We start from the raw sequence: 144,179 nt of genomic DNA, 5'->3' as shown, positions 1-144,179 counted from the left end.
AAGACATCACAGAAGACTGACTCAGCTATAATCAGGACCAGAGACCGCTGGTACAGAAATGGCAGAATCCAGACAAATTGCCGCACATACCTGTTGCAACCGCCACCGCCGCACGTGGAACCTGGGCCACCCACCCTGCCATCTCTATGATGGCAGAGTTCCTGAGCAACTTTCATTGGCTCCTGGCCCTGTCTTTCAATGTAAGCCAATGGGATTTGCTTACACTGAAAGACAGGGCCAGGAGCTACCCCCCTCCCCCTGAGCATGGAGAGTGTGGCAGAGGAAGCAGCATACATTACCTGTCAACACATCGAGTAAAACGTCCTCTTCACTCCTCTCTTCAGCCACAGGTGTAGCTCCCTTTCAGCTCTTGTCTCTACATGTCCCTGCATGTCATGTGACAAGCAACAGGCACCACAAGAAATTACACTTCCACTGCTGTGCCCTGCATCTGGGTCCCCCTAGCTCCCGGGCCCCCTGCGACAGCTGGGGTTGCAGGGCCTATTGTTAAGCCTATGAACAGCACTAATACATGTTTATGCCATTTTTTTAGCGAGTTGATTGTCACTTTATGATGGCTAGCAACGGCAGCATCCACATGCCTGTCACTTTATCAAGTCACTTTAATATATCCGAGAAATGACCTTGTCTCACAGAATGGTGCACAATGTTCCAACGACACAAACAACAACTGAGGATTATAATTATGGCAACATTTTAACTTTTCATTAATGGGAACCCGCTTATCAGAAGGAGTTCTAGGAAGTAAACAAAAGAGGATTATAATAAGAAATTCCCAGTGTAAAAAAAAAAAAGACAGAAAAACATCTGCTGGTCAGGAAGCAAAATTGTGAAATGTTTATTTTCAGCCAGATTCCATTTTTCCCAGGAAGTCCTTTGTGATTAAGCGATTATCATCAGAATCAAAGCTGTATTCTTGGCATTGGAATGGGAATTATGTTCTGACCATGTCCAGTGGCCAGGTCAAGCTGGAGATGCTGCGTGTAATGTCGCTATTCAGGTATTTAAAGAGGAGCTGTCAGACAGCCATATTATCTCAGAAAAAAACCACATATATAAGTAGATAAATACTTGCTCTACTTACATAACACATATATTGCACTGCCCACGTTTTGATTTTAGTGATTTTTCTACAGTAAAAAAAGAGAAAATCCTTCTTAGCATTTCCCATTTTAACTGTGGCTATTTTGAAGGCAATCCTGATGTCATTTCCTCCCTTACTCTCCTCTGCCTGATTGTAAATGCACTGCCCGCCCTCCACTATGGAAAGTGCATTGTCTCAGTTTGAGAAACAGGAACAGAGGTGTGAGAGGGGAAAACAGGAGGGAAAGTGGCTTCAGCCAATCAGGCTGCATTAGTTAAGTCTGAGGGGAAGAAAGGAAAGGAAACCAGGACAACCCAGCATGCCCTGCAACTTCCTTTTTGCGTACCAAATTTTGTGTGTAAAAACTCTCCAAATTAGAGTCAGATAAACTGGGGAATGATCATTTATCAACAAGAAAAGTAATAGTGATTTTAACTTTTGGATTGCCTGGTTAGCATCCATATTACTTGTTTACCAGATAAAAACAAAGAATTGATTTTATGTCTGACAGTTACTCTTTAAAGAAAACCTGAAGTGAGAGGTATATGGAGGCTGCCATATTAATTTACCTCTAAACAGTATCTGTTGCCTTGCTGCAGAGCTGGATTAAGAACAAATAGGGGCCTAGGCACAGTTATAATTAGGCCTCCCTGCTCTGGTCACCAGGTAGATTGATTTTATATGGACAACTTAGAGGGAGTTCAACATGGCCGTATGAACGCTCTCAGGGCCGTGCAGAGGGTCCTTAAGTGGGGGGTGCTCAAATTTAAAAAGGGGGCCTGGCAATGCCTTCCCCCGCATGCCCCCCCCCTTCCTCATTTCTGGCTAGGGGGGTATTGATCGTCATGCTGCTGAATGCAGATGATGGGTGCCATGTGGGTTCTGGGTGTAAGTACTGAGTGTCATGTGGGTTCTGGCTATGGTAGGGTATCGAGTGTCATGCAGGTGTTGATTGCAAGAACTTAGTGCCATGTAAGATCTGGGTGCATGTACTGGATGTCATGTGGGTGCTGGATGCAGGTACCGGGTGTGACATGGGTGCGAATACTTGGTGCCATGCCTGTACTGGGTGCTGGCTATGGGTGGGCTTTGGGCATCACATGGGTTTTGAATGCAGGTACTTTAGGTGCGGTTACGGGTTAAGTGGATACTTGGTGCAGATAGTGGGTGCCATGTGGAAGCTGTGTGCAGGTGTGAGTACTGGGTGCAATTTTAGGCCTGGGTGCAGATACTTGGTGTCATGTGAGTGTGAGTACTGGGTGCCAGCTATGAGGGGAAGGGGTGGCTGATGGGAAAAGTAGAGGTCAGTGTGGGTGCTGCAGGAATGGGCAGGGCCATGCAGAGGAAACTCAAGGGTGTGGTGCTCAAATTTGAAATCGATAAATCGTGCTAAATTGTGTATGTAATACCCCCTCTCCATAAAGCATAAGGCAGTCTTATCCCCTCCCCCCCCAACACACACATACACACACCTTTATAGCAGTATCAGGCAGACTGTGTGTCTCCTTCCAACTCTTGGTGCTACCACCCTCAAATCAGCAGTGATAGGTGCCCACTGTTAGTGGGTTAGAGTGGGCACAGTGGAGCCCACTGTAGAGGCACATACTCACCTTTCATTACTGGGACCTCTGTCCCTCTTGATCAGCACCCAAGCCTCTTTTCAGGCAAAGAAGTGGTTACCAATATGCAGTGGTTGCTAAGCATTAGTAGATGCAAAACTGCAGTAAGTGCCAAGGTGCAGCGGGTGCCCAGATGCAGTGGATGGCAAGACGCAAAGGTTCACTTTGTGGTAAGTTGCAGTGGGTGCCGAGATGCCAATGTAAAGTCTGTGTCAAGCTGCTTTGGGTACCAAGGTCCAGTTTGTATTGGGTGTTTATTTGCAGTGGGTGCTATGCAGTATTGGGTGCTGAATGAGTAGCAGATGGTGATAAACAATAGTGGGTACCATGTGAGTGCTAATTGGTACAGGGAGCCATGTGAGTGTTGGACATGAGTGAGTAGGGAGTGCCATGCGTGGTCTGGATGTGTGCCATGGGAGAGTACTGTGTCTCATATGGGTTCGGACCAAGGATGAGTACTGGGTGCTATTTGGGTGCTGGCCATGGACGGGTACTAGGTTCATATAATGACTTTGGAACTTGGTGACGCGTGAGTACTGTGCCATGTGGGTGTGGATTATGGGGGTATGTGGGTCTTAGGTGCAAATACTGAGTGCCAAGTGGGTACTGGGAGTGAGTACATGGTGACATATGGGTGATGGGTGCTGGCTAGTGGGATATTTGTTGTCATGTGGGTGCTAAAGGCAGATGCTGGGTGCCATGTGGGTTCTGGGTGCTGGCACAGGGTGTCATGTGGATTCTGGCTGTATGGGTGTGTATCAACCATCATGTAGGTGTTGATTGCATGTACTCAGTAGCTTTTGAGTTCTGGGTGCAAGTACTGGATGTCATATGTGAGTGCTTGGTGTGGGTGCTGGGCACCAAGTGGAGGCTTAGTGCAACTGGAACTACTGCAGATGAAACATGTGGGTGTTGGGTGCAGGTACTGGGTATCACATAGGTGCAAATACTTGGTGCCATGCCTGCACTGGGTGCTAGCTCTGGGTGGGTGTTGTGTGTCACGTGGGTTCTGAGTGCAGGTACATCGGGTGCTAGTACTGGTTATGTGAGTGGGTGCCATGTGGAGGCTGTGTGCAGGTGTGAGTAGTGAGTGACATGTCAGAGCTGGGTGCAAGTACTGTGCCATGTAGGTGTGAGTACTGGGTGCCAGCTATAGGGTGAAGGGGTGCAGGGATTGGGTGTCATGTGGCTGCTTGATGCAAGTACTAAGTGCCATATTGAGGCCAGATGTGAGTATTGGGTGCAGGGTGCTTGGTGCAAGTACTATAGTGGGGGTTACTGGTTGAGTGTAATGTGGGTGCTGAATATTGGTGGGATTGCTGTGGGTGCAGGGGGTGGGAGGTCACTATGGGTGCTGCTATGAATGGCATAGTTGCTGCTAAGATAGGTAGAGGTCAGTGTGGGTGCTGGGGGAAGGGTAGGCCACTGTGGGTGCTAGGAGAAGTCAGTGTGGTTACTGGAGGAGGGAGCGGATGCTGGGTGTTGGGAGAAGCCACTGTGGGCACTGGCAATGGGAGAGGTCACTGTAGGTGCTGCTTTTGGGATGGGAGGTCCCTGTGGGTGCTGTAGGGGACAGGAGGGTAGCCACTGGGGAAGGGAAAAATCACTGTGGGTGCTGGGGGAGGGATAGGTCAGTGTGGGTGCTGGGGTAGGCAGGATCACTGCTAGAGCTGGGGAGGGAGAGGTCACTGTGGGTGCTAGGTGGAGGGAGAGGTCACTGTGGGTGCTAGATGGAGGAAGAGGTCACTGTGGGTGCTGGGTAAGAGAGAGGTCACTGTGGGTGCTAGGTGGAGGGAGAGGTCGCTGTGGGTGCTAGGTGGAGGGAGAGGTCACTGTGGGTGCTGGGGGAGGGAGAGGTCACTGTGGGTTCTGGGGGAGGGAGAGGTCAGTATGGGTCCTAGGTGGAGGGAGAGGTCACTGTGAGTGCTAGGTGGAGGGAGATGTCACTGTGGGTGCTAGGTGGAGGGAGAGGTCGCTGTGGGTGCTAGGTGGAGGGAGAGGTCACTGTGGGTGCTGGGGGAGGGAGAGGTCACTGTGGGTGCTGGGGGAGGGAGAGGTCACTGTGGGTACTGGGGGAGGGAGAGGTCAGGGAGAGGTCAGTATGGGTCCTAGGTGGAGGGAGAGGTCACTGTGAGTGCTAGGGGAGGGAGTGGTCACTGGGTACTAGGTGGAGGGAGAGGTCACTATGGGTGCTGGGGGAGGTAGAGGTCAGTATGGGTCCTAGGTGGAGGGAGAGGTCAGTATGCCACACTAGGATTCCTGTCTGGGCCTCTTCACTTGAAAGTTTCCCAGGTGGGGGCGGAGCTTCCCGCGGATGGGCGGAGCTTATCTGTAATAACTGCAAATTTGCATTAGAATGGACAGATAATGTAAATCAATGGGCTCGTTTACATCTACTGCACCCGCCATCATGAGAGAGCGAAGCTTGGGGTCCTGCAGAAAGGAGGGGGGACAGGGGCTGGGTGTCCTGTAATAGAGTGACCAGATTTTTGTAGGCTCAACCTGGGACGGGGTGAATTGGGGGGGGGGGGGATGCCGAAAAACAGGGGGTGCGCGCCGAAAAATTTGGTGTCTGCAGCGCGTGCGAAAAATGGGCGTGGTCATGACATTCTATGGGCGGAGCTAACAGAATGATGCAACAGCAAGGCATAAGAAAGCAGTGTTTACGCCGTGATGTGGTCAAACGTGGATTCACATCATAGGTGTGCAGAAACTGTGTGATGCTATTTAATAGTATGCCATAACCCCAAAGCAGCAAACACAGCCAACTATGACCATTAAATAATAAATGCAGCAACAGTTACCCCAGACACCACAAAATAAACGCAATGGGCAACATTTCAGCACAAAATAATCGCATTGCGGGCAACATGTCAGCATAAAATAAACGCAATGAGGGCAAACATGTCAGTACAAAATAAACGCAATGGGGGCAAACATGTCAGTACAAAATGAACGCACTGCGGGCAAACATGTCAGTACAAAATAAACGCACTGCGGGCAAACATGTCAGTACAAAATAAACGCACTGCGGGCAAACATGTCAGTACAAGATAAACGCACTGCGGGCAAACATGTCAGTACAAGATAAACGCACTGCGGGCAAACATGTCAGTACAAGATAAACGCATTGCGGGCAAACATGTCAGTACAAGATAAACGCACTGCGAGCAAACATGTCAGTACAAGATAAACGCACTGCGGGCAAACATGTCAGTACAAGATAAACGCACTGCGGGCAAACATGTCAGTACAAGATAAACGCACTGCGGGCAAACATGTCAGTACAAGATAAACGCACTGCGGGCAAACATGTCAGTACAAAATACACGCAATGCGGCCAAACATGTCAGTACAAGATAAACGCACTGCGGGCAAACATGTCAGTACAAAATACACGCAATGCGACCAAACATGTCAGTACAAGATAAACGCACTGCAGGCAAACATGTCAGTACAAGATAAACGCACTGCGGGCAAACATGTCAGTACAAGATAAACGCACTGCGGGCAAACATGTCAGTACAAAATACACGCAATGCGACCAAACATGTCAGTACAAGATAAACGCACTGCAGGCAAACATGTCAGTACAAGATAAACGCACTGCGGGCAAACATGTCAGTACAAGATAAACGCACTGCGGGCAAACATGTCAGTACAAAATACACGCAATGCGGCCAAACATGTCAGTACAAGATAAATGCACTGCGGGCAAACATGTCAGTACAAAATACACGCAATGCGGCCAAACATGTCAGTACAAGATAAACGCACTGCGGGCAAACATGTCAGTACAAAATACACGCAATGCGGCCAAACACTTCACCTGCAAGAAAAAGCATTTACTCACCTGGCAGAAGACGTCCCCTCACGCAGCCGGCCTCTGGTGCCTCAGGTGCAGCTCCCCCTGGCCTGGATGATGTTCAATCTCCCGCTCAGCCTCTCACAGGCATAGCAGGGCTACGGCAAGATGGCGTCCGGAGGCGGAGCCCTGTACTGGAGACAAATAGTCTCCAATACAGGGCTCCGCCTCCAGACGCCATCTTCCCGTAGCCCTGCTCTGCCTGTGCCTGCCGGAGGAGAAGGAGAACATTGCAGGCTGGAGCGGGGCTGCGGGGAATGAACTAGCGCAGCGTCTAGTAGATGCTGCGGCTAGTTCATTGTACGGTGGCCAGAGTCCCGAGGCCGGGACGTCCCGCTGCTAAAAGCGGGACGTTTCCCGGGACCTCATGCAGCCTGGGACAGCGCCCCCCGAAGGCGGGACGCGTCCCGGGTAAAGCGGGATTTATGGTCACCGTACTTGTAAAGCAGCGGGGGGGGGGGGGGGAAGCAGGAGCTGGGGGGACCTTCAGAGCATTGGGGGGGGTGACAGCTAAGGGGTCCTGCAGAGCCACAGAGGGGGGTGAGTGGAGTGGGTCAAGTTAGGCAGCAGGGGTGGAGTGGTTAAGGTTAGGCAGCAAGGGTGGAGTGGTTAAGGTTAAGCAACAGTGGTGGTGCAGTGGTTAAGGTTAGGCAGTGGGGGAGAGTAGTTAAGGTAAGGCACAGGGGTGGAGTGGTTAAGGTTAGGCAACAGTGGTGGTGCAGTGGTTAAGGTTAGGCAGTGGGGGGGGGGAGTAGTTAAGGTTAGGCACAGGGGTGGAGTGGTTAAAGTTAGGCAACAGTGGTGGTGCAGTGGTTAAGGTTAGGCAGTGGGGGGGGGGGGGAGTAGTTAGGGTTAGGCACAGGGGTGGAGTGGTTAAAAATGAGGAACCAGGTGGGGTCTTAAGGTTAGGCATAGGTGGAGGGAAATTGTAGTGCGAGAGTAGTAGGCAGGGGCTTTATTATACATTACATGGGGCTACTCCTCCACTTCCAGATAAGTTTGCAGGTGTTCTGCAGCCAGCCAATCACCATGGAGCTTCAGTCTCCGCATCGTGATTGGCTGACTGAAGGACAGCCAATCACCATGCAGGGCACCTGCCTAAGTTGCCTGGTGGATGAACCTGCTCTGCCCTCAGGAATACACGTACCACTTGTTGAGAAGCTAAGATACAGATCACTGCTGTATTTTGTGTTTCTTTTCGTGAAGGGTCTGGCTGGGAGGTGGTCTTGTCACGATACTGATGTGCGTGTAGTCTGGCCGATATAATGCTCATTGTTGTTCACAGGCAGCAGAAAGCATTTCTGAGTCTCGGGTCTCACTCTGAGGTAATGCTGAAAATCGGTGTACATTGCAGATTATCCACACCGCTGATGTGAACTCTTAAACCCATCCATATATAATGTATTTATGGATGTTCTTTGGTATTCTTAAATCAAACTGACATCGTGTTATTACAAAGGTTCAAACATTTATAAATGGATCTCGATGCGTGAGAGCAAAGGCGCCGTGACAATGAGCTTACAGCATAGGCTATGATACTGTATACACTGAGACACCTGGTGACACCGAGATGAGAAGCAGTTATTAATGTACAGTGAAGCACTCCTGCACTGGGTCTCAGTAAATCAAGCTGGTGATAAAGTCATATGCTAGGTAAGCATAGTGTACACCCAGGACCGGATTTCTGAAAAGGCCGCAAAGGTCCGGGCCGTGGGCGGCTGCAGGACAAGGGCGCACCTGGACATGAAAGAGAGGTTGCTACATATGAAAGAGGAGGGTGAAAATGTGGAGCAACACATGAAAAAGGAAACTGATGCTGAAGGGAGCTGTACATGAAATAAAGGAGCACAAGGAAGTGGGGGCTGCACAGGGAATGTTAGGGGTGCTGCGCATAGGCAAACGTAGGGCAAACGTAGGGGGAGGGGGGGGATTACAGCTGCCCAGAATCCCCTCTCAGACCAGGGCAGTTTTTGGAGGATAGGCACGAGTTGAAGCACCAGAATATCTGCAGGCATCCTGCAGCACATAGCACTGCCACCTTTCTTTCCCAGGGTTTAAGGTTAGTGCCTAACCACCAGGGAAGGGCCGGTTCAAGTAACAATTGGGCCCTAGAGCAAAATTAGCCTGGGGCCCCCCAATAGGCACCCCCCCCCCAACCAAAAAGCGTCATTAGGAGCCCTTTGTTGCAGCCAAATTTCCCTCCTGGGCCCCTGAGCTGGCTGCTGACCCTCCCCCAATCACCTCCCAACTGTGCTCGCTAGGACCTCTGTAGTATCTTTGCCAGTGTAGTGTCTCACCTGCCCACCAGCACAGATGAGATGCTAATCTGCCAAACACTCTGCAGAGTTCCTGGGGAGCAACAGTTAAGATGGGGGAGGGACACCTACAGGCTCTGGGGCCCTGGGACAATTGCCCATTTTTTCCTATGGTAGCTCCGGCCCTGCACCAGGGGAGGGTTCTGTGTGGGAGTATGGAGAGGTTAGGTTATAGTAAAATATCTGTAAATGTTACCGCTATTTTACTATATGAATGAAATGAAATAAAGTAATGAAATATCAGTAAATGTACAGATATTCTACTACCGCTATCCTGTGCCATTTTAACCACTTGAGGACCCAGCCTTTACTCCCCCTTAAAGGACCAGCGTGTTTTTTTATGATCTGTGCTGGGTGGGCTCTGCAGCCCCCAGCACAGATCAGGGTGCAGGCAGAGCGATCAGATCACCCCCCTTTTTTCCCCCCTATGGGGATGGTGTGCAGGGGGGGTCTGATCGCTCCTGCCTGCCTGGGTGTTGCGGGGGGGGGGGGGGCACCTCGAAGCTCCCCTCCGCAGCAAAATTCCCCCCCCTCCCTCTCCTACCTCCCTTCCCCTGGTGATCGGGGCTGCACAGGACGCTATCCGTCCTGTGCAGCCTGTGACAGGATGTCCTCTGTCACATGGCGGCGATCCCCGGCCGCTGATTTGCCGGGGATCGCCGCTCTTCCTTACGGCGCTGCTGTAGCAGCAGCGCCGTTCAATGTAAACAAAGGAGACAAACGTCTCCTGCGTTTACATTTAGTCTGCGAGCCACTATCAGCGGCTCACAGGCTATTCACGGAGACCCGCTCCGTGATCTAACAGGAAACAGGCGCTCGCGCGAGCAGCTTTTCCTGATTAATTAGGGAGGCACCTGGCGACGCAGATCTGCGTCGCTGGTCCTCCAGCTACCACTTTGCCGCCGCACGGTATGAGTGTGTGGTCGGCAAGTGGTTAAACAGGTGCCTTTATCAAATGTACGCTCTGTGAGGTGGCAAAACCTTCATTTTGAACTAACTAGGTGATCACTTTGAAGGGCCTTATTTTATCCCATTTAGTTAAAGTGGAATATAACTGTAGTCACACCTTAAAATTCCAAATTGTGTGTGTGTGAGATCATGTATGTCACGTGTAATACTGGACCTTCTGTGCGGCATCACGTCATGTGATATTATCCATTACGTGTTATATTGCCCCCTACGGGCGGCTGAAACATACTGGCACACACTGCACCCTCTGCATTACCTCAGTCATGGTAGTAGTTAAAGGAAATTAAGCACAATTTATTTTGGGTGTGCTGATGCTTCTCGAACATGTCTGTGTGCAGTAATGAGATCTGGGATTTCACATCTATGCACTCTTTACAATGATTCACCACCGCAAAAAGTCATTCCTTATAACATTACCATATCATCAACCTGTTTATATAAGAGCTTCTACGCCCTCTGCAACCACACTGGTAGCAATTAGCAATATTTAGAGGGCAGATGTTCTCTAGTCAGCGTACACTAGGAAATGGCTATGAAAGTCATGTTATTAATGATTACATTTCTGGGACATGATATATACAGTATATCATGTTCTATGGAGAGGGCCTGTTTCCACTAGAAATTAAAATTTGCACAGCAATGGATTGCTAGAGGCCTGTAACCAGGGCCGAGGCAGAGGCAAGAGAGGCTCCAGCCTCAGGGCGCAGTGTAGGAGGGGGCGCACAACTCACTCAGCTATCATTCCCTTATTGCTATTGAAGCAGAGAGAAATACGAAAAGGGGATACATGGCAGTGACTGCAAGCCAGATAACTAGAGAGTAAGGTGTTGGGGAGGTTGGGGGCCCTGGGGCACCTCTTAGTCTAATAGCAATCAGTGTGTGACGGCTGGGTTGGAGGGATGGAGGGGCGCACTTTGGTGTCTCAGCCTTAAGTGCTGGAGGACCTTGTCCCTGCTCTGACTGTAACCATCAGATGCAAAAATTGCATCCAGAAAAAAACCTGACAACCACAAGGCCGTTTTTTTCAGACGTCACTTGCAGGCAAATCGAATGCGATATGATTTTTGCGTACGTGATCAATAATAGTACATATGCTATTTCGCATCTGCATACGATTTTAGCGTCCATAAATTAACATGCAGTTTGCATGTGTGTTTTCTCCTTTAGGTTTTATTGTTTTTTTACCGATAAAAAACTGTTGATTTGCAAAAGAAGGCAAGGTACACTTTAAGGCTGGGTGCACACATAGCAGAAACGCCAGCATTGCGTAAAACACTGCATTTTATGCAGCAATGTTAGTCAATGGGACACATTATATAATATTCAGGAACTCTACCAAAACGCACATAATGAAAGTCAATGGAAACGCAATGGTATGCCTTTTTCATGCGTTTTCCGTAGTTTTTATATGCATTTTTAAAAAAATAAATAATTCTGTTGTGCTGTATTTTCGCTTCCTGTTGTCTTCCAAGTGATTTGCATAAATGGAAATAAAAAACACATGGAAAACGCATACAAAACGCATATGCGTTTTGTAAATGTGAACCGCAAACGCATTAAAATGCACGCAAAACACACCAAAAACGCATCGCAAACACATATATACGAGTGTGCTACCCCTTTGGTTGGGTCCAGTATAGTATGAACAGAGCCTTAGCTGTTACAGATTTGAGAATTAAATAGCTACAGACATGTTACAAGTGAGCAAATTTAACAGGTTGAACATGAAATATCTTACTTAGCAAAACGCACATTACAAAACACTGTATTTTCTTCAAAGGCATAACTGTCAACGGCGACCTTGGTTCCCATATCCTGGCAGTCGACATTCTTACTAACGGCAGTTAGGGCCCGTTCACACTGCACGCGTTTCCAGCCACGTTTTGGAAGCGCGTTCAGGAGGCCGACACGCACGACATCAGACAGTGCATAGAGTGCACTGCCTGATGTTCACACTGCATGCGTTCCGGACCAGTGCGGTCCGGGAACGCATGCTGCACGCGGTTTTTGCAAAAACGCGCGGCTGTCCCATTCACTTTTCAGTGATGGGATCAGCCACGCAACGCATACAAATGCGGATGGCGTGCGTTCGCATGCGTTGCGTTCCACATGCGTGGCCGTCCGCGTTTGTAATGTGAACGGCCCCTGACAGTTTATGAAGCTGCTTCCAGTGACCATCCCAGTTTCCCAGCAGGCTTATTGAAGGTCATCGATTTTATGAACTCATTTTCCCATAGTACACCAGGAGACAAAGGTTCCATGTTGTTTTAGTATCCAAAGATTAGAAATGATGGAAGATAAATCCAGAATGGTTTGTCTTTTCTACATTCTTGCATTGACGAAGGTCCAGACTGAAAGACATCAGGTTGGTTGGGCTATATGACTGTAAAATGTAAAGGCTATAGGTGTGCAGTACACCAGTGGTTTGTGATGTATACAGAGACAAATGAATAACTGTGCCCATGTATCCACTGCCCTTGACGTACACTGAACTGGGGGATATGGAGGCTGCCATATTTATTTACTTTTAAACAATGCAAATTGCCTGGCAGCCCTGCTGAGCCTCTGCTTCTAATACTTTTTAGGCATAGACCATGAAGAAGAATGCATATGAGATGTTTCTGACTGAAGTCTGACTGGATTAGTTACATGTTTGTTTCAGGTGTGTGATTCAGACGTCCCTGCCAGCCAAAAGATCAGCAGGACTGCCAGGTAACTGTTATTGTTTAAAAGGAAATAAATATGACAGCCTCCATATCTCTCTCGCATCAGGTGTCCTTTTATTGTGGATCTGAGATAAGCTTTTACTCATTGCAGAATTGTGTTCCTTTCATATAGTTTATAGGGCATTCCTCAAGCCAAATACTTTTTTTTTGTGCTTAAATACTCTAATTCCCTATAAACTAAACAAGCCTCGCCCACAGCTTCTCCAGAGTGCATTGGCACTTTAAGCCTTAGTAGCAAGGGCTTATGGGAGCTCAGTCTGGGCAGGAGGAGGAGGGGGTTACTAGCCAGAGATTTCAGAGGCAGAGGGGAGGAGGGAGGAGGAGAGGGGAGTGAAGTTTTCACAGGCTAAGGGCTTGAGATGCTATCAGCTTGCCTGTGTGTAATGTAACAAACAGAACATGGCCGCTCTCATTGTATCACAGGAATAAACTGGAATAAACAGGAATAAATCATAAACTGTTGAAGCTGTTTGCAGCTAGATTTGCTGTGTAAACTATCTAAACTTTATATAAGAATTGGAAATTGATTCTATCGAGTCAGCAAATCGATTGGTTTGCGGACGATTTCGATCGATTTGCTGCTGATTTGATCTATTTGACGGGGTGAAATCTAGGTCGATCTGCTGCTGGCATTGGATCTAATCATCCAATAATGCATTTAGATAGATTTCCAATAGATTTCATTCTGAAATCTATTGGAAATCTGTTCCTAGTGTGTGACACACATCAGATAGATTCCTGTCAGATTCGACTTGACAGGCATCTGACAGAAACCTATCTGATGGTTGAATCTGCTGCAAATCTATAAGTGTATGGCCACCTTTACTTGTTATAGTTAGTTTTTCATCTCGCATCTGCTTTAACTTGAATTTAGTTCTGCTAAAAAAATAAAAACTACAATGCATTCTGTCCAGTAGATGGCACTCATGCTCAGCTCAGCAAAGCAACAGACAGTAACATCATGGTAACATAATAGTAGTTATAATGGCCCTGATTTGACCAAGGCTCCTCTGACTGAAGAACATAGCAAATACAGCAAACCTGGCCTGGGATTATTAGTCATCTTCTCTTATTAGGTTGGCAAAATTTGGAACTTACATCCAGTTTCCCTAAGAGAATAGCGGTAACATCAGTGAATCAGCATTTGTCATGCGTACATATATTGATAATAAATAATCTGGCATAATGTAAATCTAGATTTATTGGTGAGTTTTGTGTGAGATTTTCTTGCAGGAATTTTCATTCACTCACAAGCTGATGTAAACCTGTGACTCAAAACTGCACCAGGACTCTGCTGGCTGCCACTGCAATGTACAGCTAGGCATACACAGGTTGATTACAGCCTGATCCGCTAAGTCCATGAATACCTCTCTGATCAGAAATTGATTGGACAGTGACAGATTCCTACAGCACACTGCATGCTTTGCATTGATAGATTTCAGCTAAAAAAAAAAATAAAAAAAATAAAAACAACCTACAGAGCATCTCTCTGTCGTCAAACTAAAATACAAAGTGGGCCGAAATTTAACACCAGGAAAAAGTCGCGCCCGACTTCAATGTCTAGTGCCACCTTCCCCCCCCCCCCTTATAAAGTTCCCTGGTGTGTAATGGCCTCCCCTTTACAGCTCCCTGGTGTCCAATGCATCCTCCCTCCCTTATACAGCTCCCTGGTGTCTAGTGGCCCCCTCCCTTCCCATACAGTTCCCTTGTGTCTAATGCATCCTCCCTCCCTTATACATCGCCCTGGTGTCTAGTGGCCTCCTCCTTCCCCTAAACAGTTCCCTGTTGTGTACTGGTTCAACCTTGCATCCCTAAAAAGTTCCCTGGCGACCCCCCTCCCCTATACAAGTCCCTTGTGTCTAGGATTTCCCCCCATCAACAATATGGCTTCCCTGGTGTTGTAGGGCTACACCCCCAAAATAGCTTTCCTGGTGGTCTAGAGTGGGCCAAACATAATGGAAAGTGGGGAAACCACTTGGGGAGCAAATATGATGGCTCTGAGGGCCCAATTTGGCCCGCGGGCCAGAGTTTGACATGATCTAACACATCACACTTTTGGACAATAAACTCAATCTATTGATAGTGAGGTGACTGGATATGTTTGGGGCAATAGATGTCTGTCAAATTCAATCTATGTGATCGAGTCAGCCTGAAAAATCAATATATGTATGCCCAGCTTGCAGTGAACCTGAAACAGGACAAACAAAAGTTAGATACATACCTATGTAGAGGGAAGGCTCTGTATAGCATAGAGCCCTCCCAGCCCTTGCTCCATCCTGTTGTTACAGCGCCATTCCCCACTGAAACTATTCAACCTGCTAGGTCAGACTCTTCGGCCCTCCTTGGGCGGCCTTTGGAAGTACTCATGTCGCGAGTACTTCAGAGGATGAGCGCATCCGTACTGCGCACACGTGAGCGTGGGCTCGCGCATGCGTAGTATGGATACATCAGTCTTCAGATGATCATGAATTTTGTGAGATAACAATAGGGGTTGCAGAGGTTGCGACCGCATCGGGGCCCTTGGACCAGAGGGGCCCCGAAGGGCCATGCCTCAACTACAGTATTAGCTCTCTATTGGGCCTGTGCTGGTAATAATCACTTCTGTAGATACTTTGAATAGTGATAATCATTAACAAACTGCTCCCCATCCCCTTCTTGCACCTCTGACACTGTAGTTGCCATTGGCAGGTTTTGGTGTGCCGTATCAATTGTTATGTATAGAGTGCTTGGGGGGCCCCATTGTAAAACTTGCATCGGGGCCCACAGCTCCTTAGCTACGCCACTGGATATTACCAGATGCCTATCTATTGTATATACTGTATTTTTTGGACTATAAGACTCACTTTTTCTCCCCCAAAAGTGGGGGGAAAAGTCACTGCATCTTATAGTCCAAATGCAGGGAGTTCCTGACTTGTGAACGCCCGCCAATATGAACTTCCCACCCGCTGCAATGCCGGGGACTCCCTGTACTGTGCCCATGCAGAGGAGGACACAGGGGGGCAAATGGAGGATACAGGGGGGCACAAAGGGGCACACAGAAGGATACAAGGAGGACAGAGGAGGACACAGGGAGACACAAGAGGGCATGAGGTACAAAGGGGGCATAATCCACAAGATGCCTCTTCACCATGGATGCACCAGGTTTAGTATACACTTTTTTCCCCTGGTTTTTGTCCTCTCAACCCAGGTGCGTCTTACGGTCAGGAGCGTCTTATAGTCTGAAAAATCCAGTAGTCAACATCTCACATCCTGAAAACAGATAAGGCAACTGGTTACCTCTAAAATTGGCCTTTGACACAGACTATGACTATGGGATTAGATTGTGAGCTTCTCTGAGGACATGACTATATACTCTGTAAATAGCTGCAGACATACTCAACACTATATACATGCATAATAATATTAGCACATCATTCACCTGGTCAAATCAGTTATATACATCTCCGTGAAATTCCTTCAAGGAGAATGTACACAGAATAAACCGACAATCTCTAGTATTCAGTCGTTTGCCCCATCCTGAAGCACAGCCCATATTCCAAACCTCTCTCTCAGAGCACCACTGCCTGACTGCACTAGCCTTGGCCATTGCTATGCCCATCTGAATGCTATTTAGTAACACAACCCTTTTAGTATGTAAACAATGCCAAGAGAATGTCGCGCTGCTAACAGTCGGTGAGACATGCAAGAGTTTTAAAAAAATGAATGGGTATGAGACCACAGCCTCTCCTCTTCACGTCATACCTGAGTAGTTCTGGTCCAAGTCCTGTTCCCTTGATCCAGATACAGCTATGGTAAGCTTAAAGAGGAACTTTAAACCAGGTTTGAACTTCATCCCAATCAGTAGCTGATACCCCCTTTCCCACGAGAAATCGTTACCTTTTCTCGAGTAGATCATCGGGGGGGGGGGGGGGGGGTCTGTGTGGCTGATATTGTGGTGGAACCCCTCCCACAGTGTGATTTCATGACCATGGTCCTGACAGTTTGCTGTTTGAGACCTTGTTGCATTGTGGGAAATACCGGCTGTTTCCAACTGCCAATCAACCAGTATCTCCCTCTGTGCATAGAACTCTCAGTAGCAAACATTCCTTACAGATCACCTGGTAGAACTAAAGATGCCGCCACCAGTGATTCATTATTTTCACTACAGTTCCTCTGTAAAGGGAACCCAAGGTGAGAGACCTATGGAGGCTGACATATTTATTTCCTTTTAAACAATACCAGTTGCCTGGCAGTCCTGCTGATCCTCTGCCTCTAATACTTTTCCCCATAAACCCTAAACAAGCATTCAGATCAGATGTCTCTGACTGGAGTCTGACTGGATTAGCTGCCTGTTTGTTTCAGGTGTGTGATTCAGACACTACTGACCAGAAAGATTAGCAGGACTGCCAGGCAACTGGTATTGTTAAAACAAAAATGGCAGCCAGGCTCCTTATGACTCTCACCCGGGTTACTTTGAGTATTCAGCTGGGGTAGGGGGTGCACCGGCTCAACATTTTCTGGGCATTGTGTCATGAAGTATACTTTAGCTGTCCTGCAAAACTGTTAACAGGACATATTCCATGATTACAGAAAAACTATTTTCTCCCCAGAGCAGATTTCTTACAAGTCTGTGTAGACAATGATTTTGTATCCTTCTTCATCTGCTGCCCCCTAATGGTGGATCTCAATTAGTGTTGGGCGAACATCTAGATGTTCGGGTTCGGGCCGAACAGGCCGAACATGGCCGCGATGTTCGGGTGTTCGACCCGAACTCCGAACATAATGGAAGTCAATGGGGACCCGAACTTTTGTGGTTTGTAAAGCCTCCTTACATGCTACATACCCCAAATTTGCAGGGTATGTGCACCTTGGGAGTGGGTACAAGAGGAAAAAAAAATTAGCAAAAAGAGCTTATAGTTTTTGAGAAAATCGATTTTAAAGTTTCAAAGGGAAAACTGTCTTTTAAATGCGGGAAATGTCTGTTTTCTTTGCACAGGTAACATGTTTTTTGTCGGCATGCAGTCATAAATGTAATACATATAAGAGGTTCCAGGAAAAGGGACCGGTAACGCTAACCCAGCAGCAGCACACGTGATGGAACAGGAGGAGGGTGGCGCAGGAGGAGAAGAAGGCCACGCTTTGTGAGACACAACAACCCCGGCCTTGCATGAGGGCAAGAAGCGTGCGGATAGCAGGCTTTGTACCGCCATGCAGTCATAAATGTAATAAAGATAAGTGGTTCAATAAACAGGGACCACGCGGCAACGCTAACCCAGCAGCAGCAGACGTGATGGAACAGGAGGAGGCGCAGGAGGAGAAGGCCACGCTTTGTGAGACACAACAACCCAGGCCTTGCATGAGGGCAAGAAGCGTGCGGATAGCATGCTTTGTACCGCCATGCAGTCATAAATGTAATAAAGATAAGTGGTTCAATAAACAGGGACCACGCGGCAACGCTAACCCAGCAGCAGCAGACGTGATGGAACAGGAGCAGGCGCAGGAGGAGAAGGCCACGCTTTGTGAGACACAACAACCCAGGCCTTGCATGAGGGCAAGAAGCGTGCGGATAGCAGGCTTTGTACCGCCATGCAGTCATAAATGTAATAAAGATAAGTGGTTCAATAAACAGGGACCACGCGGCAACGCTAACCCAGCAGCAGCAGACGTGATGGAACAGGAGCAGGCGCAGGAGGAGAAGGCCACGCTTTGTGAGACACAACAACCCAGGCCTTGCATGAGGGCAAGAAGCGTGCGGATAGCAGGCTTTGTACCGCCATGCAGTCATAAATGTAATAAAGATAAGTGGTTCAATAAACAGGGACCACGCGGCAACGCTAACCCAGCAGCAGCAGACGTGATGGAACAGGAGCAGGCGCAGGAGGAGAAGGCCACGCTTTGTGAGACACAACAACCCAGGCCTTGCATGAGGGCAAGAAGCGTGCGGATAGCAGGCTTTGTACCGCCATGCAGTCATAAATGTAATAAAGATAAGTGGTTCAATAAACAGGGACCACGCGGCAACGCTAACCCAGCAGCAGCAGACGTGATGGAACAGGAGCAGGCGCAGGAGGAGAAGGCCACGCTTTGTGAGACACAACAACCCAGGCCTTGCATGTGGACAAAAAGCGTGCGGATATAGCAGCAATGCTTTTTGCCGCCATGCAGTCATAAATGTAATACAGATGAGAGGTTCAATAAACAGGGCCCGGAAACGCAACACCATCCCAGATGTTCATTGGTCATGTTACTTGGTTGGGGTCCTGGAGTGTTGCGTAGTCATTTCCAATCCAGGATTGATTCATTTTAATTTGAGTCAGACGGTCTGCATTTTCTGTAGAGAGGCGGATACGCCGATCTGTGACGATGCCTCCGGCAGCACTGAAACAGCGTTCCGACATAACGCTGGCTGCCGGGCAAGCCAGCACCTCTATTGCGTACATTGCCAGTTCGTGCCAGGTGTCTAGCTTCGATACCCAATAGTTGAAGGGTGCAGATGGATGGTTCGACACAGCTACGCCATCTGACATGTAGTCCTTGACCATCTTCTCCAGGCGATCGGTGTTGGAGGTGGATCTGCACGCTTGCTGTTCAGTGGGCTGCGGCTGCATGGGTGTCAGAAAATTTTCCCACTCCAAGGACACTGCCGATACCATTCCCTTTTGGGTACTAGCTGCGGCTTGCGTTGTTTGCTGCCCTCCTGGTCGTCCTGGGTTTGCGGAAGTCAGTCTGTCTGCGTACAACTGGCTAGAGGAGGGGGAGGATGTCAATCTCCTCTCTAAAGTCTCCACAAGGGCCTGCTGGTATTCTTCCATTTTGACCTGTCTGACTCTTTCTTCAAGCAGTTTTGGAACATTGTGTTTGTACCGTGGATCCAGAAGGGTATAAACCCAGTAATTGGTGTTGTCCAGAATGCGCACAATGCGTGGGTCACGTTCAATGCAGTCTAGCATGAATTGAGCCATGTGTGCCAGAGTCCTACCAGAATCCTCATCATCCTCTTGTGAGCGTTGTGATAGTTGTTGTGATGCATCATAGTCGTCACCTTCCTCCTGGTCTGCTTCTGCTGACCATTCGCGTTGAATTGTGGAAGTCCAACGTGCACCGCTCTGGCCCTCGTCAGTGGTGGCATGAAATTCCTGCTCCAACTCCAGCTGTTCCTCCTCCTCTTCTTCGTCATAGCTGCTGGGGCCAGCGTTCCCTGAGGCGGATGGCCTGATGTTGGTACCATCACGCTGATCGTTTTCTCCTTCAGATTCCCCCAGTTGCATCATGACAGCTGTTTCCTTGATTTTTAACATCGACCTCTTCAGTAAACACAGCAGTGGTATGGTAATGCTGACTGAAGAGTTGTCACTGCTCACAAGCAACGTGGATTGCTCAAAATTTTGGAGGACTTGGCAGAGGTCCAACATGTTGGCCCAATCGGATCCACAGAAGCTTGGCAGCTGGCCGGATGCGCCTCGGTACTGCGCCGTCATGTACTGGACCACTGCACTCTTCTGCTCGCAAAAGCGGGCTAGCATGTGCAGCGTAGAATTCCAGCGCGTAGGGACATCACACAGCAAGCGATGGTGGGGGAGATTGAAGCGCTCCTGCATCTTGGCGAGTGCCCCCGAAGCAGTACTGGAATTTCTACAATGTTTGGACACTCGACGCACCTTCAACAGCAGATCGGGCACGCCTGGGTATGTCCTCAGGAACCGCTGAACTACTAGGTTCATCACGTGCGCCAGGCAAGGGATGTGTGTCAGCTTAGCCAACCTTAAAGCGCGAATGAGATTACTCCCATTATCACACACAACCATGCCCGGTTTCAGGTCCAGCGGTGCCAGCCACAAATCCGTCTGTTCCTTTATTCCCCTCCAAATTTCCTCCCCTGTGTGCTGCTTATCCCCAAGGCAGATTAGCTTCAGCAACGCTTGCTGACGCATGCCAACAGCTGTGCTGCACTGCTTCCACGATCCTACTGCTGCTGGGTTAGCGTTTCCGGATGAGGTACAGCTTTGAGATGCGTTGGAGGAGAAGGAGTCAGAGAGGTAGGTGCTGCTGTTATCCAGTGGGAGGGACGGCGGTGCAGCTGTTTGTGGCGTGGGCAACACCCGTGCCGTAGCAGGTGAGGAATCGCTGCCAGGCTCCACAAGGTTCACCCAGTGCGCGGTAAGGGAGATGTATCGACCCTGGCCGAACGCACTCGTCCAGGTGTCAGTGGTGAGGTGAACCTTGCAGGCAACGGCATTCTTCAAGCTTCGGGTTATTTTGCTGACCACGTGCTCATGCAACTCAGGCACTGCAGAGCGTGCAAAGTGGTAGCGGCTGGGAACCACGTAACGTGGGATGGCCACTGACATCATGCCCTTGAAGCTGTTTGTCTCCACCAATCGATATGGCAGCATTTCGCAGGCCAGAAGCTTGGCTATGCTGGCTGTTACTGCCACGGCCCGGGGGTCATTTGCTGGCAATTTCCTCTTGCGCTCAAACATCTCCGACACAGACAACTGAACCGTAGCGCTGCACACGGAAGGGCTGTTGGTTGTTGTGTTTGATGAACACTGGGAGACCTCAAGAGCACTACTCCGGAAAGTGACAGTGTCAGCGTCGTCTGATGTTTGTGAATGTTGTGAACCACGCAATGGCTGGGCTACTGCTGCTGCTGAGGCGGGTCTGGTGAACCCAAGGGAGGCAGTGTTGTTTCTGGTACCCTGTCCTGACGCGTTTGCCCAAAGAGTGGGATGTTTGGATAGCATGTGACGGCTCATGCTGGTGGTGGAGAGGTTGTTAATATTTTTCCCCCTGCTCAGGCGGGTCTTGCACACCTTGCAAATCGCCATGGTAACATCCTCAGTGCAGTCTTCAAAGAAAGCCCAGACTTTGGAGCACCTGCCTCCTTGCTGGCGATTTCTGTTTGCTCCTCTTTTGCCTCTCACTTGAACTTCCACGCTTGTGGTGCCTGAAATTGCGCGCCGCCTACCTTGTGGCACAAGGCGAACTCGTGCAGCAGTGTGTTCTTCAACAGACTCATCTGTGCTGCTGCTACGACGGCGATGTTCTCGTTCACAAACAAAATCTGGGTCTCTGTCCACATTGTCCATACCCTCCTCTTCCATCTCCTCAAACTCGTCATATGTCATTGTGGGCCACCGCCGTGGAGTAGAGCTCCCCACAACAACCTCTGCGCAGCACACTCCAACGTCGTCTTCCAGATCTTGTCGGCCGACCTCCTGCAATTGCAACCCCTCCTGCCCAAATTGCTCTGGGATTTGGGTTTCCGAGTCCTCTTCGGACTCGCCTCGTATTTCAGTGCGCGGTGCATTTCCCACAGTTAACGGTTGTGAATCCAGGCACAACATTTCTGGCTGTTCCTCCATTGACCTTTGAAAGGTGGAAGTTTGTTGGGCTGGGAATAGCTCCTGCGAATACCCCATTGTGTCCTGAGGTAATTCATCGGACTGGTTATCTGGCAGTTGTGTGCGTGGTGTCGCTGCCGGTTGTGTCAGCTTTGTGCCCACTGGCTCCTTGTAACTGGCTGAGGACTCGGACCTCGTGCGTGATGTGCTGGTGCTGCTTAACCCACTGCTGGACGCTTGAGAGGTCATCCAAGTAATTATCTGGTCCTGTTCTTTTGGATTTGTGAGGGTTGTTGTCCTGGACAACATGGGCGGTATTGAGTGGGTTTTCTTGGGTGCTCCCCTGTGGCCTGTACGTGAACCGTCAGGGGAAACACCTCTTCCCTTGCCCCTCCCTCTTTCACCGGATTTCTTCCTCATTTCACTTATCCTTACAGTACACGCTGACTGGCAGCAGTACAGTGGCAGTACAGAAATGCTATACAGTACCACTATTCCCAGCAGCGACACAGAGCACAATGCTATACAGTGACGGGTGAGCGGTGTACCACTATTCCCAGCAGACACAGAACAGTACACAGAATGCTATATAGTGTGGCTGAACGAGCGGTGTACCACTGTTCCCAGCAGACACAGAACAGTACACAGAATGCTATATAGTGTGGCTGAACGAGCGGTGTACCACTGTTCCCAGCAGACACAGAACAGTACACAGAATGCTATATAGTGTGGCTGAACGAGCGGTGTACTACTGTTCCCAGCAGACACAGAACAGTACACAGAATGCTATATAGTGTGGCTGAACGAGCGGTGTACTACTGTTCCCAGCAGACACAGAACAGTACACAGAATGCTATATAGTGTGGCTGAACGAGCGGTGTACTACTGTTCCCAGCAGACACAGAACAGTACACAGAATGCTATATAGTGTGGCTGAACGAGCGGTGTACTACTGTTCCCAGCAGACACAGAACAGTACACAGAATGCTATATAGTGTGGCTGAACGAGCGGTGTACTACTGTTCCCAGCAGACACAGAACAGTACACAGAATGCTATATAGTGTGGCTGAACGAGCGGTGTACTACTGTTCCCAGCAGACACAGAACAGTACACAGAATGCTATATAGTGTGGCTGAACGAGCGGTGTACTACTGTTCCCAGCAGACACAGAACAGTACACAGAATGCTATATAGTGTGGCTGAACGAGCGGTGTACTACTGTTCCCAGCAGACACAGAACAGTACACAGAATGCTATATAGTGTGGCTGAACGAGCGGTGTACTACTGTTCCCAGCAGACACAGAACAGTACACAGAATGCTATATAGTGTGGCTGAACGAGCGGTGTACTACTGTTCCCAGCAGACACAGAACAGTACACAGAATGCTATATAGTGTGGCTGAACGAGCGGTGTACTACTGTTCCCAGCAGACACAGAACAGTACACAGAATGCTATATAGTGTGGCTGAACGAGCGGTGTACTACTGTTCCCAGCAGACACAGAACAGTACACAGAATGCTATATAGTGTGGCTGAACGAGCGGTGTACTACTGTTCCCAGCAGACACAGAACAGTACACAGAATGCTATATAGTGTGGCTGAACGAGCGGTGTACTACTGTTCCCAGCAGACACAGAACAGTACACAGAATGCTATATAGTGTGGCTGAACGAGCGGTGTACTACTGTTCCCAGCAGACACAGAACAGTACACAGAATGCTATATAGTGTGGCTGAACGAGCGGTGTACTACTGTTCCCAGCAGACACAGAACAGTACACAGAATGCTATATAGTGTGGCTGAACGAGCGGTGTACTACTGTTCCCAGCAGACACAGAACAGTACACAGAATGCTATATAGTGTGGCTGAACGAGCGGTGTACTACTGTTCCCAGCAGACACAGAACAGTACACAGAATGCTATATAGTGTGGCTGAACGAGCGGTGTACTACTGTTCCCAGCAGACACAGAACAGTACACAGAATGCTATATAGTGTGGCTGAACGAGCGGTGTACTACTGTTCCCAGCAGACACAGAACAGTACACAGAATGCTATATAGTGTGGCTGAACGAGCGGTGTACTACTGTTCCCAGCAGACACAGAACAGTACACAGAATGCTATATAGTGTGGCTGAACGAGCGGTGTACTACTGTTCCCAGCAGACACAGAACAGTACACAGAATGCTATATAGTGTGGCTGAACGAGCGGTGTACTACTGTTCCCAGCAGACACAGAACAGTACACAGAATGCTATATAGTGTGGCTGAACGAGCGGTGTACTACTGTTCCCAGCAGACACAGAACAGTACACAGAATGCTATATAGTGTGGCTGAACGAGCGGTGTACTACTGTTCCCAGCAGACACAGAACAGTACACAGAATGCTATATAGTGTGGCTGAACGAGCGGTGTACTACTGTTCCCAGCAGACACAGAACAGTACACAGAATGCTATATAGTGTGGCTGAACGAGCGGTGTACTACTGTTCCCAGCAGCGACACACAATGACTGGGGGGGACCCTGGCTAGCGTGGCTGGAGCGCGAACTACCCTGCCTGCCTACCCAAAGCTAAACCCACAGACAAATGGCGGAGATATGACGTGGTTCGGGTATTTATTTACCCGAACCACGTGACAGTTCGGCCAATCAGAGCGCGTTCGGGTCCGAACCACGTGACCCGTTCGGCCAATCACAGCGCTAGCCGAACGTTCGGGGAACGTTCGGCCATGCGCTCTTAGTTCGGCCATATGGCCGAACGGTTTGGCCGAGCACCGTCAGGTGTTCGGCCGAACTCGAACATCACCCGAACAGGGTGATGTTCTGCAGAACCCGAACAGTGGCGAACACTGTTCGCCCAACACTAATCTCAATGCACATTTTTGCATGGATGCCAAACTCTATCATTCAGCACTTTCAAATCAAAACAGTGCAAAGCCGCCTCCCATTCAGGAGTTCAGTCGTCTCCTTTGCAAAGCAGCGCCTCGGCCTCAGACACCATCTTGGGCAGGCGACACTCTACTGAACCTCGCTCCTCTTCCTGTCCACAGCCTCACCTGGGAATACAAGTCTCTGAATAGCTGGCCTTGGCATTTCTCAATCAGGATGTTTCCCTGTGTTTTACGTGTAAATAGTTTTGGCACTCGTTACTATAGAAACCGTTGGCTGCAAACTCACTGCTGCAAAATGCAATGTTCATTCCCAACAACAATAAACCTGTTGCAAACGTTCATTTGTAATCACTGGAGTCTCTGCACTGAACCAGGGAAGTCTTACATGCCTGTGAGTCTCTTACTCCTGTTATTTAATTGCGTTATCATTGCAAACCTATGATGGGTGTCAAGTAGAAAGACCCTTATAAGGGTGTCTGTCTGATGAGATACCTGAGTTTAGTGCTAGTGAGAAATCTCAGGGGCGACTCATAGGCAAACGTAGGGGGGATCACAGCTGCCTCAGACCAGGGCCGGTGCAGTGTCTGGGGACAGGCACAAGTTGAGACACCAGAATAGCTGCAGGTATCCTGCAGCTCACAGCACCGCATCCTTTCTTTCCCTGCTACAGTTGACTTTGGATGGAACAGCAGTGTGTGTACAGAGCATGGAGCAGCTCTCTGGAACTAAATAGAGCACAGAGTCAGGAATGAGCACAGCCCTGTGCCCTGCTGTGTGAATGCTTCACTTTCCCCTTCATCAGCAATGTCGGCTGTCCTCATTATTATCTGTATCCAAACTGCTCCTGATCGATCCCATTGTCGGTCGGTCAGACAGGAAATCACATTATGTGTACCCAGCATGATGCCCTACCATATTATTTTACTATATTGTGCGTGGCTGAGAGAGACCTTTTAGGAATCCCCCCTTGAAAATCCTGGGTTTGCCTCTCAGGGGCGTAACTATAAATCGTGGGGCCCCCCAGCAAAACTTCGATGGGGTGGCTTGGAGCCCCACAATGTTCATCACACCCTTTCCCATACCTCCCAACTTTTTCAGATGAGAAATAGGGACACTTAAGCCACGCCCCTGCCACACCCCTGATCACGCCCCCATCACACCCCTAGTCTCGCATACTATAAAGATTTCATAAGAAAATATGTTGTTTTATAATTCAAACCACTCTGGCCCTTTCTATCCTGGTTCATTTTCCTACATATTAACATTTTAAAATTAGTAATATATCAATTTAAAGGATGGGAATAAAGTTTAGAGTCAATCAAACACATTTTTAGTAGAGAAATATATATATTTACATAGAAAGAGGGACAAAGTCCTGAAAGAGGGACAAATGAGGAGGAAAGAGGGACAGGGCTCCCAAAGAGGGACTGTCCCTCCAAAAGAGGGACAGTTGGGAGCTATGCCTTTCCCTTGCCAACAAATTGTGAACTTCACAGCCATCTTTCAAGGGCCATAAAGCAAGCGTGCAAATCAAGATCTTCACACCCATAACAAGTGTAGCCACAATAACACCTGATCTAGAGTATGGACCCCTTTATCAAAGGGAGTGATGTAGTTAGGGCCCCTTTAAATCTCTGGGACCCCTGTGGTTTCAGGGGATGCTCCCCTGTAGTTCAGCCCCTGGCAGTCCTTAGCTTCTTCTGCTCATAACACCTTTTAAAAAGTCCTAAAAATCTATTTAATCAAAATGTTTTTTTTTTCTTTAGTTGAGCCTTTCTTGATGTTATATGTAAGGACGCTCATCACGAGCTCATGATCACAGCTAGCCCGTGATCACAAGCCAATTTGTGCGATCACGAGGTCAAAATTGGCATCCGTGATTTAGGTTCGGTTCACTTTGCGTTTATGAGCCAAAAGGATCCGGTGAGCGGATCCGGACTCCGCTTCACCGGATCTGGATGGCTCTGTCCGTGGCCTGGTTCACATAGTGAAAACAGATCTGATCAATGATTGATTGGATCCGTTTTCACTCGGCAATACATACCTAATCTTCCATAGCAGCCGGCGGTAGAGGCTTCCTCTTCTTCTGCTATGACTACACACTAGTCACATGACGCGGAAGAAGACGGAAGCCTCTACCGCCGGCTGCTACGGAAGATTAGGTATATATAAACCCTTCCTAGCCCAGCCGCCTGGCTGCTGCACCCTCCCTCACCCTCCCGTCTCTCAGGTTTGCGTCGGCCCATGCCCCCATCCCCCATGGAACGGTCCGTTTCTTCACTAGTGTGAAGAAACGTTCCGTTTTACATTGCCCCAATGCTGCTGCATTTTTTTTCCGGATCCGTTCCTCTGGGCGGAACCGTCTGGAAAATTAGGGCTTGTAGCAATTTTTAGGTCCGGGTATCCGTACTGTGAGCACCCTTACATGCTAGAAACACCAAATTTGCAGGATATGTTAAGAAGAACGGTGAGAACAAGATAATTTTTTTTCAAAAAGACCTTACATACCGAAGCTGCATATGGAGCTGGAGGAAGCCCCAAGTATGTATAAAAAGTTTTCTTTAGAAATGCTCTGGTACATTTTAAATGACAGCAATAAGTTTCTTATTTTTAAATGTTACTGATGAGACAGGACCAGCATGGTTTAAATGATAAAATGACATCGTATACGTTTGAATTCTTTTTGTGATATGTGTGACTAGGGGTGTAGCTGGCATGGCTAGAGGTGTAGCAAGGGCATGTCTTAAAGAGACCCCGAGCGCAACATAAAAAATGTGGACGTACCTGGGGCTTCCTCCAGACCCCTTCAGCAAGCGAGGTCCACCGGAAACCTCCTGGTCCCTTTTGCGGTACCAGATCCGGTAATCTTGCAACATCGGCTGAAGTGGCCCCTGCATGCCTCCCCCCCCCCTCTGCGTCATTATGCCAGCCGGCATAAGAGTCCCGCACACGCACGATTCTCTAACACTGATGCGCAGGATGACTTCTGCAGAAGTCACAGGATTACCAGAGCTGGGATCAGGAGCATGGAAGGGACAAGGAGGACGCCGTGGGTCCTTACGGGCTACAGGGGGCTGGAGAAAGCCCCAGGTAACTCCAAATTTCATTGGGTCCCTTTAAAGTCATGTTACTGCAGTGTACGGACCAGGTAAATATAAAAGCACTGCTTGCACTGCTCTGCTTTCGGATGCTGCCTGGGAGAGGCAGGACTAGTGTCTTATAATAACCAGCACCGGGTGTCAAATGCCCTAGGTACGCCACTGCCAAGCTGTGTATACGTGTGTAAAGTTAGCATACAAATTGCATCAACTTAGAGTTGTTAGCGTCCCACGGACCATCATTAGTAGGGAGGTACATTAGATGGTAAAGGAAGACTTGGGCATCCGAGGCGCCGGGGAAAGTTTGGGCACATGCCATAGGTGCCCACACTAATTGCGGCTATTAGGGGGAATTTGACTGCCGGGACCACCCATTATGCAATCTGTGGCCGCTGTTTGCGCAGTGGGCAGCCCAGGCACCACTATTTTATTGGGTGCTTCTGGTGCCCAAATTTCCCCTTATAGCCTCAACTAGTATAGGCGCCTACGGCCCCGCCCAAATTAGCGGTGAAGGCACTGTGTATATCAGTGGGTTTGCTGCGGGGCTTGAACTTCATCCCAATCAGTAGCTGATGTAGCCTTTTCCATGAGAAATCTTTACCTTTCCTCAAATAGATTATCAGGAGGGTCTGTATGGCTGATATTATTGTGGTAAAATCCCTCCCACAGTGTGATGTCATGACCATGGTCCTGACAGTTTCTTGTCCTTGAACCTTGTTGCATTATGGGAAATAACAGCTTTTTCCAACTGCCAAGGAAGCAATATTCTGTATGTAAAATTCTCAGTAACTACCATTCCATTCAGATCACCTGGCAGAACTAAAGATGTCACCACCACTTATACATTTCAGAATGTAAATCAGGGAGAAATATTTTACAATGGGCAAACACTGACTAAATAATCTATACATTAATATTATTAAAAATAAACAATTTTATTCAATATGTTATTTTCACTACAGTTCCTCTTTTAGGCATGTATGTCTGTTAGGATTCGGCATCCCTGGGGGAAGTCAGTTAGGGTTACGCATGGGGGAGGTGGTAGGAAACGGTGGGGGGGGGGGGGAGGGTCGGGTAGGGTTAGGCAACGGTAGGGGGTTGGGCATCATCAGAGTGGTCGGTTAGGGCTAGACATCGGTAGAGGGAGAGCTTGTGTGAGAATATGGTTAAAATTTTATTTGGTAAAATTTACCATGATGCATATGTAAATTGTGAATAACAGGTGCAAACACACCCAATGGAAGCATTAGTTAAGCCGTCAATTGTGCATTACTTATACTGTATGTGTGGTGTACGTATGTTAGTAACGCACAACAATTAGTTACATGTGATGTTTTAACGCCACTGCGTGTGCATCACATGTTGTGACAGACATGAGTTTTATGTACTCAGTCAAGCGCTACAGGAAATATCAGCACACTAGAAATAATGGTATAGTGGATTTTTTTTTTTGCCTTACTTTAAATCTATCTCTATAGAGATTGGGTGCCCCCAAGTGCTACAGTTGCCTCACAAGGCACAAGAATATCACGTATCATTTTTCCTGTGGATCTGGAGTTTAAAGGAAACATTTATGTTGAGAGGGAAGAACAAAGAGGATCGGCAGCCCAGCTGTGTGCTGAGGAGAGAAAGGAGAAAGCAAGAGAAAAGGAAGAGAAAGGGGGGTGAAAAAAAAATCTCACTGCTCCTTTAAATGTGTATCTGTGGCTGTGGCAGGGAGTCTCTGACTGTCTCTGTGTGGCAGGGGAAGTCTCTGTGTGGCTGGGGAAGTCTCTGACTGTCTCTATGTGGCTGGGGAGGTCTCTGACTGTCTGTGTGGCTGTGGAAGTCTCTGACTGTCTCTGTGTAGCTGGGGAAGTCTCTGACTGTCTCTGTGTGGCTGGGGAAGTTTCTGACAGTCTCTGTGTGGCTGGGGCAGGGGAAATCTGTGGCTGTCTCTGTGTGGCTGGGGCAGGGGAAGTCTCTGGCTGTCTCTGTGTGGCAGGGGAAGTCTGACTGTCTCTGTGTGGCTGTGGCTGGGGAAGTCTCTGGCTGTCTCTGTGTGGCTGTGGAAGTCTCAGGCTGTCTCGGTGTGGCTGGCGCTGGGGAAGTCTCTGGCTGCCTGTGTGGCTGGAGAAGTTTCTGACAATCTCTGTGTGGCTTGTGCGGGGGAAATCTGTGGCTGTCTCTGTGTGGCTGGGGCAGGGGAAGTATCTGGTTGACTGTTTCTCTGTGGCTGGGGCAGAGTAAGTCTGTTTGGCTGGGGAAATCTCTGACTGTCTCTGTGTGGCTGGGTGAAGTCTCTAACTGTCTCTGTGTGGCTGTGGAAGTCTCTGGCTGTCTCTGTGTGGCTGGGGAAGTCTATGACTGTCTCTGTGTGGCTGTGGCTGGGGAAGTCTCTGGCTGTCTGTGTGGCTGGGGAAGTTTCTGACAGTCTCTGTGTGGCTTGTGCGGGGGAAATCTGTGGCTGTCTCTGTGTGGCTGGGGCAGGGGAAGTATCTGGTTGACTGTTTCTCTGTGGCTGGGGCAGGGAAAGTCTGTTTGGCTGGGGAAATCTCTGACTGTCTCTGTGTGGCTGGGTGAAGTCTCTGACTGTCTCTGTGTGGCTGGGGAAGTCTATGACTGTCTCTGTGTGGCTGTGGCTGGGGAAGTCTCTGGCTGTCTCTGTGTGGCTGTGGAAGTCTCTGGCTGTCTCTGTGTGGCTGGGGAAGTCTATGACTGTCTGTGTGTGGCTGTGGCTGGGGAAGTCTCTGGCTGTCTGTGTGGCTGGGGAAGTTTCTGACAGTCTCTGTGTGGCTTGTGCAGGGGAAATCTGTGGCTGTCTCTGTGTGGCTGGGGCAGGGAATATCTGTGGCAGTCTCAGTGTGGCAAGGGAAGTCTCTGGCTTTCTCTGTGTGGCTGGGGATGCCTCTCAGTCTCAGTGTGGCTGGGGCAGGGGAAGTATCTAGTTGACTGTTTCTCTGTGGCTGGGGCAGGGTAAGTCTGTGTGGCTGGGGTAGGGGAAGTCTCTGAGTGTCTCTGTGTGAAAGGGGCAGGGTAAGGCTCTAGCTCAGGGGCGTAGCAATAGGGGTTTCAGAGGTTGCGACCGAATCGGGGCCCTTAGGCCAGAGGTGCTCATAATAATCACTTCTATAGATACTTTGAATAGTGGTAATCATTAACAAACTGCTCCCCATCCCCTTCTTGCACCTCTGACACTGTAGTTGCCATTGGCAGGTTTTGGTGCGACCTATCAATTGTTATGTATAGAGTGCTTGGGGGGGTCCCATTGTAAAGCTTGCATCGGGGCTCACAGCTCCTTAGCTACGCCACTGCTCTGGCTGTCTCTGTGTGGCTGTGGCAGGGGACGTCTCTGGCTGTCTCTGTGTGGCTGGGGCTGTCTCTGTGTGGCTGGGGCAGGTGAAGTCTCTGTCTGTCTCTGTGTGGCTGGGGCAGGGGAAGTCTCTGGCTGCCTCTGTGTGGCTGGGGCAGGTGAAGTCTCTGTCTGTCTCTGTGTGGCTGGGGCAGGGGAAGTCTCTGGTTGTCTCTGTGTGGCTGGGGCAGGGGAAGTCTCTGTCTGTCTCTGTGTGGCTGGGGCAGGGGAAGTCTCTGACTGTCTCTGTGTGGCTGGGGAAGTCTCTGTCTGTCTCTGTGTGGCTGGGGCAGGGGAAGTCTCTGACTGTCTCTGTGTGGCTGGGGAAGTCTCTGGCTGTCTCTGTGTGGCTGGGGCAGGGGAAGTCTCTGGCTGTCTCTGCGTGGCTGGGGCAGGGGAAGTCTCTGGTTGTCTCTGTGTGGCTGGGGCAGGGGAAGTCTCTGTCTGTCTCTGTGTGGCTGGGGCAGGGGAAGTCTCTGACTGTCTCTGTGTGGCTGGGGAAGTCTCTGGCTGCCTCTGTGTGGCTGGGGCAGGGGAAGTATCTGGCTGTCTCTGTGTGGCTGGGGCAGGGGAAGTCTCTGGCTGTCTCTGCGTGGCTGGGGCAGTCTCTGGCTGTCTCTGCGTGGCTGGGGCAGGGGAAGTCTCTGTGTGGCTGGGGCAGGGGAAGTCTCTGGCTGTCTCTGTGTGGCTGGGGCAGGGGACGTCTCTGGTTGTCTCTGTGTGGCTGGGGCAGGGGAAGTCTCTGTCTGTCTCTGTGTGGCTGGGGCAGGGGACGTCTCTGGTTGTCTCTGTGTGGCTGGGGCAGGGGAAGTCTCTGTCTGTCTCTGTGTGGCTGGGGAAGTCTCTGGCTGTCTCTGTGTGGCTGGGGCAGGGGAAGTCTCTGGCTGTCTCTGTGTAGCTGGGGAAGTCTCTGTGTGGCTGGGGCAGGGGAAGTCTCTGGTTGTCTCTGCGTGGCTGGGGCAGGTGAAGTCTCTGTCTGTCTCTGTGTGGCTGGGGCAGGGGAAGTCTCTGGCTGCCTCTGTGTAGCTGTGGCTGGGGAAGTCTCTGTCTGTCTCTGTGTGGCTGGGGCAGGGGAAGTCCCTGGCTGTCTCTGTGTGGCTGGGGAAGTCTCTGGCTGCCTCTGTGTGGCTGGGGCAGGGGAAGTCTCTGGCTGTCTCTGCGTGGCTGGGGCAGTCTCTGCGTGGCTGGGGCAGGGGAAGTCTCTGGCTGTCTCTGCGTGGCTGGGGCAGGGGAAGTCTCTGGCTGTCTCTGCGTGGCTGGGGCGGGGGACGTCTCTGGCTGTCTCTGTGTAGCTGGGGCTGTCTCTGTGTGGCTGGGGCAGGGGAAGTCTCTGTCTGTCTCTGTGTGGCTGGGGCAGGGGAAGTCTCTGACTGTCTCTGTGTGGCTGGGGCAGGGGAAGTCTCTGACTGTCTCTGTGTGGCTGGGGCAGGGGAAGTCTCTGTCTGTCTCTGTGTGGCTGGGGCAGGGGAAGTCTCTGACTGTCTCTGTGTGGCTGGGGAAGTCTCTGGCTGCCTCTGTGTGGCTGGGGCAGGGTAAGTCTCTGGCTGTCTCTGCGTGGCTGGGGCAGTCTCTGCGTGGCTGGGGCAGGGGAAGTCTCTGGCTGTCTCTGCGTGGCTGGGGCAGGGGAAGTATCTGGCTGTCTCTGCGTGGCTGGGGCAGGGGAAGTCTCTGGCTGTCTCTGTGTGGCTGGGGCAGGGGAAGTCTCTGGCTGTCTCTGCGTGGCTGGGGCAGGGGAAGTCTCTGTCTGTCTCTGTTTGGCTGGGGCAGGGGAAGTCTCTGGCTGTCTCTGCGTGGCTGGGGCAGGGGAAGTCTCTGGCTGTCTCTGCGTGGCTGGGGCAGGGGAAGTCTCTGGCTGTCTCTGTGTGGCTGGGGCACAGGAAGTCTCTGGCTGTCTCTGTGTGGCTGGGGCAGGGGACGTCTCTGGCTGTCTCTGTGTGGCTGGGGCAGGGGAAGTCTCTGGCTGCTTCTGTGTGGCTGGGGCAGGGGAAATCTCTGGCTGTCTCTGTGTGGCTGGGGCAGGGGAAGTCTCTGGCTGTCTCTGCGTGGCTGGGGCAGGGAGTCTCTGGCTGTCTCTGTGTGGCTGGGGAAGTCTCTGGCTGTCTCTGTGTGGCTGGGGAAGTCTCTGGCTGTCTCTGTGTGGCTGGGGCTGTCTCTGCGTGGCTGGGGCAGGGGAAGTCTCTGGCTGTCTCTGCGTGGCTGGGGCAGGGGAAGTCTCTGGCTGTCTCTGTGTGGCTGGGGCAGGGGAAGTATCTGGCTGTCTCTGTGTGGCTGGGGAAGTCTCTGGCTGTCTCTGTGTGGCTGGGGCTGTCTCTGCGTGGCTGGGGCAGGGAGTCTCTTTGGCTGTGTGAGGCAGTCCTGCTTGTAACAGGCGGCTCGCTGACTGATCTCACTAACAGGGCTTCTGTGTAAGCTGAGGCTAAACAAACACAGATGGAGCTCCGTGTGCCTTCCCCAAAAATGCTGGCAATGCGGCAGGGACATGAAATGACAGTGTGACTGCCTGACTTCTCCGCTGCTCTCCCTGCCGTTCTCATCTCCTCACTTGGCTAATACAAGAGGGATCATCACCAAGTTCAGCTGCGTGCGGAGCCCACCGGATAGTCTTCTGCCCACCACCACCTCCCCTCTCCTCCGCTGCTGAAGCCCCCCCAGGTAAGATGAGGAACCTCCAGATACTACAGGACCCCCACTGGAAGGGCCACTGCATCAAGGACATCACCGGCATAAAGAGGCTGAAGAGGAAGAGCAGGGAGGTCATCAAGCCCCTCAATGGCTACCAAACTTTTGCCATGGACGCGGAGTTGAAGGGGGCTGCCCAGGCGAGACCCCCGCTGGCTTGTAGCGCTGAACTGATGGACAGGATGAGTGATGGGGGCTCGGAGGATGCGCTGGATCTGAGTGGGTCTGCCCTGGGGAGGAAGGGGAACCTGGAGGCCACGGCTTTTGGGGACCACCAGAGGCTGCAGTCCAGGATCGCGGTGTGTCAGCAGCGACCCCCAGAGACCCCCCCTTCCTACCTGTCAGTGTCTCAAGTGACTTATAACAGCAGCAGCCCAGACCCCTGCCCCTCGCCTAGGAATCGGCTGGGGGAGACGGCAGGCGCCTCTACCGAGATCAAAGCCATCCAGCAGACGCGGAGGCTGCTCGCCAACGCCAGGGAGAGGACCAGAGTGCACACCATCAGCGCAGCCTTCGAGGCTCTCAGGAAGCAGGTACGGGGCACTCGGGAGGCAGGTACGGGGCACGTGCCCCTGACCTGACTGTGACACCAGGCTCAGCTGTGGGGACTGTGGTGTCACCACTGGGGACCACCTGTACAGCTACAGCCTAGAGATTCATTATTCCTGTAGTCACACAGTATGGAGGTGGTTCCCTCATACTCGCCTTGCAATTTTTTTAGGTGGCCACTAACTGTCCAATTTCTAGCGAAAAATCGTTCGAGCGACCAGAAATTCTGATTGGACGAAAAATCGTTCACTACACCATCAACTAACCAATCATTGCTTCCTATCTATCACGACCAACAAGAAAACCCAAATTTTGGTTCAATGAAAATTCAATCGGACGATTGTTTTTATAATCGTTCATTATCAATTGTGCCCATCAACTTAGATTATTTACAACCAATCCAATCAGAATTTCGATTTTTCGATAGAAATTGGACTGTTAGCAGCCAGCTTATGGTGGATGTTACCTGACGTCGGGCAACATGGTTTAACATAAGCATGTTAAATGACGTTGCCCCCCCCCCCCCCCCCCACGGCAATCACGCATCGTTAAGCGACGGACACAGCGGATCAGATCTTTAAGATCCCTGACGACTCCGCACAAAGTGCCGCGATCGCTTACATCCCATTCGCGCCCGTTGTGTAGTCGTGAGCAGGAAGAGGCGTCGCTTAACGACCGTCATCAAAGGGCCATTGGTGGACCCGTCAGGAGGTGAGTACGAAGCTTAAGATGCTTATTAACGATACAATATTTTCAACAGGTGAGATCCTTTTTGATTTGATATTTACGGTATCAAAAGTAATCGGAAGGTCATTATCGATTGTTTTCATAAACCACACTTTTCTCACTTCAGATACGATTGCAAAATCCAACATTCCAGTCAACAACATGTTGATTCAAATCGACCATAGAATCATCTTTACATCGATTTTCTCCACATACCGCATGATTTTGTGCAATTCGGTCATAAAAATCGAATCAAAAGATCACATTGGAGGAAAATATTGTACCGATAATGGGCAACTTAAACAGACTAGTGTACGTAGTCTTTTGACTTTTATTTGAACAGATTGGCTTCCTTTTAACCTCATTTGCCATTCTTTACTATAAGTGAGAAAAAAAAATATATATATATATATATATATATATATCCACATACCTTGCAATCAGATAGTTTCCTTTCTAGTCAATTCGATTATTTTGATAAATTGTCTAAAGTTCATATGCTATCATCTCCGCTTGATTTGATACTCATTCCATTGTTGGCTGACAAAGCTGTCCTAATGAATAGAAGTATTTTGTTTGAAATTGCCACATCTGTGTTGACCTTGATGTTTGGTCCTTTTTGATTGACATCATTGATAAGGACCCAAATTGCCTGTAAAATTGGCATTAGCGATATTGGCCATACAGGGGTTCACTATTTTTATTTAGTTTATTGTTTAATTGCATACATTTATTACAAACAGTTTTGTGGAATCAAATTGAGGAAAAATGATCAGTTGAGGTGGAGAAATGTTGTGAAATGAAATGATTGTATGGTGTATGGAACACTAGTCGTTTTTGAAAGCTATGGGTTTCATAAGTGGACAGTAAATACACATAGCCAAAGATAGATAGACAGACAGCGGACAGATTTCCCGCCAATGATAACTTGCAGTATAAAAAATTATAGGTTAATGTCTTTTTTATCAGTAACTAATTACAGCAATCTACAATTCTGATTGCATAAAAAAATATTTCTGAAAACTAAATACAAGTCAATGTAAGTATTAAAGGGGAACTGTAGTGAAAATGTATTTATTTATTTATTGTATTTATAAAGCGCCAAGATATTACGCATAAAATTGCTTATTTTTTACAAAATTCATTTGTAGATTATTTAGTCAGTGTTTTTCCATTGTAAAGTCTCTACTGTTCCCAATATACATTCAGAAATGTATCACTTTAGTTCTGCCAGTTGATCAGTACGGAATGTTTGTTACTGAGAGCTCTGTGCACAGACGGAGATACTGCTTGCTTGGCAGTTGGAAAAAGCCATTATTTCCCACAATGCAACAGGGTTCACAGACAGCAAACTGTCAGAGCCATGGTCATGACATCACACTGTGGGAGGGATTTCACCACAATATCAGCCATACAGACCCCTCTGATGAGCTATTCAAGAAAAATTAAGGTTTCTCATGGGAAACGGGAAATCAGCTACTGATTGGGATGAAGTTCAATCCTGAGTTAAAGTTTAAGTCATCTTAAAGAAGATATGCAGTGACAAGAATCTGTAAGGGTCAAGAGACAAGTCATGTATTGAGAGGAGTCTGTTGGGGTTTCTTTCTATCGCAGCTCCTGATTGGATGCTTGAAGTGAGGGCGGCTGCATTTCTACTCCAATAAATGAGCAATTCTTACAACATATTGGCTAGAAGGCTTATTTAAAAAAAGCTTATTTAAAAAAATATATACTTTTCCCCAGGTATTATGTAGAGGTTGTACGGCCTGGTTTCTGCGTGATGGCAAAAATAAACAGTTATGTGCCACTTTGGACTGATACACACCAGCAGATTTGTTCATTTGAAGTGATCATGTGTGATTTTATTCTTTTGAGTGTACAGGGGTGTGCGCAGAATGGCCGGTTCTCTTTTCTCTTTAGGGGAAAATAGGTTGTTTGTACAGAAATCGTTCACCTGAAAGGATCACGGAAGATCGTTTGAGCAACCGAAGTTCTAGGCGTGTACTGGGCTCAAAGCAGGAAAAAGCAACCGTGCTGATGTGAAAATTCCATTAACCAATGATCTGTAATGATTTATAGAGCTGCATATAGAAACCTCTGGGACTGTGTTTTGCTGTAAGAATGCGGCTTACTGGTTCTTAGTCCCTGACACGCCCCCTTCAGCTCCTGCTCAGTGATAGGATGGAAGATTTGACATGAGGGGAAGGGAGTAGGGGGCAGACAGGTTTTCAGCTGCCTCTCAATAGTCCCTTATCTGTAGTACTCTAGTCTAATGAAAGTGTCTGTTTGTGTTTTCCTTTTTAAGGCCTGTACACACGCTCAACCAAACCACCTGATTGTCATCTGATTTTGGTCTGTTGTACGCGTGGCAAATGACTTGACGAGCGACTGATAACTGGCGGTTTGCCCAATTCATCCGGTGGATCAACTCACATGACTCTTGTGCTGATGTTGTGCAGTTGGCCACATGTGTACAATGTTGTTTGAACAAGGTAGGCTAGTCAGTTGCTTGGTGCGCCAAAAATACATGTCGTGTAAACTGTTTGTTGTGGTGTCAGTCATGTCGTGGTGTTGGTCATGCATTTCGTTGAACGTGTGTACGTACCTTTACAGAACTGATCTCATGCTGGGAACACACGATGCAATTTCCTGTCCGATCTACGGGAGTTCGTACAGGAAGTTGTATCATCTGTACATATCCACACTGCTCCCAATTAATAAAGGGATCGATTTTCCAATGATAACGTTGCAAAATCAATCCCTTTCGTTCGATTCCCGTGGATTGGGCGGGAAATTGCATTGTGTGTGCCCAGCATTAGGTCTGTGGAGAGTAAAGGTGCATACAGACTCCTGATTTATTCAAATGACGGGTCGTCAGTTCTGGCGACAGTTTCCTCATGTGTACAGTCTGTCGGCAGACTGATAGGGCTGGTTTTGACTGATCCGCTCTGCGGATCGGGCGGGTCTGGCGACTTGTCGTTTCAATAAATCAGGCATGTGTACGCGCCTTAAAGAGACTCTGAAGTGAAAATAAATCTCGCTTCAGAGATTATATTCAGCAGGGGCATGTGTGCCTCTGCTAAAACGCCGCTATCCCGCGGCTGAACGGGGGTCCCTTACCTCCCAAATCCCCACCTGCAAAATCCACAACCAACTTGGTCGTAGATTTTGCTGCTGCTGGAGGCAGGGCTAACGGACGCAGCCCTGCCTCACAGCGCGTTTATCAGCGGCGCATCGCCGGCTCTCCTCCGCCCCTCTCAGCGAAGGAAGACAGAGGGGCGGGGGAGAGGCGGAGATACGCGCTGACAGACGCCCTGTGAGGGCAGGGCTGCGGCCATTAGCCCTGCCTCACCAGGAAGAGATCCCCGGCGAGGACGGAGGGGATTTGGGGGGTAAGGGACCCCCGCTCAGCCGCGGGATAGGGGCATTTTAGCAGGGGCACACATGCCCCTGCTGAATATAAGAGCTGAAGCGAGTTTTATTCTCGCTTTAGACTCTCTTTAAAGGAGTCATCAGGGGATATAACGAAAATAAGTACTACTTACCCGGGGCTTCGTCCAGTCCCAAGCTCCCAGCAGGTCCCTCGCTTCAGCTCCACGGTGAGCCGTTCGCCTGTGAAGCTTTCCGGTCCCCGGCGATGACGTCACGCCGACCTGCAGGTCGGCCTGTACTGCACCTGTGCAAGCGGCGTTGTCAATCACTGCCACGTGGACCAGAGCGTACTGCGCAGGTGCAGTAGTTATGCGCCTGCGCAGTATGCTCAGAACCATGTGGCGGTGATTCTCTGCACAGCTTTAAAAAAGGCTAAAAACTCACCTCTTTTCCCTAGCCTTTGAGACTGCATAATGCAGGGTCACAGCGCTTTGAGTCCCCAGGGAGAAAAGCGCTATAAAAATATTATTGTTATTGTTGTTGTTATATCCCCTGATGACTCCTTTAAAGGAATTGTCAGGCAAAAAAAAAAATGAGTTTCACTCACCTGGGGCTTCTACCAGCCCAATGCAGCCATCTTGTGCCCTCGTAGTCACTCACTGCTGCTCCAGTCCCCCGCTGCCAGCTAGTTTCGTTTTTGCTGACCTCGGGGTCGGCGGGCCGCATTGCGTACATTTTTACGCATTCCCGCTGGTGCAGGAACATTAACGCATACATTTTTACACGTTAGTGATGCAACGCAGAAAAAATTTACGCATTGCACCAATAACGTGTAAAATGTATGCGTTAATGTTCCTGCACCAGAGGGAATGCGTAAAAATGTATGCAATGCGGCCCGCCGACCACGAGGTCAGCAAAAACGAAACTAGCTGGCAGTGGGGGACTGGAGCAGCAGTGAGTGACTACTAGGGCACAGGATGGCTGCATGGGACTGGTAGAAGCCCCAGGTAAGTGAAACTCATTTTTTTTCTTTTGCCTGACGATTCCTTTAAACATTTCATGAAAGAGGAACTGTAACGGCAAAACGTCCCCTGGGGGGTACTCACCTCGGGTGGGGGAAGCCTCAGGATCCTAATGCGGCTTCCCACGCCGACCTCCATCCCTCGGGGGTCTCGCTGCAGCCCTCCGTACAGCCGTGACGTAATATTTACCTTCCTGGCTCCTGCGCAGGCGCTCTGACGGCTGTCGGCTCCGAAGTAGGCGGAAATACCCGATCGCCGTCTGGTCCGCTGTACTGCGCAGGCGCAAGTCTCTGGCGCCTGCGCAGTAGAGCGGACCCGACGGAGATCGGGTATTTCCGTCTATTTCCGAGCCGAAAGCAGCCACAGCGCCCCCGCTGGAGCCAGCAAAGGTAAATATTGAAATTACAGTCGGGCCTGTCGCTGGCTGTTCGGAGGGCTGCAGCGAGACCCCCGTGGGACAGAGGACGGCGTGGGAAGCCTCATTAGGATCCGGAGGCTTCCCCCACCCGAGGTGAGTACCCCCCAGGGGATCTTTTTGAAGTTACAGAGTCTCTTTAATGTAGATTAGGGTAATTGTCTTATGGAGTTTATGCCCAGCATTAGGCCTGGGTCACACTGGAAGAAAAAAAATGGTCCGTTCGCGGATCCTAACGGAACAAATCCTTAGGGATGGGAATAGAACCAAAGTTAAAGGGAACCAGAGAGGAATGAAGTGTGAAAAATGGAAAAAGCTTTTATACATACCTGGGGCTTCTTCCAGCCCCATAAGCCTGGATCGCTCCCACGCCGCCATCCTCCGCTTCCTCTATCGCCGGTACCGGGTCCCGTCACTTCCGGCGGACGGGGCCAATTGTCCGCATCACAGGGGCTCGCTCCATACCCTTACGCATTGCGGCTGCACAGTAGGCAGCCGCACGCGTAAGTGTATGGAGGGAGCCCCTGTGATGTGGAGAATTGGCCGCGTCCGCCGACCAACTGGCGGTAATGACGGGACCCGGTACCAGCAAATCTAGGCAGCGGAGGAAGGCGGCGTGGGAGCGATCCGTGCGTATGGGGCTGGAGGAAGCCCCAGGTATGTATAAAAGCTTTCCTTTATCCTCTCTGGTTCTCTTTAACCTATGGATCTGATCTGAAAATGGGCCATTCTAGCCAGCAAAATTCACTTTGCTGATGGGGGTCTGGGGAGGGTGTGTGTGTGTGTGTGGGGGGGGGGGGTGATATGGGGAAACGGAACGGAAGCAGCGGAACGGCAATGGAGTGAAAACGGATTTGATTGACTGGTAATCAAATCTGTTTGCCACTTAGCGCCGGTGTGAACCAGGCCTAACTCATGCGTGCTGCAGTCATTTTCCAAAATAAGTTTAATACCGATCGTTAGTAGGAAAGGACAGTGACAGGTGTGTTGTACACCATCAGTCCCCCCAGAAGTGAAATTACAGCCGTGGGTGGAGACGGGTAAATAGATACAGTCCCTGGCCCCTTCTGTCAGGGACTGTAGCAGGAAAATCTCCATGCTGGAATTCCCAGCTCTGCTCCTTCCCAGAATGCCTTTCTGAAAAGCCTCCAGCAGGGAGAGTGGCATCCCTCATAATGGTCCCAGCAGGTGGCTGGAGCTGGAAATGCTCAGGCCAAGATCTCACCCAGAGATAGAAGAAGCTGGCCTGTCATTCTATTTCCCAGCAACTATTCAGCAGAGGGTAAAAAGCTGTTTCAGGAGAAATTGGCCTTTGAAATGTGCTTGGTTGTCACATGTCACCCCCTAGGTGCAGACATAGCTGTCCGTGTCAGGAGGCAGATGATGGCAAACATCATATGATGCGGCTAATACAATAAGAGAAACCCATTTCGGCTTGTTACTGTGGCTCTAGGCGTAGTCACATCCATAGGTCAGCAGACTTCTCTACGGACATAAGATCATTGATTGGTCTCACCGTGACTGATGTACATTCAAGTCCCAGTCCAGAAAAACCTTTTATTATTATTTAGTATTCATATATCACCGGCATCTTCCCCAGCGCTGTACAGAGTATATATAGTTCTGTCACTAACTGTTCCCTCAGAAGAGCTTACAATCTAATCCCTACCATAATTGTATGTCCATCGTAGTGTAAGGCCAATTTTAGGGGAAGCCAATTAACTTATCTGCATGTTTTTGGGTTGTGGGAGGAAACCAGAGTGCCTGGAGGAAACCCACACAGCCACGGGGAGAATTTACAAACTTATTGCTAGTTAGTGAAACCTTTTAAAGGGAAGCTGGAGTGAGAGGGATATGGAGACAGCCATATTTATTTTCTTTAAGCAGTCGACAAGCATGCAGAACAGATGTTTTCTGACAAAATTCTGACAAGATTAGCTGCATGATTGTTTCAGATGTTTGATTCAGACACTAATGCAGCCAGACAGATCAGCATCTGGTGGAGTCAGTCACACGCCTGGAGCAAGCATGCATCTGCTGGAGTCAGTCACACACCTGGAGCAAGCATGCATCTGGTGGAGTCAGTCACACACCTGGAGCAAGCATGCATCTGGTGGAGTAAGTCACACACCTGGAGCAAACATGCATCTGGTGGAGTAAGTCACACACCTGGAGCAAGCATGCATCTGGTGGAGTCAGTCACACACCTGGAGCAAGCATGCATCTGGTGGAGTCAGTCACACACCTGGAGCAAGCATGCATCTGGTGGAGTCAGTCACACACCTGGAGCAAGCATGCATCTGGTGGAGTCAGTCACACACCTGGTACAAGCATGCATCTGGTGTAATCAGTCACACATCTGGAGCAAGCATGCATCTGGTGGAGTCAGTCACACACCTGGTACAAGCATGCATCTGGTGGAGTCAGTCACACATCTGGAGCAAGCATGCATCTGGTGGAGTCAGTCACATACCTGGTGCAAACATGCATCTGGTGGAGTCAGTCACACACCTGGAGCAAGCATGCATCTGGTGGAGTCAGTCACGCACCTGGTACAAGCATGCATCCGGTGGAGTCAGTCACACACCTGGTACAAGCATGCATCTGGTGGAGTCAGTCACACACCTGGTACAAGCATGCATCTGGTGGAGTCAGTCACACACCTGGAGCAAGCATGCATCTGGTGGAGTAAGTCACACACCTGGAGCAAGCATGCATCTGGTGGAGTCAGTCACACACCTGGTACAAGCATGCATCCGGTGGAGTCAGTCACACACCTGGAGCAAGCATGCATCTGGTGTAATCAGTCACACATCTGGAGCAAGCATGCATCTGGTGGAGTCAGTCACACACCTGGTACAAGCATGCATCTGGTGGAGTCAGTCACATACCTGGTGCAAACATGCATCTGGTGGAGTCAGCCACACACCTGGAGCAAACATGCATCTGGTGGAGTCAGCCACACACCTGGAGCAAACATGCATCTGGTGTAATCAGTCACACATCTGGAGCAAGCATGCATCTGGTGGAGTCAGTCACACACCTGGTACAAGCATGCATCTGGTGGAGTCAGTCACATACCTGGTGCAAACATGCATCTGGTGGAGTCAGCCACACACCTGGAGCAAACATGCATCTGGTGGAGTCAGTTATTTAGGAGATGAGAGTCACACACCTGGAGCAAGCATGCATCTGGTGGAGTCAGTCACGCACCTGGTACAAGCATGCATCTGGTGGAGTCAGTCACACACCTGGAGCAAGCATGCATCTGGTGGAGTCAGTCACGCACCTGGTACAAGCATGCATCTGGTGGAGTCAGTCACACACCTGGAGCAAGCATGCATCTGGTGGAATCAGCCACATACCTGGAACAAACATGCATCTGGTGGAGTCAGTTATTTAGGAGATGAGAGGACAGGGACTTTGGCCTTCTGCTATATCTGTGCCCCAGTCTGCAACTCAACATACTCAGTGAGCAATGCATGTTCAATTCCACTATAATAAGTAAAAAACTGACGGATAGCGGAAAATACTCCTACTTTCTGTTTTATCTCAGTGTGATTTGTGTAAAAGCAAAACAAACACTATCTCTTGCTAGGTGAAAGTGATCCCACCATCTGTTCTCAGCACAAACTGCAACTCTCTAATGCCTTCAGTAAGATCAGCTTATCTGCTGTAATATTTGTAGTGTGATTTTGTTTTCTCCATGGGGGAAACTTCCCGTATCTGGGAAGTGGATAGTTTGTGTTGAAGTGGCTGGACTGTTTGGCCTGAGCGCAGAACAGAATGTACAGTACTGATAGCTGGACGGCCCCCCTCACGACCTGCAGCAAGGCAAGCTGTAATTTAGTCATTGGGAAGGGAATCCCTGTGCAGATTGCCAGCATTCAGAAGTGACCACCCCACAAATTTAGCAGTAACCGCACGCTTCCACAGCAAATCGAAGGCTCCCCCTGCAATCTGATGCTGCGCTCTGTGTGAGATTGGAAGCAGTAATCACCCGCTGCCTCCCGCTGTGTATTGCCGCGCTCATAAATGTGCCTCATATGGACTATACTTTTTCTTATTCATGTTATAGTACATACAGCATTGCTTAGCGGCAGTAGTAGAAAGAATTCTGCCCTCGTGAGCTTATAGGACGGGGAGAGTGAGGCATGCAAGGTTGAAGGGAACCTGAAGTGAAGGGAGTATGGAGGCTGCCATATTGATTTCCTTTTAACCCATTAGCAGCTTCAAACGAAATGGTTCATTTGAAGCTGCTTGTGCACTGTGGGGGACATTTATCAAGAGTGTCTGAGACAAATTATTATTAGGTTTTTAGAAATCCGTGCAGAACGGTCTCAGGCATCCAAAGAAATCACTAAATAGTGCAGATTCTTTCTTAAGCGGTTGTAAAATAGGAGGAAGTTAGGAAGGTTTCTCAGACAGTGCAGCGTGTGAGGGAAATAGCTGTTGCTGTGGTAACCAATACATCTGCTGTATTGATACTGAAAAGAGGTCAATGCCCAGCACAGGAAGGGTTAAGCACAGAACAGCTTCACAGGGCACCTGGCAGCAGGGGGAGGAGCCCTTCACAAATCATGCCTAGCCTGCACTGCTGCACTATCTATAGAACTGCTATTAAGCACTTCGTAATCTGTGACAGTTTAGGAATGGATTTGCATTTTTGTTTTAACTGTAGTGCAGTTCTAGACATTCACACTTAACTGTCACTATTAAATGGGATTTAGGAAAGTTCTTATTATCATGCAGAACTGTTCTCCCTGCTGGTTAGAACTGTTTAAGTAGAAAAAACTATTGGTAATGCTTTGATAAATCTGGCTCATTTGTATGTGTACGTAACAGTGAGCAGTTATATTTTCCTGCTCGAGATGGCCTCTTCTCTTCCTCCACCGGCGGCTCTGTAGTCTCGGCAGGTCTTCTTGGTCCCAGTCACATCCGATCTCATGATATGACATGTGATCGGGATCCAGGAGAAAATGTCAGTTTTACAGCGCCACCTGGTGGTGGAAGAGGGGTGATAGATAAGATGGGAGAGATTCTTCCATTACCCCTCTTCTACCACCATGTGGCGCTGTAAAACTGACATTACCTTCTGGATCCCGATCACGTCATATCATGGAATCAGAACTAAGAGGACATGTTGGGAGTACGTCTCTGCCGCGGTGGAGGAAGAAGAAGCTGATTCAGCTGACTGGACAGGTATGTATGAGAGCTCCCTGCCACCACTCTTCCCTCCTGCCACATACCTTGCTGAGCCTGCCAGACTGGGGACGGCACACTTCCCGTCGGCAGGAAATACTCGGCCCTGCAGTGTGCACCTAAAGGGGAAAAGGGTGCCCAATTTGGGTACTTACCTTGGTAGAGGGAAGCCTTTTGGATAACCCAGAGGCTTCTCCTGTCCCCCTCCATCTCGCTGCTCCAGCTCTGGGACCCCCCAAAGCTTGCCGATAAGCCCAGGAAGGAAAGATTTTACAGAAAGCAAAAACTGACTAAATAATTCATAAAAGGAATATTGTGAAAATATAAGCAACTTTATTCATTGTGTTATTTTCACTACAGTTCTTCTCTATGGTTTCAGTCAAATTTTTGCTGTGCAGACCAGTATAGAACGGTAACAGAAATGGTTGACGTATGTTAAATTACATTTCATTTTTGTTTTGTTTTGTTTTGAATTAATACAAGCAGTTTTTTATATTTATTTGTCTGAAGTTCAGCTTACAGGCCAGAGTGGGTAGTGCAGGAAAACTCTGTGTTTTGTCAAGTAGGAATGTTTGGGGCTCAGGCCATTGTCCCGTCTGTTCGCACAGGAACACATTTTGGAATAAATAGTAGATTAGTCTGCACAATGAATGGAGGTGTCACGTGGGATTATTGTTACATTCAGAAGGGTCAGTGCAGTACGATCACTAGCACGCTACGGCATGGAGCAGTCACTGGCTTAGAAGAATAAAGAAGAAAGGTCTTAAAGAGGAGCTGTCAGCCATACTAGCACATATATAAGTAGATAAATACTTGCTCTACTTACATAACATATGTGTTGCACTGTCCACATTTTGATTTTAGTGATTTTTCTATGGTAAGAAAAGAGAAAATCCTTCATAGGATTCTCCATTTTAACTGTGTCTATCTTAAAGCCAATCCTAATATCATTTCCTCCCTTACTCTACTCTGCCTGATTGTGTATGCATTCCCTCCCCTCCTCCCAGTCTTTAGGCACTCCCACCCAGCTCTGCAATAGAAAGTGCATTGGGCCTGATTCACAAAGCGGTGCTAACAGTTAGCACGCTGGTGAAAAGCCCTTTATCATGCCTAAACTCAGTTTAGGCATGATAAGTTTAGGTGTGATAAGTTTAGGCATGATAAGTTTAGGTGTGATAAGTTTAGGCGTGATAAGTTTAAGCACCAACTGGGTTAGCACCGCAGTGCACAGCTGATCAAAAGTTTTGCACTAGTAAAGTCTGGTGCACTTCGCATAGAGTTTAATGGCGCTGCTTTGCGTGCGGGACTTTGCAAGCGAACTAAACTTATCTAAACTTAGCATGCCTAAACTTATCACACCTAAACTTATCACGCCTAATCTTATCACTCCTAAACTGGCTTTTCACCGGCATGGTGCAATGGTTATCATGCCTAAAGTCTCTAACTGGGTTAGCACAGCTTTGTGAATCGAGCCCATTGTCTCAGCATGATAAATATTGGCCAATCAGAGAAAAACAGAGGTTTGGGAGGGGAAAACAGCAGGGAAAGAGGCTTCAGCCAATCAGACTGCATTAGTTATGTCTGAGAGGAAAGTAAAGAAGCAAAAAAAGACAACCCAGCATGCCCTGCAACTTCCTTTGTGCGGCAATGTACCAAATAAGAGCCAGGTAAACTGGGGAATGATCATTTATCAACAAGAAAAGTAATGGTTTTGGATTGCCCGGTTAGCGTCCTTATTAATTGTTTACCAGATAAAAATAAAGAATTTATTTTTGATTTTATGCCCGACAGTTACACTTTAAAACTGAGCCAAACATGAAATAAAAACATTATGATAAAAATATATACATTTTAATCTTCACAAAAGTGCATGTCAAAATGATAAGTTTTTCATGCTATATGATTATCCTCAAGATTATTTTTCATTGTAATTATCACTCTCTTCTAAGGTAGGTATCTCTTTTTTTATATTATGTCACCTGGGGTACACTCCAAAGTGAGCCTGAAGCGATTTTAATTAAAAAAAATAAAGAATCTTAACTACCTAATGACCGCGTCACGCTGATGGGCAGCCCCAGGACCACCTAATGCCAATTGGCGTCAAGTCCTGGGGCCGGTTTTGCAGGAGATCTCCGCTAGGAGACTGTTAGACGGTGAAACTGCCGTCTATTTACACTGTACAGTGCTGCGATCTAAGGCAGCGCTGTACTGGGGACAGCCGTGTGACATGGCTGTCCCCCTGGGAGATATAGGAGTGATCAGCTCTCATAGGCTGATGTCTAGGACAGCCAATCGCCGTCATAGGCTGGCGGCGGGAGGGAGGGTTACAAAAATAATAGTAAAATAGATTTATGTATTAAAAAAATAATACAATAAATATTTACAAAACAAAAAAAAAATCCTGTGAGCAATCAGAGCCCACCAGCAGAAAGCTCTGTTGGTGGGCAGAAAAGGGGGGGGGGGGATCACTTGTGTGCTGAGTTGTACGGCCCTCCAGCAAGCCCTTAAAGCTGCAGTGGCCTAAATTGCAAAAAATAGCCTGGTCACTAGGGGGGTGTAAGCCTACGTTCCTCAAGTGGTTAAGGAGGGGGGAGGCTCTAGGTTCTGTAGAGTCTTCCCGTTCCTCTCATGGTCCCCTCGTTCCAGCTCTGTTACCCCCGCTACCGATCTCCGACCGATGGTTTTCCAGCACTGGAACGCTGGGACCTTGAGAGAAACGGGAGAGCTCTATAGGACCCAGAGCCTGTCCTCTCCATAGGTAAGTATGTTATTTTTTATTTCAAAATCACTTCAGGTATGCTTTTAAAATACAAACTCTTTGCAGAAACAGAACAGGCTGTTTTTAGTCATATTTCAGAACAGATGACAAGCGAGGAAGAAAAGGTATAAAAATAAGTTAGAATTCCCAACTAAACAGGCAGAAGACTTTTCCTGAAAGCTTGAAGGAGTGGGGTGCTCTGTAGGTGAATTTCTGCCTTAGCTAGAACTCTGTGCCTGTGTCTCCCAGCAGTGAGATGAATGCTGAGGAATCAGCAGGAGGGATTTCATTATTTAGGCATAAGGATCATTCCACAGTCAGCTTGCAGGATCAAGCGCTGCTCTGGAATCCCACCCCACAGGCAGTGCTGGCTGCACAACAGCTTCAGCACACTGACTCCTAAATGTCCACTGCAGTTTCCTATCTGGGTTTCAGCACCACCCCAAAGCCACTTCAACAACAACAACAACAACGAAACATTTGTGAAGCGCTTCTCCTCCCTGAGGACCCAGAGCGCATAATCTCAGATCATTACATGGTGATGTGTACAGGAGAAAGAGTTATGTGATCATAAATGCCAGATTAAACAGGTAACTTTTCGATTTTGATTGCCCAGGGTTGAAGCTGTTGATTAAGTTTGGCAAGGTATTCCAAAGGGTAGGGGCAGCATGACAGAAAGCTCTGACTGCAAAGGTTTTTAGTTAGACTCTAGAGGTTGTCAAGTTATCAGATCTTTTTGATTTGAGGCTTTGGGCGGTGTGTCACAGTGGCAACAAATCCTTCAGGTATCCGGAGCCTAGGTTGTGTAGGGATTTTAATGTTAGCATGCCACTTCCAGGCTGCTTAACTACTTGCCGACTGCTCCACGCCATTTGGCGTGAACAGTGCGGCAGCCCCAGGACCGCTCCACGCCGACTGGCCCTGGGGGCCGATCAGACCCCACCGAGAGCTCTGTTAATGGGGAGAAAAGGGGGGGGGGTCAGTTGTATGCTGAGTTGTTCGGCCCTGCAGCAAGGCCTTAAAGCTGTGGTGGCCATTTTAGTAATAAATGTCCTGGTCACTAGGGGGGGTTAACACCGCGGTCCTCAAGTGGTTAAAGAGACTCAGAGGCGAAAGAAAGTACAGCTCTGATACTTACCCGGGCTTCCTCCCACCCCATAAACACGTCTTAGTTCCATGCCATCCTCCCACGGTCTGCCGTTCAGCCGCAGTGAGCTCCGTTACCAGTTACCAATCAATCTATGCCAGTCGGGGTCTACTACTGCATGTGCAGAACTCCCGCGCATGCGCAGTAGACCCGGACTGACGTCACTGAGCCTGTTACCGGGGCTCTCCGCGGCTGAATGGCAGGCCGCGGGAGGACGGCGTGGGACTATAATCCAATAATATAATATATTATAATATAACTATATTATAATAATAATATAGGGGACGGCAGGGTGTTTGCTGTTACGTCTCCTGCAAGCAATCTGAACAGCATGGGGCGTGGCTATGTGAGGGGAGATGTCAGAACAGCACCAAATAGAGAACAGTCCACTCAAGGTGCTCCATAGATGTCTGACTGGATAGTGGGGTCATGTGAGCCCCAAAGTTGAAGACCCTTAAAGATGAGTAGAAGGGGCGGTTTTGACGGTGATTGAGTTAAGGAGTTAAAAAGGGTATTGTTTTGGGGGTTTTGAACATGATTCAAAAAACAATATTACTGTATATTGCTATGCAGCCCCGCCCTCCCTGTGATGTCACAGCCTAAGCTGTTTAGCTATGCGCAATTCTTCTCCCAGAGTATTCAGGGAGACTAGGTATTATTTCTACTGACTTTGGAATTCTCAGTAAACAAATATTATGCAGAGATCACCTGAGAGCTCTAAAGATGTCACCACACGTGATACATTTCAGAATGTATATCGGAGAGTAAAGGGTGAGGAAAGATTTTACAATGGGGCGATATGCACTAAATCATTTATAAAGTCATATGGTAAAAAAGAAGCAATTTTATTCATAACTTTATTCTTACTTCAGTTCTTCTTTAAAATGGACCTGAACTCTTGCACAGGGCAGAAGGAAAACATAGAGATGAACCCTGTGTGTATGTAGAGAGTTTAGCCTGTCTAATTCCCCCTCACCTGTGACTAATCACAAGTGTGATTTGATCTCTTAGCTGTGTCAGCTGGCTGCCTCGGCAGAGCAGCTAATTGGTAAACACAGGATGTTAACCCTATGTCTGCTTCCATGAGGAAGTAGGCACACTGCAGATTAATTTGTATCAGCTGTAACAAAGAAATGTTTTTCTTTAAAGGTTATTATGCTTTTGCTTATCTTTTAGAGCAGATAGGATACGAAGTTCTGAGGTCAGGTCTGCTTTAAAGTGATTTGTAATGGTAACTTCTGAGAGATCTGAAATGGTTCCCTGAATGTCAGAGACAAAAGAAAAGAAGTAATTTAATACTTGCCGAACTTTATTTGGGCCACTTAAAGTGGATCCGAGATGAACTTTTACACATTGCATAATTGTGTTCCTTTTCCTATTGTTTATAGGGTGTTCCTCAAGCCAAATACTTTTTTGTTTTTGTTTTAATACTCTAGTTCCTTATAAACTAAACAAGCCACGCCCACAGGTTTTCAGAGAGCCAAGGCACTTTCAGACAGTAGCAAAGGTTCATGGGAGCTCAGTCTGGGCAGTTACTAGCCAGAGATTTCAGAGGCAGAGGGGAGGAAGAGGGGAGATTAGGTTTTTTTGCTCAAGATGCAGATAAGCCTGCCTCTGTGTAATGTTTACAAACAACATGGCTGCTGTCATTGTATCACAGGAAGAAATAATCCTATTCTGTTAAAGCTGTTTGCAGCTAGATTTGCTGTGTAAACTATCTAGATAAGATATATAGACAAGTTACTTGTTATAGTTAGTTTTTCATCTCGGATCCGTTTTAAAAAAATCACGTCAAAGGGTTATTCAGTTTTAGAAACAAACAATACCCTTCAATCGTGCCAATACCCTTCAATCATTTTACTAAATCAGTACTGTTAATCAGTGAGCACGGTGACTAAAGTGTTTCAACACCTGCTTGCATCAGTATGATAGGATGAAGCTCCAAGTCCAGTTAGGAAATATCTTCCTCAGAAAGGCCGAATATAGTTTATATATAGTTTATTTCATCACATTTTTACCCGAGGTGACATGTGACATGATGAGATAGACATGTGTATGTACAGTGCCTAGCACATAAATAACTATGCGGTGTTCCTTTTTTCTTTCTCTGCCTGAAAGAGTTAACCTCTTGAGGACCATGGGCTTAAACCCCCCTAGTGACCAGGCTATTTTGTTAAAAATTGGTCGCTGCAGCTTTAAGGCCAAGCTGCAGGGCCGCACAACACAGCACATATGTGATTCCCCCCTCCTTTTGTCCCCACCAACAGAGCCTTCTATTGGTGGGGTCTGATCACCCCTGCAGTGTTTTTTTTATATATATATATATAAATAGTTACGTTATGTTTTTTTGAATTAAATGTATGTATTTTTTTATTTATTTTTTTCCCTCCGTCCCTCCCACCCCCCAGGCAGCCAATAACGGCGATCGGCTGTAATAGGCTTCAGCCTATAATAGCCGATTGCGCTCTTGTCCCCCAGGGGGACAGCCGTGTCACACGGCTGTCCCCAGTACAGCGCTGCTGCAGATCACAGCGCTGTACAGTACAATTAAGCGGCGGTTTCGCCGTTACAGTCTCCCGAGCGGCGATCGACGCTGGGAGACTGAAGGCGGAGCTCTGTTCCGCCCACCAAGCAGGAGATGTGCGCGCAGCCTGCGTGCGATCTCCTGCAAATGTAAGCCCCAGGACTTTACGCCAATCGGCGTTAGGCGGTCCTAGGGCTGCCGCCGCGGCAACGCCCATTGGCGTGACGCGGCCGGCAAGTGGTTAAATATCAGGTATGTAAGTGGCTAACTCAGTCCTGACTCAGACAGGAAGTCACTACAGTGTGACCCTCACTGATAAGAAATTCCAACTATAAAACACTTTCCTAGCAGAAAATCGCTTCTGAGAGCAGGAAAGGGATAAAAAGGGTCAATAGTTCATAGATTTTAGCTCTGGCATACTTCAATGAATGTGTCATTGAGCAAAAACAATAAAACAGTTAAAGCATAAAAAGTAGATTTAAACATAAAAACTGTGGAATATCTTAAAAAGTCATTTTTAGGAGAAGGAAGATAGATACAATTGTTTATTTAATCAGTGTATTCTTGCCTTTAAAGTAGTGGTATGTCCTGGAAAGTAACACCCCACATTTCTGCATGAGTAACTAGCTGCACAGAGCAGGAAGCATTGCAACTCAGGAGATGTAATCAGCAACCTAACACACCCATTAGACACTGTGTTGTCAGCACGACTATAAATAATATTTGTATAGCATGCATAGCACCAACATCTTCTGTAGTAATGTACATAATCACAGCTGTTAACATTGCCGCCTATGTAAAATATTAGCAGATAGGTTTAGGGGAGGGGAGGTCTTTAGGGTTAGATGCTGGTGGAGGAGGGAGGGTTCAGGCATGGGGAGGATTAAGGTTAGGCACCACCAGGCCAGTTAGGGGTTAGGCAGTGCCACTGGGGGTCCTAAGTGTTAGGCACGACTGGAGGGGGAGGGGGGTTAGGGCTAGGCACCGCCGGGGAAGATCGGGTAGTGTTAGGTATCAAAAGGAAGGACTAATGTTAGGATAAGCCTAGGTTAAAGTAAAATATCGGTAAACATTACTGATATTTTATTATCTGAATTAACCAGTAGAGTATTTGTAATTTAATTATATTCTACTAGTGGCTATCTCCGGGGGAACAGGAACAGGAAACACTAGGGGGAGGTCCCTGCCCTTGCGAGATTACAGTCCATGTTTTAACACAATTTTAATATTTCAGTGTGAAACTAGCCTAAATTCATAGACCTGAACTGAGGATACCAACATTGCAGTGGGAAAAAGGAGAACCCCAACCCCTGAGAGTTTTAGCAGCAGGATGAACGAAACCAATATTCAAAGGTTATTTTTTTTACCGGCAGGGCCCTTTAAACCCTTTTGGTTCTGAACTTAGGATATGTTTTGTTTTTAAACTAAAAAAAAAGACTAATTTTAAACGTTTTTCGGATCAGATCATTAGTTGAAAAGCATTCTTGCCACCTTCCTAGCGTACATAAAGACCAGCTGTTTCTGCTCTGGGGGTTAAAACTTGTGAACGGGTGAATAAGTTATCCAGTTTAACAAGTTTGAAAGTCGCTCCTCTGGGAAAAATCCCAGCCTCTCCGGCAGAAATAAAACAAGGCAAGACCTATTTATAAAAGAGTGGAAAGGAATGTTTCAGAAGTAAATGACGTCGTGGGGCCAGAAATATTAGGAAAAGTGGATATTTTTTTTTTTTATAAAACCTCTGGAAGGGCTCTCTGGCGTCATGCGCGGCGGAGACAAAGAGACAGTTCAGTTACGCGGCGTGTTCCAGTAGTCTCATCCAACGCAGGCCGGCTATCTGCCCTGTGGGACGCTAAAATACTTCAACTCCCTGAATAAAAATAAACGGCATGAATTAGGAGATAGGGAAATTCAGCAGCTTAATATGGAACGCGCTGGAGTCAGCACCGTGCCTTGTGTCCCCGGAGCAGCCTGACTAACAAGGTTATTTTGTTGCTTTTTTTCGCTGTCTGCTTGAAACACAGATGTAGCGTTATTATTGCACTCCTATCTTTTTTCTAAGGCTGTCTACAGAATAGACTCCATGCTGGAATCCCCTTGGTTCTGTGAGCCAATGTCGGACATATAATGCAGAGGGCCTCTGTGAAAGGGAACAGCTGCACTGCCATGCACGTAGCTGTCACTCTGTCGCTGTGCCACATGGCACGACTCGCTCCAGAGCTCTCAGGGCACCTGCATCGTGTGGGCACAGCTGCGGATTTTTATGAATTCCACACCATATCTTGCCATTCGCTGCTGCGATTGCTAGAGCTGTACCCAGCCTGGCATCATCATTAGTGCCACGGAGACAGATCAGGTATTTTTGGATGTAGCGTTTTGTACGAAAGCAGTTAATTTGAGCATCGAAGGAAGGGGGGGGGGGGAGTAATTAGCGCACGCCACAGGTGCCCATGTTGATAGCCGTGTTTAGCGACTATAACTGGTAATTTGGACGCCGTGGCTGGCGTACGTAAGGCGGTACATAAGGTCGCCGGTGAGCTGGGCGCAGGGTGAGCTAAATGACAGCTCATCCTGCTGCCACTAAAAATCCCAGTGGAGTTAAATGCTACCCACCCCTCCCCCCAAGTCGTAGCAACTTGGGGTCTGATTATTGTCGCCACCTTAAACACGTGTGTGGGCTGTGGTGCTATAGCATTACAGCTATAGCATTATCAATATCAGGCGCTACGCAGCAGCCAACGAGCGCCAAAATGAACTGCTTTGCCATGGCTAGCTGTAATACAAACTATAAATAACATCTGCTTTGCTTCTGGTGCTTAATTTACCAGCTATTGCAGCTATTAACTTGGGCACCATGGCAGGAACCAAGATACTGCAAAGCCTTAGTCGCTCGATATTTGTAGTCATACTTATAGGGTTAGGTACCAGTTGTCGAAGTCAAGGGTTGGTTAGGCATAGGTTGCGGGGGTAGGTTAGGGTTAGGCATAGGGTGCGGGGGTTGGTTAGGCATAGGTTGCGGGGGTTGGTTAGGGTTAGGCATAGGTTGCGGGGGTGGGTTGGTTAGGCATAGGTTGCGGGGGTTGGTTAGAGTTAGGCATAGGTTGCGAGGGTTGGTTAGGCATAGGTTGCAGGGGTTGGTTAGGGTTAGGCATAGGTTGGGGGGGGACTGGTTACTGATTAGGTATTGTATATTCTGGGATAGACATACATGTATCTAAAAAAAAAAAGGAAAAGTATAAAATAAATAATGTTAGCATATCGTGCTATTATCCCTGTAACGCCAACAGATTGTGAATACTATGAACAGATTGTGTAGGTAAGCGCTTATACTACATGGAAGTGGTAGAATTGTCCAGTCATTGGCCGTTCATAATTGGAGGTGTGTATGCACCCTTAAGCTACAACTAATGTCACCTGACAGGGATCAGGACTTGATCCTTTAGGTCAGGGGTCCCCAACCTTTTTGAGCCCGGGGCCCACTATCCTGACCAAAAAATTTTCTCCAGGTCCCGGGGGGGGGGGGATTTAGTGTCGGCGGCAGCAGCCCCCCCTTTTTTCCCAGATTCCACAGTATAGCAAGTACAGTTACCACAGTATAGCAAGTACAGTTAGCCTAGTGTAGCAAGTATAGTTACCCCAGTATAGCAAGTACAGTTACCACAGTATAGCAAGTACAGTTAGCCTAGTATAGCAAGTATAGTTACCCCAGTATAGCAAGTACAGTTACCACAGTATAGCAAGTACAGTTACCACACTATAGCAAGTACAGTTAGCCTAGTATAGCAAGTATAGTTACCCCAGTATAGCAGGTATAGTTAGCCCAGTATAGCAAGTACAGTTAGCCCAGTATAGCAAGTACAGTTAGCCCAGTATAGCAAGTACAGTTACCACAGTATAGCCAGTACAGTTAGCCTAGTATAGCAAGTATAGTTACCCCAGTATAGCAAGTACAGTTACCACAGTATAGCAAGTACAGTTACCACACTATAGCAAGTATAGTTAGCCCAGTATAGCAAGTACAGTTAGCCCAGTATAGCAAGTACAGTTAGCCCAGTATAGCAAGTACAGTTACCACAGTATAGCCAGTACAGTTAGCCTAGTATAGCAAGTATAGTTACCCCAGTATAGCAAGTACAGTTACCACAGTATAGCAAGTACAGTTAGCCTAGTATAGCAAGTACAGTTACCACAGTATAGCAAGTACAGTTACCACACTATAGCAAGTACAGTTAGCCTAGTATAGCAAGTATAGTTACCCCAGTATAGCAAGTATAGTTAGCCCAGTATAGCAAGTACAGTTAGCCCAGTATAGCAAGTACAGTTAGCCCAGTATAGCCAGTACAGTTAGCCCAGTATAGCTAGTAGTTACCCCAGTATAGCCAGTACAGTTAGCCCAGTATAGCTAGTAGTTACCCCAGTATAGCAAGTATAGTTAGCCCAGTATAGCAAGTATAGTTAGCCCAGTATAGCAAGTAGTTACTCCAGTATAGCTAGTACAGTTACCCCAGTATAGCAAGTACAGTTAGCCCAGTATAGCAAGTACAGTTAGCCCAGTATAGCAAGTACAGTTAGGCTAGTATAGCAAGTACAGTTAGGCCAGTATAGCCAGTACAGTTAGCCCAGTATAGCTAGTAGTTACCCCAGTATAGCAAGTACAGTTAGCCTAGTATAGCAAGTATAGTTACCCCAGTATAGCTAGTACAGTTACCACAGTATAGCAAGTATAGTTAGCCCAGTATAGCCAGTAGCTAGTAGTTACCCCAGTATAGCTAGTACAGTTACCACAGTATAGCAAGTACAGTCAGCCCAGTATAGCAAGTACAGTTAGCCTAGTATAGCAAGTATACTTACCCCAGTATAGCCAGTAGTTACCCCAGTATAGCCAGTAGTTACCCCAGTATAGCCAGTAGTTACCCCAGTATAGCCAGTAGTTACCCCAGTATAGCAAGTATAGTTAGCCCAGAATAGCAAGTATAGTTAGCCCAGAATAGCAAGTATAGTTAGCCCAGAATAGCAAGTATAGTTAGCCCAGAATAGCAAGTATAGTTAGCCCAGAACAGCAAGTATAGTTAGCCCAGTATCGCTGCCCCAGTGTCGCCAGTACAGTTAGCCCAGTGTAGCCTCTCCTCCGCCTCCCCCCCCCCCCCCCCCCCTCGCGGCCGCCGCTCCTGTTACCTTACGAGCGGGCGGTCGCTTCCTTATATTCCCCATAGCTCCTCTCCTCTTTGAAGCATCTCGTATTACAGCAGCGCTTCCCGCGCGGCTGCTGTAAGGAAGGGTAGGAAATAGGGCAGCGGCTTCCTGTAGCGGCAATCGCCGTTACCATGGGAACGCTGCCCCGCCTCCTTCCCTCCTTACAGCAGTCGCACAGCAAGCGCTGCTGTAATACGAGATGCTTCAAAGAGGAGAGGGGCTATGGGGAATATAAGGAAGAAAGCGGCCGCCCGCTCATAAGGTATCAGGAACGGCGGCCGCTGGGGGTAGAGGGAGAAAGGCCAGATCCGCCGCGGCCCCCCAGAAATCTGCCCACGGACCCCCAGGGGGCTGCGGCCCCCAGGTTGGGGACCTCTGCTTTAGGTGATCTGCAGAGGCTAGTGACATGTTCTGTTGCTATGGAGGGGGAAGGAGAACCAACAGAGCTGTGTATGGCAGAGCAATGTATGACTGGGTGGGTGGGTATCTGGAAAAAGCAATGCACTTGGCTGGGTTCTTCCGCTGCGGCGGAACAACTGCCAGCTCATCGGAGAGGATTGAGGGCCACTGTTCACACGCTAGTCTCAGTCGAGTAGTCAGCTTTAGTTCCTATGGCTCTAAATATCTTAGGGGTCCATATTCCTGTCCACCTTGGTGTGTAGTAACACAAGCAGTTTGTTGCCATGGTATGGCCCAAAAGCTTCTGACAAACTTCTACTCCGCCACAATTGAATCTGTCCTATTTTCGTCCATCCTGGTGTGGTACGCCAGCTCCTCCGCCAGCGACAGGCTCAAACTGCAGAGGGTCATTAGATCAGCGGAGAAGATCATCCGGAGATCCCTTTCCGCTCTAGACCTCCTCTACCACTCTAGGCTGAACTCTAGAGCTTTAAAGATCACCAACGACCCCTCACACCCAGGCTACCGCTTCTTTAGTCAGCTCCCCTCGAGACGAAGGCCCCGGTTCCGATCCATCTTCACCAGGACCTCAAGACATAAGAACAGTTTCTTTCCATCGGCTGTCAACCTTCTGAACTCTCTCCATGGAAATGCCCATCTCCACCCCAAATATCATGCCCACACTGAGGCACTCTGCACATAGACGATGCTCCAGCTTACGTGTATTTTTTTGGTTATATTGTCTCCCTCTGTATAAATGCTATATAATGTTCTGTTCTTACTGCATGTCCTGTCCTGTAACTGTAACTATTTCATGTATCAGTACCCCTGTACTTGCCAAACCGAATTCCGGGCACGTCCCAGTCGTGCTTGGCGAAAATAAAGATTCTGATTCGTGACATTGTAGGTGCCATTACATAATGTGAATGAAAAAAATGTAAGTGGCTGCTTTCTGATTGGCTATTCTGACCTCTGAGGGAACGCTTCCCAGCTTGGCAGCGCTGATAGACTCTGCTGTCTCGCTGGGTGTGCTGCAGGGGCTGTTTCTCCTGTTTATGAGCTCTGCTAGTTCCTGACCTACCACTTATTACTGCTAGTTCCTAATTGATTGCTGCCTGCCCTGAATTTAATTTGTTTCCATGTAATGGTTTGCCCGTCCAGTTTGATGTTGACATCCCGTTTTAGCTTACTTCCCAGCTTGACCCCTGGCCTGCCTCTGACCCGGGCTTTGCCTGCGCCTTTTGTTCTGCAGGTATAAATGCCTGCCCTGACCATTGACCTGGCTGTCAGCTATCTATAGCTAGCCGAGCCCTTTGGTCTAATTATCTGCTGCATGCAAGAAATGTACAGGTGAAACTTAAAAAATTAGAATATCGTGCAAAAGCCCATTTATTTCAGTAATTCAACTTGAAAGGTGAAACTAATATATGAAATAGGAACCCTCTGCAGGTGTTTTGGATGAATTAGCTGATTGGAGTCTGACACGTTAAATAGAATATTGAACATTTTCACAGTATTCTAATGGTCAGAGATTTTGGGGTCCTCATAAGCTGTAAACCTAAATCATCAACATTATAACAAATAAAGGCTTGAAATATCTCGCTTTGCATGTTACAAGTATATTTTACATATTGATTTCAGTAATAACTTAAGGCTGCTTTCACAGTGGGACGTTACAGGCGCACGTTACAGTAGCCTGTAACGCAGTCCAACTCACAGTAATGAAAAATCAATAGGCTGTTCACAGTGCCCACGTTGCATTACATTGTAACGCTGCACGTTATTTGAAAGTGCAGCATGCTGTGCGTTCTACGTTAGACTGTTTGCACATGCTCAGTATTGTGTTTTGTTTTTCTTATTCAGAGCAGGAGAGGAGGAGGGGAGAGTCGTTATTGTAAACACATGGCTAAGTAATATTTACTACACTGCAGTGTAGTGATGGGAAGTTTGGCTCGATTCATTGAATCGATTCATTGAAAAGAGCCGGACTTCCTATCGCTACTGTTCAGAATCGATTCATTGAAAAGAGCCGGACTTCCCATCACTAGGTTCAGTCCTGCTGCTCTGAATCGATTCTGAACAGTAGAGATAGGAAGTTCGTCTCTTTTCAATGAATCGATTCATTGAAAAGAGCCGGACTTCCCATCACTACTGCAGTGTTTACTTCCTGGAATGGCCGCTGATTGGCTGGCGGGACCACGTGATGCGGAGTGTTCCGATCACATGGTCCCCGCAGAGTATCTGACTAAAAAGGTGCACCAAAAGGTGCACCAAAAGCCGCACAACGCGGCTCACTCTGGCGTCCACCTCCAACACCACCATACGTTGCATTAGGGGTACGTTATGCGACCTTAACGTCCCCTAAAACGCAATGTCTTGGTGGGAAAGAGGCCTCAAAGATGAAACAAACTGACTTTTGCATATATATATATATATATCAGCCTCCATATACCTCTCATTTCAGTTGTCCCTTCAAGGGACTCCGAGCACCGCTCATAGGCATGTCTTTAAGCCAAACGACTTCCAACAAAGTCGTGCTATAACCCCTCTGGAGGAGCCTCTTGCAATGTCCATGCGTGTCACTTCCTCTTCCTGCTTCATTCGGTGATGCCCTTCTCTAACAGAGAAGACAGGGGTGACCCGGTGTAATGTCTGATTGTGCTGCCCGGAATCTCCCATCTACACTGAGTAGCACGCATGCTCAGTGTGAAGTTAATTATGCTGCTGATGGTAAAATAATAAATATCTCCGCTTCCTCACATCCTACACTGCTCAAATTTTCAGGGTAGGGAGGGGACCCCCAGAACTACCTTTATGCCAAATTGCAGCCCCCGAGACCAGCTGGTTCAGGAGATAGTTTATAGAAACCTATCTCGGGAACCAGCGGGTCTCGGGGGCTGCAATTTGGCATAGAGGTTGTTCGGGGGGTCCCCTCCCCACCCTGAAAATTTGGGGAGTGTAGGATGTGAGGAAGCAGAGATATTTAGTATTTTACCACCAGCAGCATAATTACATAGGAGCTGTGGCCGCACAGTCTCCTACTGCGCATGCGGGGCAGTGCAAATCCACAGGCAGCGTAATCAGACACAACACCGGAAGTTATAACATAGCCAAGATGGCAGCCGCGATTTTTAAATTGAAATGGAATGAAAACTGAAAGAGGAGAGCACAAGTTACAGAAAGATATGCATCTTTAAGTACTTTGCAGTACTGGTCAGAGTCTTAAAGGCATGCCCATGAGAGGTGCTCGGAGTTCCTTTAACTGTGATTGAACTTGGACTTGGCCGAATTATTTTAGCTGGTCTTTACTGGTGATAAGTATGTTAAAGAGACACTGAAGTGATATATAGTTTAGGGCCGGTTCACACGGACGCTTGGCGGCGTCTACCGTCAAGCGTTCGGGACCCATCGGCTAAACTCTCCCATTCAAGTGAATAGGAGCGTTTAGCATTGCGCGGTTACCGTCGATTACCGTCGATTGCATAAACGCGGCGTTCTGATCCCGATTTAACGCATCGTTTCAGCCGTCCCTAGAAGCCGCATGCAACGTCAAGGGACGGCTAGCCGGCGCGGCTTCATGTCCCCCTGCGGGGACGAGAAACGCCGATCGCGACGATCTCTGTACCGCCGCCACCGAACGGGACGTCACAGGACGACGCGACTTCCTGGCCGCCCCAACGCCGCCTGCCGTCCGTGTGAACCGGCCCTTAATGCAGTCAATTTTGAATTCCCTTTTTTTTTTATATTCCTATCTTCCCAGTGATGTTATTTAAAATGTAAAAGCTATTTAAAATTCTCCACCAAGAGCATTCTGGGAGATCAGGTATATTTTCTAGTGGCTTCAGAACTCTCAGTAAAAAAACATTCTGCAGAGATGCACCCGCTGGACTACATTTCAGAATGTAAATCAGGGAGAGGAAAGATTTTAAAATGGACAAACACTGACTAATTTATCGATAAATGAATATTGTAAAAAAAAAAACTATTTTATTAATTACCCGTATATTCCGGCGTATAAGACGACTGGGCGTATAAGACGACCCCAAACTTTTCCAGTTAAAATATAGAGTTTGGGATATACTCGCCGTATAAGACTACCCCTCTTCCAACGCACACCAAATTAAAATAAAATAAAAAAAATCATGTACTGGTGCTGTGTATGAACAGATACTGGTGCTGTACTGTATGTGTTACCCAGTATATAGTCACTTGACTTGTTGCATTAGTCAACTCTCCTTAAGTAGACTGGTCAGCTCTCCTTGTCTACCTGTTTATCAGAGCGGTATGGAAGAATAGATTGCGCTCCCTCAGCAGGGAGATCTGAGAGGCAGTAACAGGATAGGGCGTATCACCCGGTATCAATGACCCCCGGCGTATAAGACGACCCCAAACTTTTCAGAAGATTTTCAAGGGTTAAAAAGTAGTCTTATACGCAGGAATATACAGTACATTATTTCCACGACAGGTCCTCTTTAATGCCTTCCTACGTATTCTGCTGCACAGTTATCTCCTCTGCCCTCTCTCACATTACTCCTTGTGAAAATTTAGCAATTGTTATCATTATAATAATGGACATATAATTCACAGTGGCGCCAAAAGGCTTGTCTTCTTGTAATTTTACACCTAGCGCTTGTAAACAAGAGATTTCTTCAGCATCCTCCTGACAGCCGCTCCTGTTGTCTGCCAGGAATGCCTGGAGAACAATGCAAGTGGATGACACAATTTATATATTTACGGTTACTGTACAAAGTTGCCAGATTCCCAACAAAGTCGATACAGTCATCCGATGGTTAGAGTGAACCTTTCACATTCTCACGCTTAACAAACTGAACTCGCATGTGCAAAATACTCGTCACCCAGAATGATTATCAGTGATCGTAGCAGATGACAGTTTTAGGAACGATCGCTGTAAAGGCAGGTGAACTCTTGCACAGGAGAGAAGAACACAGAAAAATCCATCCTGTGTCCACCCCCGTGTGTTTATAGAGAATAGCCTGTCTAATTCTACCTTCTCTGCAAGTAATGAGCTAGTGTAATATGAACTCCCAGCTGTCTGCCGCCAAGTTGAGAGCTACTATGGAAACACAGGAGTTTAACCCTTTCTGTGCTCCCAGCAAACCAGGAAGCACTGCAGCATCTCTGAAGGAGCTCTATAAGTTGTTACAAGTAAAGGTTTTTTTGGAAAGGTTGTTATGCTGTTACTTATCTTTTAGAGCAGAGAGGAAGTTCTGAGTTCAGGTCCGCTTTAAGTGATGATGATCACGAGTGATGCTCTTGGGTGATGAAAACCTAGGAGCACATGCATGCCTTTAACTATATGTGAGGGAGCAGGCTGGTGTTGTACATTATACTGGTTGAACTCGATGGACGTATGTCTTTTTTCAACCAAAATAACTATGTAACTATGTAACTGTAGTGAAAATAATGTATTGAATACAATTTTTATTTTTTTATTTTTTTTACAACCTTCATTCATAAATTATTTAGTCAGTGTTTGATTTACATTCAGTAATTTATCACAGTTGGCCACATCTTAAGTCCTGTCAGGTTCCGCTCTGTGGAATGTTTGTTTCTGAGAATTCCCTTGAAAATCGGATCAATTTCATTAATCCGATCGGATTGGTTAGGAGATTTTTGTGGTCCCAAACAATCATTTCTAATCATTTGTCAAATTGTATTGTTAGTGGAAACCTTAACTTTGGAGAGAAGGGAACAATCTGGTAGCCACGCCAAGAACTAAATCCTCATTTAGATGCGTTGGACCATTGGGTCCTCCACTTTTTGCGTGGGCATGTTTCCTGCGTGCGCTAGGAATGCTGACTGCCACACAAACGCAAACTATGAGATTTTCTACACCTAATCCCTGTGTGGAGAAAGAATGTGGTTAGACATCCTTGCCTGTGCCTTGTCCTTAGAGGGAACCCGAGCTGAGAGGGACATGAAGGCTGCCAAATGTATTCCCATTTAACCACTTAAGGACCCCATAGTGACCAGGCCTTTTTTCACAAATTGGGCCACTGCAGCTTTAAGGGCCCGCTGCAGGGCCTTACAACTCGGTACACAAGTGATTTACACCCCCCCCCCTTTTCTTTTCGCCCCACCAACAGAGCTCTCTGCTGGTGGGGTCTGATCGCTCCCCCAGTGTTTTTTTTTGTTTGTTTTTTAATAAATATGAATTTATTTATTTTTTTAAATAAAATTTACTATTATTTTCTTTATTTTTTTAAATCCCCCTCCCTCCCCCCGCCAGCCAATCAGCGTGATCGTCTGTCATAGGCTTCAGCCAATTTTGCCTCCCAGGGGGACAGCCGTGTGCCTTAGATCACAGCGCTGTACTTAGTTATTAGACCGCAGTTTCACCGTCTAATAGTCTCCGAGTGGCGATCGCCGCTGGGAGACTGATGGCGGGGCAGAGCTTTGTCATCAGAGCGGAGACGCACGCGCAATAGCGAGCGTGCTCTTCTGCAAAGCCCATTCCCAGCCATTCACGCCAATCGGCATGGAGCGGCCCTGGGGCTGCCACACTGCTCACGCCAATCAGCGTGGAGCAGTCGGCAAGAGATTAAACATTGCACATTGCCCGGCTGTCCAGCTGATGCTGTGCCTCTAATACTTTTTTTAGCCATAGACTCTAAACAAGCACGCAGGTCAAACATCTGGATGGATTAGCTGCATTCTTGTTTCAGGTGTGTGATTCAGACTCTACTGACCAGATCAGCAGGACTGGCAGGCAATTGGTACTGCTGAAAAGGAAATAAATATGGCAGCCTCCATATGTCTCTCACCTCGGGTTCCTTTTGGCATGCCTTACAGTATAGATCTGGGCCAGGAGAGAGACATCAGTTCCCACAATTAAATAGTAGCTTCCGCTTTGCTCTTGAAGGTGATTTATGTTGTCATTCACGATAATAGTTTTCGCAGTGTGGGATAACGAGCTGCAAGCAAGCTGCTCTCCGCTTGCAAGAAATCGGGGTAAAGAGAGTTCATTTGTTATCTTTAGAGGCTACAGTAAGCAGCAGCGCTGAGTCAAGAAGTGCAGAACTGTATCACAATTACAGATGCATCACTTTTTTGTGTTACAAGGGAAACATTTGTGACAGGAAGCTAGAGCTAGGCAACTCATTTACCTCAAGGTGTAAAATGGGGGCCACTGAGTAAATAAGGACTGCAATCGTAGGGGTTTAGGCAATAGTAAAGGATGGTAAATTATAACGTCACGCTTAGGCCTTGATTCACTAAACCGTGATAACTCAAATATCACACCTTATCAATGATATCACACCTTATCAAAGTTAACACGCCTTATCGGAGTAGCACAGCGAGCGCTACAAACTTGAGCTACAAACTTGCCCTGAGCCCCTGAGGGTTCGTAGCGCTCCTCTGATAAGGCGTGTTAACTTTGATAAGGTGTGATATCTTTGATAAGGTGTGATATCTTTTCATAAGGTGTGATATCTTTGATAAGGTGTGATATTTGAGTTATCATGGTTTAGTGAATCAAGCCCTTATGCTGGGAATACACGGCTCGATTCTGAGCCATTTAGATGGCTCGATAATTTCTGACATGTCCGATCTCCGGCCCAATCGTTTCGCCGCTTGACTCCGCATTGAAGACAATGCAAAAAGATAAGAAAAAACGAGCAGAAGATAACAGAATCGGCTGCGGAATCGAGCAGGGAATCGATGCAGCGGGAAAATCGAACGGCAAAATCGAGCCGTGTATGCCCAGCATAAGATTTAATTAGCAGGTGGGTTGCGTATTTTGAGCTAGTTTTATGTGCGCTTTTATACTTCACATCCCCAGGATGCCGGGTATGTGCTACACCAGCGCCCCATCACTCACCCCCTCTCAGCAGATTAACAATGGGATCACCTGCCACATGAGAAGTTCTGCTTTCTCTCTAACCACAGCAGTGTCTCATGTGACCTGGCAGCATGTAATAGGTCACATGAGGCACTGCTGTAGCCATGGATACAGGGCACTGGACGATGGAGAGCTGGAACACTGAGAGCAGGTGAGTGTAATGGCTCTGCACATCTAGTGAGGGGGAGTGCGAGGGGGGGGGACATTTGGGGAGGGTAGCCGCCTCTTGCCGCCCTCTAATTGTTACCGCCCTGAAGCACAACTTCTGTAAAGAGACATTACTAGCCTAGAGGCTAGCAATGTGTCTAGTACTGTGAAGAACGAAGAAGAGATGACACACAGCACACGATTGGACGCCAAACATTGCTACATGTGGGGGGGAGGGGTCTTTATCAGTCTTTTTGAAAGGCAAAGTGCCCACTGTTTCAAAAGGAGAATAAACTAATGTTGGGAATAGTTTAAATAATTCCATGAGATGTGATCAGCTAGGGGGGGTGATCTTCTGACCCGCTACATTTTAGCAGTTATGCAAGCAGTGATTAAAGTTAGACAACACAACACTGTGCTTGTGCACAGCAGTTTTCGGACAACAGTTGCTAAGTCTAATGAAAACAGCTACATGAAATACCACCTTGTTGGTTTTGGGCCTGGCCACGTGGAAAAGATGTACTGTCCAATTTCTGAGACTGGAGGATCCTATAAAATAACAATCCAACATAGATGTACGCATAAAAAAAATTGAGAATAATATGTATAAAAAGGACACTGACACAAGTGGTGCCCTTTTTGTTGGGATGAAAGCGTAAGAGAAAAGAAGCGTTGTCATAGTGCCAAATACAAGCTGATTAAATTATTACATGGAAATCAGGTTTTGTTTAATACAAAGAAGAACAATGCGCAGACATGTTGATGTTGGCTCAGACGTTTGTTGCTGATTGCCGTCCTGTGGTGAGTTCCTCCAGTGGCGGCTTGCAAGACTGAGTATGCCTCATCTAGTGCTGTGCAATGCAAAGCCGAACCAGGAAAAAAGGGCGCACAGAGCAAAGGGGAAAGAATGGCGCTGCAATGATGAAAGACGCGATTAGCAGCAATAGAGGGAAATTTGGGTGCAAGGATAAAATGTGGCAATAGATGGAATTTTGGGGGCCTGGAAATTGCAACTATGAATAGAAGACTGTAACCAAAATGGGCGTTATTTATAGCCGCGATTTTCAGTCTCCCAAAATGGCAGTTTTGGAGCGGGGAAGGGTTAAGGTTTAAGCGCCATGCGGAGGGTTTTGGGTTTAGACACCACTGGGGGGGGGTGTTATGGTTAGGCTCTACGAGGGGGGGGGGGATTTAGAGTTATGCCACTGGGGGTGGGATTATTGTAAGGCACCACCAGGGGAGGTATTAGGTTTAGGCACCACCAAGGGGGGTATTAGGGTTAGGCACCACCACAGGGGTATAAAGGTTAGTCACTACCAAGGGGGGTATTAGGGTTAGGCACCACCAGATCCACAGTGGGCATTGTATTTTGTTTAGATCCTCTGTGTAAGTAGGATACAGTGAATTGCTTGGTAGAGAGGAGCAGCAGTTGAGCTCGGGAAGAAAGCTACACAGGTTGAGCAGAATGAGATAATCCATTCTGCTACGGTAGGAGAAATATTTCTTTCAGGAGAATTTCTGGAGAAGAACATCATAAATCGCAATCGCCGGCATTTTGCGATTTTGCGTGCAATTTTTTTTAGCGTCTCCCGGCGATTACCTGCGCAGTTGTACATTTTTTTAAAGCTCTTTTCTAAGCGCTTTTGCAGAGCAATTTGATTTTTTTACTTCCTGATATCAGTCAGGAAGTGAACTCTTTGACCCGGAAAAGAATAAATACAATGTATTTATTCTTAAAAGCTCTTGGGAAATCGCTATACAAAGCGCTTTTTCAAGCGCTTTGCGACTTCCCTACGCCTTCCATTGAGCCAAATCGCCCTGAAAATGGTACAGGTAGAGCTTTGGTGAGCAGATCGGAATCGAACCGCCCAGTTGTGAACACTTTCATAGGGAATCATTGCTCAAGCACTTTTAGGGCGATTTTGAAAATCACCGGGGCTTAAAAAAAACCTGAAGACGCCCTTAGGGTGAACAAGCCCCTAGGCCTTGTTCACATTGCGTTCAGGTCGCGTGTTCGTCTGCAGTGGGCTTTTTTTCTGCTTTTTTTCTAAGCGTTTTCCAGTGCTTTTCTGCGCGTTCTCTCGTTTTTGTAAGCGCTTTTGCAGAGCGCTTCCGTCTTTTGATCTGGAAAAAAATCCGGAAACAATAAACACAAGGGGCCTGATTCACAAAGCGGTGCAAACTTTTTCGCGGACTTTTGCATGCGCAATTTGTCGCGATTCGCGCAAATCGCGGCAAATTGCGCATGCAAAAGTCCACGATCGCGCGAATCGCGGCACTTTGCGCGCGCAAAAGTCCGCGAAAAAGTTTGCACCGCTTTGTGAATCAGGCCCAATGTATTTTTTTTTTTTTTTAAACATTCAGTTTTTATTGTCAATATTTTGTAAGCAGTACATAAAAGAAAGCGTAAATAAGAGCTTAGTAATTACAATTAACTTCTCTATGAACAGTGAGTAGAACAGTCCTGAACGTACAAAACAATGGTAAAAACAAGTGTCATACACAAGGACCCATGTTGTGAACGAGACCAAATGGAGAATTATTGAGGTCTAATAGGGTTAGGTTTTTGGGTGTTGTACTATTGTAATGCTAGGTACACACCATACAAATTTCTGTTAGATTCTTCTGTTAGATTTACCTACAACATGGAAAAAAGCTATCTGGCAGGTAAATCTAACAGAAAATCTACCAGAAAATTGTTTGGTGTGTACCTAGCATAAGGATGGGAGAAGTCAAGGAACACGTGTATCAATTTCTAATGTGATTGGTTTAGTTAGAAAAGGTCACCTTGAATATTACGGAGTTTAATTTCCATATTGATATTAGCATTTGCTAAAGCGAGCGTTGAGGATAATAAGGGAAGATTGCTGGAGTTCCAGTTAGAAACAATCTGATGACGGGTGGCGCATATAATCTGTGATATCTCCAGGCGATAAGGAGACGGTATGCACTCTAGGCCTATATGGAGGGTCGCCAGTTGGGGAGTCATTTTAAAGGTTGCCCAGATATGGGATGCGATGTATTGGCTAATCTCTTTCCAGAGCATATTAATGGGTCTGCAAAACCAGATTATGTGAGGCAATGATCCTAGGGAGCCACAATTTCTCCAACATCCAGGGGAAGCATCTTTTTTGAATTTTGACAAACTTGAAGGCGTAGTTTACCAGTGTAACATAATTTTTTGAAAAGTCTCCCAATGGGTTTCACATCTAGAGTATTTGTGTAACATAGATGAGGCAAGATGGATTTGGTCCAATGAAATGGTAATTTTAAGTTCATGGGACCAATAGGCCACATATTTTAGAAGTCTTGGTTCAGAAGATCTGAGTAATTCCTCATAGCATAAGGATATGCCCTTTTTAAGAGGGATTGGGGCTTTAACGAAGTGGAGGATTGATTTCGGCATACTGGGGAGTTCATGTTTTATAGAAGCCCAAGTATTTTTTAATTGGTAATAAGTTAAGAGTTCAGTGGATGGGATTCGGTACACCTCTTGAAGCTGGGAGAAGGTTTTAAACTGGCCTTCTATTAGTAGGGAGTTGACAATGTATTTTTTTTTTAAAACGCTCACGCAATCGCTTGCCAAAGCGAGTTTTATGAGCGTTTTTCCTATACCTTCCATTGAGGCAAATCGCCTCAAGAAATGGCCCAAGCACTGCTTTTCAAAGTGGATCGCAAACGAACCGCTCTGATATGAACTCTCTCATAGAGAATCATTGTACAAGCGCTTTCAGGGCGATTTTGAAAATCGTCCCACGCTTACATTTTACAAAAACGCTGATAATGTGAACAAGGCCTTAGCAAGGAGTTGATTGTTTTTTTTTTCTGGCTGCCTGTCATCTGGTTCTGCCTTCAGTGCTTCCTGTAAAGTGAAACCAAGTTAAAGCTTCAGTGTTTTTTTTTAGGATTTCCATAAATTGTAATGAATATTTTTTCCTCCATTAAGGTTATCATGCTGTGGCTAATCTTTTAGAGCAGAAAGGAAGTTGTGAGTTTCGCTCCACTTTAAGCTGCAACGGCGGAGTTCGGCTTTACATTAAATGCCTCCGGCCGTCTCCTCTTTCACTTGACAGTGGTGATCTTAATTCCAGCCTCTTCCCCGGAGATCAGCTGCTAATATGATGGATCCATTCCCTTCCAAGAAATGTGCAACCATTATCTTATATTTTGTGAAGCGAGGGTAATTCCATCAGGCTGAGGCGGCTCGGAAGCCATAGATCAGGCGACGTGTTGAAAGCGGAGCGCTGGTGCTGGGGATTCCGGGCCGGGGCGGATAAGAATGACTGGAAGTGGCTTTGCAGCTGATGTGAGTGTGTTGGTGATACATGGAGCAGATGGGAAGCAGGCTGCTGGCTCAGGAAGTGCTCGATCTATAGGCAGAGAGTGAGGAGTCCTGGCATGGCCCAGCACTTCATCTGCAGTCAGACATGTCAGCATGTGGCGGCTGTCACATGAGGCACAGCAGCGGACACCGCTCTGAATGGAAACAACATCATGGTGGAATCATTACAGCAGGAAAAGGATACTTCCTTGGAAACATTATGGGCTTCATTCACTAAGATAAATAGCATGCCTTATCAGAGTTAACACACCTTATCAGAGTAAAAATGCCTTATCAGGGTTAACATGCCTCATCAGAGTTAACGCACCTTATCAGAGTAGCATAGCGAGCGCTACAAACTTATGCCTGCTAATTGGAAATGACGAGAGCTCCACTCGTCCTGCCCTGAGCCCCTACGGGTCCAATCACTTTAAAGGACATTATCCCTGCACTTTGATTGGCCCAATAGGCTGCCTGTCAAGTTTCCTGTCAAGTGACAGGCAGCCTATTGGGCCAATCAAAGTGCAGGGATAATGTCCTTTAAAATGATAGGACCCGCAGGGGCTCAGGGCAGGACGAGTGGAGCTCTCCTCATTGCCAATTAGCAGGCATAAGTTCGTAGCGCTCGTTATGCTACTCTGATAAGGAGAGTTAACTCTGATAAGACATGTTAACTCTGATAAGGCATGCCAACTCTAATAAGGCATGCTGTTTGTCTTATGGTGGCCACTAATGATCCAATCTTTTTCATCCAATCTTACCATGTCTATGTAATAGAAGGGAACAGCCTAAATTATCCATCCAATATATTCACTTAGTTTACTCTTAAGGGGCCCATACACTCAACCGATTTTCTGGCCGACCGACCGATCCCGATCGATCGATTGCAAATCGGTTGGCCAATCGACCGATCGATGGCCGATTTCGATGGATTTCGATGGATTTCCATCGAACTGGCAGGATGGAAAATTTAGGTCGATCTGATGAGATTGCTTATCAGTTTGCATTGGCCTTAATGGAAATCTGATGGCAAAAAAATGCCATTAGATCAAATTTCAATAGATTTCAAACTGAAATCTATTGGAATTCTATCCTGGTTAAAAATGTTCTAAAAACGCATCAGATAGATCATCAGATGCATTTCTTATCTATCTGCTGCCAATCTGACGAGTGTATGGGCACCTTTATACTACATAGATTTTGTAAAATTGGATGAAAAAGATTGGATCATTAGTGGCCACCTTTAGTGAATCAACCCCTATGTGTTTAAAGTGGACCTGAACTCTTGTACAGGACAGAAGAGAAATGCACCCTGTATGTATTTAGAGATTTTAGCCAGTCTAATTACCCCTCACCTGTGACTAATCCAGTGTAGTGTAATTTGATCTCTCAGCTGTGTCAGCTGGCTGCCACGACAGAGCTGCTAATTGTTATCCCTATGTCTGCTTCCATGAAAGCAGGAAGTAGACACACTGCAGTTTTATTGCAGGATTTGTATCAGCTGTAACAAAGAATTATTTTTCTTTAAAGGTTAGTATGCTTTTGTTTATCTTAGAGCAGAGGGGACGTTCTGAATTTAGGTCCGCTTTAAAGTGATTTACAATGGTAACTTCTGAGGGATCTGAAATGGTTCCCTGAATGTCAGAGACAAAAGAAAAGAAGTCATTGAATACTTACCAAACTTTATTTGGGCAACTTCAAAAAAAGTTATTATGCTGTTGCTTATCTTTTAGAGCAAAGAGGAAGTGCTCAGTTCAGGTCCGCTTTAAGCACACTAAAACCTGGCGGTATATTCCGCTTACCACAAAACCTGACAGTATATTTAGATCACCGCCTGGAGATGGTCTTTAATTGCACCGTGTGTAATGTTTTATTGCCAGTCCTAACACGTCCTCTTCTCCCATCCTAGGTGCCTTGTTATTCCTATGGACAGAAGCTTTCCAAACTGGCCATCTTGAGAATAGCGTGTAACTATATCCTGTCCCTGGCGCGACTGGCTGACCTTGACTACAGTGCTGATCACAGTAACCTGAGTTTCTCTGAGTGTGTAGAGCAATGTACCAGGACGTTACAGTCAGAGGGAAGGTCAAAGAAGCGGAAGGTAAGATGAACCCGCCGCGCCCTTCCTCTAACCTTTTATCAGACGACAGCCATTAATTGTGACGTCCTGTTTTGATTGATTGAAACTTGCCTAGCTGAAAGCAGAAATCAAACCTTGTACAGCAAATGTGCCATAAAAATGATATAGATCATGGGAGGACTGGCCAGGGGGGAGATTTCCCCCCAGGCTGCCTCTTATTTAATGATTTAGGGCTGGTACAGTGCCTGGTGCTTTCACGTTTTTGTATAAGGCAATGTGAACTACTAGGCTAGCTGAGGGAAATAAACGTCCAATTACAGAGCAATTAGAGGGCGGGCAAGCTGGTAAATATATACTGCATGATGCAGAGCAGAGGATTGCCTGCAGGGTCCATGGGATAAAACTCTGTCTAGTCTCTCACCATTGTGAAAATGACTGCATGTGCACAGCTACATACGGTATTGTCTAGGTTGAAAAGTTTTCGACAGTCACTAGACTCCAGAAGGCCTGCTGGCAGACAGTCCCTAGACTCCAGAAGGCCTGCTGGCAGACAGTCCCTAGACTCCAGAAGAGCTGCTGGCAGACAGTCCCTAGACTCCAGGAAGGCTGCTGGCAGACAGTCCTTCGATGCCAGGAGGGCTACTGGCAGACAGTCCCTAGACTCCAGGGGGCTGCTGGCAGACAGTCCCTAGACTCCAGGAGGGCTACTGGCAGACAGTCCCTAGACTCCAGGGGGCTGCTGGAAGACAGTCCCTAGACTCCAGGAGGGCTACTGGCAGACAGTCCCTAGACTCCAGGAGGGCTACTGGCAGACAGTCACTCCAGGAGGGCTACTTGCATGTGAATTCTGCTGATAAATTCTGAACGCGACGGAAACCCCGGCTGTTGTAACTCATAATGTATTATGTGCCCTCCGGTGCCAGTGCATTATACTTTACCTGGCATGCTGTCCCTCAAGTGTTCTTACTGTATTTCCCATGGGACTACTGGCATATAGCATGAGGGGCACGTGTGTGATGTCATTTGGGCTGGGGCTGCTGTGAAAACGGGCCTCTAGTTTGTGTTTTCTCTCCAGGCCAAAAGGTCCCGGTCCTCCCCGATATAGATATAGCTGGATGTGGAACCACAAATGTAGGAAACTCATTGCTGGACTCTTTGGCAGTCTCTGAGGTTGGTTCTCATCCAGGGACGTACCTACAAATCATGGGGCCCTCAGCAAAACTTTAATGGGGCCCCCTTAATGTTCACACCTTTTTCCTTGCCTACCCCTGGTGACCCTCACAGCCCATCTTACAGTCATCCTAAAACAAGTGTGGCCATCATGATCTTCCCACCCATAACAAGTGTAGCCACAAATACACCTGATCTGAAGGATGGAACGCTTTATCAGAGGGAGTAAAGTATTAGTTAGGGTCCCCTTACAGCTCTGGGCCCAGGGGCTGCTAATTTGTAGTTACGCCCTTGCTCTCATCTGACCATTAACTTCTAGTTACTACCCCGAGCTACATACAACCACAACCAGAAGCATCTCTTTACAGTTTTAGGTAGACAGAGTTTCCCCTCAGTATTAAGTAGCCCTTCAGTATCATTAACAAGAGCACCCCCCCCCCCCCCCCAATATTAGATAGCCCCAAGTAGCCTCCCAGTATAGGTAGCCAGTATTTCCCCCCAGTACAGGTAGTCAGAGGGGCTGCTTGTATTAGGTGGCATCTCCCAGTATAGGTAGCCAGGAATAATTTCCCTCCCCCCACCACTAGTAAAGGTAGCCAGACGTAGTGCACCCCAGTACAGGTAGCTAGAGGGGTCTGCTAGTATTAGAAGGCATCCACCTGTTTTGGTAGCCCCCAGTATTGGTAGCCAGAGGGGCACCCAGTGTTAGGTAGCATGGCCCATTGTAGGTAGTCAGAAGTAGTCCCCCTCCACCAGTATTGGTAGCCCCCCAGTATAGGTAGCCAGAGAGGCACCCAGTATTAGGTAGCATGGCCCATTGTAGGTAGCCAGAAGTAGTTCCCCTCCCAGGGCTGTGGACTCCGACTCCAACTCCGACTCCAGGTACACAAAATGTCTCCAACTACTCAACTCCTTGGTCTAATACTCACCAGGGCTGTGGATTTTGTACAAAAATCATCCGACTCCTGACTCTCACTCCTCAGTTTATTAAACCACTGGCACCCACTCCAGGTACCCAAAACTACTCAATGTATGAAAATAGGGTTTGCACTCCCAACAATAGCAAAAAGCAATAGATCTGGGTGCTAGGTACAATAAATAGGGCAAATAGCCCTGCAAACTTGTAAGAAAATCAAGTACACCTGCACACCAAAATTGATGCAAAGATATTTGTATTAAATATAGATACACTCTGTATTTATGGTATACCATAACAATATATATGATTGCAAACAGATGATCATAAACAGCAACAAGTACAGTAGAAACTAGGACTGCTAGATGCAAGAAATGCCATCAAAAGAACAAGCTATGGTATAACCAGACAGTCTCTTAAAACACAGCCGTGGTGGATCCCAATGGAGCAAACTTATGCAAAGTGGAAGCAGGGGATGCCACAAAAGATATAGCAGAATGTCAAAAGTCCATTGCCCTGACAGCGCCGTTTCAGATATAGTCCTTCGTCAGAGGGTTAGGTTAGGTGGATTCCCATGGAGCGCTCCATGGGAATCCACCTAACCTAACCCTCTGACGAAGAATTATATCCGAAACGGCGCTGTCAGGGTAATGGACTTGTTGCTGTTTATGATCATCTGTTTGCAATCATATATATTGTTATGGTATACCATAAATACAGAGTGTCCCCTTTTTTGGATGTTATTTGCCTCAGCTTGTATTAGGCCCGGTTCACACTTGCAGTGGCCCTCCGGAATCGCCGTGCCGGAGCCGCACCGCTTGCAGAACGGACGGAACGGACGCACGGCATAGCAATGAAAGCCTATGCGTCCGTTCACATGCGTCCGTTCTGCCGAACCGGAGCCGGACCGGATCCGGGCCGGACTCCGGCCTCCGTTCCAACATGCGCTATTTTTTCATCCGGCTCCTCCGGCAGCCGTATCCGGGGCGGAGCCGGACTGCACCATCCGGCCAATACAAACCAATGGGAACCGGAGAGCGCACAGCACACTGGCTGAGAAATCCGGATGTTCTACCCCACTTCCTATGGGGATTGTTGCGGCGATATTGGATGGGGACACATGGGCAAGCATTTTGGAGTGGAGCAGCACGAGCTGGAGATGTTGGCAGCATGTTGGAGGTGGAGGTGAGTGCTAAACAGCAGAGGGCCTGATTCCACAGGTCCCCCTTCTGCTGACCTCCCAGACCCCAACATTTTTTTTGTTTTTAACGAACTTTTGCCAAACGGATCCGGATCGCATCCTGATGGACACCTGATGCAACCTGACCGGATCCGGATCGGATCCGGATCAGAACCGTACGGTTCCGATCCGGATCCGGTCCGGATCCGGTCAGGTCATCCGGTCCGTTTGGCAAACAACCGCTAATGTGAACCGGGCCTTACACTGTGATTCATGTGTTTTATGTGATTTTGTCATATTTTTGTATCTATATTTAATACAATTATCTTTGCATCAATTTTGGTGTGCAGGTGTACTTGATTTTCTTACAAGTTTGCAGGGCTATTTGCCCTATTTATTGTACCTAGCACCCAGATCTATTGCTTTTTGCTATTGTTGGGAGTGCAAACCTTATTTTCATACATTGAGTAGTTTTGGGTACCTGGAGTGGGTGTCAGTGGTTTAAAAAACTTATGAGTGAGAGTCGGGAGTCAGGTGATTTTTGTACAAAATCCACAGCCCTGGTAAGTATTAGACCAAGAAGTCGAGGAGTTGGAGCCATTTTGTGTACCTGGAGTCGGAGTTGGAGTCGGAGTCTGTGGTTTCATAAACTGAGGAGTCGAAGTTGGATGATTTTTGTACCGACTCCAGCGCCCTGCACCCTCCACCAGTATTGGTGGCCAGAAGTAGCTTCCCCAGTATTGGTAGCTAGAGGGTTCCCCGGTAATAGGTAGACAGAAGTAGTCCCCCTTCTAATATAGGTAGCCAGTTGTGACAACCAGTCTAGGTAGATGGACAGGCCTAACCCCCCCCCCCCCCCCCGCCGTCTAGGTAGCCAGAAGTATCCCCCCCAGTATAGTAGCCAGATGTGACATTGGTAGATGGACAGACCCCCCCCCAGTATAGGTAACCAGAAGTAGCGCTCCCTAGTATAGGCAGCCCCCCAGTATAAGTAGCCAGAGGAGCCCCCAAAATAGGTGGCCAGATGTGTCCCTCACCCCCATTACAGTGAAGCAAGATCAGAGCAATGGCAGAGTGAGGGGATGCTTAGAGACTGTAGATCACTTGTGGAGCCTGGAGTTACTCTATATGCTCTGTTTGTGCTACTCTGCACCTCAGAGGGCCTGCCGCTGGTCTCCATGAGGCCTTCCACGGACAACCTTATTACCACCGGCCACTCACACTGAGCTCTTCAAGCATATAAAACTCAGAAATATTTTACAATGTTTCCTGTTTGCACATAGATTATTGTTTGACCCTTGCTATGTCCTGGCTTTACGGAACACCTAGTCTTCACAATCCCCTCTCATATATCTTCCGCCACACCCAGAATCAAAGCCAGCCATGTCTGTTTTGCTAAATCCCCCTTTGCGGGGTAACTCGTGATTCTGGCCTGTCCCACCAAAATCAGGACAGTTAAACACTACGTGACATAACTGCAGTTTATTCTTTGTATTCCAGAATTTACTTTATAACCTAAAGAATTTCGGAACATCTATGTTCCACCTTCAAGTCGAGCCAATTTAATAATGGCAGATGTTTTCCTGGTGCGTCCTGTGAAAGGTCCATGAATCACATGTAGCATGCCTTCTGCAGAATCTTCAGGATAGTCAGCCAGAGCCTTCCAGAGACGTTCCCACAAGTGGCTGTAATTGCAGGTTTATCTTCACACACACAGCCAAGGCCGGGTATCTTAAGGAAACAGCACTGGACCTCATTACTGCATCACATTCCTTCAGGTTACTTAACGCTGAACCAATTACATGAAATCATCATCAAACCGTGTTAAAAAGGAAGCCAACTGTTCAGCCAGCCTTCCTCTCGGAAAAATAACATGCCTTAATAAGAAGCGAGTGATTGATGTTTGTGTGTGGAAGATTATGACAAAAGGAGGTTTGTAAACTTGCACTGAACCTCCCAGAGGATTCTGGGATCTGTTGTCACTGCCATTAAGAGGATGGCCAGGCTTCTGTCAGCGAGCGGGGACACTGGGGGCTATTTTTTATTGTCATCTTTGTTTGGTTTAAAAGAGCAGCACCAGGCAACAAGTTGAGTTAGAGAACTAATAGTTCTGTCTTGGTAACAATGGAATATCTTCCTCCATAACAACCCTCTCAGTTGCTATGGGTTCAACAGTGAAGGAGGGGAGAGGTAGCTTAGGGTTTATTGAAAAAATATGCACCATCCATTTACTTTTTTTAAAAAAAATATGAACCATGTTAACTTATATAAATATAGAGTTTTCCATAAGACTCCACAATCACTATGTACAACTTGGGCTGTCAAGTGTTAGCTATTTTGACACCTCTTAGTTAGACAGTATCTTCTTTTGTCTGGTCGAGTGGCGTAGCTAAGGATCTTTTTGCATTTGGCCCCCCAAGCAAGACTGGTAAGAAGGGTGCTGGGCATTTGGGGTGCTGCCATAGGCTATAATGCTAAAATCATACACTGTCCGAGACAATACCAGGGAAAATTAAACAATCACTAGGTCCTAAGACCAGCCCTATAGGTATGATTGATTAAGCAATAAGCTCAACATAAAAATAGGTAAAAGATTGCTGGATGATATGTGTTGTCACCAGCACAACTGCAGACATGAGCGTATATGCTACTACAGCCTCAATGTGGAGGTTGAGTACAATGGTAAAATGGAGGTCTTTGCTTATCCCCCACACTTGCAAAGTGTGGTGTAGCTATTCCATTTAATTGTAATAGTCTGTAGTTGTAGCTTGTGGGGAGTCGTACCGGCTGCCCTGGTTTGCCCTTAGGCCGTATCTCCCAGGGAGCCCTGAGTCTAGTACCTACTCAGCCCACAGTAAGGAGGAACATATATATACAGTGAGAGTGCCTATATACAAAGTGCTAGATATATGAGTCTCAACATGTTTCACCTAAACGGCTTTATCACAGAGTGCTATACATATATACAATGCTAGTGCCACCCACACCACCACAATGTCCCCCGCAAAAAGCCCCTGTTAGAGCTGAAGCACCGAGTATGGTGCAGATTTAAATACTGAAGGTACAACATGTACACGCCCTTGGGTGTGTCCTCCTGTGTTATGCATACCTGTTTGCAGGGTCCCCTAGAATTCTATATGTCCACCAAAGCGTAGCTGCCTGCCCTGCACGCTGTATGGTCGCACATCGCCTGATCAGAGCGTGTGTTGAGACCAAGTACTTCCGGGTAAGCGGGGAATCACTTCCGCATAAGGCGTTACCATGGCAACCAGGCCGCCGTTCACATCAGACAACACGGCGGCCATTATGTGTACATGTTGCCATGGAGACCCTGCCTACATCCGAATGCATGCGGACCGCCGTCTCACCGCCACCGCTTGCCCCACAGGCATACACTGCCTATAATGCTAAAGCTAGTTGGGTAATTTGGGTGTTGGCAAAAGACGGAGCCCAAATTATGACAAAACAACGATTTGCATCTTACCCCTGAGTCCATGTTAACTTGGAGGAGGAATAATAATCTTTGCTGCCGAGAAATTTGAAATAGCAGGGTGAGCCGTTTTTTGGCTTCACCCTGGGACCAAAACCTGCCAAGGACATCCACAGTATGGGGGTTGTAAGCAGAGGAGGAGAACAGTTTGTTAATGATTACCAATATTCAAAGCACATATAGAAGTGATCATTACTAGTATCGCACCATTAAAGAGATAATACTGAGATTGAGGGAGGGCCCCAAGTGGGCCCCTCTGGTCTAAGGGCCCCAGTGCAGTTTACAAACTCTGCATCCCCTATTGCTAAGTCATTGGTCTAGTCCCTCCTGCTCCATTAACAATGTACCACCCTTTCAAAAAAAAAAAAACACCTTTACTCACCTACAGGGTTCCTCAACTTTGGTAACTCACATGACCCCAGGTTTCAGGGGGAATAAACCAGATCCTCCTTGCTGCTTCAGCATTGATCGCAATATTCTGGCTCCACTTCCTGGGACAACCCCCTTGCACCATGTCTCAGAACACCCTACAACCATCCATGCTTCACACACTGTAGTCAAGCCCTCTGGTGGTCGATACCTGGGGGAGGTCAATGGCTGTAGATGCCATCTGCTCCTCCAATCAACAACGAGAGGAAGTGTAAACTGGACCAACGGTCAGTTTTTGTGATCCAGCAAATTGGACAAAAGCCAATCGTTTTGCTTTGTAATATGAAGAGAGCCTAAATCTGAAGATCAGGTTTTGAATAAGAGAGAAAAAAAAATATATCTTTGTTCCTCACTTTTTTTTCTAAATAGGCCCCTATATGTTATTAGGTAGGTGTGCCAATGGTAGCGTTATGTGTAGATTCAGTGCTGCATGTGAGTTTGGGATTGTACATCCTTTACGGGACGGCCTGCATGAGGCATCCTCAGCCATGGAGCAATGACCCCGACACATGAGTTTGAATTACAGTGTCAGGTTTCACAGAGAACAGCTCCCATCCCAAGCTAAGCACCTAACCAGCTGGGCCTTCCCTCCCTATAATGATTTTCATGCTCTGGATGGAGGCATGCACAAAATAATAATAATCCATTTTCAAGTGTTCCGTTGCCAGAAGGAGCTAGCGGGAAGAACATCAATTTGTTGTTCTTTAAGTTATGGAGCAGCTGCTGGTTCTGGTAAATGTTGACTTTTATTTAAGGGGACACTTGTTATGTGAGAGTAGATGAACTTCTCAAGTTCGCACACAACAGAGGTTGCTTTCTCATTCCTGCGTATCTGTTCTCATATCAAGCCATATATACAGTTTATGTCTTCATCAGTGGCTAGGCCTGGATTTACCTCACAGGAGCCTATAGGAACGGGTGTCCTGGCACTCTAGACTTCGCTCTTCATGAACCTACAAACCGCCAACAAAATAAACAGAATTTGTGGGTAAGAGACAAAGGTGGGATGCAAGACTAACAACCACCGTATGTGCCTACCGTCCCCGCTCGGTATCCCAAATCCTCCGGAAAACTGGTCAGTCGCTCTTCTCTGGTTTTTCGTAGTTGTAGGTGACTAGCCAAGACAAATAACATTTATATTGCGCTTTTCTCCTGGCGGACTTAAAGCGCCAGAGCTGCAGCCACTAGGACAGGCTCTATAGGCAGTAGCAGTGTTAGGGAGACTTGCCTAAGGTCTCCTACTGAATAGGATCTGGCTTACTGAACAGGCAGAGCCGAGATTCGAACCCAGGTCTCCTGTGTCAGAGGCAGAGCCCTTAACCATTACACCAACCAGCCTACAAATTTGGAAAGCCTATTAGACAAAAAAAAAGGGGGTTGTGGGAAGCGCCCTATTTGTCATATTCTGTACTCTGTGCTCTAGATCATTAGAAATAAATGAATTCAGATGATTTGCACTAAATTAATGGAAACACAGTTTTTATTGATAAAATGGTTAAATTGTTGACAACACGCTTCGCACATCCCCGCCCGCTTCCTCAGATCAATGGTATAGAATAAACCTGGTATGGGGTCTGTGTGGAGTCATAGCAGAGAAGTAATTACAAATGGTTGGGACTCTAGCAAAACTTTGATGAGAGTCGCCCCCCCCCCCCCCCCCCCCCAAAAAAAAAATCACTGGGCTCATACTGGATGACTAGTGCAATCATCATAAATGGCCACTTGGCTACCACCCACGAACACACAGCTTCCCCACAACAAGTCAACAGGCTTTTGTGGCAAAACTAGTACAGCCACCCCTTTGCTTTGATAACAATAGTGCGACCCACATAATTTTCAAAAGTCCCCTCTCTTAATGCAAATCTGAAGCAAAAATAATCTTATGAGATAAGGAGGAATTGTATGTGCAGAGCGGATAATAAATAGAACATGAGTAGCAAAGAAAAGAGTCTCATATGTTTATTTTCAGTTCTATAGCCTTTTTTATAACATTGCATTAGACTGTCACAGGTACAGTTTAGAATCCACACTGTGTCTTTTAAGCTGCAAAACAAAGCAGAAGTAATGACCCTTTGAACCTTCCTGCAGTAAAACCTTACCTCAAGCTGTCTCTCTTGGCTGTTTAAAGGAGTTATCAGGGTCAGGGATTTTGTAACAAAATAAGTGCTACTTACCCGGGACTTCCTCCAGCCCCAAACTCCCAGCATGTCCCTCGCCGCAGCTCTGCCCGCAGCCATTTGCCGCCTCTGCTTCCCGGTCCGCGGTGATGATGTCAGGCCGACCTGGAGGTCGGGCTGTACTGCGCGAGCGGCGCTGTCAATCACCGCCACGTGGACCAGAGCATACTGTGCAGGCGCAGTAGTTCTGCGGTCGGCCTGACGTCATCGCCGGGGACCGGGAAGCAAGGGCGGCGAACGGCTGCGGGCAGAGCTGCGGCGAGGGACATGCTGGGAGTTTGGGGCTGGATGAAGTCCCGGGTAAGTAGCACTTATTTTGTTACAAAATCCCTGATAACTCCTTTAAGCTCTTCAGAAAACAGGACTGAGTTTGACCGAGTTAGTCGACTAACTAGCTCAGAGAAGCGCTTTTGCATAGATAACAACTCAAGAGTTTTCACCCTTCCTGTGCTGGAAAACAATATGAGACTATTTTCTTTGCTACTAAAGTTCTATTTATTATCCATACTACACATACAATTCATTATCTCATACGTTTATTGACGCTTCAGATTTGCTGTAAGTATGGCCAATACAACTTCTCTTATCCCAACCAATAACATATGTGGCCACTTCCTACCAGCTACCACCCACATGCGGCTACCCCCCCCCCCCCACCCCAACTTCAATAGCATGTACGGGCAGTAGTCCCCCCACCCCTAGTGGTTCTCACCATGTGATAGCCAGCAGAGAGGAGAGGGCCCTGGTTTCTTTTTTCTTTCCGTCCTCCAAGGTGGTTCTTCTGTCCTCCTCTGGTAGTTGTCTCTTATCCTCCTCCCCTGCTAGGAAGTGCAGTGGTGGTGCTGGCATTTGACCTCCACCACTTCACCAATCCATCCTCCTCCAATACAGCCATCCACTCTCACTCTGCTTCCTAGTCCCTAACCTTTCTACTTGTCTTGTGACGTCATACAACATGCAGAAGACCAAGACGGAAGCAAAGTAAGAGCAGGTGGCTGCAGTGGAGGAAGACAGGTCAGACCTTGCTTTTGGTGGAGGTACCAGCATGACCGCCCAAGGCTGCTGCTTGCCCGGTAGTTACGTGACTGAGGCATATCATACTTGGAGAGTTTATCTTGCATCCATAAAAGGGACTTTGAAGTGAACATACTGAAATCTATTAAGAATCAGTGTGCAGTGTGTGGCAGCAATAGGTCCCTCTTTGATCAGATGTTGGTCAGAGAGGGATCCAGCTTTTGGGCACGTTGGGAGAAAGTCTGCCGGTGTAGGACGGGCTTTACTCTTCTGGACCGAGAATACAGACCTGGCAAGCCAGAGGAAATTCACAAACACCTGGCAGCATATTAGATCCAAGTGAGTCATTTCAACAATTTTTATATTTAATTTTAGTATCAGCACAACAGCCAAGGATTTAGCATTTTTTCAAAAGGTCATCAGACACTCCTGACATAGTTTTGTCATGACAGAGTCAGTTTAAAATAATAATAAAGTGTTAGTGTACTGATACTTAAATGTCCTGAAAAAAGGAGCACCCATACGTTTGCATTACTCAGTTTAGCCCATATTATTTTACTTGTGTGTCACCTCACAGAGGACTGATAGCCCCCCCCCCTCCCCCTCAGTCCCTTGTACACCCCCCCTCCCCCAGTGTGCAGTGTTAAAGTAAAGCAGAGACTATGTATAATAAAAGTTTTATACATACCTGGGGTTTCCTCCAGCCCCATGTGCACGGATCACTCCCACACCGTCATCCTCAGCCTTCTCTCTCACCACTACTGGATCTAGTAACTTCGGCCAGTCTGCACAAAAGAAGTTCGCTCTCTACGTATCTCTCCGGCAGCTGCCAGAGAGAGAGACTTTACACTTTAAAGTCTCACCTATCCGCTGGCGTGACTTCTGGCCTCCTCCGGTGTTCACCACGAGCACCTGTTCCGTGTGACACTGGCACATGTGGTGACACCATGCTGAAATCTATTGGAAATCGCTGTGCAGTGTGTAGCTTGGCTACAGATCCCTCTCTAAACAAATTCAATTAGAAAGGGATCTATCTAAAGCTTTGTACCCACGCTGCGATTTTACAGATGATTTTCGTGTCACCTGGTGATTTTTCTGAGCAATGAGCAGTCGTTGTCGCGACATGGGTACAGGTGGACGATCACGCGAATGTCGCTTAGCCTCATGTGACGATAAATGACAGTAACAGTGGATTGGATCTTTAAGATCCCTGATGGCACTGCGCAAAGTACCGTAATCCCTTGACTTCCTGTTTGCACCCGTCGTGTAACGTCACGCAGAAAGGCAAATCGCTGGATGCTCGTCATGAAGAAGACATCGCTGGATCCATCTTCCTGGGTCGTTGCTGTGAGTATGAGGTTTCATGGTCGATCTGTGGCCACCTTTATGCCTTACTAAAATCTTCCAGTGACAATGAGCTTCTCACCAGATTCCCAACCCCACCTGTGCTGTGCTGGGAACTGCTGCAGCTTCTTTGCAGCTTGGCCACACTGTGCGCACGCGTAATGATCTCTGTACACCGATGATTGAGACACTCCACAGAGGCCTTTATATCAGAGGGGTGGTGAAGCATCCCAGCCGGAGAGAGGAACAGGCAGCCAACATATGGTACAGAGCACCGAGCAGGTGTCACAGCAACCGAGGAAAGGCCTCAATCGGGATACCAGCCAGACTGCTGTCACATGAAAACCGAAGCAAACACAAAATAAAGGAAAAATGCATCCTCTGCCAAACGTAACCAGTCAGGATTCATTAGACGGATCCAGATAACAGAAGGCCCTGTGTAATGCTGCAGCATTGGTTACTTCACTCTGGCCTCTGTGGTAAATTGAGGTGGGGAAAAGGACTCAGAGGAGATGGTGATCAGGCACGGGGCACCAATCAGGACCTAGGCACCTAACTAAGGCTATGTACACACGTTCAATAACTGTCTCTACGAGGGATCAAGACCTGATCTCTTAGGCTACAGTTCCACCAGTCATCACGTGCTTTGGCTTCAGCCGAGCATTTTGCTACTACGGCTGGAAAGGGGGAGGGGGGTGACAATGGTGTGTTTCTGTTGGGGGTGAGGGGAAGGAGGGAAACAATGCACTCACAGCTTACTTAAGCATCTGCACAACTTTGCCTACACCTACACACATTAGATGTCCTCTTCGGAAGAACTTGGGGACGTGAGTGCTTCTAAAGCCTTCCTCGGAGTCCCGATGTGTGGAATTTCAAAGGGGGACAGTGGTGGAACGAGCCTTCCATCTACATATGTGAGTTTCTTTTCAGTGTCACCTACTAGATTCTGGGACATTGCGTTTGAGTTCAGACTAAGCACATTGCCTGAACTTCCCCAAGATCACATATTTCTTGCACTGTTTTCCTTGAAAAAGAGGCACTCCGGTACCTCGAAACGTTGGAATATCGAATTGTTAGACTTCAGTTTGCTTGGAGTGCCGGCCTCCCTGCTTATCAGATTCTCGGACATGATGGCCCCCAAACAGCTTCCTCGGCAGAGGTCCATCCTGCATGTGGACAAAGTTTACTTTGCCATATGGATAATATAGACTCTGGGTTTCTGGTTAAATCATTTTTACTGAAATAAGCAAGAAATACAACCAGTCGGTATAAATATTTGAAGGCAGAACATACAATCCGGCACGCTATATACAAAGCTGCTTTTTAACGTTTAACTTAGTTGATACAATATTTTAACAGCAGTACATTAAATCCTTGGTAACAGGCCCTTTTTTATAAGTTCACCAAAGAAACAGATTCTCACTAATGGAAATAGAATGGGAGGCAACGAGAGGAAAAGAACATTAAGAAAAATAATGAAGAGTAGATATGGATGTATCTTAGTGGAACAAACCTATATTCATTCAGGTTAGGGTGAGCTACATCTGTTGTCATCCAGTCACATCGGTTTCACCGTCTATTCCAATCAAGTCCAAAGTTGACTTGAGGGGAATGTTGGAATCATCTGAGGTAATTGATATAGTAAGATTCCCAGATCTTCTAGAATAACTCTCATTTACTTGAAACACAGGTAGCGGCTAGGCGAGTCTTGACCTAGTCAGGAAGCTGCAATCGTCTGTCTCTCGGCAGTGAAAATGTGAAATCTCTTCAGATCAGTGAGTCTCTAACCTAGTAGAGCCTCAGCTGGGCTTTTTGGAATATCCTTTCCAAGCACCATGGAAATTATCTAGTATACTTAGGTCCGAAATTGGCTAACTTTGACACTTGACCACCGGGTATGAAGATAGCTTCCTGTCTCCCCAGAACCCTGAAAATAGTCCAGCTCTGGGTTCCATCTGTCAGCAGCACCACAGTGCATTTTATTGGTTGCTATGAGAAAATGCTCCAGTTGAGCTCCAGCTTTCACAAATCAGCTAGGCAGATGCTGAACTGGTAATCTGGCATCTCGAGTAAATGCCTGAAGAATGGGCATGTCAAAGTAGTTTTGGTTTTGGTGTGGGTTGTACGGCATAGCAATGATCCAAGGTAAATTCCAGGGTTCAGGATTCACCACCAGTGGTTTTCTGAAGAGCACAAAGTGTGATTTCATCCGGGGCATCCACCAAAGCTGAAATACCATTATTGGATAGGCTGAATGTTTTAATCTTAAAGCCAACCAAAAACAAAGCCATGTTCCATTACACACACTCCAGATCCTGACCATGGAGTACTGTATATGGACAGTTAAATACAAAAGTACGGTAGGGACATAAGACTATGATTGTAGGGATTCAGTTGGGAGGTCCTCCACTGACTGACCCATATACTGTATGTGAACATCCATTTTTTTTCCTCATTACCCTCTTCTGTTACGTAACTCTCCTTGAGCTGAATACATATACTGGTCTGAACTTGGCCATGGCGGACTATAACGACCACCATGGCCGAGAATCGGGACTCAGACCAATGTGTAAAAACAGTGGCCGCAATATGTCTGCAATAGATCCAGCATGTCAAATCTTTAGCCAACCCCAACGCTTAAGCACCGCACGATTGCACTGTTCTCCCCTCTCCCCACCTGGGAATTTCCAATGCCACTTGCCGCTTGTCGTTTCTCCCCCCCCCCCCCCCCATAACAAGAGTCAGGAGGCTGATGATGCATCTGTAAAATGTCGGCAGTGCTCTGTCGCCCGGCAAGGATCAGTACACCATCCCATGGGCAACAGAGACCACCCGAAGATCCCCCCATATGTACAGCTATTAGTCAGAAGTGCTACGAAACTCTCTTTTCAACCAATATGGTTTGTCATCACTTAAAGGCAAGCTGTACTTACCTTTATTTCATACATTTTTTTTCTTTACTATTTTATGTGGGCGCATTTTTGCGATACTACGTAAATTGTTCTTGCTGAATGGATCAATAATAACACAGTAGAGGACTGCAGATCTGTCCAACATACCAGTGGCTGGATAGTGTACTAGGTAAGGGCTCTGCCTCTGACACAGGAGACCTGGGTTCAAATCTTTCTATTTCAGTAAGTCAACATCTATTCGGTAAGGAGTTCTTGGGCAAGGCCCCCTAACACTGCTACTGCCTGCTGAGCGGAGCCCTAGTGGCTGCCTTGCAAGTGCATTCGAGTCCGACAGGAGGAAAGCACTAAAAAAATGCTGGAATTAATATTATAATTATTATACCAAGTAACAAAGGTCACCTCAATCCACACTCATCTACATGATTCTCCACATATTGGACCAATCGACTAGTGCGAATCAAGGCGAATCCGAATTTCACGATTCTCCAAAACCCGTTATGGATCGATATGAACACGTTTCTCTCTGCTCATGACCTTACTAAATCGGGGGCCTTGTTGTATCTAAATAATGACGTACCTCCCTCAAAAATGTGTATATTTATCCGAACGTGTGATCGAGCTCCGCAACGCTAACCTCAGATCCTGGAACAGCGGGTGTCTATGTATTCAGTGTTTGACCACAGCTGTTAAATAAGCTTGCAAGGTTCCCATCCCCTCTCTTATGTTCTCTCAGGCAGTATGCTGTTAAGCTGAGGCCTGTTTTCTTTTTCTTTTTTTTTTCCCTCCCTCCCTCCCCTCTCTGTCTCTGGCAGTCCCAGACTCCAGATGTTCAGAGTGCGAGTTGGGAAGTCCTACTGGCGCCACTTAGGGCAGAGGGCAGGGGAAAGGCACGCGAGCTGGAACCCAAAGCACTCAGTCACTGCAGGATTTGGCACATTCCCCAGCATTTTGCTGGCATGCTCCCCAGCTCTCTCCTGGCCATCTGTTCCAAAAACACACTTTCAGAGCCTCATCATCGCTCAGGATACAACAGTGAGAGCAGCTGTTTCAGAGGCACCAGAAGAAGGAAAAAAAATAAAAAGAGAGAGACTGTGCTAAAGGTCTCTTTATGAGAGAGGAAACTAGATTATGAATAATAGCAGAACAGTTGGGGCTTCATAAAACCGAAAGGCTGCAGAGCAGGAATTCAGCCACCACATGCGTGCAATATACTGGGTTTCTGCTGTTTTTATCGTGCTCGGAATAGATAAGGCGCAATGGGGGGGATATTTGGAGAAATTGCCGATTGAAAATATTGATGGAAAAAAAAGGGCGTTTGGTACGAAGACAAAGAAAATAGAGAATTACAAGGCTGCTTTATAAAGCTTATAATTCTTTCTCCTGCCTGGATATGATCTGGTCCAGCCAGCCAATACATACTGAGAGCGCAAATAGCGCAGCCCTACCTGGGTTCATTTCAATTATCTATTTCAGGATCATTCCATCATTTTTCTGGAATTTTTATTGTCTTTTTAGGTTTTTTTAAAGTAAATTGATCAACTTCAGTTTGTTTCAAGGTAAAAATTGGTGATTAAGAAAAAAGTTTTTTCAATGTGATAGAAAGTGTCAGATAACTGAACAGCAGTCGTACCGGACAGCATAGTACCTTATAGGGTTCAGTGAATAATTAAGTAAACTTTGAGAAACCGTAACCAAGAATTGAACTTCATCCCAATCAGTAGCTGATACCCCCTTTCCCATGAGAAATCTAATCCTTTTCACAAACGGATCATTAGGGGGCTCTGTATGGCTGATATTGTGGTGAAACCCCTCCCACAGGAAACTGTGAGGACCATGGTCCTGGCAGTTTCCTGCCTGTGAACCTAATTGCATTGTTGTAAATAGCTGTTTACAGCTGTTTCCAACTGCCAAAAAAAGAAAGCAGCATCTCCTTCCATTGACATCACCTGCCAGCAGTAAAAATGTCACCATGTGATAAATGTCAGAATGTAAATCAGGGAGAGGAAAGCTTTTACAATGGGCAAATACTGACTAAATCATTTATACATAATTATTGTAAAAATGAAGCACTTTTTTTATTACATTATTTTCACTGGAGTTCTTCTTTAACCTCCCTGGCGGTATGATTATTTTTGGATTTTTGAGTCTAGAAACGGTACAGGAAAAGATCATACCGTAGTGAGATCTGCTACAGCCCCTGCACTGACTTACCTCCCTGAGATCCAGCACTAAAATTCTCCACTGGCACTGTACATAGTGAGATCACTGTCTGTCGTCATGACGACAAACAGCGATCTCACCAGCGGGATCCAGAACCTTCGAGGACCGGAAGGAGAAAAGCTGCCGGTCCTGGGGGAGGCGAGTTGAACTGCCGCTGTCTCCCTATGCCTCCCGGCAGCTACCCCAAAATCAGGCTCGGGATTACCGCTCCTGGCTGCTTTTTTCCACCCCCAAGTCTGACTCGTGTTTACCTTCAGGAAGGTTAATAAATCAATCACATGGTCAAATCACTTTGTGGTTGATTACTTCAGCCTTTGCCACGTAATGCCTGGCACACCATGCAATTTCCCATTAAATTTTGATATCAATAATTTAAAATCAATATTTTTCGACAGTTCTGATCTGATTCCTGATCGTTATTCTGATTGATTTTGTTGTACACAAGTGATCAGAATATCAATCAAAAAAATGATCAGGAATCAGATCGGACCTGTCGGAAATTATCGATTCGACCCATAATTGGACTGGAAATTGCATGGTGTGTACCAAGCGTAAAGTGTTGACCACTGACAAGCATTTCTCCCAGAGATTGCTGCCTTATACGGAGACGGTAACAATGCTGTGATCTTCAACATGCAGAGACTGACCACTGACAACCATAAAGTGCTGACCACTGACAAGTATTTCTCCCAGAGATTGCTGCCTTATACAGAGACGGTAACCATGCTGTGATCAGCGACATAGAGATTGACCCCTCACAAGCACAAAGTGCTGCTGAGCATTAGTAGGCAGAAATCACTGACTGGTAGATTTTGCTGACCTATAGATGCCACTGACAGGCAGATACTATCGATTTATAGATTTAGCAGACAGGCACAAGACAAGACAAATAACATTTATATTGCACTTTTCTCCTGGCGGACTCAAAGCTGCAGCCACTAGGGCACGCTCAGTAGGCAGTAGTAGTGTTAAGGAGTCTAGAGCAGGCATGGGCAAACTCGGCCCTCCAGCTGTTACGGAACTACAAGTCCCACAATGCATTTGCCTTTATGAGTCGTGACTGTGGCTGTCAGACTCCTGCAATGCATTGTGGGACTTGTAGTTCCCTAACAGCTGGAGGGCCAAGTTTGCCCATGCCTGGTCTAGACCAATGACTCCTTACTGAATAGGTGCTGGCTTACTGAACACGAAGAGTCAATATTTGAACTCTGGTCTCCTGTGTCAGAGGCAGAGCCCTTAACCATTAAAGCTATGAAAATGCCAAATCCACAAACAGGTAGAATGCAGGCAGATGACAACTGGCTCCAGTGGCATCCCAGCAGTGACAGGTTCTCAGCTCTAGAATGTCAGTGACAGACCCCGGTATTAAGTTTCAGTTGGTCATGGTATTGGTGCAGCTTTATTATAGGGATTACCGAGTGTTTACAATTGCCCTGAGTCACAGTACGTGCTGTGTTGCATGCAGCACAATTGCCCGGAGTCACAGTAAGTGCGATGTTGTATGCAGCACAATTGCCCGGAGTCACAGTAAGTGCGATGTTGCATGCAGCACAATTGCCCTGAGTCACAGTACGTGCGATGTTGCATGCAGCACAATTGTCCTGAGTCACAGTACATGCGGTGTTGCATGCAGCACAATTGCCCTAAGTCACAGTACGTGCGATGTTGCATGCAGCACAATTGCCCGGAGTCACAGTACATGCGGTGTTGCATGCAGCACAATTGCCCTGAGTCACAGTACATGCTGTATTGCATGCAGCACATTTGCCCTGAGTCACAGTACGTGCGATGTTGCATGCAGCACAATTGCCCGGAGTCACAGTACATGCGGTGTTGCATGCAGCACAATTGCCCGGAGTCACAGTATGTGCGATGTTGCATGCAGCACAATTGCCCTGAGTCACAGTATGTGCGATGTTGCATGCAGCACAATTGCCCTGAGTCACAGTACGTGCGATGTTGCATGCAGCACAATTGTCCTGAGTCACAGTACATGCGGTGTTGCATGCAGCACAATTGCCCTAAGTCACAGTACGTGCTGTGCTGCATGCAGCACATTTGCCCTGAGTCACAGTACGTGCGATGTTGCATGCAGCACAATTGCCCGGAGTCACAGTACATGCGGTGTTGCATGCAGCACAATTGCCCTGAGTCACAGTACATGCTGTATTGCATGCAGCATAATTGCCCTGAGTCACAGTACATGCTGTATTGCATGCAGCATAATTGCCCTAAGTCACAGTACGTGCTGTGCTGCATGCAGCACAATTGTCCTGAGTCACAGTATGTGCGGTGTTGCATGCAGCACAATTGCCCTGAGTCACAGTACATGCGGTGTTGCATGCAGCACAATTGCCCTGAGTCACAGTACATGCTGTATTGCATGCAGCATAATTGCCCTGAGTCACAGTACATGCTGTATTGCATGCAGCATAATTGCCCTGAGTCACAGTACGTGCGATGTTGCATGCAGCACAATTGCCCGGAGTCACAGTACATGCGGTGTTGCATGCAGCACAATTGCCCTGAGTCACAGTACATGCTGTATTGCATGCAGCATAATTGCCCTGAGTCACAGTACATGCTGTATTGCATGCAGCATAATTGCCCTGAGTCACAGTACGTGCTGTGCTGCATGCAGCACAATTGTCCTGAGTCACAGTATGTGTGGTGTTGCATGCAGCACAATTGTCCTGAGTCACAGTATGTGCGGTTTTGCATGCAGCACAATTGCCCTGAGTCACAGTATGTGCGGTGTTGCATGCAGCACAATTGCCCTGAGTCACAGTATGTGCGATGTTGCATGCAGCACAATTGCCCTGAGTCACAGTACGTGCTGTGTTGCATGCAGCACAATTGCCCAGAGTCACAGTACGTGCGGTGTTGCATGCAGCAGTCTGTCACTGAACAAGCATTGGGCTGTATTGTACAGCTGTGCAGCAAAAGAAACCACAGAAGAGCCATACAATTTAGCCAGTTTTACTTAAAGGACAACTATAGCGAAAAATTGTAACATTTAAAATACATGGATATAAAATGTACATTTCTCCCAGAGTAAGTGCACTATACATTATTTTTTTCCCTATAGCCATTGTTCACAGAACACCTGCCTGCAAAGACCTCAGACGTGGCATAGAAAACAATTTATGTTCCTGCTAATTCCATTGCAGTGCGGTGTATATTCTAAATACTGCTGGTAGCGCCAGAGTGACTTAAAGGGAACCCGAGGCAAACCTCAGGTCAACAAACACATACTTATCTAAGAAGAGCGGAACCTCTGGATCCTGTAAAGACTTCCCACGCCATCCTCCGGACCGCTGCTGCCGTTCCGCCCCCCAAATCCTTGCTTTTGTCAGATTGAAGATCCAGGCCATGCCCTTCTTCATGCACGATCGTGGGCATGCTGCACCCGTGCAACTATGGCTGTGCCTGCGCAGTACGCTGGAGCTTGTTAAGGAACAACTCCGGCTTACTGCGCAGACGTGGCCATGCTTGTGCAGGTGCAGCACGGCCCAAATCTTCTAGAGGGCCCCAGCGAGTGGCGTCAGCGGCGAGGAGGAAGCCTCTTCAGGATCCAGAGCCTCCTCTCTTAGACAGAGGCTTCTAGCCTAATCCTTGGCACAGATACTCCTTTTTTGCCTGATGAAGCGGGCTGCACCCCACGAAACACGTCACATCCTTTTTTTAAAAAAAAATAAATGACTAATAAAAAGTTTTTTAAGATATTGACTTTCTGAGTCGTCTGATAGGAGGTACGTTTACCACTACCTCCTCTACACTTAAAGGCTACCCGAGGTGACATGTGACATAATGAGATAGACATGTGTATGTACAGTGCCTAGCACACAAATAACTATGCTGTGTTCCGTTTTTTATTTCTCTGCCTGAAAGAGTTAAATATCAGGTATGTAAGTGGCTGACTCAGTCCTGACTCACACAGGAAGTGACTACAGTGTGACCCTCACTGATAAGAAATTCCAACTATGAAACACTTTCCTAGCAGAAAATGGCTTCTGAGAGCAGGAAAGAGATAAAAAGGGTCAATAGTTCATAAATTTTAGCTCTGGCATACTTCAATGAATGTGTCATTGAGCAAAAACAATAAAACAGTTAAAACTTAAAAAGTAGATTTAAACAAAATAAAACTGGAATATCTAGAACAGTCATTTGTAGGAGAAAGAAGATAGATACAATCGTTTATTTCATTTGTTTGTTTTTGCCTCGGGTGTCCATTAAATCCCATTTATATTTGTTTCTCATAGATTTGTATGTGTTCTTTGACACAAGAATCACCTGGAGTTCAAATTAACCATAAATTTAAGATTAAAAATAAGGTCTTTTTACTGAACCTATTACCAGATTCTACAAGCCATGTTGTGTATTTGTCCCTGGTGTTTGTCCATCGTACAGCAGTGGCAGCACACACCCTGTGACCAAGAGAGTGTGCGGGGTCCCTGCTCAGCAGTTGTGTCTCTGTCAGTATCATGTTGTTCAGGGAGAGCTCAATCATTTCCCTTCACATGGCTTTTTGAAGAATTTTCATTGTTCTGCACATCATACAGGAAACTGGCTTTGCTGCTTCACACAGAGAACAGCTGGGGTCTAAGCATGGATAGCAGGACAGTAACACGTATGTAGCAGACCAGCAGTAACCAGCTAAAACCGCTGAAACGAAAGAGCTACCGCCTAGAGCTCACTATAAAATCTGTGCTCTGTGCATTATCCATTTTCTCTTCCATAGACAGGAGGTGATTGTCGCCTACTCCATCAGCATACATGGAAAAAAGGCACCTGGAAAAAAAAAAAAACGACACGGAATTGCCGCTAGTAGAATATCTACAATTAGCTGCTGGATTCCGATAGTAAAATATCGGTAATGTTTATGATGCAGTATCTTAATATGTCTAACCCTACTCACACACAGAGCCCTCCCTCTACCAATGCCTAACCTTAAAGAGGAACTCCAGTGAAAATAATGTAATAAAAAAAGTGCTTCATTTTTACAATAATTATGTATACCGGTAAATGATTTAGTCAGCGTTTGCCCATTGTAAAATCTTTTAAATCCCTGATTTACATTCTGACATTTATTATTACATGGTGACATTTTTACTGTTGGCAGGTGATGTAGCTGCTGCATGTTTTTTTGGCAGTTGGAAACAGCTGTAAACAGCTATTTCCCACAATGCAGCAAGGTTCACAGACAGGAAACTGCCAAGAGTACGTACTTTTCTTGTTTCTTGTGGGAGGGATTTCACCACAATATAAACCATACAGCGCCCCCTGATGGTCTGTTTGTGAAAAGGAATAGATTTCTCAAGTAAAAGGGGGTATCGGTTACTGATTGGGATAAAGTTTAATTCTTTGTCAGAGTTTCTCTTTAAGAACACCCCTGGTGGTGCTTAACCCTAATGCACCCCCCTCCCCCCATGGTACCTAACCCTAAGACCTGCCCTGGTGCATAACACTAAGATATCCCACCTGGTGCCTAACCCTAAGACCCCCACCGGTGGTGCCTAACCCTAAGACACCCCACCTGGTGCCTAACCCTAACCGCTCCCCCCCATGGGCATCCTAAATCTATCCCACGTCCTAAACCTTAACTCCCCCTGCCGCACAGGCACGATATGCAGCAAGGTATGTACATTTCTAGCACCCATAGGTGCCTGATTAACAGCAGTGAAAGTACATTTCGGCGCCCAATAGCAACTCGTACGCCAGCGGCTTGCGGAAATGCTAATTGCGGCATTGCATAGCGGGCACCGAAATTTACTTTCACTTGCGCCTAATCAGGTGCTTATCTCGGCCACGGTAGAAGCCACGATTTGCTGCAAGGAAGGTAAATTTTGTCGCCGGGAGGCACCTGATAGCAGGGTGCCGCCGTGGGCCCAAATTTCCGGCATTTGCCCAAATAACGGCTTCTATAATAGGCACCTATGACATCGCAGTTTTTCCGGTAAGGGCTCCTGCGCCCTTTTTCCTGTTTCGGTCCAGCATGCTGTCAGCGATCTCTTATATATACCTCAGAAGGACTCTCGCTAGCAGATCACTCCCAGAGGGAACAGTCACTTGGATAGATTAGAATCCCCATTGTTTTTCTCTGGTAGATTCATATCTAGACTTAAAGCAAACATGGACTGAAAAATAAAAGTCAAAACAAACATATACACGTCATACTTACCTACCCGCATGGTCTACTCATCAATCTCTTTCTTCTCTCCTGTGTCCTGTTTGTCCACTGTGATCAATGGAATTCTCTGTCCTCCATTTTAAAAATGGTGATGGGCCTGTAATAGCTTCCTGGTCAGCACACTGTTAAAATGTAATATTGCCCACTTGAGCCATAGGGAAGCATGGACATTACCTTGCGCATCATTTGTCCTATCAGTTATAACTGACAGCAACTGATATAGTGAAAAAGGGTCCTAAGGCTTTCAGTTCTGATTACATCTAGTCGTAACTGGAATTAATCATTGTTAGAAGAACATGGCGAGCTTCTGAAAGGGACTGATGGCAACGCAAGTATGTACCATAATATTCATTTTCAGGTACATCATGCGTTGATTTTACATAATTTTACTCGGTTCAGGTTCCAGGAGTAGCTACACCAAATCACCACCCACTCAGTCACTGTAAATTTGACCTCCCATCTAGGACTGATATGCAGATTTGGTTGCTGAAGCCTTTTGCCCCTTCCACCCACCGCCCAACCCATGCAGCCATTTATAATCTGTAAAGCCTATGTAGAGATACTGGAAGGGAAGGGGCTTCTTAATTCATGATCATAGACAATAATAGCTGTGATAGAAGCTCTACTCCATAAGGCTCGGTTCACACATAAAGATGTGTACATATCCGGTCCAGTCCTGTTCCATCTGTTTAAAGTTATGGATATGCTTATGTTTCAGTGATCACTGCTCCATTTTCATTGTAGGTTTAACTGTAGCTATATCTTTAGCAGCATCTCACAGGCTGCAGTGAAGGATTCTGGGAGCTGTGACGAAGGGGGCTCTCAAGGGCTGAGCGGTGTTCATTTTCCTCCATACGGGAAGGGATTTTTCATTTGAGACTTTCCTTGCTCTGACAGTGGAAGTGCTACAGAATTTATGCATTACAAGGTATAATCCCCCTGTTCCCGCCACATCTATTAACACTTGAATCATTTTTATAGCATGCTCCCCTGGTTAGTCCTGCTGCTGGTATGCCTGGGTCAGGATTGGGGGTCTCCTTGTGCAAAAAGGCAAAACTTTGTGTCTTACTGTACTTAGTCATTAGCTCTGACCTCCAGTATGGAAAGTGTCACAGTGCAGCACATAGGTCCAACAGAAGTCCCAGATCATCATACAGTACAGTCTATGGGTGACAAGCTGTTGTACTGTGCTGCCCTCTTCTGGCTACTAGTAAAAAGGGCATGTAAGCTGTTCCAATATACAGTCATTTTATTCTCTATATACAGTACTGTATATGTGGCGTGCATGAAATAGAGGCGCTATGAAAAAAGGGGAGCAGGATACAGCCGAATTTCTTATTTTACTATAATAAGTGCAAAAATATTGGTTTACAAAGAAATTTCATTTTAAATTATCACTGTGTAAAATTCATTTTTGACTATTGTTATTATTCCAGAGGCACAAAATTTGTTTAATCGTTTTTTCGTCTGACATTTAGCAGAAACTATCAATAACATGTTACTGTAAAAATACATGCAAAGTATAAATGAAACGGTAAAAACATTAGTTGTAATCTTAATCGTATATTTTATTTTCTGAAAAAATTTAGTGGCTAATTTTTAAGTCCAATATAACACCTTTCCATCAAACAAACGGTATTTTAGGTGACTGAAAAAAATTAGTTAAAGTTTGTTTTATTACTACTAAACCTAACCCTACTCTCACATAGAACTCTACCTATCCCTAACCCCTAGACCCCCCTGGTGGAACCTAACCCTAACCACCTTCCTGTTGGTGCTTAACCCTAACAACCCCCCTGGTGGTGCCTAACCCTAATAACCCCACTGGTGGTGCCTAACGCTAACAACCCCCCTGGTGGTGCCTAACCCTAACACCCTCCATGGTGGTGCCTAACCCTAACCAACCCCCTGGTGGTGCCTAACCCTAACACCCCCCTGGTGGTGCCTAACCCTAACACCCCCCTGGTGGTGCCTAACCCTAACAACCCCCTGGTGGTGCCTAACCCTAACACCCCCCTGGTGGTGCCTAACCCTAACACCCCCCATGGTGGTGCCTAACCCTAACCACCCCCCTGGTGGTGCCTAACCCTAACAACCCCCCTGGTGGTGCCTAACACCCCCCTGGTGGTGCCTAACCCTAACACCCCCCTGGTGGTGCCTAACCACCCCCCTGGAGGTGCCTAACCCTAACCACCCCCCTGGTGGTGCCTAACCCTAACCACCCCCTGGAGGTACCTAACACTAACCACCCCCTGGAGGTGCCTAACCCTAACCACCCCCTGGAGGTGCCTAACCCTAACCACCCCCTGGAGGTGCCTAACCCTAACCACCCCCTGGAGGTGCCTAACCCTAACCACCCCCTGGAGGTGCCTGACCCTAACCACCCCCTGGAGGTGCCTAACCCTAACAACCCCCCTGGTGGTGCCTAACCCTAACACCCCCATGGTGGTGTCTAACCCTAACCACCCCGAAATTAAAAATCTCAAAAACAATGTAAAAATGATAAATAGTAAAATTACATGTCAAAACGATAATTAATGTAATTATGATTCTATGAACGAATGTAAAATTGATTTTAAAAAAGTACAATATAAAAGTATTGAAACGTTAAAACGATAATTAAAAAAATGATTATTGTGAAAAAGAATTTTGTTTTAACATTCCAAAACGATAAATAACAATAGGCGCGAAAAAGTTTAATGGGCGCCCAATTCGTCCAGTTTTGCGTCCAATAGCCGATAATTAACATTAGAGTCAATGGCGGCGCCTGATTTGTCCACTTCTCATATGCCCCCAATTTTCCTGCTTCCGTATATGTGAATGTTATCAGTTTTCAGCTTAATGTAAATCCTTGTGCGTTAATGTTCCCGATGTATGGCCAGATCAACCATGAGATAGTTCTCTCTCTGATTGAATCTGATCAGAGAGGGATCTGTTGCCCATACACCGCACACCAATTTCTGATACATTTCAGCACAAAATATATCAGGAATTGAACTAGCGCCTCCGACGCCTGCCTGACCGCCTCCCAAATGTAAGTATCCCCCTTGCTCATAAAAGCTCACTTCTCGCTGGCGAGACTTCTGGTCCTTCTCTGGTGACCACGTGGCACGGGTGCATGTGTGACATCCCAACATGTGCCAAGTCACATGGTACCGTGACGCTTTCAGTGACAGGACATCGGAGAAAGCCATGCATGGGATGACACGGCCGAGGTCCATCATGTATGTTGGTTGGATATCAAACGCCATAACCGCCGTGCACCCAACTGAGCCCTTGCGACCAAGATATTAGAAGTGCTCCCGATAGTTCTTTTTGACCAATCTTGACCCAAAATATTGGGTTGCAAAGTAGCGTCTTGCCACCTTTAGGGCTTTTTCATGTGGCTAATTGACAGAGGTGAAATGGCTAAAGGTTTTGTGGTGTCTGTAGGCATTTTGGGCTGACATTGGTACGGTACATGTACACCTGCCAGGCTTTAAACGCAGTGACTATTGTGCGCACTATTGCTGCAAGGCGTGTCAATTGCTGACGCACTTGTGATTACAAATGCGTCCGCAACAGCAACCACATAGCAACCATTTCTTTCAACTGTTTGTGTAAATGGATCTTTTAAGGGATTCAAAGGCTTTTGTTTGCTCATTGCTACTGCTAATTACAGCAGTCCTTATCTGCCTGCTCTTTCTGTGGACTGCAGGCCATGAAAGTAGGGTAATAGAAGCCTTTAACAAACGGTTAAATGTAAAAAGAAGTAGAATGGAATATTTTTTTCAACAATGAGCCACATTGTTAGCATGCATTTTTAATGTGCTATTGAGGTGCCTTGGGGGCTAAAATGGTGCTCATTTAACAGGGCCTGGACAAGGTCTTCCAACGGCCAAGGCAGAGATGCTAAAGTGTAACCCCTCCACCCCCATTACACTTTGGGTGCTTACCTGAAACCCCACCCCTTCCCCTCTATCTTCAGACCAGATTTTGTTTAGAGTTTGCGCATGGATAAAGACAAACATTTATATCGCTCTTTTCTCCTGGCGGACTCAAAGCGCCAGAGCTGCAGCCACTAGGACGCGCTCTATAGGCGGTAGCAGTGTTAGGGAGACTTGCCTAAGGTCTCCTGCTGAATAGGTGCTGGCTTACTGAACAGGCAGAGCCAAGATTCGAACTCTGGTCTCGCGTGTCAGAGGCAGAGCCCTTACCCATTACACCATCCAGCCACAGGTAGGATAGGGAAAGCCTGCAGAGATGTAGTCTGTCAGCTCCATCCAATCTTTCTGATTACTATAGTGACTGCAGGTGATGAGTTTGCAATAGGGGTGTAAGGCTTTGCAGTGCAGCTGCTACTGTCCATGAATGCATGGATTAAAATGCACCCCACTGACCTCTCCTCTCTGCTGCACCAAAGGCTGGTGCCACAGTCGCCTCTGCCTCGACCCAGCCTTCCCTTAAAGTGAACCAGAAGCGGTTAAGAGAAAAAAAAAACTAGATACTGACCTATGCAGAAGGAAGGCTCTGTCTCCCATAGAGCATTCCCGGTACTCACTCCATCCCGTTCCACCGACTGCGGTGGTCTCCAGGAGGACGTGGGAAGCCACTGGAGGATCCAGAGGCTTCCCTCTACTTGGATAAGTATCTTATTTTTTTTTTTTATTTTAGTCCACCACCAGTTCTCTTCAAAGAGAACCTGAACAGAGTAAAATTATTTAAAATAAGCACATGGTGTACCTGCAAATGAATATTACATACTTACCTCGCCACCAGTTCCTCCCAAAAGCTCACCATTTTCTTCTTACAACGATTCCTTCCAGTTGTGACAAGATTTTGTCAGAACTGAAATATATCAGTTGCTTTCAGTAATATATCAGTTGCCGTCAGTTATAACCGAAAGGACAACTGAATGTGCAAGGTAATGTCCATGTTTCCTTATGACTCATGTGGACGATATTACAGTTTAACAGTGTGCTGACCAGGAGGCTGTTATGAGGTAATGACCATTTTCAAAATGGAGAAGTTGATCACAGTGGGCAAACAGGATGCAGGAGAGTAAAAAGAGTCTGATGAGTAGATGACATGGGAGGCAAGTATGATGTGTGTATGTTTATTTTGACTTTTTATTTTCAGTTCAGATGTGCTTTAAGGTCCAATATTCATTTTTGTTATAACGTTTTTGCATGAAAAGCTCAGCTTTCTTCTGTTTTCAGCGACCTAGATGCATCTTACAGCTTTAGATGACATACTTTCCCCTGTATCTCCAGTTTGTGTTGTCCTGCTTTGGGTCAGGTTAAATTGTGTCTTTTTTTCATTCTTTTCTTGCGAGATCTGAACCTTAGTGAGAGGGCTGCAGGGTGATATAAAAGGATCAGCGTCACCCCGATACATTCTTCACCATGTCATGTAAATATTTAGAACTCCGTGGCACCACGTTACAAAGGAATGGCCATTTTTCCTGAGATCTCCAAAGGAATAACAGAGTCAGCTTTTAATCCCCGGGCCTTTCAAGGAAAAACAAGCGGCAAACTTGCAACAAATCTATGGGGATTTATCAGACATTGGATCAAAGATGGAGTTATGTTAGACAGCTGCAGGAAGCAGTGGGGGAGGGGACTGTGGGCCTTAAAGGGAAGCCATACCATACCTGTTGTGAGCTTTTATCATAAGGCAGATGTGTAGGTCATTTATAATATGATTTACCTTTTTCATCTTTGCTGTGCCTTATTTTTGTCTGTGCTGCTACTGCTAAGCCAATATTGCGAGGTTTAGTTTTTCTGGATACATGAAGGGGCCTCAGGAAGGGGCTAGGGTACCTGGGAGTAGACACTTTTACTCTTTTAGCAAAGCAGCTCTGCCTCCCACTGCCCACATACGCCACCCTTTCTGTAGGAAGGGTTATTATTTTCAATTAAACAATGAGGATCAGCCATACTATCCCAGGGAAAAAAAACCACATAAGAAGATAAATACTTATTCTACTTCCATAACATACTGTACTGTCCACATTTTGATTTCAGTGAATCTCATATAGTAAATAAAGAGAAACTTGTTCCAGGCTTTTTCCATCTTTACTGCCCGGTGTCATTTCCTCCCTTACTCCTCTGCTGAAATGGTGTATGCAGAACTGCACTGTCATATCTAGTTTGCTTTGTAAACACATGTGAGCAGACTATAGAGCAGATTTCAGCAACTTCTGCAGAGGGGTGAGGCGATGTATCTTCTATTTTCCTCCTGAGCCTCGTGTCACACTGAACTGCCCTCAGCCAATCAGCAAAGAGCAGGAATGTGGGAGGGTAAGAAGTGAAAATAACCAGGCTTTTTTTTAGCTTCCCTCTCCCTGGCAATGTAAAAAGGTCCAGGCTGACTGAGATAAGATTCATTACAGCAGACACATTTATGATTATATTGGAGTGCTTGTAAAGCAGTGTCAGGATTTAGACTACATAGTAAACACAGAGCAGTGGGTAATAGGAATTTGATTTTATGGTTGACAATCCCGCTTTAACCTCTGATACTCCCATAACTGAAGAAGGCAAATTCCAGCAGCAGTTAGGAAACAAACAGTGTATAGAATCAAAATTGTGTATTAAATACAGCTTTCATAGGAGGGTTGTGCTTGGACTTACAATACAGCTTGCTTGCTTGATTCCTACGCTGCCTGGACTTAGCTGCTGGGCGGGTCAGTTTAGAAGCCACCATGTGACCAGCAGTGTAGGAAGACTGATAGAGACCACACTATGTTTCTCAACATTACTGTAGAAAAAATGTGGTTGAAGGTGTTGACAAGGGTGGAGCACGAAAATCATTTTCACATTTATGTCTTTAGGTGTATAAATCACCCACCTACTGTAAACTAAGTTTACAGGAAGTGGGCAGTCAAGGTCCCACTTTATGGACAGGAATCTTGCCTCAATATGGAGAGAGGTACAGCTGCAGGCAAACACAGCTATAAAACTAATTTTAGATGTAGATTTCAGACAGAGGTAATTTGCCCCCTCCCTTTTCTCCTTATACGGTAGTACAAGCACTCCCTGTCCTCACAGTGAAGCTCCTCCCCCTATTCTGCTGTGATCTCTGCCTTACATAGAATCTGAGGTGTTCTACTGTAAATAAATGCACATTTTATGCTGGGTGGAGGCAATTCTGTTTGCAATATTATTTAATTTTAGCTCCCCTTGAAAGTGATTTTTCTGCTAATGGTATTTTTCTAATGTCTAAATCTGTCCACCCTGAGAATTAAATTCAAACTGCACTGCCTTGCATACAAATCCATCCACCATACTTCCCCTACATACATCTCCGATCTCCTCCAGACATACTCCCCACCCTCTCTCCCTGCCCTTCTAACACTCTACAGTTGTCCATGCCTTGCTCACTCGCGAGGCTCCACGACTTCTCCAGAGCAGCCCCAACTTTATGGAACGTCCTTTCTCCACCCATCGAGCTCACCCCCACATCAACTTACTCAAGTGACGGCTGATACCTTTGTTGGTGCCACTCACCCCACCCACTGCGTGACGTCATATCGATGCTGTCGGCCCCTGTGCTCTCAACAGAATGCGTCGTCAGCTGTAAAGCTGACTCCGCATCGGTACAGCGCTGACCCAGCGATGTGGCCCAAGGGATCAGGTCCAGATCCCCATCGGGTGACATCAATCAAGAGTATGTACCTGGCTTTAGCGCTTAATAAATAAAGTTTATTTTTAATGGCTTTCTCTAGGACTCTGTCACCAATGACACACATATCTAAGCCTGTGTTTTCTTCCTAGGAATGACGTGAGGTAAGATGGTCGCCAACAACGAGGGTCCCACTCCTCACAGGTCGGCCCTGGATGGCACCTCCTGAAGAAAGTGACTGGCAGAGACTCAAGCACTTCCAGATGAACTCTACAGAGAGGCGATGAGAAGCAAACCCTGCGGCTGAGCTTTGCCGAGTGCGATCAGTCCTGCCGTACCGCCCCCTACAGACTGGGATATCTTCATGGCACTTCATCGCGCTGCTAGATTGATTTACTGCTCTTGTGCCAAAGATTTAGCAGAGCTTTTGTTTCATTGTATTGTCTTAATTCACTGAACTGCTTTTTTTTGATGGTCGAAAAAGTCCCACGTAGGACCCCTTCTACAAAGTATCCTATTTATTGCAGTCTGATACAGCAGCCTCCTATCCCAGCATCCTGCACTGCATGGCAGGAAAAGAGATGTGATAAAAACGGAGGGTCATTTCCCTGCAAAACGCGGAAAAATAATCAAAAGACGTCCGGAAGACCCCTCCCCCTTTTCCCCCGATCAAAATGAATATTTATTGTATTGCTGATATTATGACGGAGGGTTACACATGAGCTCATGGCAATCATACTTCATGCTCCTGCTGCTTGTGGTCATCTCCACCCCCTAGGCCTGTTCTGCAACATTTAGGGCCATATCATGGCTACATGGACCTAGTCCAAACAGGCAGTCTAGCCATGAAGTTACCACACAGTTCAGCCACCCAGCCACTATCAATCCACCAACACTCGGTTACGGCACATGCAGCTAGTGTGAGTGGCCACACAAGGGGCTGGAGTGTTGATTCAGAACTGCCAAAGTAGTTCTTTCATAGTCATTCTCCCACCCCTATCTCAACGGCCTCACTGACAGAAAAGGGGAGAGCCCTGGTGTGTCACTGCTAAATGAAGCTAAAAACTGAGGTACATGAGGACTCTTTTTTTAATGGTCAGTGGCCAATGAGGTGCACATAATTCTGAGCTGATGCAAATTTTTATGCAATTTCTGGGGGAAAATTATACGGCTTGAAAAAGGTCCAATCAAATACTGCATGAGCTGCATTAGTGCCCGGTAGGGATGATCAATGAGATGCAAATTGTTCCAAAATTATGCAAACTGTATGCAAATGCATGCATTATGAAACACAGGTTTAAATTGATTGGTCCATTTTCAAGCTGCATATATTTGCATAAGAATTTGCATAAATTTGTTTCTTACGGACCATCCCTACTGATCAGAATTAGTGCCAGTATGTTTAGGGTGGTGGAGTGATGCAATGTATTTTCCATCTGGAGTTTCGGTAAAGGATATCTGTACTTAGAATGCATTAATCCAAAGTGCCTCCTCAGCCTGGTTGTATGGCCACCTTTACAGGGCTGGTGCACACCAAGAGCGGTTCTGAGCATTTTTTCTAAACCCTTGCGGGGGAAAACTGGTTGGCTAATGAAAGTGAATGAAATGGTGCACACCAGAGCGGGTCCTGCAGCATTTTTGCGGGTTTCTGAGGCGTTTCTGTCTCAATGTAAAGCATAGGAAAGTGGAAAACCGCTCTGAAAAGTGCTAGATCGAGCGGTTTTCCAAGTTTTTGTTACAGAAGCTGTTCAGTTAAAGCTTTACTGTAACAATATTAGTAATCTGCTACACAAAAACGCTCCAAAAACCGCTAGGCAAGTTTAGAAAATCTCTCTAAACATGCCTAGAATCGCTCTGAAAAAGCTCTTCAAAAACCGCTAGCGTTTGCGGATCCGCTAGCGGTTTTTGGTGTGCATTGGCCCACATTTAGGATCCTGGTCTACAAGTCATCACATGAGCCTGCAACTCAGCACAGGAACCTCTAGAACTGTCACATATACGATTGTCACATATGGCCAGTTTTCGCAAAAGCATTTAGCACACACAGTCGTACAGTATTAGTTTTCGTTTAAAAGTTTAGTTTAAAAGTTTAGAAATAATTTTACAAAATACTTTTTTCCGGAGAGTTGAAGGTTCCTGCCTGTTCAGTTCATTCTAGGATCATATTACCTGAATTTTAATGCATTGAAAAATGTACTGAAAACTGCAACCGCAGTAGTGCAATGTGCCCCTCCCCTTCCCAACATGGTGTGTATTTTCTGGCCACCAATGTCCATAGTGGTGCCCTCACAATCTGTGCCACAACTTGATTTCCACTGATGCCTAGAGATGGGCGGAGTCTATACTTGGTGCATGGAATCCCACCCAATCGCTGCAGAGATTCAGGGCTGTGAGTTCTGTTTTCGGGGTGCTCCCACAACATCTCACAGCAGTATCACAGAAGGAGCCTGTGGAAGATGTCCACTGCTGCTGGAGAACCATGCTTCTTCTGCTACCTATGTATAGTCACCCAGCTTTCCTTTGGCCTTGTTTCCCTAAATTATTGTACGCCATGCTTATCAAGAGTGCTTTGTTGCCACTCAAGTCTGTGTGTCTTTTTGGGTGGATATGGAAAAACAAAAGCCGGCCCAAACTTTGTGACTGAAGCATCATGGGAAACTGGGTCGTAGCAAAGCCGAGGGCCAAGCTCTGACGGTGGCTCCCCTGTGGTCTCTATTCCACATATCACGACCAGTGGGTTCCTCCCATCGTACAAGCCATGGAATGGTCGGCTCACCTTCATCTGCACTGAGATCTATTTCTGCGAACCTTCTTATAATCTGGTTGGCTACAGACTGCTCAGGACTGAGAGACATTCAGAAAGCTTTACCTTTTAAAGGACTGAAAAAGGACCCTAAACTTGCCTTAATAATGGAAATGGGACTGAGAAGTCAGTGAAATTAATAAATTGCTAAGATTGCCATTTATGAATCCGAATGGAAATGGTTTGTCGTTAATATATCTTGAAAACCTAGCACCAGTTTTCACGTGGTTATACAGACCTCCACGCTATGGACTTTCAGGTTTTATGTGATGGAGCAGAGTGTTCTGTACAGGCAGATAGACACTCAGTATAACAGGTTAGAACTCTTTATTGAAGAAAAATATGCAGCGATAAATCATACGCCACCATCAGGTAATACAGCTAACTCAGGACAGAGAGGAACACATAGTAAACACAAGAAATCACAATACCATGGAGATCATCACAACATATTACAGACATCTTGTGGTTGTTTTAATATACTGCAGTTTAGGTAATCCAGTTGTTACTTCCATCATTATGTCAGCTTTAAAAACAAAAGACAGCAGCAACCAATCAGATTACTGCTGTTGGTTTCTGACAATAGAGATTGGCTGAAGATAGCTGAAGAAAGCAGATACCTGATTGGCTTCTGTGGGGTGTACAGTGATTATTTCCTCTAACTTCCATAGACGGGGCAAATCATGCTACGGAAATCCTTCTAAAATCCCAAACAACTCTTTGTCCTCAGGGCTTAGGATTTGAAACAAACATCTATAGATGAGTAAATATACAGTGGACTCTAGCGCTGACGGGGATTGGCTAATGCTTGATAAGTGTAGTTTGTAGTTAGGGTTCAAAGTCGATGTTAAAAGTAGGCCTAGGCGATTGAGAAGTTGAGGCCTTAAAGAGACTCTGTAATGTAAAAAAAACCCTCTGGGGGATACTTATCTCGGGAGGGGGAAGCTTCAGGGTCCCGATGAGGCTTCCCCGAAGTCTAACGTTTGCAGGAATCCAGCACTGGCTCCCCCGAATTCTCCGTCACAAGCTCGACAAGAGAAGATTTATTTACCTGTCCGCGATCCAGCGCAGACGCAAAAGCGGCTCTTCATTTGGGCTAGGCAGAAATAGCCGAGGCCGATCGTATCCGCTATACTGTGCAGGTTCAAAAGACTCACGCCTGAGCAGTAGAGCGGATATGATCGGGTTTGGCTATTTCCGCCTTACCCGAACGAAGAGCCGCTAGTGCGCCTGCGCAGGATCGCAGAGAGGTAAATATTTACCTCGCCGCACTTCGGGGGGACAGAGCGCTAGATTGCCGAGCCACCAGAGGACGGGGGAAGCCACGTTAGGATCCAGAGGCTTCCCCCTCCCAAGGTACGTATCCCCCAGCGGGAATTTTTTTTACATTACAGATCCTCTTTAAAGAGGAACTTTACTAAAAAACAGAAGTAGGGGGAAAAAAATAAGTCAATACATTGCAATGTGAGAGTTAAAAAAAAAAAAATAGAAGATATAGAAATGATTTATATTCGCCATGTAATTTGTTCATGTTTGATTCAAAATGAGCTTGTACATAGTCATCTTTACTACTGGCAGACAAGAAAGAAACTAGACAGCACCAACTGCCATCTATAATCACACCCCGACAATGCAATAGGCTAAAAGGTTGTGTGTATATATATATATATATATATATATATATATATATATATACACATACATACATATATACATATATACATACATATACATATACATACATATACATACATATACATATACACAGAGAGAGTTCAAAACGCTCAACCCCCTATAATTAATTAAAACCAGTGGGTGCAGGATCAGGAAAGCCAGGCCAATCCACAAGTGAACACAGAAGGGTCCGCAAACCAGGCATTGGTTGAAAAACACTGATGTTCTTTATGCAGAGATTCCACATGACAAGTGCAATAAAACCACAAGGTTCAACTGACGCGTGTCGGGCTTACAATCTGCCCTTAATCATAGTTAAAAGTGAACCTGCAAGGGGAGGGCTTTATGTAGGTGGGAGAAGAACAAACTCCACCCTATACCTCAACCAGCCATCACCTTAAAGGAGACATTACAAATACACACAAAGCATAAATACATAAGAGGATATTATGATTAATAACAGTGATCAAATAGATTAAAAAGTAATGTAAAATGTCACCGCTGGAAGGAACATTAACGCTTCAAGTTACGCATAACATACTATTCAGAGAAGGGGAGAGAAAAGAAACCTAAGTCCTATGTGAGGGGAAAAGAGAGGGAAGAAGCAAATTTAGTCATCATAAACTAAATTTAGATCCCAACGTGTGCTGAGACCCTTTGGGATGCAGGTATCCATCTTGTGGATCCAATATGCTTCTCGCCTCAAAAGTAATTTGTGAGTATCACCACCTCTCTTAGGACTCACTATTTGTTCCACCCCTTGGAAGACAAAAGAGGAAAGATCACCCTTATGGATGTTTTGAAAATGTTTGGAGACTACCGACTCCAAAACAGAGATTTTACAATGGGCAAACACTGACTAAATCATTTATACATAATTATTGTAAAAAAAATGTATTACATTATTTTCACTGGAGTTCCTCTTTACGTGAAAACAAAGTGATACGATAAACAATTGTATCTATCCTACTACTCTTTAACTCTGAAACCGAAATACTGATTCATGCACAGATAAAATGGAAATAACTTATTTACTTGATTCATGGTTAGTCTTCATGGTTCCCTCACTACCTCTGAAGCCAGCAGGCACAGTGCCCTCACTGCTTCTGGAGTCTGCTGTCATAGCACTGCCACTCCCTCTGAGGTCAGTTATCATGGTGTTCTCACTCCCTCTAAGGTCAACTTTCATGGTACCCTCACTGCTTCTGAGGTCAGCCTTTATGGTGACCTCACTGCCTCTAGGGTCAGCCTGCATAGCATCCTCACTACCTCCTTGGTATGCCTTCATAGTGACTCTGAAGCCAGCCTTCATAGTGCCCTCATTGCCCCCGAGGTCATTCTTCATGCCACCCTTTCTGCCTCTAAGCTCGGCCTTCATGGTGGCCTCAATGATTCTAAGATCTGCCTTCATTTTGCCATCATATATATTAAACTACCAGCTGAAATGTTAATTGAAGAGAATAAGGAAATACCAACACCCTGAGACGAGTGAAGGGAGTCAAGCCAGGGATGACTGATATGAAAGCATGTCTGTGACTCTGGTAATACCATGGTATATTCATGTGATTCCTGAGGAAGGTATTACATTCACCAAAAGATAGACTATCAAGGAGTAGTGACTAGGGATGGTCAATGAGATGCAACCAATTTCGAGTTGATGTAGTATTATGAAAATTGTGTATGCAAATTAATGCAGCTTGACTATGAAATAAACAAATCCTGCTGAGGTAAATTTTGATTGGTCCATTTTCAAGCTGCATACATTTGCATACAAAATTTGCATAATCCGGCATCCACTCAAAAATTATTTGCATTTCATTGACCATCCCTAGGTGATCATAATGCCATTTAACTATTATCATCAGTCTTTGGGATATTTGTAATTGCAAATTATTAGCTAATGGTTCCAACAGTCCACTTCAGCCAAAGCAGTGGGGCAGCACCGGTCTATTCTGGATCAGCATGTAGCTAGTTGATTGCATTCACAATTATTCCAGTGAGTTCTTGTTGTGGATCAACATGTAGTTTATAGATTGAATTTATAATTACCCCAGTGAGTTCTTATTCTCATGACTGAGGAGATTGTTCAAGTAGTTCACAAATAGCAACCGAAGGCCAGATATGCACCAGAGGTCATAACAAGAGCTACTAAAGGCTTCTTCAGAGCTAGAAAACTGTAGTCTTTGTCTTTAGTTTATCATGGTGTCACTGGAAGAGCTTCAAAGAATGGATGCATTGGAAAAGTAAAATAATCCAAGAACACCAAACAATGCTCAACCCAAACCAGGAATAATGGAGTAACACAGAATAGTCAGGACAATGTTTTGTGCTGATGCCCTTTTTCCAGTGTCTGACTTACTAAAGGAAATTACAGATTGCCCACCAAGCTCATGGTGAACCAGAACTTCTAGGCGTGTGGAAGGGGCTGCAAAGGACCAAAAAGCCCTCTTACTAAGAACGCTATGCAAAACAGAAATGTGCCTTCTTGAAACGGAAGGCATTTGTGATTAGTCAGGTTGGAGTGAGCATATAAAGTGTCCCACAATGCATCACTGATGAATATGCAAATCGTCCTGAATATGTAAATCGTTACAGAAGTGTCTAGGCTTGGGAGAGTCACTATTCAAAGTAATTATTGTGGAAGTGACTCCACTAACCACCAGGGCCAGTCCTAATATTTTAGCCACCTGATGCTACTTGATGTAAGCCTGCTGAGCCCCAAAATCCCTCCTCCCACCATACAAGTGCAGCCAGTATCTGCCCCCGTCCTTGGAAAGAGGTGTGGTTAGAATACAGAATAAGAGTCCTGACCCCATTTGAATATGTAGAGTGGCCTCATAGCAGCCCAATGATCTGGTCCATTGCCAGAACCACTCCTCTTCTGCACTACAGCCTATCACTGTGCAGCAGCATCTCTCCATAGGGACACATGACATGCCGCATGTTCAAAGGATGCAGTGCAGAAGTGCGGGGGTACCGTACTCGGGAATTGCTTGTGGTATACATGGCAAAGGCAAAATACACGTCAACAGTTGTCTATCTTACATATATGGCTACGAGTACAAATACACAGACTAAACTAAAAGGTTTAACAGTACATTTTACATTCTACGTCTGCAATCGCTACCATTTTACATGCTGCTGCGTTAGTAAGATAACCTTGACGGAGTCCAAGCAGCCTTAACAGGTACGACGTCATGGATCATTGTGCTAGTGAGAGTTGGATGCAGACATTAAGGCAGGAGAGCAGCACCCGAGGCAAGCATGCTGATTGCGGGCTAGGAGGGAATAGTCAGGCGTCAGTGTTGTTGAGCAGTAGGACAGCCTGGGGGAAGAAAGAGTTCCTGCGCCTGGAGGTCTTGGATTGGATGGTTCGGAAGCGCTGGCCAGATGGGAGAGGCTCAAAGAAGTGGCTGCCAGGGTGGGAGGGGTCGCAGGAGATCCTGGTGGCCCTCTTCCTTATCCTGGCTGTGTGGAGGAGATCCAGAGGCGGTAGGGGCAATCCAATGATCCTCTCTGCCTCACTAATGACTCTTTGCAGTCTATGTCTGTCGCTGGCCGTTGCGCTGGCATACCAGACGATTACTGAAGAGCAAAGTATAGACTCCGTGGTGGCGGTGTAGAAACTGGTCAGCAGCTCCCGAGGCATTCCAAATTTTTTACGTTGGCACAGGAAAAATAGCCTTTGTTGTGCCTTCATCTGAATTTTGGTGGTGTTCTGCCCCCATCTTAGGTCGGCAGATAGGGTTGTGCCAAGGAATCGGACTGATGGTACTCTGGAGACTTCTGTGTCGCCTATGTAGACTGGTGGGAGAGTGGGGGGGGGTTCCTCCTGAAATCAACAGTCAGCTCAACAGTCTTTGCAGCATTGAGGACAAGGTTGTTATTCTTGCACCAGTTGCAGATTCTCTCTATCTCACTGCAGTAGTCTTGCTCTCCGTTACCGCCAATGAGACCGATGATTGTTGTGTCATCTGCAAATTTGATAACCTTGACAATGTCCGAGGCGGAGGTGCAGTTGTTGGTGTACATGGAGAACAGAAGCGGGGACAGTACACACCCTTGAGGAGCCCCTGTGTTGGTAGTTCTCTCGCCTGAGGAGCAGTTATCCAGCTTAACCTGTTGTGTCCTGCCTGTAAGGAAGCTCCTGAGCCATGTACGAAGTGTGGGGTCGACGCCGAGCTGCGCCAGGTTATCGACCAGGGTGTCAGGGCAGATCGTGTTGAAGGCCGAGCTGAAGTCCAGGAATAGGATCCTGGCATAGGAGCCAGGCCTGTCGAGATGCTCCATAATGTACGCCAGGCTGACATTTATGGCATCCTCTATGGACCTGTTGGCCCTGTAAGCGAATTGGAGTGGGTCAAGCAGTGCATCAGTGGTGAGTTTGAGGTGAGCCAGGACAAGCCTTTCTAGAACCTTCATGATGGTAGGGGTTAGAGCTATGGGTCTGAAGTTGTTGAGGTCTGTGCTGCCCGATTTTTTGGGGACTGGTACGATTGTGGACCTCTTGAGACGGGAGGGGACAGTGTCTTCCGCAAGCGACTTACTGAACAGAGTGGCGAGCACCGGGGCAAATTGAACTGCACAGGTCCTTAGGCAATTTGATGACACACCATCCGGGCCTGAAGCCTTCCTGGGGTTGAGCTTGCGGAGCCGGCTAAGAACTTCTGCTTCCTGGACTTCAACCGGTGCAGCGATGTCTCGATCTTTCAGTGCGGCGGGTGCCGTTCTCATCATCGACCCTAGAACCCCGGGCTGCTGGGGCTGTTTCTCGAACCTGTAGTAGAACTCGTTGAGTTCCTCGGCCAGTTTAATGCTCAGTGTCACCCGTTGGGGAGAGGGTTTGAAGTTAGTGACCGCCCTGAGGCCTTGCCACACCTCCCTCGAGTTGTTGGACTGAAGACGTAGTCCCAGCTTATCGGAGTAGGCTCTCTTCGCAGCTCGCAGTTCCCGTTTCAGGTCGTACCTGGCCTCCTTGTACTCTCCTGGGGTACTGGACTTGTGCGCTTGCTCCTTGCGCTTGCGAAGTTGTCGCAGTTTGTTGTTGAACCAAGGCTTGTTATTAGGGAAGGCCTTGAAGGTCTTGGAAGGGATGCACATTTCTTTGCAAAAGCTTATGTAGGAGGTGACATTTTCCGACCATTCGTCAAGGGTGGGTGCCTCCAGAGATGACCAGTCGGTACAGTCGAAGCATGCTTGTAGCTCCAGCTTGGCTTCTTCTGTCCACTTCTTGACAGACTTGACAGTGGGTTTAGCAGTCTCAAGAAGCCTCTTGTAGGTGGGGATCAGATGGATTAGGTTGTGGTCAGAATTACCCAAGGGGCACCCTGGCTAGCCTTGTACGCATTTTTGTGGACCGTGTAGCAGTGATCCAGGGTGTTCCTGTGTCTTGTGGGGCAGGTGATGTGCTGCTTGTAGCAGAGCATCTCCTGATGCAGATTTGTGTTGTTGAAGTCGCCCAGGATGATGAAGAGTGACTCTGGATGTGCGGTCTCCCATTGTGAGATGCTGTCGCTGAGTGTTCGCAGGGCGTCCTTGGTGCTGGCATCGGGTGGGATGTAGACTCCAACAAGAACTAGGGATGAGAACTCCCTCAGAGAGTACTGAGGTCTGCAGTTGATGTCTAGGAACTCGACTTCTGGGTTGCAGGACTTGCCGAGGATGGTGGTGTTGGTGCACCAGGTAGTGTTTATGTAAAAGCAGATACCCCCTCCTTTCTTTTTCCCAGAGAGCGAAGTGTCTCGATCCGCGCAAAAGGTCATAACCTGGTACCTGCAGGGAGTGATCAGGGACGCATTCGCTCAGCCAGGTCTCCGTGAAGCAAAGAACCGGGGTGTTGCTGCCGATTGAGGATTTGCTCTCAAGTAGTAGGAGCAGCTCATCCACTTTGTTAGGGAGGGAGCAAACATTCGCTAGCAGGATGGCAGGGATGGAGGAGCGAAGGCCTTTAATAGACCAGGTAATTGCTTTGCTGTGTGGCCGATCTGCATATTAACATGTTGCCAACACCACCCCTATGCTAGGTACACAGGATACAATTTTCTGGCAGACTTACCTGCCAGATCATCTATTTCCAACAGGTCTGATCTGATTTCCGTTCGATTTTCCATAGAAGTGAACGGAAAATCGGTCAGAAATCAGATCGGAGCTGTTGGAAACAGTCGATCTGGTAGGTAAATCTGCCACAAAATTTTATCGTGTGTACCTAGCATTAGATTTTTGATTCAGGTGGCTTTATGGTAGAGCCGGCACTGCTAACCACTGAGTATCGAGTCTCAGCGAGGGTCCTCAGTGAGCGAATACTATTATGCTTGTTGAGGCAGATGCCTATTTTCCTTGAGGTTTGACCTACACAAGCCAAACCACAGGGGCACTACATTAGGTAAAAATGACCCTTTATTATTAATACTGGGTCATTTTTATTTAATGGAGCACAACTAGACCTGGGGTGCATAATGTCATTTCCAGGGGCGTAACTAGAAATCACTGGGCCCCCCCTGCAAAATTTTGTATAGGTACACTGAATAGGTACTGTCTCCAAATCTTTGTCCACAAAACTTTGTATGATTCATTATCAGTGGCAGAGCAGATACAGTCATTAGAACAATTGTGCAAAGTCTTGGACCTTCTTAGCTTTCTTTAACACAAATTGTGTGTTATTTTCTCTGGTATATGAAAGCTGGGTGTTCTATTCCATCAATGGTAGGTATTTCAGGACAGCTCAGTTTTCAATGTTAGACTCTCTGCAACAGCCAAAAATAAATAGCTGACAATCCGCACTGTCCCTAGATGTTTTCACAGATTTCTAACGATCACACCTCACTTGCTATACTCTGATACTTGTGTGATCTGTGTGCAGAGTCCTGGATTAGCAGTGCAGCCTGTATCATTGGATGTAAAAATCTCCTTGGCTTTGGGGTAGCCCTCTGACCATATGTGGGTGAGGACAACTTGTGGCTGACCATAAATTGTTTCTGTCAGTTGGTTTCTTGTAAAGATCAGTGGTAAACCTACCATCTGCCAGGGTCACCTCAGCATCCAAGAAATGCTGAGAAACCCTAGAGAAATCCATTTGAAATGTAAAGGGCAACTGTAACGAGAGGGATATGGAGGCTGCCATATTTATTTTCTTTTAAACAATACCAGTTGCCTGGCAGCCCTGCTGATCTATTTGGCTGCAGTAGTGTCTGAATAACACCAGAAACCAACATGCAGCTAATCTTGTCAGGTCTGACAATAATGTCAGAAACGCCTGATCTGCTGCATGCTTGTTCAGGGTCTATGGCTAAAGGTATTGGGTAGAGGTTTAGCAGGACAGCCAGGCAACTGGTATTCTTTAAAAGGAAATAAATATGGCAGCCTCCATATACCTCTTGTTAAAGTTGTCCTTACATGACGGGTAAATGGTAAATATTTAAAGCAAACCTGTAAGATTTGCAATGCATCAATTTAGATACTTAGCTTGGGAGGAGGAGCCTCTGGTTCCTTCAGAGCAGTGAAGAGAAGTGAGGTGTGGTTGCTGGCTGGGTTGTCTGAATGACGGGACATAACTTACATCCTCTTGGCAGGTAAGGCATGTTACACAGCCTGGATTTCATCTGTGTATTTAGCTGTTTGCCAGCAGTCTAGTTTTACAAGGGCACATTTGAATAAATGTTTGTGAATGATGAAAGCAGATCTTTCACAAGTAATTTGTGTTCGGTTTACAAAGTAATTAAAAGTTCAGTCTTTAAGGCCATCATGTGCTGGACTGTTGTGGAAATAACAGGTAATGGGAAGGTAATAAATGGTTAGGTAATATATGGTAAAGTAAACTTACCGCCATACTCTAATGGTTAAGGTTTCCTCCTCCGTCACAGGAGACCTGGGTTCAAATCCTGACTCTTCCAGTTCAGTAAGCCAGCACCTATTCAGAAAGGAGTTCTTGGGCAAGACTCCCTAACACTACTACTGTCTACTGAGTGCACTCTTGTGGTTGCCTGGCAAGCGCTTGGAGTCTGTAAGGATAAAAGTGCTATTCAAATATAGGAATTATTATTATACCTCAGCGGTGCTGGCAGCTATCACTAATGAGGCTCTTCTTGTCCCCAGCAGGTCCTAGAGTTTAGATGGACATTATGACACGGTTGACTAGCTATCCTTCTCTGGACAAGGCCCAGTCCCATGCCATTTTATTTTCCCCCATTGCCATGACTGTCGTGTGAATTGCTTAAAGAGGAACTGTAACATAAAAAGATCCCCTGGGGGGTACTCACCTCGGGTGGGGGAAGCCTCCGGATCCTAATGAGGCTTCCCACGCCGTCCTCCATCCGTCAGGGGTCTCGCTGCAGCCCTCCGTGGAGTCCGGGCAGCGGTGACGTCAATATTTACCTTCCTGGCTCCTGCGCAGGCGCTCTGACGGCTGTCGGCTCCGAACTACACGGAAATACCCGATCGCCGTCGGGTCCGCTCTACTGTGCCGAATGAGATCGGGTATTTCCGTGTAGTTCGGAATGGAAAGCCGCCACAGCGCCCCCGCTGGAGCCAGCAAAGGTAAATATTGAAATGACAGTCGGCACAGTCGCCGGCTGTTCGGAGGGCTGCGGAGAGACCCCCGTGGGACAGAGGACGGCGTGGGAAGCCTCATTAGGATCCGGAGGCTTCCCCCACCCGAGGTGAGTACCCCCCAGGGGATCTTTTGAATGTTACAGAGTCTCTTTAAAGGGAAGGTTCAGGGACTAGCTAAAAAAAATAAAAATCCATTTCCACTTACCTGGGGCTTCCTCCAGCCCGTGGCAGGCAGGAGGTGCCCTCGGCGCCGCTCCGCAGGCTCCCGGTGGTCTCCGGTGGCCGACCCGACCTGGCCAGGCCGGCGGCCAGGTCGGGCCTCTTCTGCGCTCCATGGTGCGTTCCACGCCGGCGCGCTGACGTCATCGGACGTCCTCCGGGCTGTACTGCGCAGGCTCAGTAGTTCTGAGCCTGCGCAGTACAACCCGGAGGACGTCCGATGACGTCAGCGCGCCGGCGTGGAACGCACCATGGAGCGCAGAAGAGGCCCGACCTGGCCGCCGGCCTGGCCAGGTCGGCCACCGGAGACCACCGGGAGCCTGCGGAGCGGCGCCGAGGGCACCTCCTGCCTGCCACGGGCTGGAGGAAGCCCCAGGTAAGTGGAAATTGATTTTTATTTTTTTTAGCTAGTCCCTGAACCTTCCCTTTAAAGAGAAACTGTAACCAAGAATGAGGCCTGGTGCACACCAAAAACCGCTAGCAGATCCGCAAAATGCTAGCAGATTTTGAAACGCTTTTTCTTATTTTTCTGTAGCGTTTCAGCTAGCATTTTGCGGTTTTGTGAAGCGTTTTTGGTGTAGTAGATTTCATGTATTGTTACAGTAAAGCTGTTACTGAACAGCTACTGTAACAAAAAACGCCTGGCAAACCGCTCTGAAGTGCCATTTTTTCAGAGCGGTTTGCGTTTTTCCTACACTTAACATTGAGGCAGAAACGCCTCCGCAATCCAAAATCTGCAGCAGCCTGGGAGTATGCGTTTCTGCAAAACGCCTCCCGCTCTGGTGTGCACCAGCCCATTGAAATACATTACCCTAGCGGATCCGCACCCACAAGCGGATCGCAAACCGCAGCCGAACCGCTCTGGTGTGCACTAGGCCTAACAGCTGTTTACAACTGCCAAAAAAGCAAGCAGCATCTCCTTCCAGTGACATTACCTGCCAGCAGTAAAAATGTCACCATGTGATAAATGTCCGAATGTAAATCAGGGAGAGGAAAGATTTTACAATGGGCAAACACTGACTAAATCATTTATGCATAATTATTGTAAAAATGAAGCACTTTTTTTTTATTACATTATTTTCACTGGAGTTCCTCTTTAAAGTGCACCTGAGGCAAACCTGTCAACAAAATTAGATACATACCCAAGAAGAGGGAAGCCTCAGGACACGCCCATTGCCGCTCATGGATCCCCAGGAACATATATTACGTGGCCGCGCTCCTCTTCATGTACGACCAAGGGCGTACTGCTCATGCCAAAGTATGGCCATACCTGCACAGTACACCTAGGCCCCTCGTATACATGCAGCACCTTGCTACTGTGCAGGCGCGACCACCTCGCACAGGCGCAGTATGGCTGCGCTCAACTCTCGTGTAAGTAGAGGACATTGGTTGAGATCATAAAGGGTGTCCGGGGCAGTGGTGGTCTCCAGGAGGACATGAGTTGTCTTTAGAGCAGGGGTGTCAAACTCAAATACAAAGTGGGCCGCAATTGCACACTGAGACCAAGTTCACGGGCCAACCTCAATGTGTACTGGCCACCTTCTTCTCTTATAAAGTTCCCAGGTGTCTAATGGATCCCCTCCAAACCCTATACAGGTGTCTAGTGGTCCTCCTCCCTTCCCTATTCAGTACCCTGGTGTCTGGAGGCCCCCACCCTATACTTTTCCCTGGTGTCTATTGCTTTCCCCCTACCTCCCCCATATGGCTTCCCTGGTGTTCTAGGGCTTCACCTCCAATATAGCTTCCCTCTTTAGGTTTGCCTCTCGTTCTCTTTAAGGTCATGGTTACCATTCCCTTCTGCTGCCCCCTCCCAGCCAATGGACAGCTATAGACACTGGATGGGTAACTAGTAGGGATAATTGGATCAAATGCAGCTTCAATATGGAAGAATCATGCATCAGTCAAAAACAAGGTTATAATCTGACCTGTGTGGCAATCATGGTGGAGGAGGTGGGTGGCGGGCACTGGTGGAGGAAAGCGACGGCCATTTCGTGTCACTCAGACACTTGGTCATGCAGCTTTCCACCTGTACCCAGGTTGTAAAAAAAGAAGCACTTTTTTTATTACATTATTTTCACTGGAGTTAAGGTAGGATCAGGCTTTTTGTCTTGCATTGAGCTTTGCAGTGGTCTAAAACAATGTTTTTAATTTTTGGGCACCTCCTGTTGATGTAATAAGCAGTGGCAAGGCAATAGGAGATTCAGAGGTTGCACCAGGGTCCTTGGGCCAGAGGGGCTCCGAGGGGCCTTCCTACAATGGCAGTATTGCATCTTTAATGATCACTTCTATGGATCCTTTGAATAGTGGTAATCATTACCAAATTGTTCCCCATCCTCTTCTTACACCTCTACGTCCTGTTTCCACTACTTTAGTGATGCGAATGCGGCTACATAGCCGCATCGCATCACTTCCGCCGCCGGCCGCATCACATCCGCATCTCCCGATGCGGAAGTGTATTGGAGGAGATGGAAGACGGCTGCGGGCAGATGCGGCCGTGCGAGAATCTGCAGCATGCTGCAGATTCTCAGATCGCTCCGCACAACATGCGCCCAGTGGAAACTCTTCCATTGCTGTGCATGTGTTTCAGGACACCTGCGGTGCAATGCGGCTATGTAGCCGCATCGCACCGCTCCTTGTGAATAGGGCCCTAATACTTTGGCTGTCCTTGGCAGGTTTCGGGGTGTGGCGTATCAATTGTTATGTGTGGAGTGCTTGGGGGCCCCATTGTAAAACTCGCCCTGGTGCCCAGAGCTCCTTAGCTATGGTACTGGTAATAAGTTTATGTGCTGCGTTGGTGCAGCCTGAGTCTGCAATAACTTAATAAAGTCCAGAGTGTTGGTAACGTAGGGGGGCAGATCCAGAGATTATCAGGTCAATCCCGATAAGTTCCCAGGAGGAATGGATGTGAATGGCGCTGGGTGTACTGCAAATGCTGCTAATGTGTCAGCGCTATATCCAGTCAGTAAGGTGACTTAGGTAAATGAGGTGCGCAGTGGTTTGACCATAAGCCTCTCCAAGGCTGGGCTTGAGTTTCTTCTGTTCATCGAACCTTCCTTTATTACTTCCACATTGCGGAAAATGAAATAAAACAGCGACATACAGAAATACAACTTCACAGTGTAAAAATACAACGAAAAGAAAAAATAAACGCTTCTGGCACTGCGCCCGCTGCTCACCATCCTTTATTGCCCCCCAAAGGATTTATAATCAGACACCCATAGCAAAATTGGGAACACTCCAAACGCACAATAAACTTTCCTGACTTCCACTAAATCATTTCCACTTGAATGACTTAACAGCCTTTTTTTCCTCCCTCTCTGGGCCGGGGCTCTGCTAGGAGAGAGATGCAATAGATCTATGTTTTTTGCTTCATTTGTCGGAAAGAAAACAAAAAAAACAGATGTGGGAGCTTTTATGACTAGAGATAACTGGAGTCCTCTCAAGGATTGTTTAAACCAAAGTTACTGCAAGGCCTGCTGAATAAGAGAGCAGCGGATTTCTGGCTGGCTGCTTGGCACAGAGTAAAAAAGGCTACTTGAGGCCTCCGCTATGCGAGAACTTGGACAAAACAATCTCCCCATCTCCACCGAACTTGGCAGAGAGCTCCTAATGACTCCCAGTGTAAAGAACCGCAACAAGCTACTTGTAACTTTCACAGACAAGGACAGAAGCTTGAAGTAAAGACACATATACTGTATTTATGGCCTGTTTAAGCAACAATGTCGCCCTGGGGCAAAATTGACACCCCTCCCTCTTGTCATTTTTTGCATTCTCTGATTGGCCGGATATTTCCGAGTTGACTCTTCATTCTCTGATTGGTCCAAATCTTCCGAGCTCTGTGATTGGCAGGGCTGGATTTACCATAAGGCACTGTAGGCACGTGCCTACAGGCGCCTGATGATGAAAAGGCGGCTCACTCCGCACCCTGAGCACCCCTCTCCCTCCTTCCCTATGCAGAGTCCTGATGAGAGTGTAAATGAGAGGTTAGTCACTCTGCTCTTGGCATTCCATTGGTGAGATCTCCCTTCAGTCAGGGGTACCACTAGCTCCTTAATATTGAGGTTCCTCTAGATACCTAATACTAAGGGACACCTCTAGCTACTTAATATTGATGGTACTTCTGGCTATTAAATACTAAGGGGCACCTGTAGCTACCTATGACGGGTAAGGGAAGACAGCCAGCACACTTGTGGTGTAGTTTGGTGGGGGTTTGTAGGTTCTTGGAGGTGCCAGGACATCTCGGTCTATAGGCTCCTGTGTGGTAAATCCAGGCCTGGCGATTGGGCTAAAATTATTGAGTAGTGGTAACGCAGTATTTCCACTGAAATCTGACTTCCATTTTCCGATTTCCAAAACGTTATCTCCGCAGAATCTGAATGAGTATCCCTACTGAAGATATGATACTGTGATACAATGTAAAGTAGTCAGAGTACATCTTCTTGTATAACTATTAATTTGCTGTTCCATCAAAATAACTCAACAACCAGCCATGAATGTCTAAACCCATACCTCCCAACTTTTTGAGATAAGAAAGAGGGACACTTTAAGACACGCACCTGCCACACCTCTAACCACGCCCCCACCTCGCCTCTCCTCATGCATATCACAGTGAATTCAGATTCAAAAGATGTAGTTTCATCATTCAAACCACACTGGTCCTTACTATCATCATTACTGGTAGTTTTTCTTGATTTTAACATTTGAAAGTAAGAAATATATCAAAATAATTGGTGGAAATAGAGTTTAGAGTCAGTTAAACACATTTTTCTGTAGAAAAATACATGAAGGCCTCTTGCACACTGCAAGAAATTCAGATTCAGATTCCGCTTTTTAATCAGTTTTTACCTCCGATTCAGATTCAGATTTGCAGTGTGCAAGGAGAAAACTGCAAATCTGAATCGGAATCGGAAGTAAAAACAGATTAAAAAGCGGAATCTGAATCTGAATTGCTTGCAGTGTGCAAGAGGCCTAACACAGATCTGTACATCAGTCCTGAAACAGGGACAAATGAGGAAGAAAGAGGGACAGAGGGATTGGGCTCCCAAAATGGGACTGCCCTCCAAAAGAGGGACAGTTGGGAGCTATGTCTAAATCACTGCTAACAAAAGTGAGTACACCCCTAACTGAAGAATGTCAAAAATCTCATCAGTAGTTCTGCGCCTGCGCAGTACCGTCCTGATGACGTCGGCCGGACCACGTGACCCGCGCGGTGGAGCGCAGAAGACGTCGCCCTGGAACCCGACCTGGCGAGGTCGAGTTCTGCAGTGGAGAAGACCAGGAGCCTCCGGAGCTGCGGCGAGGGCACAGGACGGCTGCAATGGGCTAGAGGAAGCCTCAGGTAAGTGGATCTTTTTTTTTTTTTTTCCTTGGACCTTTACTTTAAAGTGGAATTAAAAATACAAGATTTCAGAAATAAAATCTATTTTCTAAATTATAATAATAAATAGCAGCCTTTTTTCAGCGACATGATGACAAATATAAAATATTTTACATTTATTGGAGGAACCCCTCCCTTCCTTTCATATTTCCGGGACAGAATCCTGCAGACTGGTGGAGTAGGAGGTGTCCGGCAAAGGAGGGATTGATAATGGCTGCCACCTGTATAACCCTAGTTAAAAGAGAAGAGAAGGGTGAAAAGCATGCGCTGAAATGCTCATAGGCTTGAAGGAGTGTTTATTTATCTTTGTATGTGTCAGAGTGGTGCAACTAAATATTTTGAATAAAAAAAAGTTTGGTTTGGGTGCGCTTTAAGTATCCACACCATGATCGCTGTCTCCCATGCCAGACTCGGTTTCCCTGCAAACATTCCCCGACTAGGCCCCTACCACAAGTATTCGCAAACCTTTCAATTGGATATTCTTGGAGGCCACTCTGGCCATGCTTGTAGACTAGTCCTGTGATCATGAAGGTGCCAAGCAGGGGCGTAGGAATAGGCCCTGCAGCCCCTGAGCCCGCGGGGGGGCCCGGCCCCCCCTGGGGCCCGCTTGGGGCCGTTTTGTGGGTGCTGCCTGGAGGGGTGGCAGCATGAGGGGAAAGCCTTGCCCACAGTCGGCGGGGAGAGGGGTAGTTCCCCCCTCTCCCTCACCTCGGGGCTCTCCCCTCTGTGCTCCCCTCCAGCTCGTAAGTGTCTGTGGGGCTGTGGTGGGCAGCGAGCGGCGGGCAGATACATACCTGCTTCCGTGCGTTCCATCGGAGACTTCTCCCTCTAGCGGCTGACGTCACTTCCGGAAGTGACGTCAGCCGCTAGAGGGAGAAGTCTCCGATGGAACGCACGGAAGCAGGTATGTATCTGCCCGCCGCTCGCTGCCCACCACAGCCCCACAGACACTTACGAGCTGGAGGGGAGCACAGAGGGGAGAGCCCCGAGGTGAGGGAGAGGGGGGAACTACCCCTCTCCCCGCCGACTGTGGGCAAGGCTTTCCCCTCATGCTGCCACCCCTCCAGCACCCACAAAACTCCGAGCGGGCCCCAGGGGGGGGGGGGCATATTACGATTTTCAGGTGTCTGCTGCCCACATTGTGATTTTCAGGTGTCTGCTGCCCACATTGCGATTTTCTGGTCACTGCTGCCCACATTATGATTTTCTGTCTGCTGCCCACATTACGATTTTCTGGTCACTGCTGCCCACATTGCGATTTTCTGGTGTCTGCTGCCCACATTAGGATTTTCTGGTGACTGCTGCCCACATTGCGATTTTTCTGGTCACTGCTGCCCACATTGCGATTTTCTGGTGTCTGCTGCCCACATCATGATTTTCTGGTGTCTGCTGCCCACATTACGATTTTCAGGTGTCTGCTGCCCACATTACGATTTTCAGATGTCTGCTGCCCTCATTACGATTTTCAGGTGTCTGCTGCCCTCATTACGATTTTCAGGTGTCTGCTGCCCACATTACGATTTTCAGGTGTCTGCTGCCCACATTACGATTTTCAGGTGTCTGCTGCCCACATTGCGATTTTCAGGTGTCTGCTGCCCACATTGCGATTTTCAGGTGTCTGCTGCCCACATTACGATTTTCTGGTGTATGCTGCCCACATTAGGATTTTCTGGTGACTGCTGCCCACATTGCGATTTTCTGGTGACTGCTGCCCACATTGCGATTTTCTGGTGACTGCTGCCCACATTGCGATTTTCTGGTGACTGCTGCCCACATTAGGATTTTCTGGTGTCTGCTGCCCACATTACGACATTCTGGTGACTGACTGCTGCCCACATTAGGATTTTCTGGTGACTGCTGCCCACATTACGATATTCTGGTGACTGCTGCCCACATTAGGATTTTCTGGTGACTGATGCCCACATTGCAATTTTCTGGTGACTGCTGCCCACATGGCGATTTTCTGGTGACTGCTGCCCACATTGCGATTTTCTGGCCCACATTACGATTTTCTGGTGAACACTGCCCACGTTACGATTGTCTGGTGAATGCTGTCCACGTTACGATTTTCTGGTGAACGCTGCCCACATTACGATTTTCTGGCCCACATTACGATTTTCTGGTGAACACTGCCCAAGTTACGATTGTCTGGTGAATGCTGTCCATGTTACAATTTTCTGGTGAACTCTGCCCACATTACGATTTTCTGTCCCACATTACGATATTCTGGTGAACGCTGCCCACATTACGATTGTCTGGTAAATGCTGCCCACGTTACAATTTTCTGGTGACTGCTGCTCACGTTACTATTTTCTGGTGACTGGTGCCCACATTACGATTTTCTGGTGAACTCTGCCCACATTATGATTTTCTAAAGGCCCACATTACGATTTTCTGGTGAACTCTGCCCACATTACGATTTTCTGGCCCACATTACGATTGTCTGGTAAAATGCTGCCCACTTTACAATTAATTTACAGTGAAACGCTGCCCCATTACGATTATTTGGCACCTATGGGGGGGGCCCCATCCAAATATTCGCAGGGGGGCCCAGTGATTTCTAGTTACGCCCCTGGTGCCAAGAGCACGACCAGAGTAGCATCCAAGACCGATTTGCGCATGCACAGGTGAAGAATATCTGGTTGTGAGAGGTCAGTGACTACTTGAGGTCAGGGCCTAGTCCTGCACTGATTGTAGGGAAATGGAGCCTTGTGTGGGCAAACAGAGGCAGCGATCCTGGTGCAAATAACATACTGAAAGTATGTATAGACTCTGGGCAAAAATTGTTGCGCTACATATACACGGCCAAGTCTATAAGACCATGAAACTAAGCTGCAGCATGGTGGCCAAAACCATATAACGGTTTAACAGGACATGTTCTACTGAGAACAGGCCTCGCTGTGGTTGACCAAGGGAGCTGAGTGCAAGTGCTCAGAATCATATCCATGTATGAGTGCTGGCAGTATTGCTGCAGAGGTTGTAGTCGTAAGGGGTCAGGTTTTCAGTGCTCAGACCATATGCTGCACACTGCATCATACTGGTCTGCATGGCTGTTGTCCCTGAAGGAAGTCTCTTCTATAGATGATGCACAAGAAAGCACGCAAACAATTTGCCAAAGTCAAGTAGACTAAGGACATGGATTACTGGAACCATGTCCTGTGGTTTGATTATACCAAGATAAAATGATATGGGTTAGATGGGGTCCAGTGTGGGTGGCAGCGACCGGGTGAGGAGTACAGAGACAAGTGTGTCTTGCCTACAGTCAAGCATGGTGATGGGAGTGCCATGGTTTGGGGCTGCATGATTGTTGCCGACACTGAGAGAACCATGAATGCCAACAAGTGATGTGACATACTGAAGCAGAGCATGATCCCCTCCCTTCGGAAAAAGAACCACAGGGCAGCATTTCAAAAAAAAGGGTTCCAAACACACCTCCAAGATGACCACAGCCTTGCTAAAGAAACCGAGGGTGAAGGTGCTGCACTGGCAGTGCATGTCTTCAATAGTGATGATCGGAATGTGCGAATTACGATTTTGCTACATTTTGTGGAATTTTCCTAATTCTAATTACGATCATATTGGAAAAATCATATTCACGAAAAATGATGCAAAATTGACAACCATACACAATTTTTTCATCATTACAATTATTTTTGTAATTACAATCATTTTCATTATCAAATTTTTGTAATTACTAAAATTTTCAAAATTACAAGTATATTTCATAGTTGATTTTCTTGTAAAACACTAAATTACAATTGAAGATTACCCATAAATTCATGCAATTTTCTTTTTTTATAAGAAATTACGAGTAACTCAAAATTAAACATGAAATTACGTAAAATTATGACACAAAAGTACGAATTTCAAATTTTCTTATAATTATGAAATACAATCGTGTGTCGTAATTGCAAATTTCATGTCGTAATTATGAAAATGTGGAATTTTGGCTCCTTAGTACTTCAGGATAATCTTGCTGCGCTCGAAGTCCACCCCACCCTGCGCCTGTGGATCACTGACTTATTCACAAACAGATACCAGGTTGTCAATCTAGGCGCTATCGTCTCTCTACCAAGCACCACCAACACAGGGGCCCCACAAAGCTGTGTCCTGTTACCAATCCTGTTCTCCCTGTATTCAAACAACTGCAGATCCACAGAAAGCTCTGTTAAAGTTATAAAATTTGCCAACGACACCACCATTGTTGGCCTCATGACCAATAACAATGAGCAGGCCGTCATTAGGTCCAAAAAATTTGCAAATGGTGTAGGGAGAACGGGCTGGTCCTCAACACTGCAAAAACCGTTGAGATGATCATTGACTTTAGTGCACCCCCACCCCAACCCCGATTCATATTGACAGCACGGAAGTTGCAAGAGTTCCCTGTGCACGTCTCCTGGGCACAACTATCTCCAACGACCTGAGGTGGAAGGCCAACACCACCTCCAGCCAGAGGAAAGCCCAGCAGAGACTATTCTTCCTCCACCAACTGAGGAAGTTCGGCATAGACTAGAAACTTCTGATGAGCTTCTACTCGGCCACAAATAAATCTGTCCTCTGTTCTTCTATCCTGGTCTGGTACACTGGTTCCTCCGCTTGCGTCAGACACAAACTACAGAGGGTCATTAGATCAGCAGAAAAAATCATCAGAAAATCACTCCCACCTCTGTATCTTCTCTACGACACCAGACTGTGCTCCAGAGCATTGCGGATTGCCATTGTTCCTTCACACCCAGGCTCCCGCTTTTTCAGTCAGCTTCCTTTAGGCCAGAGATATTGCGCAAAAGGTGGATCAGTGCATCACCAGGCCGCCTCCGAATGGCCTCCTATCAGAGGTGCGCTGAGCCCCCCCAAAAACTGCAAACGCACCTTGAACCCAAACAGAAGCTCTGCATATACACCAAAAGCAAGGCTGTTAAGTGGGAGCAGCTGACCAAAAATGAATTAAATTAGTACATAGCAAGGAAATGAGCAGCGCTACTTTAAAACAGATAAGTGCCTACCTGCAAGAGAGTGCAAGCCCCACTTGTGGGATATAATACACACCGAGCATACACATGACCTGTCTACCACTGGAGGATGTTGGTTTCCTGTAACAGCTTGCATGCAACTTGTTAAGTACTCGTCCCTCCCACTGCGGAGAAGTCATCCTCCATGGGAGGGGACCTAACACTAACTAAATCCTAACCTATGCATAGCCTGGGTGCGCCACCAAGTAAAATTGAAAATTGCGCAAAAGGTGGATCAGCGCATCACCAGGCCACCTCCAAATGGCCTCCTATCAGAGGTGCGCTGAGCCCCCCCCCCCCCCCCCCAAGGCACAGGCACAAAGGGGGGACACAGCTTCAGTGTGGGGTGAACCTATACCTGAATGATTTATCTGCCGTGAGATGCAGGGCAAGGTGGTTGGGGAAGGTCACCCACCACTTGTAGGCACTACCGTGCATTTGGGGGTGGGGGGGGTGAGGCCCCTTTTTTACATTTGAGCACCCCCCACTTAAGGACCCTCTGCACAGCCCTGCATTCGAAACGGATCCGTTCTGCACACTCTGCAAGTTTGGTGCTGCAGCGATTTTTCAGGACAGCGGAGCCCAGCAGAACAGAAACAGACGCTGAAGCTCTGCATTGGGGGCAATGAGAAACAGGTCCTGTGGTACACACTGGCTACAAAACGGACTGTTCTAGCCAGCAAAAATCTACTTTGGTGATGGGGGTCTGGGGGGATATGGGGAAACGGAACTGAATCAACGGAACGGAAACGGATCCACTCAAACGGAAACAAAATGCATTTGAACGGATCCGTTTGGCAGATAAATGCCAGTGTGAATCGGCCCTTATACACAGCCAGGGAGGCTGGCCAGGGGTCCGTCAGGACCGTCGGTCGTCGAAAATCTATGTCGCTACCCCCACCAGACTGTGTCCTTTCAAGCAAGATTCCAATAGAGCAGCCACGTTGTGGCATTTGTCTGTATTGTATGGTCACCTTAAAGAGAACCTAAACTGAAAATAAAAAGTCAAAATAACCATACACAGTTCATACTTACCTCCTGTGTAGTCTACTATTCGATCTCTTTCTCCTCTCCTGCATCCTGTTTGTCCACTGTGATCAATGGATTTCTTTGTCCTCCATTTTAAAAATGGCCATTACCCCATAACAGATTCCTGGTCACCACACTGTTAAACTGTAATATCACCCACTTGAGCCATAGGGAAACATGGACATTACCTTGCACATTCAGTTGTAACTGACAGCTGCTGATATATAACTGACAGAAACTGGTATATTTCAGTTCTGACAAGATATTGTCAGAACTGGAAGGGATCACTGTAAGAAGAAAATGGTGATCTTCTGAGAGGAACTGACGTCAATACTCTCCTGCACTGTATACTAGACCCTTGCTTGACACATTTTGGCAAGTTACAGGACAAAGTTATGAAAATTAATTGGATCACCTTTTGCACAGAAATCCTGGGGAAATTGAATACCAGGGAGGTTAAAGGACAACTGAAGTGAGGGTGATATGGGGACTGCCATATTTATTTCCTTTAAAAATAATGCACATTGCCTGGCTGTCCTGCTGATACTCTACCTCTAATACTCTTAGCCATTGACCCTGGAAAAGAATGCAGGTCAGATGGTTCTGACACAAATCTGATAAGATTAGCCGCCTGCTTGTTGCAGGTGTGTGATTCAGACACTGCTGCAGCCAAAGAGATCAGCAGGACTGCCAGGCAACTGGTATTGTTTAAAAGGGAATAAGTATAGCAGCCACCACATCCCTGTTACTTCCGTTGTCCTTTGAGGATTAAACTGAGCCCCTCTGATGGACAGTTAAGGTACCCGTACATCTTGCGATTTTGGCAGCCGATCGATCAATAGACCGATTCTGATTGGAGAGAAATCTGTTGGCCGCCATAAACTGCAGGCCTATTCCCGATCAATTTCTGCATGAAATCTTTCAGCAATTGGCCTTGTGATGCCGCCTCACTGCCCCGGTCAATGTTCCCCTAATGTACATGTATCACCCCCTTCCCCCCACCCCCTTCCCCGGTGCCCCTGCTGCCACACACACACGCCCCCAATGTGCTGGCAACCACATTGGGTGAGAATCTGGAAGAAGAGTGTAGACACAGCAGCAGACACTGGACAGGTAAGGTATTAAGAAAAATATGTAATTTTAGGTAAAGTATTAATGCAGGGGCAACGAGGGGGGGGGGGGGGGTGAGATGCTTGTACATTAGGGGGGACAGCGGGCAGGGACTCAGTCACACTCATTATTTGCGATTATCGCATGCCGTTGCCTCTGCACACCCGATCAAGCATATCGCATAACTCCCAACTGTCCCTTTCGGAGGGACAGTCCCTCTTTGGGAGCCATGTCCCTCTTTCCTCCTCATTTGTCCCTCGTTTTCTATACTAAAAAATGTGTTTGATTGACTCTAAACTTTATTCCCATTCTTTAAATTGCTATATTACTAATTTTAAAATGTTACTAAGAAGGAAAATGACCAAGACACAGAGGACCAGTGTGGTATAAATGATAAAACAACATATTTTTCTAATGAAATCTTTATGGTATGCGCGACTAGGGGCGTGGTGGGGGTGTGGCAGGGGCGTGGCTTACGTGTCCCTCTTTTTCATCTCAAAAAGTTGGGAGGAATGAAATTATCGGCATGAGATTGTCCAGCATATTTGAACAATACATGCAACCACATTTTCGGCCTGAATAATAATTATCAAATTGGATGGTTGATCAGCCACCAAATCTACAGATGTATGGCCACCTTTAGCGACATGATGACTATGCCCTCTGCAAAGCATTGTGACGTGACAGCAGCACTTTTGAACAGCAACATCAATCTCATTAACCTATAGTGACATCTGCTGGTCAGTCTATATATAACAGCATCCCATCTAAATTGTGAATACAACATTATCTCGCTCCGAAAAACAGTACATACTGTATATGGTGTATACGTAATTCGCGGACAGTGTGATTACAAGTACAAAACAACTTACATAGTTAATGCATGGTATGATAAGTACAGTAATTGTGTATACATGCTCCAGAGGCGTAGCTAGGGTTTTCAGCGCCCAGAGACAAAAACAGTTTTTGCGCAACAACCTTCCCCCCCCCCCCCCGACAAAATGGGCGTGGTCACACATCATAATGTGGTTGTGGTGGTCATGGGTGGAGTCAAATGAACAAATGCGGTTTAGATATGCCCCCTTCCCCCTATAGATAGTGATATGTGCCCTCCTGTTCTGATAGCCAGATGTGCCCCCCTTTAAATAGCCAAGTGTGCAGCCTTAAGATAGCCAAATCTGCCTACCCCCCCCCCCCCCCCCCCCCCAGGTGTGCCCACTAGAGATAGCCAGATGTGCCTTTCTTTTTCTATTGCTGATAATGCTTCTGCACTCTTCTGTGAGAAGGGGGGAGAAACAGGGGTAACTTGAGTAGCCAGCGAGCGACCTATCACACATGTGGGGGTGCAGCAGTCATGCTGAGCACCCTCACAGTGCTGCGCCTGGGGATATATGTTCCCTCGTTGCCCACCCATAGCTACGCTTCTGACATGTTCTAGATCTAAAACCAGTACAGCAGTGTCAGGTAACTAGGAAGGGGGAAAGGAGGGAAACCTGTGAGCTCTCGAGCCTAGAGTAGGATGGATTGACGCATCGTAGAGATGCAAGATGAACCTAGACTAAGCCAATCATTATTAACTATTTCGGCCTCCTGGAAGTACTAGCTACGCCCAGGAGGCCATGTGCGGGTCCGCGCTCCCGTGGCCGATCACGCGCGTGCACGCGGTTCGTTAGGCAGGCAATCAGTGAATCGGGCTATGGTGCCCGATCACTGATTCCTCTCCCCCGTTACCTGTCTTCCTGCTGATCTTTCCTACATCAGTAGTGTCTCAATCACATACCTGAAATCAGCATGCAGCAAAGCAAGTCAAACTTCAGTCAAACATCTGATCTGTATGCTTGTTCAAGGTTTATGGGTAAAATTAGTAGAGGCAGGACAGCAAGGAAATGTGCATCAAATAAGGAAATAAATAGGTCAGCTTCTATATTCCTCTCACTTCAGTTGTCCTTTAAGATACAGTGGTTTGCAAAAGTATTCGTCCCCCTTGAAGTTTTCCATGAAAGACCAACACAAAGTGGTGTATACGTGAGAAGTGGAACGAAAATCATACATGATTCCAAACGTTTTTTACAAATTAACTGGAAAGTGGGGTGTGCGTAATTATTCAGCCTCCTTTGGTCTGAGTGCAGTCAGTTGCCCATAGACATTGCCTGATGAGTGCTAATGACTAAATAGAGTGCACCTGTGTGTAGTCTAATGTAAGTACAAATACAGCTGCTCTGTGACGGCCTCAGACGTTGTCTAAGAGAATATTGGGAGCAACAACACCATGAAGTCCAAAGAAGACACCAGACAGGTCAGGGATAAAGTTATTGAGAAATGTAAAGCGGGCTTAGGCTACAAAAAGATTTCCAAAGCCTTGAACATCCCACAGAGCACTGTTCAAGCGAACATTCAGAAATGGAAGGAGTGTGGGACAACTGTACAGCTACCAAGACAAGGCTGTGTACCTAAACTCACAGGCCGAACAAGGAGAGAGCTGATCAGAAATCACAGTCAAGAGTAGAGATGTAGCGAACGGTTGCAGGCGAACTTAGGGGGTTCGCATTCGCCTGCACCAGGCGAACTTTTGCGGAAGTTCGATTCGCCCCATAATGCACTATGAGGGTCAACTTTGACCCTCTGCATCACAGTCAGCAGGCACATTGTAGCCATTCAGGCTACACTAAGCCCTGGAGCCCCACCCCCCAGTGGCGGACATACGGCCGTGCAGGCCGTGCCGCCGCACGAGGGCCCCTGAAGTTCCGCTGCTTCAGGGGCCCATTAAGTATTGCAGGTTTTTTTTAATTTTATTTTATTTTTTTAACCTGGGGGGCCCCGACTCCTGTCCTCCCCCCTCACCTCGGGCCCCCCATCCCCCCTCACCTCGCCCCCCCCCCCCCTCATGCGGCGAGAGAGCGGAAAATACAGGAAGTCTCCGGCCGGGGCTGCAGCAGACGCTAGAGGGCGGCAGCTGCCGCTTGGTCTCCAACTTGGAGACCTATCGGAAACTAAGCAGCAGCTGCCTCTAGCGTCTGCTGCAGCCCTGGCCGGAGACTTCCTGTATTTTCTGCTCTCCCGCCGGCCGCCGCGCATACCGGGAGGGGGGCCCCGAGGTGAGTGAGTGAGGATAGGAGTCGGGCCCCCCACCCGGATAGCTACCCACCCGGCTACCTACCCCGCTACCTAACCACCCACCCGGCTACCTACCCGGCTACCTAACCACCCTGCCGGCTACCTACCCACCCACCCACCCGGCTACCTAACCACCCTGCCGGTGCTCCAACGTTTTGTCATACATTGTCGAAATGTCCTACGCTCATGACAGAATGATGGAGAACTCCATCGAGGAGACCTACAAATCGAAATAACCTACTATGAAAATAGGCTGATTGTATATGTGTTTCACTATATGTTATTGCTAATAAAGTAATAACGGAAATAAGTTTGAAAATGTAGCAGTTATAGATCATTAATTTGTGTTAAGGGCGGCTGCACGACCCCTAGAAAGGGGCCTGCTCATTAGGACACACTTGCTGCTGCACTCCCTCCAGCCACAGGCTTACTCCGCACACCCGTAGGGTAAACCGATGAGGGGAAATGAGAAAACCTAAATGCGCATGTGCAGAGTGGGCGTGGAAAGTACTGAGCACGCGCAGAAGGGAATGTAGGCAAAATCGACGCGTAGGTCAAAACGTTGGAGCACCGGCTACCTCCCCGGCTACCTACCCACCCACCCGGCTACCTACCCACCCGGCTACCTAGCTACCCACCCGGCTACCTAACCACCCACCCGGCTACCTACCCCACTACCTAACCACCCACCCGGCTACCTAACCACCCTGCCGGCTACCTACCCACCCACCCGGCTACCTACCCACCCGGCTACCTAGCTACCCACCCGGCTACCTAACCACCCTGCCGGCTACCTACCCGGCTACCTACCCACCCACCCGGCTACCTACCCACCTGGCTACCTAGCTACCCACCCGGCTACCTAACCACCCTGCCGGCTACCTACCTACCCACCCGGCTACCTACCCACCCGGCTACCTAGCTACCCACCCGGCTACCTAACCACCCACCCGGCTACCTACCCACCCGGCTACCTAGCTACCCACCCGGCTACCTAACCACCCTGCCGGCTACCTACCCACCCACCCGGCTACCTACCCACCCGGCTACCTACCCACCCACCCGGCTACCTACCCACCCTGCCGGCTACCTACCCACCCACCCGGCTACCTACCCACCCGGCTACCTAGCTACCCACCCGGCTACCTAACCACCCTGCCGGCTACCTACCCGGCTACCTACCTACCCACCCAGCTACCTAGCTACCCACCCGGCTACCTACCCACCCGGGTACCTACCCACCCACCCGGCTACCTACACACCCACCCGGCTACCTACCCACCCACCCGGCTACCTAACCACCCACCCGGCTACCTAGCAACCCACCCGGCTACCTAGCTACCCACCCGGCTACCTAACCACCCTGCCGGTTACCTACCTACCCGGCTACCTACCCACCCGGATACCTACACACCCACCCGGCTACCTACCCGGCTACCTACCCACCCACCCGGCTACCTACCCACCCGGATACCTAACCACCCACCCGGCTACCTACCCGGCTACCTAACCACCCACCCGGCTACCTACCCGGCTACCTACACACCCACCCGGCTACCTACCCACCAGGCTACCTACCTACCTACTCACCCGGCTACCTACCAACCCACCAGGCTACCTACCTAAAGACCCACCAGGCTACCTACCCACCCAGCTACCTAACCACCCACCTACCCACCCACCAGGCTACCTACCCACCCGCCTACCCAGCCACCCACCAGGCTACCCACCCGGCTACCCAGCCACCCACCAGGCTACTTACCCACCCGGCTAAGGGCTACCTACCTACCCACCCGGCTGCCTACCTACCTACCCACGAGGCTACCTATCCACCCAACCACCCATGGGAGCTGCGCGCCGGATGGAGGCTGGGACAGGAGGTCTGCTGCTGCAGGTGAGTAAATGTTTTTTTTTATTATTTATTTTAGCAGGTGTATGTTCTGGGCAGGTCTGCCACATGATTGCGTGTATGTTCTGGGCAGGTCTGCCACATGATTGCATGTATGTTCTGGGCAAATTTGCTACATGATTGCATGTGTTTTCTGGGCAAATCTGCCGACATGATTGCACGTATTTTCTGGGCATATCTGCCGACATGATTGCAGGTATTTTCTGGACATATCTGCCGACATGATTGCAGGTATTTTCTGGGCATATCTGCCGACATGATTGCAGGTATTTTCTGGGCATATCTGCCGACATCATTGCAGGTATTTTCTGGGCATATCTGCCGACATCATTGCACGTATTTTCTGGGCATATCTGCCGACATCATTGCACGTATTTTCTGGGCATATCTGCCGACATCATTGCACGTATTTTCTGGGCATATCTGCCGACATCATTGCACGTATTTTCTGGGCATATCTGCCGACATCATTGCACGTATTTTCTGGGCATATCTGCCGACATCATTGCACGTATTTTCTGGGCATATCTGCCGACATCATTGCACGTATTTTCTGGGCATATCTGCCGACATCATTGCACGTATTTTCTGGGCATATCTGCCGACATCATTGCACGTATTTTCTGGGCATATCTGCCGACATCATTGCACGTATTTTCTGGGCATATCTGCCGACATCATTGCACGTATTTTCTGGGCATATCTGCCGACATCATTGCACGTATTTTCTGGGCAAATCTGCTCACATTATGTGTATTTTCTTCAGAAAACCTGCACAATTATGTGAATTTTCTGGGGAAAGGGTCACCAAAACTTGGGCCCACTGTCTTTGCGTTGCACTTTTCAAGGGAACCTGAGGTGAGAATAATATTGAGGCTGCCATATTTCTCTCCTTTTAAGCAATACCAGTTGCCTGGTTGCCGTTCTGGTCCTCTGCCTCTTATTCTTTCAACCATAGACCCTGAACAAGCATGCAGCAGGTCAGGGGTTTCTGACAATATTGTCAGAACTGAGAAGATTAAGCTGCATGCTTGTTGCTGGTGTAATTCAGTTTATTACTGCAGCCAAATAGATCAGCAGGGCTGCCAGGCAACTAGTATTGTTTAAAAGGAAATAAATATGGCAGCCTCCATATCACTCTCACCCCGGGATCACTTTAAATTACAGTTAGCTCCGCCCTTATCCGGTCATTGCCACGCCCATTTTTTGCCGCGCCGCTACGCGCCGCAGGTTCTATCTACTCCCATTTTTTGCCACGGCGCGCGAAGCGCCGCAGGTTATAGCCGCACCCATTTTTTGCCGCAGGTCAGGGGGGCCCACAATTGATATTTTGCACAGGGGCCCACTGCTGCCTGTGTCCGCCACTGCCACCCCCCCTTATATAAGGCAGGGTCCGGCAGCCATTAGCCTCACTCATGTGCCTGCTAGAGAGAGGAAAGGGACAGCTGCTGCAGACTTTTTCTCCTAGAGACAGATTAGTTAGGTTCTAGGCTGCTTTGCTTGCTCCTGACTGATTATTATTGCTTTTAAAAGCACCCAGCAACAGCTCTTTTCAGAGCTCAACCTGTACATTTTTTTTCTTCTGTGTGTCAGGGCTCGTTCCCACTGTTGCGACGCGATTTCGGCCGCATTCCGACGCTTGTAAAAACGCATGCGGATGCGTTTCCACATGCGTTTTTACCCGCGATTTCGCATGCGATTTCGCATGGCAGGGTGCCATGCGAAATTAACCATGACACTGCCAGGGCTAAATAAAATTGAAAAAGGTGCGAAATCGCACGCGAAATCGCGGGTAAAAACGCATGTAACAAACGCATGCGTTTTTACTATTAAATACATTAGCGGCGATTCGCACGGATTCCCGACGCAGGCGAAATCGTTGGCTCTTTTGTGCGTTTTTTTCACGCTGAAAAAAACGCACCTCAACAACGCTACAGTGGAAACAGGCCCATCCACTTGTATTACATGTGCGGATCTGCATGCGTTGGACGCATGCAGATTCGCGATAGTGGAAACGAGCCCTCAAACTGACACTTTTGTTGCATGCACAGCCTTGCTAATTGATATTGTGCGTGCCACTGCCAGCAGTCCAGCACATTCAGTGACTACCTGTGTGTGTGACAGGGAGCTGCACATTGTACTACCCAGTACTGCATATACCCCAGTACCTGTTGTGTTTACTTAACCCACCTCATCACTGCATATACCTAGCTTTGTGTTGAGTGAACCCAGCTCACTGCATCTAACTACCCAGTACCTGTTGTGTTTACTTAACACACCTCATCACTGCATATACCTAGTGTTGTGTTGAGTGAACCCAGCTCACTGCATCTAACTACCTGTTGTGTTGAGTGAGAACCCACCTGGCCACCTCACTGCATCTAACTACCTGTTGTGTTGAGTGAGAACCCACCTCAGTCACTGCATCTTAAGTACCTTTACTGTTGAGTGAACCCAGCTCACTGCATCTAACTACCTGTTGTGTTGAGTGAGAACCCACCTGGCCACCTCACTGCATCTAACTACCTGTTGTGTTGAGTGAGAACCCACCTCACTGTATCTTAAGTACCTTTACTGTTCAGTGAACCCAGCTCACTGCATCTAACTACCCAGTACCTGTTGTGTTTACTTAACCCACCTCATTACTGCATATACCTAGCGTTGTGTTGAGTGAACCCAGCTCACTGCATCTAACTACCTGTTGTGTTGAGTGAGAACCCACCTGGCCACCTCACTGCATCTAACTACCTGTTGTGTTGAGTGAGAACCCACCTCACTGCATCTTAAGTACCTTTACTGTTCAGTAAACCCAGCTCACTGCATCTAACTACCTGTTGTGTTGAGTGAGAACCCACCTCACTGCATATAGCTAGCATACCCCCAAGATGGACAAAATGGACAAACCAGCTAGAGGAAGAGGTAGAGGCAGACCCAGAGGAAGGCCACCAGGCACCGGCAGGTCTGTGGCTGTGTGAGGTGGTGTTGCTGTGATTTCGTGCGGACCTGCCCCAAAATACAGTGCTCAGAAGAAGGCACGTGCCATCACTTCCCAAAATCGTGAGGAGGTGATTGAGTATTTAACACAGAACACCTCATCTCCCGCAGCCACCAGCGCTACAACAAGCACCACATCCGCTGCATTTGACACTTCGCAGGAGTTATTTGGTGGTGGTGGTGAAATCACTGATTCCCAGCCACTACTGCAACAACAACAAGAAGGCGCAGGTACACCACCTCATACGTCTGAGTTAGGTGGCGATAGTATGGACGTAACGTGTGTGGATGGGGATGATGGTGGACCACCTGAAGTTGGTGCACTTGAGGAGGTGTCTGAGGAAAGCGCAGCTGGCCAGGAGGATTATGACGACAATTATACAGATACCACATATGTTCCCGGTAGAGGAGATGACCAGGTGGACAGTTCAGAGGAGGAGTCAGAGAGGAGTAGGAGGAGACGACTCCATGATAGAAGCAGAGGGAGCTCGTCCTCAGAAACAGCTGGGGGCAGTGTCCGGCGCCATGTATCGCCAGCTATGGCCAGCCAGCACACATGTCCTTCAACGTCAGCTGCTGATGCCACCCTAGCGCCATCACCCCAGGGGGGTTCAGCGGTTTGGAAAATTTTTAACGTGTGTGTCTCAGATCGAAGCAAAGCCATCTGTTGTCTCTGCCAGCAAAAATTGAGCCGTGGAAAGGCCAACTGTCACGTAGGGACAAGTGCTTTACGAAGGCACCTGGAGAGAAGGCACAAACAGCTATGGCAAGAACACCTGAGGAAAAGCAGCACCCCTCAAAAGACAAGCCGCGGAGAACAACCCCGGCAGCCGTCACAGGGGGCTTCTGCTGCTCCACGTTCCCATGGTATTGTTCGTGGCTGGGGGGAGGAAGAATGGATACACTTTTAAACAATTTAAAAATACAATTATCTAAACTTTCAAACAATTTAAAAATACAACCATCTATCATTTTCAAAAAATTTAAAAAAAGGGCAAAAAAACTTGCCCTCCGTAAAACATTCTTGGCAAATGCTTTCGACTTGGTTTGTCTTACGCTGGCTCAAGGGTCCATCTGACCACAGATGTCTAGTCTGCAAAGCACGGTCAGGGCAGCTACAGCATGGGTCTCAGCAGGCTCCCACTTCGGGCCGGAATCCAACCTTCATTCCCCGCAGTGACAATGGCAGACTTGCCCTCCATAACGGATTCCCGTTAAAGGATTTAAAGTTAATTCATTTCAAATACACAGCAGGGCCTCGAAAGTCCGCCTCCTGTATTGTTAATTTTGGTCACTACCTCGGGGCGGGCGTGCATGCCTGCCTGCTGCCCTCCTTGGATGTCTAGTGGTAGCCGTTTCTCAGGCTCCACACCTGATTCCATCCCTCATTCCTCGGCCATTACCCGGGGTCACAAATGGCAGACTTGCCCACCTCCATATGATTCTCGTGAAAGGAATGTGGTGTCATCTTTGCCCGCCATAACTGGTTCTCGTTAAAGGATTTAAAGTACATTCATTTCAAATACACAGCAGGGCCTTGAAAGTCCTCCTCCTGTATTGTTATTTTTGGTCACTACCTCGGGGCGGGCGGGCGTGCATGCCTGCCCGCTGCCCTCCTTGGATGTGTAGTGGTAGCCGTTGCTCAAGATCCACACTGGATTCAAACCCCTCATTCCCCGGCCATTACCCGGGGTCACAATGGCAGACTTGCCCGCCTCCACAGGATTCTCATTGTAGCGGTACTGAAAAAGTACACAGCAAGTAGAAAATGTAATTTAAAAACAAAACGTAAGCTTTTTAACAATGCCATGGAAAGTTGAGAAGGAAGTCACACATTACCTGACATCACTGAGTGAGGAAGAGCAATCTCATCATGTTGCGCAGTAGTCCAGCATGGCCGTCACTACACAAACAGCTGTTTGCGGTGCGTTACACAGTGAGTTTGGTGTGTCAGTGTGAAGCAGAACTCTAATTACACTCCCTGATTGATGTATACACATGCAAGATGTTTGAAAGCACGTTAGGCCTGCAATTTAGCATTCAATGTGATTTCTGCCCTTAAAACGCTGCTTTGCGTCACATCCAGATTTTTCCCCGGGACTTTTGGCATGTATCCCACTCCGCCGTGCCCCCCTCCAGGTGTTAGACCCCTTGAAACATCTTTTCCATCACTTTTGTGGCCAGCATAATTTTTTCTATTTTTCAAAGTTCGCCTCCCCATTGAAGTCTATTGCGGTTCGCGAACTTTTCCGCGAACCGAACCTTCCGCGGAAGTTCGCGAACCGAAAATCGAGGTTCGCGACATCTCTAGTCAAGAGGCCCATGGTGACTCTGGACGAGCTGCAGAGATCTACAGCTCAGGTGGGAGACTCTGTCTCTGCTTGTTTTTTGTTGTTTCCCATTACTCTGGCTGGTATGGGCCTCGGTCCGTGTATTGTTTTTAAATGTTTTTAAAAGGTTTTATTACTTAAACTTTTGCAATGATTGATATTGAAACATTAACTGGCCTAAATCATTTCATGGGGATGATTTATGATATGACAGTCAGTGGTGCTGCCTTAAAGAGACTCCGTAACAAAAATTGCATCCTGTTTTTTATCATCCTACAAGTTCCAAAAGCTATTCTAATGTGTTCTGGCTTACTGCAGCACTTTCTACTATCACCATCTCTGTAATAAATCAACTTATCTCTCTCTTGTCAGACTTGTCAGCCTGTGTCTGGAAGGCTGCCAAGTTCTTCAGTGTGTTCTGTGATGCATCTCCCCCCTCCAGGCCCCTCTATGCACACTGCCTGTGTATTATTTAGATTAGGGCAGCTTCTCTCTTATCTTTTACAAGCTGGATAAATCCTCCTCTGAGCTGGCTGGGCTTTCACATACTGAGGAATTATAGGCAGAGCTGTCTGCATTCTGCAGGAAGAAACAGCCTGACACTTCAGTGCATGAGAGCTGCAGGGGGAAAGAAACACACAAGTGATCTCTTGAGATTCAAAAGGAAGGCTGTATACAGCCTGCTTGTGTATGGATGTATTTTCTATGTGTGGACATACTGTACATCAACCTACTTCCTGTTTTGGTGGCCATTTTGTTTGTTTATAAACAAACTTTTTAAAACTGTTTTTAACCACTTTTAATGCGGCGGGGAGCGGCGAAATTGTGACAGAGGGTAATAGGAGATGTCCCCTAACGCATTGGTATGTTTACTTTTGTGCGATTTTAACAATACAGATTCTCTTTAAGGGAATATCTCTTTCCACAAATTGGCTCCTGGCCCTCACCGTTGCCATGAGTGGACCCAACAGTCACCGCGCTCCTCTTCATGGGCTTCCTGAGTACAGCCGTCAGTAAGCCGGAGCTGCTTCAGCTACTGCAGGGGCACGGCCACACATGCATGAAGAGGAGTGTGCCGCGGATCTTCCAGAGGGTCCCGGTGAATGGCACTAGGGGTGTGGAGGAAGCCTCTGGAGGACTCAAAGGCTTCCCTCTACCTAGATACTTATCTGTTTTTTTTTCTTTGTGGAGACTAAGCTTGGGTCTACTTTCAAGACAAGACACAGAACATTAATATTGCGCTTTTCTCCTGGTGGACTCAAAGGGCTCGATTCACAAAGCGGTGCTAACCCATTTAGAGACTTTAGGCGTGATAACCATTGCACCACGCTGGTGAAAAGCCAGTTTAGGCGTGATAAGTTTAGGCGTGATAAGTTTAGGCATGATAAGTTTAGGCATGCTAAGTTTAGATAAGTTTAGATCGCACGCAAAGTCCCGCGTGCAAAGCAGCGCCATTAAACTCTGTGCAAAGTGCACCAGACTTTGCTAGCACAAAACTTTTGATCAGCTGTGCACTGCGGTGCTAACGCAGTTGGTGCTTAAACTTATCATGCCTAAACTTATCACACCTAAACTTACCATGCCTAAACTTTCACACCTAAACTTATCACACCTAAACTTATCATGCCTAAACTGGGTTTAGGCATGATAAAGGGCTTTTCACCAGCGTGCTAACTGTTAGCACCGCTTTGTGAATCAGGCCCAAAGTGTCAGAGCTACAGAGCAACTAGGGCACGCTCTATAGGCAGGTCTGAGGTGCTGGCTTCCTGAACTGGAAGAGCAGATATTTGTACTCTGGCAGGATTGGGTTTCTGGAAAGGCCACAAAGGCCCAAGCTCTGGGAAGCTGCAGCTCAAGGGGGCGGCTGGACATGGAAAAAGGGCGGTTGGACATTGAAGAATGGTTGCTGCATGTGGAGTCAAATGGAAAGCAACACAAAGAAAAGGGAGGCTGCTGCTCCAGAGAGCTATAAATTAATGAGAGAGGCTGCTGTGCAAGGATGTTAAACAAGGAAAAGGGGCTGCTCATCAGGGGCGGCGCCAGGGGGGTGCAAGGGGGTGCTCGAGCACCCCCTAGAATTGTCCAAGCACCCCCAAAGCACCCCCTGGAGTGAACTGACTTCAGGCGTCTAAAAGACGCCAAGTCAGTTCACAGCGGCAGCCCGAAGCAGCAGAGCAGGGCTACGGTAAGATGGCCGCCCGGAGCCCTGTTCTGCAGACTTCGAGTCTGCAGTGCATGGCTTCGGGCGGCCATTTTCCCGTAGCCCTGCTCTCTGCATGCAGGCAGGAAGTCTCGTCGTGACGTCGGGAAGGAAGAGGATCGTGGGCGCGCGGGCGCTGCGCGCCACAATGAGGTCGGGACTCGGGACAGGAGGTCGGGAAAGAAGGTCTTCTGGCTGTAGGTGAGTAAATGGGTTTTTCTTTTCTTTTTCAGGTGATGCTGATTGTGCATATTGGGGTCATATCTGCTACGGATTGTGCATATTGGGGTCATATCTGCTACGGATTGTGCATATTGGGGTCATATCTGCTACGGATTGTGCATATTGGGGTCATATCTGCTACGGATTGTGCATATTGGGGTCATATCTGCTACGGATTGTGCATATTGGGGTCATTTCTGCTACCGATTGTGCATATTGGGGTCATTTCTGCTACCGATTGTGCATATTGGGGTCATTTCTGCTACCGATTGTGCATATTGGGGTCATTTCTGCTACCGATTGTGCATATTGGGGTCATTTCTGCTACCGATTGTGCATATTGGGGTCATATCTGCTACGGATTGTGCATATTGGAGTCATATCTGCTACGGATTGTGCATATTGGGGTCATATCTGCTACCGATTGTGCATATTGGGGTCATATCTGCTACCGATTGTGCATATTGGGGTCATATCTGCTACCGATTGTGCATATTGGGGTCATATCTGCTACCGATTGTGCATATTGGGGTCATATCTGCTACCGATTGTGCATATTGGGGTCATATCTGCTACCGATTGTGCATATTGGGGTCATATCTGCTACCGATTGTGCATATTGGGGTCATATCTGCTACCGATTGTGCATATTGGGGTCATATCTGCTACCGATTGTGCATATTGGGGCCATATCTGATAACGATTGTGCATATTGGGACCATATCTGCTACCGATTGTGCATATTGGGGCCATATCTGCTACCGATTGTGCATATTGGGGCCATATCTGCTACCGATTGTGCATATTGGGGCCATATCTGCTACCGATTGTGCATATTGGGGCCATATCTGCTACCGATTGTGCATATTGGGGCCATATCTGCTACCGATTGTGCATATTGGGGTCATATCTGCTACCGATTGTGCATATTGGGGTCATATCTGCTACCGATTGTGCATATTGGGGTCATATCTGCTACCGATTGTGCATATTGGGGTCATATCTGCTACCGATTGTGCATATTGGGGTCATATCTGCTACCGATTGTGCATATTGGGGTCATATCTGCTACCGATTGTGCATATTGGGGTCATTGGACGTTTTTTGTTAAAATCTGCTCACATTACGTGTATTTTCTTGAGAAAACCTGCACAATTATGTGAATTTTCTGGGAAAAGGGTCACCAAAACTTGGGCCCTCTGTCTTTGCGTTGCACTTTTAAAGGGAACCCGAGGTGAGAATAATATTGAGGCTGCCATATTTATCTCCCTTTAAGCAATACCAGTTGCCTGGCTGCCGTGCTGGTCCTCTGCCTCTTATTCTTTCAACCATAGACCCTGAACAAGCATGCAGCAGGTCAGGGGTTTCTGACAATATTGTCAGAACTGACAAGATTAGCTGCATGGCTTGTTTCTGGTGTAATTCAGTTCACTACTACAGCCAAATAGATCAGCAGGGCTGCCAGGCAACTAGTATTGTTTAAAAGGAAATAAATATGGCAGCCACCATATCACTCTCACCCTGGGTTCACTTTAAATTACAGTTAGCCCCGCCCTCATCCGGTCATGACCACGCCCATTTTTTCGCCGGTCGTCAGCTCCCCCGGAAATTGGTCCAGCACCTGCATAGCACCCCCTAAAAAAATTTCCTGGAGCCGCCACTGCTGCTCATGGAAGGGAAGCAACAAGAAAACTGGCCTAGGGGCACTAAAATGTTAAATCCGGTCTTAAAGCGGAATATAACCCTGCATTTCAACTTTGCTCTAAAACATTAATTACAGCATAATATATGCAACCAGCATTTTTTTTTTACTAGACCAGCATTGGAAGGGTTACACACAGAGCTTTAAAGTTCAGTGGAGAGAAATGCTGTCCCAGCCGAAGTTTAGATAGATACGTTTAAGTAAACACGATGTAACAAGTGAGGAATGTGACTCACTCTCTCACTCTCTCTCTCTGTGTCCGGGAGCTCCTGCACAGATAGAGTGTGTGTCACATTCCACACTTGTTACATTGTGTTTACTAAAATGTATCTATCTAAACTTCAGATGCGCATTTCTCTCCATGGAGCTTTAAAGCTCTGTGTGTAACCCTTACAATGCTGGTCTAATAAAAAAAATGCAGGTTGCATATAATACGCTGTAAATAATGTTTTAGAGCAAAGTTGAAATGCAGGGTTATATTCCACTTTAACCAATAGTGTGGTTGCTACCAGGTGGTCATTGGAGGGGAAGCCTAATGGGACACCCCCCTCCTCCCACTGCAGTCAATCCACTGAATGGTGTGCTTTATTTGCAGACAATGGAAGGAGACCTACACATGGTTCCTGTGTGCCCCAGTGACCGGCTGCACCCCCAGACTGATGAGCAGTAATGATTGTATGTGTGCCCCAGTGACCGGCTGCACCCCCAGACTGATGAGCAGTAATGATTGTATGTGTGCCCCAGTGACCGGCTGTACCCCCAGACTGATGAGCAGTAATGATTGTATGTGTGCCCCAGTGACCGGCTGTACCCCCAGACTGATGAGCAGTAATGATTGTATGTGTGCCCCAGTGACCGGCTGTACCCCCAAACTGATGAGCAGTAATGATTGTATGTGTGCCCCAGTGACCGGCTGCACCCCCAGACTGATGAGCAGTAATGATTGTATGTGTGCCCCAGTGACCGGCTGTACCCCCAGACTGATGAGCAGTAATGATTGTATGTGTGCCCCAGTGACCGGCTGCACCCCCAGACTGATGAGCAGTAATGATTGTATGTGTGCCCCAGTGACCGGCTGCACCCCCAGACTGATGAGCAGTAATGATTGTATGTGTGCCCCAGTGACCGGCTGCACCCCCAGACTGATGAGCAGTAATGATTGTATGTGTGCCCCAGTGACCGGCTGTACCCCCAGACTGATGAGCAGTAATGATTGTATGTGTGCCCCAGTGACCGGCTGTACCCCCAGACTGATGAGCAGTAATAATTGTATGTGTGCCCCAGTGACCGGCTGCACCCCCAGACTGATGAGCAGTAGTGATTGTATGTGTGCCCCAGTGACCGGCTGTACCCCCAGACTGATGAGCAGTAATGATTCCTGTGTGCCCCAGTGACCGGCTGTACCCCCAGACTGATGAGCAGTAATGATTGTATGTGTGCCCCAGTGACCGGCTGCACCCCCAGAGTGATGAGCAGTAATGATTGTATGTGTGCCCCAGTGACCGGCTGCACCCCCAGAGTGATGAGCAGTAATGATTCCTGTGTGCCCCAGTGACCGGCTGTACCCCCAGACTGATGAGCAGTAATGATTCCTGTGTGCCCCAGTGACCGGCTGTACCCCCAGACTGATGAGCAGTAATGATTCCTG

The 144,179-nt window shown here is 47.3% G+C and overlaps 1 protein-coding gene across 3 annotated transcripts; it reads left to right on the top strand.

Annotated features, from left to right (window-relative positions):
• Positions 1-33,533: 33,533 nt before the first annotated feature.
• On the top strand, positions 33,534-105,268 carry ATOH8 (atonal bHLH transcription factor 8). 3 transcript variants are annotated; one of them, XM_068275521.1, is made up of 3 exons: positions 33,534-34,462; positions 71,475-71,666; positions 76,412-76,533. In XM_068275521.1, exons 1-3 carry the CDS (start codon positions 33,908-33,910, stop codon positions 76,475-76,477), a joined length of 813 nt encoding a protein of 270 aa, XP_068131622.1. In that variant the 5' UTR covers positions 33,534-33,907; the 3' UTR covers positions 76,478-76,533. The 3 variants fall into 3 exon arrangements, with proteins under 3 accessions (XP_068131622.1, XP_068131641.1, XP_068131632.1); XM_068275531.1 differs by lacking the exon at positions 76,412-76,533 and adding an exon at positions 102,445-105,268 and having other exon boundaries at positions 33,538-34,462; XM_068275540.1 differs by lacking the exon at positions 76,412-76,533 and having other exon boundaries at positions 33,534-34,484; positions 71,475-71,620.
• The last annotated feature ends 38,911 nt before the right edge of the window (positions 105,269-144,179 follow it).

This window comes from Hyperolius riggenbachi, chromosome 1, assembly GCF_040937935.1.
Source record: "Hyperolius riggenbachi isolate aHypRig1 chromosome 1, aHypRig1.pri, whole genome shotgun sequence".
NCBI lineage: Eukaryota > Metazoa > Chordata > Amphibia > Anura > Hyperoliidae > Hyperolius > Hyperolius riggenbachi.
The sequence above is the reverse complement of the archived record's forward strand: the minus strand, read 5'-3'. Positions and strand labels throughout refer to the sequence as shown.

Bases quoted from the DNA above. Each gene is read 5' to 3' on its own strand.
- ATOH8 (XM_068275521.1), top strand. From the start codon at position 33,908: ATGAGGAACCTCCAGATACTACAGGACCCCCACTGGAAGGGCCACTGC. The intron at 34,463-71,474 runs GTACGGGGCACT...CTCCCATCCTAG, and splicing joins TCGAGGCTCTCAGGAAGCAG to GTGCCTTGTTATTCCTATGG. The intron at 71,667-76,411 runs GTAAGATGAACC...TTTGTATTCCAG, and splicing joins GAAGGTCAAAGAAGCGGAAG to AATTTACTTTATAACCTAAA.